Here is a 142,969-nt window from a genome sequence, read left to right on the forward strand (position 1 = left end):
TGACTGATGATTGATTGATTGATTGATAGCACTGGGAATTGAATCCAGGGGCATTCTACCCCCTAGCTATACCCTAGTCCTATTTGATTCTATTCTATTTTATATTATTTTATTTTTTTGCATTACTGGGGATGGAAGCCAGGGGCATTCTACCTCCGAGCTATACCCCCAGTCCTTTCTTTCTTTCTTTCTTTCTTTCTTTCTTTCTTTCTTTCTTTCTTTCTTTTTTGCGGGTCTGGGGATGGAACCCAGGGGCATTTGACCTCCGAGCTACACCCCCTGCCCTGTTTTTTATTTTGAAACAGGGTCTCACTGAATTGCAGAGAGCCTCACTAGGTAGCTGAGGCTGTCTGCGAACTGCCATCCTCTGGTCTCAGCCTCCCAAATGCTGGGATTACAAGCGTGCGCCACCACGCCTGGCTTATTCTTTATTTTGAAACGGGGTCTCACTGCGTTGCAAAGGGCCTCACTAAGTAGCTGAGGCTGGTCGCAAACCTGGATCTTCCTGTCTCAGCCTTCCAAATGCTGGGATTACAAGCATGCACCGCCACACCCAGCTCCTATTTTATTTTTATTTTGAAACAGGGTCTCACTAGGTTGATGAGAGTCCCACTACTTGCTGAGGCTGTCCTCAAATCTGCAAGCCTTCTGTCTCAGCCTCCCAAGTACTGGGATTGCTGGTGTGCACCACTACAGCCCAGCTGGCTGGTTTCATTTGGGCTAGAAACATCACATTGGCTGCACCAGGAGAATGGAATAGAGGATGAGGGTGGAAGTAGGGGAAGCTGTGGGGAGGCTCTTGGCAGAGGCCAGAGGTGGAAGGGGCCTGGACCAGACAGGGGAGGGGACAGAGACTCCTACCCCCCCCCTGGAATCCTAAACAGGTTCACAGTGCAGAAGGAGCGTCCATTCTTCCAGGTAGCCTCTCCGCCCCACCCCGGCATACTTGGGGGACAGGCCGGCATGCAGCGGGCAGTCGGCTGCCCCTGACCTTCCCCTGCCTCTGCAGCCTCTGGACCTGCATCTGTGGCCCCTCAGGCTGCCAGCCACTCTCTTTCATTTGTTAAGAATAAATTTATTGTTTTCATTATAAAAGCAACTGAATGGCATTACTGAGAATTTGGAAACCAGAGAAACAAAGACAAAACCCCACAGCAGCCTGAGTGCCTCTCTGTGGCCGGCTCCGGCCTCCCTCTGGGCGTGGTTGCCGGCAGCTTTCTGTTTCTGACGCAGGATTTTATTTTTGCCTCCTTGTAATCACAGCGTCCGATGCTTTGGGGTCTTGCTCGTTCCCGTTTGCTTTGTTGGGAGCAGATTCCCATGTGGCCACAAAACCCAGGGCAGATCTCATTTTGTAATGTCTGTGGGCTGGGCTGGGGCCGGGGCCGAAGTCGCTAACTGCGCCCCTGCACAGCTGTGGGCAGGGCCGGCTTCTGGCTTCTCTGCGTTTCTCTAGCTTGGTCTCTAGGTCTCAGCTTCCCACCAGCGAGGCCTGGCACCTGGCGTACCTCCTGCATGCCCTCTTCCCTGCTCGTGTGTGGAGTCTGTTGGCCTGGCCTCAGAGGCTACCTCTGGGACGGGATAGTGAACAGACCTGCTTTTAAACCCAGACTCAAGCGAGGCATGGTGGGGTATGCCTGTAATGTCAGTACTTTGGAGCCTGAGATAGGAGGATCACCAAGTTGGAGGCTAACCTCAGCAACTTAATGAGACCCTGTTTCAAAATTAAAGTTAGAAGGGTTAGGGGTGTAGCTCAGAGGTAGAATGCCTCTGGGTTCAGTCTCTTATGCCAAGGGGGAAAAAAAAACCCCACAAAAACAAAATTCCAAATCCTGACGCAGCTCTGTAACCTCAGGGACATTGCTGAAGCACGCTGGACCTCAGTCTCCTCATCTGCACATTGGGACTACTGCCACGGTGCAGAGTGGCTCTAACCAGCCCACCGCAGTGCCTAGTCCATTGTGAATGGCCGCCTTGGCCAGACTCTGGCTTGGGTGAATGAACCAGCCCTCCTGCGCAGGCTCACAGACTGGTGGGTGGATGCCCAGTTACCATGGAAGCAGAATCGCATCAGAGTAGGATCAGCCCTGTAGGGCTGGGTCAGGGGTGGGTGACATCTCAACTCCCTCACTTACTGTGCGGCTCCGGGCAGGTTGGTTGACCTCTCTGAGCCACGGTTTCTTCTATGAGACACGCATCTCCGAGTCACTGGGAAGATCCAGTGAATCGAATGATATTCAGCACATCAGTCTTGAAATCAATGGTAGCTGCCACTTTACTATTGTTATTGTTATTGTTATTCCCATATACAAGGTGCTGTTGGGAACACAGAGGAAGTGACTGACTGGGGGTTCAGGGAAAGCTCCGTAGAAGAGGGAACACTTGAGCTGGGTCTTGAAGGATGAGTAGAAGTTCACCAAGTGGGAAAGGACACTCTAGGTAAGGAGCCTGGTTCCAGGTTGCACTCTGTCAATGAGGGGTTGTTCTTTGGGGGGCTGAGGCCTGTGTTCATCCCAGGGTCCCCAGGGCCCCTCCCTGCGCCCCGGGTCTGCCCTGGGGAGGTGTGTGCTCCTGCTCCTGCAGTGGTCTCCCCCCACCCCTGGCCGTGGCGTCCTGCTCAGGGCCACTGCTGTGTCTGTCCCTCTTGATCCATGCTTGCAGCCACAGGTCGTGTCTGTCCCATGTGTCTGGGTTTGGTGCTGTCTGTCTGTCTGTCTGCATGTCGCTGTGGCCATGTTTGTCCATATGGGTATCCGGATACCTCCCAAGCACTTGCAGGCAGCAGCCTGCACGCTTCTCCAGCCTCGTCTCTAACCAGATAGCCAGGCCCTTTTGGCCTAGGTGCAGTCCTGCCTTCTCCAGGGAGGGCCTTCTGCGGGATCCCCGCGCCTGCCTCCTGGCCTCCAGTCCCTTCTGCGTGCAGCAGTCTGCGGGATCTCCCCACACATCCTCGCCCACCGCCTCAAGTTCCGGCCTAGCCTTGCGTCTCCCACCACCTCTAGCTCTCCCCGTGGGCCTTAGTCCCCTGCCGCCTGGTCTCCGCCTGGCTAGTCCCCTCTTGCCTTTACTACCTAGGAAGCCCTCCCTGGCCCTCTCCAGGCTGGAACCCCAGGCCCTGGGCTTCTCATGCCCCTCCGGGAGCAGGGCCACATGACTTGTTCATGATCACACAGCTGGTGAGTTGGAGCCAGGATTTGAACCCAGGCCTGCGGGGCTCTAAAGGAAGCGGGCTGTGCCCTGGTCCCTGTGAGGTGCCAGTGACTGGGACTCGGGGGAGGAGTGGGTGGACTTGAGAGAGAACCTGAGAATGGGGCAGGCGGGCAGGAGGGAGTGGAGGTGTGGGTCACGGTGTGGGAGGAGCATCTGGGCAGATGGTGACCAGAGGAGGGCATGCCGGGGAGGCCAGGCCCAGTGCAGGCCTGCTGGGCTGACAGCCCTGTGACAGCCAGCGAGAGTAGCCAGGGGCAGCTCAGGGTGGCTGGTACTTAAAGTCCTAGAGCGGATGGGCTGCCCAGAGGCTGAGGCCAGGGAGAGAGAATGGAAAGTGGCCTTTCAGCGCTGATCAGTGAAGGTCATGTTGGTGGGTGGTAGTCTCACAGGTGGGAGCTCCTTCATGCAGAAGCCTGTAGGTCCCCGTCTGCCTCTCCGCTTAGCTTAGGAAGTGAGGGCTGTCCCTGTTGGCCTTGGGTTCCCAGTGGTGGTCCACCATGGTTTAGCTCAGACTAAGTGTCAATGATAATGGATGGACGGAGTGGCCGGCTGCCGTTAACAAAAGCAGCTCCATGCGGCACACCGTACATCCACCCATCCAGCCTTCCCACCTTTAGAACAAGAATAACTAAACGCTGGCTCTTCTGCCCAGCTGCAGGGACCAGGCCGAGGCTGGGGCTCATGGTCCACAGCCTTGGCTTCTGGCTGGAGCTCGAGGCCCCGCCCAGTCTGCCTGTCCTGTCCGCCATGTTTCTTCTCTGCCAGTGTGAACGATCAACCCCAGCCTGCCTGGTTCCTTGTCTCCCTGCCCCACTCTCACCAACACCCAGGCTTCTCCCTGACCTCCGTGGTCTCTCTGCTTCAGTGCTGCCAGGGCCACCCCGATGGCTCCCCGCCAGCTCCCTCTCATCCTAACATTTCAACATGGCATTCGAGGCCCTGCCGACTGGTCCCTCCCTGCCCCTCGCCACTCTCAGCTGTCCTTGCTGACCTGCTGCCGCAGCCTGTCTGTGCTGTCACCTCTGTGCCCTGCTTGAGCTCTCTTCCTTGGTCAGGGAAGCCCTTCCGCCTCGTCATCTGTCCTAAGCACACGTCTGGCCAGGCCTCTCCTGCTAGCCTGGTCTGGCCACCTTCCGCCTCATCTGGGTCCCTGGGCTGCCCAGAGACTCACAGGGCTGGTCCGGCCCTTGCCCTGCCCTCCCTGCCCCGGCACACGGTCGGCGGACCCCAGGTCGGGAGCATTGAGGAGCTATTAAGTCTCCTAGGGCCGTCCCGAGCAAGATTCAGACAAATCAGGCTGGGGTTATGTGGGTCAGAATAAGTAACCCAGGGCAGCTCCCCGACCATGGGCCTGGCTCCCCGTGAGGCTGAGGGGTGGTCCCCACTGGGCAGGGGCTGCCAAGCTCTCCTCCGGCTGTGGGACCCCAGGCAGGCTCCCTGAGCAGCTTGAACTTGGCACTGAACTGGAGAGGAAAAGGGGAGGAGGCTCCCTCAGAACTGTCTGAGGAGCAGCCAGGCAGTAGGCGGGAAGGGGGTGTGCGGCCTGTTTCACCCCATTTTACAGATGAGGATTACAGGGGCTTAGAGAGCTGCCAGCCAGCATTGCCACTCAGTGCTGCCTCCGTTTCCTGCCCATGTGGCCGGGAGCCAGGTGCCTCCCGCCTGCCACCCTGGCCATTCCTCTGTGGAACAGGGATCAAAGTTCTTTTCTGCCTGCCATCCTCCTGGGGATCTGAAGAGATTGCCAGTGGGCATAGAAGAGCCTTGCTAACTGTGCGCTGCTGGATCATCATGGAGATTGTCTTTAAAATGAGTCAGATTATTATTCCTGCATTTACTTGTTCCATCCTGCACCTCGCATTATGGGTAGACTTGAGGTCCAATCCCGGGTTCTGGATGAATGAGACAGGTGCATCCAGCTCCCAAGCTTCCCCGAGGTAATCCCCCAGTCTCCCAGCCCACCAGCCCCTGTATCACATGCATCACAACCATGCCATCCTAGAGCCAGGCACACCCACCAGCCTTCGGCCAGGATGCCGAGGGACTGAAGCGATGGACTCTGAGGCAGGTTAGAGGGGGGCTTGTGGTGCGACCTTAAGCAATCATTCCACCTTTCTGAACTTAATCTCCTCAGCTGCAAAGTGGGGACGTTGTGAGAACCTACCTTTTGGTGTCAGTACGCCTGGCACAGGGAGGTGCTTGGTGACTTGCAGCCTCCTCACTGTATTGTTTTGAGACTTTTTCTGGAAAAGAAGCTCCAGGAGTCCAGAGCAGTCAGGGAGAATTCCTGGCAGAAAGTGCTCTTTGTGTTGGGCTAAAAGGTGGTCAGGATTTGGATGGGTAGAGGGAAGGCCATCCTGGTGCCTGTGAGTGGCAGGTGCAGGAAGCTGTTAGGAGCTTCCGGGGCTGCACCAGAGGGAGATCTGTGGCTCCCAAGCCGGCCAGGCACAGACCAAACCGGCCCTAGGCTGGGGGTGAGGGGAGAGGACTTTGGCATGTAGGTATCAAGCTGTTTGCACCTGGCATTTGCTCTGCCAAGGACTACGGTTGACTTGAACAAATCTGATTTCTAGTTTGACCTCAGGACGTCAGCCCCATGGTCCTAGACAGGTCTCATCCTTCCCCTCTCTCCAAGCCTCAGTTTCCCCACTTATAGAATGGCATAATAATCTGGGCAAGGGGGTGCCAGCCTGTACTCTTATCAGCTCAAGAGGCTGAAGTGGGAAGATTGCAAGTTTAGTGAAGCCTTGTCTCAAAATAAATTTTTTAAAAAAATAGCTGGGGATGGCCATGCATGGTGGCGCACGCTTGTAATCTCCACTCTTGGGAGGCTGAGACAGGTTCGAAGTCAGCCTCAGCTTCTTAGTGAGGCTCTCAGCAACTTAGTGAGACCCTGTTTCCAAATAAAATATAACATATAAAATAGGTCTGGAAGTATAGCCTGGAGGTAGAAAGCCTCTGGGTTCCACCCCCAGTACCACCACCCAAAAAAAAAAAAAATCGCTGGGGATGTAGCTTAGTGGTAGAATATTTGCCTCACATGTGCAAGGGCCTGGGTTCAATCCCTAGGAATAAACACACACACACACACACACACACACACACACACACCCCAATACCTCTCTTGCTACTTTTCAAGTAAAGATAAGAGGTAATTGATATAAAAGATCTTTCCTAGCCTGGTGAGGTGGCGCACCCCTGTAATCCCAGTACTTGAGAGTCTGAGACAGGAGGATCACAGGCTCAAAGTCAGCCTTAGCAAGTGAGGTCCTGTTTCAAAATAAAAAAAGAAATACAGCTGGGCTTTAGCTTGAAGGTATAATGCCCCTGGATTCGATCCCAAGTACCACACTAAAAGTTTTCTTAAAATGTTCAGATTAGATTGTGTCCTTATTGGGGGTTTTCTCCTGAAACTCCATGTTAGGATTCTAGTAGGGACTTCTCAAGTACATAGGACCAGGAAGAGGTTGAAGGCACTCTCAAAATAAACAATTTCATTTAAGCAACAATACCAGGTAGGAAAGCAGTTTCTGCAAGGGAGAGTTAAGAGGAACTGGATAGGGAGCGAGGCTTAGGAGAACCCCTGTGCAGCAGGTCCCTGTACGTCACTTCCCTGTGGGGACACAGGCTCAAACCCTCTGGAAATCAAGAGCCCCAAGGCCTATCCTTCTCCCCTGTTCACAGAGGCCTTCTAACCGCACAGGCCTGCCAGAGGTGAGGGCCACCAGTCGATGGTCACACACTTACTAAAGAGCCCCAGTCTCCCCCAGCCTCAGGCCTCCCTGACCCTCCTTAAATACATTCCGATGCAAGTCAAAGGTGACACACGTCCATCCATGCCTGTTCCTCGAAGATAACTTTCCAGATGTTGGATCTCTGGAATCTGAGGGTACTGATCACTTCTCTAAATCATCCTGTCAAACTGCCTTTCAGAAAGACTGTACCTGGTGATCCCAGCTTGTACCTGTATTCTTATGAGGATGCTTACGGGGCGGAGGGGGGGGAGGCAGGGATTGGGCAGGGGCAGTTCTGCTCTGTGGTCATGTACACAGTTGCCCCAGGACTCCCTAGTTTGTGTCTGGAGGATGGAGGGAGGGAAGGGGCTTCTTTGTGTAATCCATGGGTCCATGGGGTTGGCCCTGCGGGGGATGGAGATTGGCCAGCCAGCCTCAGGGTGCTGGGGGGCCCTGGGAGCACTCAGGTCTGGATGTGACCCTTGCCTTCTGGGGCCACTAAGGGAGGGACTGAATTTCAGACTTTTCAGCCTAACCCCAACCCTGGGCCCAGCAGAAGGCCTCTGCTCAGGGCTGAGGGTCCCTAAGGGGTGGAATCCCAGACACTGGGCCCGGCGTGAGTGGACACAGCTGATGGGGACTTCCTGTGACTGTGTTCTCTCCCCGCAGGATGGCCGAGCCTCGATTTAACAACCCCTACTTTTGGCCCCCGCCTCCCACAATGCCCAGCCAGGTAAGACAGATGCTGCCCTGGGTCTTGACTGGCCTGCATAGTGGGTCTCGCAGGCAGATGGGCGGGCGGGGTGGGGGGGGGAGTGGCGCGGTCCGAGCCCCCTCAGCCGGTCCTGTCCCGCCCGCAGCTGGACAATCTTGTCCTGATTAACAAGATCAAGGAGCAGCTGATGGCAGAGAAGATCCGGCCGCCTCACCTGCCGCCCACGTCGGCCTCCTCCCAGCAGCCTCTGCTCGTGCCACCCGCGCCCGCCGAGAGCAGCCAGGCGGTCATGTCACTGCCCAAGCTGCAGCAGGTGCCGGGGCTGCACCCGCAGGCTGTGCCGCAGCCGGACGTGGCGCTGCACGCGCGGCCGGCCACCAGCACCGTCACAGGTGGGAAGTGCTGGGGGGCGGGGCCGGAGGGCGGGAGGGGCCGGGGTGTGGGCGTGGTCGGATGCTGGGCGGGGCTGGTGAGGCCAGTGGAGGGTCGAGGAGGGGACTGGTCCAGACGGGAGCTTGGTGAGGACGGGTGGGTAGGGGGAGGGAACCTGGGGTGGGTGGGGCTAGCCAGAGCCGCCAGGCTTCCTGTGACCCTGTACTAGCAGGACTCCCTCCAGTGGACAGGACGGGGCAGGTCTTTCCTGCACGAAGAATCCAGAGAAGAAACTTGAGCAGATTTAGGGACCAGAGAAGACGCCCTTGGAGGAGCCAGAATGCAAGGCCGACGGCAAACTAGGGCAGTGGAGCAGGAAGGGGGACGGCACGTGCTCAGGGAGTCTGTAGAGAGCAGGAGGACAGCCGGCCTGGGCTGAGGAGGACCGGAAGAGGTGGAGGGGAGGAGGGCGGTGGTAACTGAAGCTGAGCCTCTTAGCCAGTGTTTACTAGTATTCATTGTGCTGCGCCCGCAGCCTTAGGAAGTGGATGTTGTTAGGGTTAGGTCAAACAATGGACTGCTCTCTCGCGCTTCACGCTAATGTCTCCATTCAATAGATGAGGACACTGAAACAAAAAGGGCGAAGTCCGGGAAACCCAGATTTCATGGCTACTAAGAGGCAGGGGCGGGCTGTGCAAGTCCAGAGCCCAGGGGAGCAGGTCGTGGGAAGGGGAGCTCAGCCTCAGAGCGGTTGGGCTGGGGTGCCAGTGGGTCATCCTGGGAGGTGTCCAGCCCTCCGTAAAGCCCGGTGAGCAGGTTTTTGAGGAGGCCAGTGTCTCCATCCTGGTCCTCTTCTGACTCATCCTGTGCCACCAGCCAGGTGCCCCGTCTCTCTCCTCCTTTTTCTTAGAGATAACCCACGAATTGTGGGCCTGGTGAGCCTCCCAGGGCTTAGCTGTACTCTGCACATCTCCCGTTATTATGGTTTTATTAAATTTATTTTTCATTATAAAGGTAATATTAAAAAAGCAATATAAGCATATTAAGGGAAATTTGAAAAAAGAGAAACTAAGAAAAAAAAAGTTATTCATAATCTCCAGCTCCTATCCCAGTAGCTTAAAGAGCCTTTTGGTTCATTTCCTTCCTTCTCCATATTTTTTGTTTGTTTTTTAATATGTGTGTGTTGCTGATACTGGGGTAGGGGCTGTAGCCATGACTTAACTTGCTTTTCTATTTGCCATTGTATTATAAACCTATTTATTGCACTTTTCTTGAGAAGATAGTAACATAGTCGTTATGGAACATTTAGAAATCACAAATAAGCTGAAAGATGAAAAATCAGCCTTTATCTTAAAGCTATTAGAACTTTTATATTTTCTGTATAATTTATTTTATTTTATCCCTTAATCACAGATGTAAAAAATGGATGAATTCATCAGGTAAAAGATTTAAATGATCTAAAGGGAGATAGACAATTAAAATATGAAAATCTTCTGTTAGCAAAAAAATTTTCTCCCTCTCTAGAGAGAACTATAGTTACCAATATTGTGTGCCCCTCCTCAGCTCTGTTTCTGTGTATTTACACACAAATATATCGTCCATGTATATGTATGTCGTTCGAATGTGTGTTCCTTTTTTTTTTTTTGCGGTACTGGATGGAACCCAGGGACATTCTACCTCCAAGCTGCACCCCCAGCCCTACTTTTTATTCTTTATTTTGAAACCCGGTCTCACTAAGTTGCAGAGGGCCTCACTAAGGTGCTGAGGCTGTCCACAAACCACGGACAGCCTCCCGAATGCTGGGATTACAAGCGTGCGCCACCACGCCCAGCTGTTGTTCCTTTTAAGTAGATGGGTGCATAAGGTCTGTGACTTCCATTTTCTTTTTTCTTTCTTTCTTTTTTTTTTTTTTTTTTTTTTTTTTTGCAGGTCTGGGGATGGAACCCAGGGGCATTCAACCTCTGAGCTACACCCCCTGCCCTATTTTTTATTCTTTATTTTGAAACCCGGTCTCACTGAGTTGCAGAGGGCCTCAGTAAGTAGCTGAGGCTGTCTGCAAACCGTGATCCTCCAGGTCTCAGCCTCCCGAATGCTGGAATTACAAGCGTGCGCCACCATGCCCAGCTGTGACTTCCATTTTCTATCTGAGAGCACATCTTAGTGTTTTCATTTTGTCACTGAATTCCGTCTTTTTTCGGTGACTGTGCAGTGTGCCCTGTCATAAGGAGGACCACCCCTTATGAACAGGGTGTGTCCGGTATTACCTAAGCACAATTTTGGAGGAATTTAATCCAGCAGGATTTTTACACTGAAATACACCCCAGCCCTTTTAAATTTTTTTTATTTTGAGACAGTTTACTAAATTCCCCGAGGTTGGCCTCAGATCTTTGATCCTTCTGTCTTAGACTCCCAGGTATTGGGAGGCATGTACCACCCTGCCTAGCTCTAATCACGATTTTACATGGAAGGCCCCTTATACAGATCTTTTAGCTATATGCAAATATTATTATGATAGTTTCTAGAAGTAGAATTAATTGTTGGGCAAAAGTTATGTACATTTAAATTTTTAACTGCTTTTGCCAAGCTGCCCGCTAAGAAGGCTGTGTCAATGCACATTTCTGGTACACAGTGTGTGACCCCAAAACACAGTAGTGCTTTAGATATTATCTTATTATCTCTTTCTTTTCTCCTTCCTTCCTTCCTTCCTTCCTTTCTTCCTTTTTCTTCCTTTCTTTCTTTTTTTGTACTGAGGGTGGAACCCAGGGTCATTCTCCCTCTGAGCTACACCATCAGCCCAATTTTTTATTCTATATTTTGAACAGGTTCTCATTGAGTTGCAGAGGGCCTCACTAAGTAGCTGAGGCTGTCCGCAAACCGTGTCCTCCTGTCTCAGCCTCTCGAATGCTGGGATTACAAGCATGAGCCACCCACCATGCCTGGCTAAATATTATCTTTTACAATGCACAGATTTTTGGTTTCTTTTCTTTTCTGTTTTGTTTTTTTTTTTTTTTTTTTTTTTGTGGGTCTGGGGATGGAACCCAGAGGCATTCTACCTCTGAGCTACACCCCTGCTCTGTTTTTTTTTTTTTTTTAATTCTTTATTTTGAAACAGGTCTCACTAAGTTGTGGAGGGCCTCACTAAGTAGCTGAGGCTGTCCGCGAACCCCTATGTCCCGTCTCAGCCTCCCAAATGCTGGGATTACAAGCGCGCGCCATATAATTTATCTGGGCATGGTGGCGCACGCTTGTAATCCCAGCATTCGGAGGCTGAGACAGGAGGATTGTGGTTTGCGGACAGCCTCAGCTACTTAGTGAGGCCCTCTGCAACTTAGTGAGACCCTGTTTCAAAATAAAGAATAAAAACTAGGGTAGGGGGGTGTAGCTTGGAGGTCAAATGCCCCTTTGTTTCCTTCCTAAAACATGCAAAAAAAAAAAAATATATATATATATATATTAACCATTTTTATCTTTTTATCTACCAAAATTGATACTATAAATGTTTCTAGTGGCCTAATTTTTTCTTTTTTTTTTTTTTCCTGTTGTATTAGAGATGGAACTCACGGGCATTTTACCTCTGGGCTACACCCCTAACCTTTTTTTATTTTTTATTTTGAAACAGGGTCTGACTAGATTGGTGAGAGTCTCACTATTTGCTGAGATTGTCCTCAAACCTGCAATCCTCCTATCTCAGCTTTCAAGTACTGAGATTATAAGTGTGTACCACCATGCTCAGCAACTTTATTTTTAATTTTTAATTTTTAATTTTTATTTTTTTAACAATGATAATCTCACATAACAGATTCATTTGTCTGATATCAAACTTTTGATCACTTAGAAATAATATTTCAATATTTCTTTTTGCTTTCTTTCTTACCAGAGGATTTTTTTTTAAAGGTGAAACTATCATACATTTTTCCCCAGAAAAAAATCTATCCTAACATGAAATATGAACCCTAAATACCCAAAACAATCTTGAAAAAGAACAAAGCTAGAAGATATACATTTTCTGATTTCAAACCTTATAAAGCTACATTAATTGAAACAGTGTAGTACTGCTATAAAGGCAGATATATAAAACAGTGGAGTAAAATAAAGAGCCTAGAAATAAGTTCTTCCATATATGGTCAAGTTTTTTTTTATTTTTAATTTATTTTTATTTATTTATTTTTTATTGGTACACTGTATTCATACATCATAGTGGGATAAAAAAAAAAAAACCTTTTGTAGACATACATGCACACATTGCCCAGTCAGCCCCCACCCGATCCCCACCCCATTCCCTCCCCATCCCTCCTTCCCATGATTGGCTTAGTGGTTGATATCTAGTATTACAGCAATTTATCCAAAACTAAAAATGATAATCTCACATAACAGTTTCATTTGTCTGATACCAAGCTTTTTATGACTTAAAGATAACATTTCAATATTTCTTTTTGCTTTCTTTCTTACCAGAGAATATTTTTCTTTTTTTTTTTAGGTGAAACTATCATATATTTATATATTTATTTTTCAGAAAAAATCTATCCTAATATGGAATATGGACTCTAGATACCCAAAACGATCTCGAAAAAGAACAAAGCTAGAAGATATATATTTTCTGATTTCAAACCATATAAAGCTACAATAATTGAAACAGTGTAATACTGTTCTAAAGGCAGATATATAAACCATTGGAATTAAATAAAAGCCTAGAGCTAAATTCTTCCATATATTGTCAAGTTATTTTTGACAAGGTTTCCACGAACATTTGGTGGAGGAAATACTAATCTTTTAACTAAATATTGTTGAAATATAATAATTACATGAAAAAGAATAAAATTGGACCCTTACCTAATCCCACATACAAATATTAACTCAAATAGATAAAAGACCTACATATAAATCTTAAGACTATAAACTTTTAGAAGAAAATCTGGGTCATAAAACCTCACAACATTGAAATTGGCAGTGATTTCTTGGATATGATTTCAATGGCACAGGCAACAGAAGAGTATACAAACTCTCTAAAAAATAAAAAAAAATGTTGTATATCCAAAGACAATGTAAACAGAGTTAAAAGTTACTGATAGAATGGGATAAAATATTTCCAAATGCTATATCTGAAGGTATATTAATATTCCAAATAGAAATCCTAAAAATTAACAACAATAAAAGCAAACAATACAATTTAGAGATAGGTAAAAGACTAACATAAATAATGAAGCTCCACAGATAACCAATCTTAGTTGTCTGTTGGATGGAAAATCTTGTTTCTCTGGTTCTGGTGTGTGTTACCTATTTCTTCTTTGTAATTAATCTCTTTGAGTATTTTCTCTAGCGCTGGGTTTGAAGACATAAATTCTCTCAGTTTCTGTTTGTCATGGAAGCTTCTTATTTCCCCATCTAATTTGATAGAAAGTTTTGCTGGGTAGGAAATGTTTGGCTGGAAGTTGTTTTCTTTCAGAGTTTGGAATATGTTACTCCAAGCCCTTCTGTCTCTCATGACTTGGTTTGGGAAGTCTGGAGTGATTCTAATTGTTTTGTTTCTGAATGTCACTTGGCCCTTTGTTTTTGTTGCCTTTAAGATTTTCTGCTTGGCTTCCACCTTGGTCATTTTGACAATGATGTGGCATGGGGATCCTCTTCTCCAATCCTGTCTAAAGGGAGTTATATAAGTTTCCTGGACCTGTGTATCAATCTCTTGCTCTATGTTTGGAAATTTTTCTGCTATTACTTCCTTGAAGATATTGTTGATCTCTTTGGTTTCACCTTCTTTTCCCTCCTCTATTCCAATTATTCTTAGGTTAGCTCTTTTAAAATGGACCCATATTTCTTCAATGTCAGATTCCTGCTGTCGGATATTTTTTTCTAGATTAGAAACTATGCGTTCATTTTTGAATTGATCATCTTCTAAGAGCGAGATTCTATTCTCCATGTGGTCTAATCGGTTGTTTGTACTTTGAATTGAGGCCTTTACTTCATTAATTGCATTCTTTATCTCTTTTTGGCTCTCTCTGAATTCTTTTAGAAACATCTCTATTATTTCTACAGTTATTTTCCTGATTTGATCTTCTAGAAATCTCTGAATTTCTGTTTTATCGGGTTCTGATGTTGTGGGGTTGTGGGCATTCATTGCTCCATTGTTATTCCTCTTTCCCATGATTTCGGAAGTTTGTGCCTTCTCTGGGTTCTTCCCTTGGGTCACTACGACTTCACTTAAGGTGCTCTGGATCTCGAGTCAGTAGTATCTCAGACCCCACTACTCCTTTACTGGGTTGTATCACAGAGTCTCAGACCCAGGGAGTTGATAGAGGCTGCTTTAGACCATGGGGGGGTGCCAGGTTGGGCGTTCTCCTATGGTGTGATATCTCTGCCACTGCCACTCTCCCACTGGGTCAAGTCCCTGGGAGTGCAGTACTGGGATTTCTCCTCTGTGGCCCTCAATTTGACTCACTGTTGTTGAGTACGCAGATGGAGCTGTAGTGGACTCGGTGAATTCACTGCTGCTGCCGCCGCTGGTGGCAATATGGCGCTGCTGCCACACCCTCGGCCGTGAGGCTGGCGTATTTCTTCTCTGGTTTTGAGCTCCACTCTGAGTCCTTGCAGCGTGTGCTGAGCCCAGCCACTGGGAGCTTTAGATGCTCCCTGCGCCGAAAAATCTGCCGAATCCCGCCTGGCTATTCCGCAGCGGCTCACCTTGGCTTGCTGTCCGCCGCTTCTCTCTGGAGCCTGGTGGGCTGTTGACTGCATTGGTCTGTAGCCGTAGCTGTCCGGTAAACTCGCCACTGCCGCCTGCAGTAAGGTGCTGCTGCCACGTCCTCGGGCATGAGGCCAGCGTATCTCCTCTGTGGCTCTGAGCTCTGTTCTGAGTCCCCTCCTCTCTGGGACTGGGGCTGCAAGGAAATATGGCGCCTGCCGCTCTGCGCCGCGGCTCCGGCCGCAGCACTGGAGTCTGGTCTTTTTCTGGTGTCCATTTTTCCAGCCCTCTTTTTCTCTGTCCCTTGTAATTACATTTTTTTGTTTCTCTGGTGATGGTGTTTTCTGGCTATGAAAGGCACTGATTTTGTGGTAATAGAGATTGGTTGTTAGTGGGGCTCTTAAGCCCTGCTTTTCTCGGTCGCCATCTTCCCAGAAGTCACCTGGTCAAATTATTTTTGACAAGGTTTTCAAGAACATTTGGTGAAGGAAATAATGATCCTTTCACTAAATATTGTTGAAAAATAATAATCACATGAGGAAGAATAAAGTTGGACCCTTACCTAACACCATATACAAATATTAACTCAAAATAGATAAAAGACCTAAATATAAATCTTAAGACTATAAACTTTTAGAAGAAAATCTGGGTCATAAAACTTCACAACATTGAAATTGGCAGTGATTTCTTGGATGTGATTTCAAAGGCACAGGCAACAAAAGGGTAAACAAACAAATTTCCTAAAAAATAAAAAAATATTGTACATCCAAAGACAATGTAAACAGAGTTAAGAGTTACTGATAGAATGGGGTAAAATATTTCCAAATGCTATATCTGAAGGTATATTAATATTCCAAATAGAAATCCTAAAAATTAGCAACAATAAAAGCAAACAATACAATTTAGAAATAAGTAAAAGACTAAAATAAATAATGAATCTCCAAAGATTTAAACCAATAAACACATGAATATATTCTTCTTTGCTTAGTTGTCTGCTGGATGGATAATCTTGTTTCTCTGGTTCTGGTGTGTGTTACCTATTTCTTCTTTGTAATTAATCTCTTTGAGTATTTTCTCTAGCGCTGGGTTTGAAGACATAAATTCCTTCAGTTTCTGTTTGTCATGGAAGCTTCTTATTTCCCCATCTAATTTGATAGAAAGTTTTGCTGGGTAGGAAATGTTTGGCTGGAAGTTGTTTTCTTTCAGAGTTTGGAATATGTTACTCCAAGCCCTTCTGTCTCTCATGACTTGGTTTGGGAAGTCTGGAGTGATTCTAATTGTTTTGTTTCTGAATGTCACTTGGCCCTTTGTTTTTGTTGCCTTTAAGATTCTCTGCTTGGCTTCCACCTTGGTCATTTTGACAATTATGTGGCGTGGGGATCCTCTTCTCCAGTCCTGTCTAAAGGGAGTTCTATAAGTTTCCTGGACCTGTGTATCAATCTCTTGCTCTATGTTTGGAAAATTTTCTGATATTATTTCTTTGAAGAGATTGTTGATCCCTTTGGTTTCACCTTCTTTTCCCTCCTCTATTCAGATTATTCTTAGGTTAGCTCTCTTAAAATGGACCCATATTTCTTCAATGTCAGATCCCTGCTGTCTGGTTTTTTTGTCTAAGTTATAAATTATGCGTTCGTTTTTGGAGTGATACTCTTCTAGGAGTGAGACTTTATTCTTCATGTGGTCTAATCGATTGTTTATACTTTGAATTGAGGCCTTTACCTCAGTGATTGCATCTTTTATGTCTTTTAGACTCTCTCTAAATTCTTTTCAAAGGTGCTGTATTATTTCTACAGTTATATTCCTAATTTGATCTTCTGGAGATCTCTGAATTTCTGTGTTATCAGGTTCTGATAATATGGGGTTGTGGGCATTCATTGCCCTATTGTTGTTCCTCTTTCCCATGATTTCAGAATTTGTGCCTTTCCTAGGTCACTACGACTTCACTTAGGGTGCTCTGTATCTCGAGTCTGTGGTAATCTCAGTCACCACTACACCTTTACTGAGTTGTATTGTAAAGTCTCTGACCCAGGGAGTTAATCGAGGCTGCGCGAGACCGTGCGGGGTGCCAGGCTGGGCGTTTTCCCACGGGAGCTGCGACTAGGGTGTGATAACTCTGCCACCACTACTCCTTCACTGGGTTGGACTGCAAAATCTCAAACCCAGGGAGGTGATCAAAGTCCCTGGGCATGCAGTACAGGGATTTCTCCTTTAGGGCCCGCAATTTCACTCACGGTTATTGTGCGTGTTGATCAGGAGCTGTGGAGGGCGCGGTGAACTTGCTGTCGCTGCTGGCAATATCAACTTTTTTTTCCTAAACAGAGCCTCACTAAGTTGCTGAGTCTGGCCTCAAACCTGCGATCTTCCAGTCTCAGCCTCCCAAGTACTGGGATTACAGTTTTTCAAACAAAAGACAATAGGAAGTTCAGTAGAGGTGATTGTACACTGAATTCTTCCCTAATAATCGCATATTTAGGCTGCTTCTAAACTTTTGTTATTATAAATAACACAGCAATGAGTATCTTTGTGTCTCAAATTTTTTCTGTGGTTGAAATTGTTTTCAAAATGTTTTTTTTTTTTTTGCAGTGATGGGAATTGAACCCAGGGCCTAACACATACCAGTGTTCTACTGCTGAGGTGTACCCTCAGCCTCTAAAGTACCTCTTTTATTTAACCTAATTTAGTCTGAAGGTATCGAAGACATTTTGCACGCACATAAGCTCTCAGTTACTCTTGAGTAATAATTTGTGACTAGGAAGGGGACGCTCAGGAGGCTGGTGGCACAGCCAGGCCTCCCCTCACCCCTGCCCCAACCATGTGTCTTCGCAGGTCTGGGGCTCTCCTCCCGGACCCCAGCTGTGAGCACATCCGAGTCCAGCACGGGCACCGGCACGGGTACCAGCACCCCGTCCACACCCACCACCACCAGCCAGAGCCGCCTCATCGCCTCGTCCCCCACCCTCATCTCAGGGATCACCAGCCCCCCCCTCCTGGACTCCATCAAGACAATCCAGGGCCATGGCCTGCTTGGCCCCCCTAAGTCTGAGCGCGGCCGCAAAAAGATCAAGGCGGAGAACCCGGGGGGTCCCCCTGTCCTTGTGGTCCCCTACCCCATCCTGGCCTCGGGCGAGACTGCCAAGGAGGGCAAGACATACAGGTGGGGGTCTTGGCACAGATGGGGGCCTGGGGGTACAGGGTCCCTGTAAGCTTGGGGCAGGGTCCCAGTGAGCTTGAGGGCCATAAAGAGGGGTCGGGGAAGCTGAGGTTGGGGGCTAAGGTCCAGAGGGGCGGAGCTGGCGGGAAGGCTCCACTACATCTCAGGCCTTGAGGGCAAGGGGTGGGGGTGGGAGAAACAGGCTTCAGAGATGGTCTGTGGTTGGCACTTCACCACAGCCCTGGGTGGCAAGGGTCCATCTCCCCTTCCCTTTAAGTGGTGCTGCTGTACAATCAGCTGAAGAGCTCTCAGAATGTACTAAAGCTGGGGTTGCACCCCCAGAAACCTTAGTTAATTTTTGGGGGTGTGGCCATGAGGGCATCAGGCATGAGTATTTCTGAAAGGTACTAGGAAGTCCTGATGTGTAGCTGGTTAAGAGCCACACAGTCTTGGAGCCTCCTCCCCCAGGCTGTGGGTGTGGTCCTGGGCCAGCCTCCCTGGGATCACAGGGCCACTCAGGCTACTGCAACCCTTCCCCAGATGTAAGAGCCCCCACCTCTGTCCGCAGGTGTAAGGTATGCCCGCTGACCTTTTTCACCAAGTCTGAGATGCAGATCCACTCCAAGTCACACACAGAGGCCAAGCCCCACAAGTGCCCGCACTGCTCCAAGTCCTTCGCCAACGCCTCCTACCTGGCCCAGCACCTGCGAATCCACCTGGGCGTCAAGCCCTACCACTGCTCCTACTGTGATAAGTCCTTCCGACAGCTCTCCCACCTCCAGCAGCACACCAGGTAGGTCGCCTGCCTGACGCCACCCTATGGCAGTCTGTACCCAACGCCTGCGACCCGGTGCATGGATGTAGTGCCGGGGAGGTGGGCCTCCGAGGCTTGTGGGATAGCGAGTCTCGCTCACTACCTCAGCGTTCACAACTCTACCCCCTTCTAATCTCATCACAGGATGAGTCTTTGCACATCTTGTGTCCTTAACCTGAGACACCTTGTTCCTCTGGCCACTTCCTCCCCTCCCCTCAATCCACCTTCCTCCCAGAAGCCCCCATCCCCCCAAGCCAAATGAGGGGCCTGGGCTCTGTTCCCATCACAGCAGGGGTGAGCTGCATGCTCTTGCCTACGTCCCCAAGGTATTAGAGCTTTCCTAGTTCAGGGCTTGGTATTCTCCGTTTCTGCATCCCTGGTGTGTGGTACATAGGTGTATTTAGGCATTTGTTAAATATTTGTGGAATAAATACAACTAGGTGTATAGAGCACAGGATTCATCCATTTATCAAATATTTACAGAGCCTCGGCACTCTACTAGACACTGCTCAAGGTGCTGAGGATATAACCAGGAAGAAAACACAAAAGTCTGCTCATCGGGGCTTACAGCTGAGCCGGGGTGTGACAGGGAAACCCAAAGATACGAATGGTGTAAGGGAAGAAAAGTTTGTGCAGGCGAATACAGACATCAGAAAGACTATCTCACCAATAAAAATACCATAGGTATTTTAACAAACAAACCAAAGGTCCCCAAGATTGCCATTCATCTCTTCAAAGGGGAACAAACACAGTTTGTTCACATGATCATTTCTTAAAAAGTGTGGTCACGAGCTGGGTGTGGTACTGCACACTTGTAATCCCAGCACTTGGGAGGCTGAGGCAGGAGGATCAGGAGGATCGCACAGGTTCGAAGCCAGCCTCAGCTACTGAGTGAGGCTCTCAGCAACTTAGTGAGACCCTGTTTCCAAATAAAGTATAAAATAGGTCTGGGAGTGTAGCCGGGAGGTAGATATCCTCTGGATTTCATCCTCAGCAACACACACACACACACACACACACACACTAACACACACAGTGTGTGGTCATGTGTCTACCAATTCCAGCTGGCCAAAGTCAGGGAGAAAATAGTTTTGTAGGGAGTTTATCATGTACTGATGGGATCCACGCTTTCCTTTCTCTGGGGATGCGAATGCTGTACTGAGGGGCTGTCCCTATCTTTTTGCTGCCGTTGCTGTCACTTATTTGCCTCCATTGTGTCTGTATCTTTATCTCACGATGCAAAATGTTTTACCGTGTCTATTTCCCTGACCTGTGGGCACGATGGTTCAATAGTAAATACCAAGCACAGCGTGGCCGCAGGGAGAAGCGTCAGTCTCTTCTCACCCCCACACCTCCTGAGGCACAGATTTGACCACACAAGTTTATTTCAGCAACTTTCTGATTTTGTCATTGCTTTGATTTTATTTTTAATTCAGCCAGTTTAATGCACAAAGGTACTGGTTAGTAAGCAAAGTCCTCCGGTTGCAGGGTTCTTAAAGTTGTAGCTTGTGATACAGAGGCCGCAGAATGTAACTTCTATGGGGAGACTGTAAAACCCCTGGGGCCGTGTGTCATGGCACACGCTTGTAATCCCAGCATTTGGGGGGCTGAGACCAGAGGATCGCCATTCATGGACAGCCTCAGGTATTTAGTGAGGCCCTTTGCAACTCAGTGAGACCCTGTTTCAGAACAAAAGAATAAAAACTAGGGCTATGGGTATAGCTTGGAGGTAGAATGTCCCTGAGTTCCACCCCTAGTACTGCCAAAAAAAATTTTAAAAAACACCCTGGGTCAGAATTTTAACTATTTGCTGAGTGTGGTGGCACACGCTTGTAATCCCAGCATTTGGGAGGCCGAGACCAGAGGATAGTGGTTCGCTGACAGCCTCAGCTACTTAGTGAGGCCCTCTGCCACTCAAGTGAGAACTGGTTTCAAAATAAAGAATTAAAAATAAGGCAGGGAGTATAGCTTGGAGGTCGAATGCCCCCAGGTTCCATCCCACACCCGCAAAAAAAAAAAAAAAAAAAAAAAAAAAAAAGAATTTTAACCATGTGTATTGAGAGGTAGGCAGAAAAAACTTTTTTTCTTATATTATCAGAAATCAGAACCTTAGAAGCCCTCCAGTTCACAGTACGGGCATTGTCTTTTTGGAGAATCCCTGAGTTTGTCGGTGTTTCTGACCAGCAGGAAGTGGATGTCTTTCCCCACCTTCAAGGCTGGACCCCTCCACAAGCCACAGAGCCATTGGTCATTCCAAGAGGCCTCATGTTCACATACGAAATGCTGTCTTACTGGGCTTGCCATGCTTAATTATTAGATTTGCCTTTAAATGTGACATTTCTGGCATGGTCATGGTGACAAATTTGATTTACCCAATTATATCCTGTTAGGAAGAAGGACAGATTCTTATTGAACCTTTTTCAGAAGTAATGATTGTGAAAAGAAAGATGTCTCACTAAAGGCACGTGGAATACTTGTAGCAATTGTTTTTAGCAGTTTCGTAGTCAAGGCCAAGTATAAGTTGTTTTCAATAGAATTATTTTAAAATTTTTTATATATTAAATTTTTTAGTACCTTCCTTTGAGTTCTGAAGGGTTAGTTGGAGCAAGGCACCCCCCCCAAGTGGTACTAGGGATTGAACCCAGGGACATTCTACCATTGAGCTACACCCTTAGCTGCTCTATTTATTTATTTTTTAAACAGAGTCACACTGAGTTGCAGAGAAGGCTTTGCTAAGTACCTGAGGCTGGCCACTAACCTGTGATCCTCCTGTCTCAGCCTCCCAAGTACTAGGATTATAAGCGTGTGCCACGCCCAGCTATAAGGTATCATTTAACAGATATTTTATTCTACTTTGTAACCATAGTCCCTTAAGTTGATGATTAGATCTAGACCAAAGGGGGGGAAAGTATTTTTTCATTTTAGAAAATGGAATATTATGTAGGATAAAATCAGTCTTATCCAATCCTAGGCTAGGTAATAACTTCTGTTCCTCTTGTCCTGGGGTAGTCAGTCCACTTTGCTAAGTTGTCTGCTTCTGGGCCAAATTTTCTGGACTCTTGCTGTGGTCTGTGGCAGAGTCTGGTCACGATGTCAGCTTGGAAGCCTGCACCCACTGGCCTCTCCCAGAAGTGCAAAGAGCCAGCACGTGCATCCAGCCCTTCCTCAGGCTCCAGCTCGGATGCTTTCTGTCTGAAGATCCAGTTTCTGACCTGTAGCTCAAAGCAAAGGCCTTAAGGCAAATGGGAAGGGGTTGAGTCCTACTGATGAGACTAAATGATTCTGGTCAGTTTACTATAAGAATCAACGACATCAGGATGGAGGAAAAAGCATAGTTTGGCGTGGTAGCGCACGCTTAAAATCCCCCTAGTTGGGAGGCTGAGATAGGAGGATTGCAGGTTTGCAGCCAGCCTCAGCAATTTAGCATGGCCCTGTTTCAAAATAATTGTGTGTGTGTGTGTGTGTGTGTGTGTGTGTGTGTGTGTGTGTGTTTTCCTGGGGCTGAACCCAGGGCATTCTACCTCCAAGCTACACCCCCAGCCCTATTTTTGAGTTTTCTTTTGAAACAGGGTCTTGCTAAGTTAATGAGAGAACCACTACTTGCTGAGAGTGTCCTTGAATCTGCAATCCTCCTATCTCGGCCTCCCAAATTCTGGGGTTACAGGTGTGGGCTACCACAGATGGCTCAAAATAAAACTTTTAAAGGGCTGGGGTATAGCCTGGAGGTAGAATAAGGCCCTTGTGCTCAATCTCCAGTGCAAAAAAAAAAAAAAAAAGGATGAGCCCAGTGCACTGGCACACATCTGTAATCCCAGTGACTCGGAGGCGGAGGCAGGAGGGTCTCAAGTTTGAGGCTGGCCTGGGCAACTTAGAGAGGCCCTGTCTCAAAAAATAAAAAGCTTGGTGGTATAGTGCCCCTGAGTTCACTCTCCAGTACTCCCTCCCAAAACAATGGAATGCATAATCCATTTCTCAGTTTGAGAACATATTACATGCAGCATACCTTCAGGGTCTTTTAGTTTATCTTATAAAAGCATGGGTTATGATTGTCAGTAGTTAATAAGCTTAGTTTATTTTATCTTTTTGCAGTACTGGGGTATTCTACCTCTGAGCTACACCGCTAGCCCTATTTTTTATTCTTTATTTTGAAACAGTTTCACTAGGTTGCAGAGGCCCTCACTAAGTAGCTGAGGCTGTTTGAGAACTGCAATCCTCCTGTCTCAGCCTCCCAAATGCTGAGATTACAAGAATATTTTAAGTCAGGACCCCTCCCTCCCTTCCTCCCTCCCAGGGATAAATGCAAGGCCTTGCATATGCTCAGCCCTGAGTCTACCACTGAGCTGTATCCCTGGCCCAAGACAGTAATTTTAAAGAAAAGACTTTTGTAGCTTGGTATTTATGGTGGTACATGCCTGTAATCTCAGTACTTGGGAGGTTGACACAGGAAGATCATAGATTGGAGGCCAACAAGACAGACCCTCAGCAACTTAGTGAGACCCTTTTCAAAATAAAAAATAAATTGGGTATGGGGGTATAGCTTGGAGGTAGAATAAAAAAATGCTTTTATGCTTTTGCTTTTGCTTATTGTGCCAGTCTTTTTTTTTTTTATGGCACCAGAGATTAAACCCAGAGGCATTCTATCTCCAAGCTACACTGGCAGCTCTATTTAAATTTTTTTTATTTTGAAACAGGTTCTTGAGAAGCTCACTATTTCTTGAACCTGCAATCTCAGCCTCCCAAGTACTGGGATTATAGGCCTGCGCCACCACACCCAGCTCTGCTTATTGTGCCAGTCTTTGTACATTAAAATAGCTTTTTTCCCCTTGGTCTATCTTAAAAAGTATATAAAACATCTATCTATCTATCTATCTATCTATCTATATACACACACACACATATATATATACACACACACATATATATATTTATGGTATACACGTGATATATATATATATATTTGTGTGTGTGTGTGTGTGTGTGTGTGTGTGTGTGTGTGGTGGTGGTGGTACTGGGGTTCCTGGAAGCCCTTCTATCTCCAGGCTACACTCCCAGACCTATTTTTATATTTTTTATATTTTTATTTGGAAACAGGGTCTCTTAAGCCAGCGAGGCTGGCTTCGAACCAGCGCAATCCTCCTGTCTCTGCCTCCCAAGCGCGGGGATTACAAGCGTGCGCCACCACGCCCGGCTACACATTATATATTTACGTAGTATAAAATTGGCCTAGGAACATTTAGCTTCTCTTTGAGTTTGCCACTTTTCTTTCTTAGTCTTTCTTTTTTAGTACTGGGTATTGAACCTAGGGCATTCTACCTTTGAGCTATACTCCCAGCTCTATTTTATTCTTTTACTTTGAAACAGAGTCTTACTACGCTGCGGCAGGCCTCGCTGAGTTTTTGCGGCTGGCTGCTAACCTGTGATCCTCCTGTCTCACCTTCCTCAGTACAGGGATTGTCAGCGTGCGCCACCTCGCCCCGTGGATTGGCCGCCTTTCTTATACTGCAGACTTCGTAGGGCAGCTGCCGCTTCAGTGTTTCAGCTCCTTAAAACATGGACAATACAAAATGGGCCCAGTCAATCTGAGTAGCCCTCTTTTTCTGAAGTGAGGGACCAAATCTTTGGCATTACCCAGGAGCCATCTGGAAACTTCAAGAGCATTTGCATATAAAAGACACCTTGACAATTTGATTATTCTCAGCTAGGGGCCTGCATTTGAGAGAGGGATGGTTTGAAGTTGGTAGAAGAGGCAAGATAGGAGCATTCGGCTAGTTGAAAATAGACTTAGTCGCAAGTCAATAATGATAATTAAGAATTCTGGGTGGTTTTTTTTTTGGCAGAAGTAGGCTTTGTTTAAAAATATCACTTATGAACATGACAAAAAAAATTAATAGGCCCTTGAGGGAGAGCATTTTGCCAGAATATTCTCAGACCCAAGGATTGCTCTCTACTCCTGAGGGCGGCTCTCTCTCTCTCTCTCTCTCTCTCTCTCTCTCTCTCTCCACCCCCCCTTGTGTGATTTAAGTTCATAATGGCAGGAAACCAAATAAACAACACAAGAGGATTCTGTCAACATTTGGAAGACAATTTATAAGTCACTAGACACTGGCACATGTAATTAAGCCAATGTGTCCTAACCCAGGGGCAAAGATCTGGGTGTCCCAAATGCCCAGGGTCCCAGGGTCCTTTGGACAAACAAACAAACAAACAAAAACCAAACCTAACGAAGCAAGCAGATTCCAGAGTCCTTGTCCTCTGCTGTTTGACAGAGACCCTGTCCTGTTCCTGTCCTTTGACAGAGAACCAATCAGACCATAAAATGAATCAAACCCATCTCCCTGTGAAGTGAAATATGAAAGATCGTGTCCAAAGCAGAATCAGCCCTGGGCCAGGAGGAGAGGTCGAGAAGGGCGCTGAGGTGTGGAGAACCACGAGCCTGGGGCCACCTCCGGGGGCACAGCTTAGTGGTCCTGGGGGCCCTGGGGCAACGTGTGAGAAGCCAGGTCCAGAGAGGGAGGCACAGCATGCAGAGGAGAGTAGGAGACCGCAGAGCGTTGTGGGAGGGATCCGCCCACTATATAATAAGTACCACATGTATTCTTAGAGAAAATAAACAGCGTTTTCTGTTACAGTCGATTCATGGTGGAAAACAGCCGTGGTCTCACGCCGTTCATATCTGTAGGGGAGCCATCGCATGTCTACAGATAGCACCAAGCGAGTCAGGGATAAGACTGTTTTGGGGAGAGAGTTAGTAAATTATAGGGAAGGGCTCAAAGTTTTATCTATTTGTGGAATCTAGTGCCAGACAGAGCGGCTGCATCTGTCTGTTTATTCAGGGTGCGAAGCCTGCTGGGTACTTGTTTTTCTTTGCCTGGCCCTGAGATGTGATGCACATGTGTAACTGTGGCAGGGGAAGGGTCATTTTATTTTCTCAGCTCTGATGATAATAGATGGTAATAACACCATCACCACCATTCCTTCTCAAAGAGCTCCTCTGTAGCTGGGCGCCGTGGCCCACGTCTGGCATCCCAGTTCTTGGGAGGCGGAGCCAGGAGGATCGCAGGTTCGCGGCCAGCCTCAGCAACTTAGTGAGGCCCTGTTTCAAAATAAAATATAAAATAGAGCTGGGGGTGTAACACAGAGGCAGAAGCCCGTGGGTTCAATTCCCAGTAACATTAAAAAAATTTTTTTTAAAAGTTCCTCTGTCCCTGGCCCTGTATAAAGGGCTTTCATATACAAGGGTCTACAAAGTCCTTGTATTGTGTATTTGGACTTGTGTTTATTCATAAGAGATAGTAGCACGAACAAGAAGTCATCTCAGGGAATATTAACTTGTACTATATCTACCATTGTTTTAGTTACAAAGCACAAAATGGTTGAAGCTGCTCAGTAGTGGAGTAAACAGCAATTCCATCTGATGAGCCCTCAGAATCTCATTTAAATATTGAGTAAATTCTCCTGTCATTGTTTTGCATAAATCACTTAAGTAGAATTTTGTTTGTTTGTTTGTTTGTGTACTGGGGAGTGAACTCAGAGACATTCTACCTCCAAGCTACACCACTCCCAGCCTGATTTTATTTTTTATTTTATTTATTTATTTATTTATTGGTGGTACTGGGGTTCCTGGAAACCCTTGTACTTCCGGGATACACTCCCAGACCTATTTTTATACTTTTTTTTTTTTTGGAAACAGGGAGGGTCTCTTAAGCCAGCGCGGCTGGCTTTGAACCTGTGCGATCCTCCTGTCTCCGCCTCCCAAGCACAGGGATTACACGCCCGGCTATTTTTTTATTTTGAAACAAAGTCTCACTAAGTTGCTGAGTGTTTTGTTGAATCGCTGAGGCCGGCCTCGAACCTGTGATCCTTTCATCTCAGCCTCCCATGTACTGGGATTACAGACGTGCACCACCACGCCCGGCTTTAAATAGAAGCGAGTGTGCTCAGCCTAACATCCACAGAGCAGTTCAGGGACACGCTTCACGTGATGTCATTTAGTCATTACAATTCTCCCACACTTTATCGTTATCCCCACTTATCCCCACTTTAGAGACGATGGAGCGGGGCTCGGGGAGGCCGTCACTTGCCCGGGGCCACCCGGCTAACAGGTGGCAGAAGTGGGATTCCAGTGCGCTTGCGATTCAAGGAGCGGCTCGTGCTTCTGGAAGAAGGAAGGGCTGGGGTGTCGAGGAAGCTCCTGTGGGGGACGAGGTGTCAGGCAAGAGAGCAGGACAGGTCTCTGGGCCCCTGGGACTGGGGCCAGGGGTGGAGAACCAGGGGGTGGAAAAGTATCCGCCTGGGGTCAGGCTGAGCTTCCTGTGACCACACCTGCAGGAGTCAGGGCTGGGTGCTCTCTTGTGGGAAAATACCCTGCTAAAAGGACTGTGGCATGAGAAGGCTCGGGCCTGGCCTACAATTCAGGGGCTGGATCAGGCCAGGGCTTTGTGGCCAGCGGGAGACAGCCGGTCCTTCACGCGCGCAGCAGCCACCTCGCCAGGCTTCGTGGTGAGCCCGATGGTCTTTCTGACCTGCCCGGGCTGCGTGCCACATGCAGGCTCAGTGCAGTGGTCAGAGGCAGGCTCTGCAGAGGACTCCCCGTTGATACGGACGCGGCCCTGAGACTCGTCTGGATGCAGTGCTATGGGGTCTGCCGTCCTCCACTGCAGGGAGGTGCTCCTGGCTGCAGGAATGGCACGAGGAATGGTCAGAGGCTTGCTGGGGGAGCGTGGCACGGGGAGGCAGTGGAGAGCAGGGCAGGGGAGGAGGCTTTAGAATGGAAGGAACTTGAAAGCTGGAGAGGCATGGAGCCCTGTCCTGAAAAAAGAAGGCAGAGGTGGCCAAGCAGGGCCATGACAAGGTTGGGCTCCGTGGCTGAAGGCAGAGACACTGAGGCTGAGAGCCCAGGGACGAGGCTGGGCACTCGGTGCACTCGGGCGGGAGGAGGCTGGAGGGGCAGTTTGTTGGCCAAGAGGGCTTGGCTGGGTCCCCAAAGAGGGACCTGAAATCATGGTTGTTTAGTCAGTCAGCAAACATGAAATACACATCTGAGATGGAAGTTGATTCTGTTTGCAGTACTGGGGATGGAACCCAGGGGTGTTATACCTCTGAGCCATACTCCCAGCCCCATTTTATTTTGAAATAGGATCTCACTAAGTTGCTATCCGTCTCACTAATTGCCGAGGCTGGCCTCAAACCCGAGATCCTCCTGTCTCAGCCTCTAGAGCTGTTTATCGAAACCTCTCTGTATTGAGCCTGTGCCAGGAAGTGGGGTCGTGGTGGTGGCCAACACCACAGGAGTTTGCCCTCAAGGAGGCAGCCAAGGAAACAGCAACCAGACGCTGAAAACGCGTAGCTGTGCACAGGCTTCCGGGAGGAGAGGGCGGCATGGAGCTGGGGTGGGCTCGGGTCTGGCTAGTGTGGGGCCTGGGGAAGGCCGCGTAGAGGAAGTGGCTGGTGTCCTGGGAAGAGAGTGGGTTTTGGCGAGGTGTTGGCTGGAGGGGGAACCTGGCTAGGCTGGGGGCAGGGGGAGAGCTGGGGACCAGAGCTGCCTGGGGGAGGCCGGCAGGGCCCTCCGCCCTCTTTACCATCTGCTCCCAACCAAGGGAGTCCTCCAGCCCTGGAGGGAGTGAGGATGGGGTGCTGGCATCAGGCCGTGCGGGGCCAGAGGCCCTTCCATGTGAGGACTGAGCAGCGGCCTGGGCTGGGTGCTATCCCCAAACAACCACCCCCCCAAGACATGCACAGGTGCACAGGGGCTCTCAAATGGGGTCGGCTTCACTTGGCGTGTCTGTGGGGATCCCCATCTGCTGGAGGAGACACTCGGGCAGCCCTGAGAATCTGCAGGAGTGGGGAAGAGCCACGGCTCAGGGAGGCTCCTCAGAGGGATGAGATGACCCCGGGCGGGTGGAGGAGGCCGGGTGTGTCCGTGCAGAGGGGTGGCAGGGAGAAGCACAGAGTACGTTTCCAGATAAGGAGTAGCCCTCTGACCAGCATGCGGGGTACAGAGAGCAGCAGGGTGGGGCTGGGCCCCCATGAGGGCCTTGAATGTCACTCAAGTGCAGAACGGCAGCCAATGCAGACTCTTGACAAAAGGGAGCCCGTGCCCGAGTCCGCACGGGCCGGCCTCAGGGCCCTCAGTGTCCTTGATGATCTGGCCTGGCTGGAGAACACACCTCATTCACAAGGGGGACCGTTTGGCCACATCTGGATTCTCCCTGTACTTAGTGCTTATTGGCAAGTTAGGCCGACGGGGCTCCAGCCCCAGCCCCGCTGGCGACTCACAGAGGACTTGCCAGGACAGGTGAGGAGGCCAGCGTTGTTGTGGGCCAGGCACCTGAGCTCCGCTTCCAGCAGCCTCCGTCTTCACTTGGGCTGCTGGACGAGCACCGGCGGTGGTCAGCCCTCAAGCTGAAGCGCCGCTTCTCCAGGGGACCCAGGCCCGCCTCGCCCTGCTGGTTCCCACAGCGCTACTGCCCCCTGCGTGTGACCGACAGACGTACTCGTGTTTATCGCTTCTGTTTTGCTCACTGGTATATCCCAAGGCCTCTCCCGGCACACAGGTGCTGAGTGAATAATACTGACCCACTTATTGGGAGCTGACTGTGCCAGCTGTAAGTGAAGCCCCTTACACAGATTATCTGACGCCACCTCCACAAAGCCTGGTGAGGTGGGGACTGTATTTCTGCACCCATCTGCAGATGAACCCATGAAGGCTCAGTAATTTGCCCAAAGCCACCCAGTTAGTAAATGGTGAGTCGAGGATGAGGACCTAGGACAGGCACAGAGGAGCCCCAGCAAGGACACAGGCCACAGTCCTGCGTTTTCTCAGTCACTAGGGTAAACACGTCATCAATATGCTTGATGTTGGCGAGGGGACTGGAAAATAGGAGTCAGGGTCAATTCAAGGGAGCTGTTTCCTTATTTTGAAGGAGGCAGGTGGGCAGGGAAGGTCCCTGTGATGCTGTTAGCCTGTATTCTCTTCACTGAGTGGTCCTGCAGGGTGGAGAGAGAGAGAGAGTGTGTGTGTGTGTGTGTGCGTGGGGTGGGGTGTATCAGGGATTTAACCCGGTGTATTCTACCCCCAAACTATCTCCCAGCCTCCCCTTAACTTTAATTTTGAAAGAGGCTCTCACAGCCAGGCATGGCATTTGAGAGGCTGAGACCCAGATGGGTTCACAGCCAGTCTCAGCTACTTAGGCCCTCCACAACTTAGTGAGACCCTGTTCTAAAATAAAGAATAAAAATCACTGGGCGTGGTGGTGCATGCTTGTAATCCCAGTACTTGGGAGGCTGAGATGGGGATTGCAGGTTTACAGCCAGCCTCAGCTACTTAGTGAGACCCTCCACAACTTAGACCCTATTTCAAAATTAGGGCTGGGGTGTAGCTTGGAGGTAGAATGCCCCTGGGTTCATTCACAGCGCCACCAAAAAAAAAAAAAAAAGAGGATCTAAGTGGCTGAGGCTGAGGTTGGCCTTGAATCTGCGATTTTCCTATCTCAGCCTCCCCAGAACGGTGGTTATAGGTGTGTCTGTGTGCCATTGCACCTGGCTTGCAGGGTAGATGTTTTAGAACAGAGGGACAGAATGCAATCCAAGCTAGCCCCATGATTGGCTGGCAGCTGGGCTGGCTCTGGATGGGCACTGGTGGGCTGGGTGGAGAGGAAGCAGGAGGCTCTAATCACACTGGCAGTGGAGGCTGGGGAAGGAAGGAGAAGGTGGCCTCTAAAGCCCCAGCTCTTGCTTGGGGCTCACTCTTGACCCCAGGCAGAGCCGGTGGAGCTGGAGTGAGAGGCCTGGGAGCAGAGGTGGCCCAGGCCAGCCGCAGGGTGGGGCCGGGACCTCCACTTCACTGTGCTGCCGTTGCAGAATCCACACAGGTGACAGACCCTACAAGTGCCCACACCCTGGCTGTGAAAAGGCTTTCACTCAGCTCTCCAACCTCCAGGTGAGTGCCGCCTGCCCTGTGCCCCGGGCACGGTGCCCTTTACCCCACTGCCCTGAGAGGGGGTGGGCGGAGTGGGGCGGGAGGCCACGCAGGAATCCGTGACCCTGCTGCCCCGCAGTCTCACCAGCGCCAGCACAACAAGGACAAGCCCTACAAGTGTCCCAACTGCTACCGGGCCTACTCGGACTCCGCCTCCCTGCAGATCCACCTCTCCGCCCATGCCATCAAGCACGCAAAGGCCTACTGCTGCAGCATGTGCGGGCGGGCCTACACCTCGGTGAGTGCTTTGCAAATAAAGAGACAGACCAAATGGGCAGGGGCTCCCCATGTCACAGGGAGGAGCAGCCTCAGGGCCAGGCTCCTGGCCTCCTGCCTGCCCTGTGCCCGAGCTTGAGGCCATGGTGCGGCCTGGGGACAGGGCTTTCCCATTGCTCCACTGCTGTAATCTCCACCATGGCCACAAGGCGGCGCAGTGAGTTGGCCCAGAGCCACCCTCATCACTGGGAAGGTCCAAACAGCCAGGAAGGGTCATTGTAGTTGGCCTCCTTTTCCTGGGTCTGTACAGTCCTTAAGTGAGGGCTTTGGGGCACCCAGGTAAGTTACCTGCGTGTGTGCTTCTGATTCTTAAAATATTCTAGTAAACAAACCCTCCTCATATACCCATCACAGAGGTGGCCAAACCTCCATTTTCTTTTCTGTCAAATGGATTAATCAGGACTGCTGGCTAGCCAGGTAGTACCAAATAATCCTCAGCTTATTCACTTGGTGTTTATTGAAAACTCTGCCAGATGTCAGGACTCAGAATACCAACCAGACATATCTTGCCTCCAGGGAGGTTAGAAAGTGTTGGAGACAGTTATTAAACAAGTCAACATTTAGTAGCAAATTGTGGTCATTGGTCAGAGGCAGGGTTTCTCAACTTTGCTGACATTAGCCAAGATATTCTTTTGCTGTGGGGTGCTGTCTTGTGTCTAGTAAGATACTAAGCATCACCATGGCCTCCACCTGGTAGGTGCAGTACAACCCTTTCCCTAAATGGTGACCATCAGAAGTGTCTCCAGGCATTTCCAGATGTCCTCTGTGGGCAAAACTGTCTCTAATGGAGAACAATTGCTCTAAAGGAAAAGTATACTTTGAGAGACAGCAGCAGAAAGAACAAAATGGAGCTGGGAGGGGGAAGGGTCCAGGCAGGAAGAGACGTGTATTAGTCAGCTTTCTATTACTGTGACAAAATAACTGAGATAATCAACTTAAAAGAGGAAAGGCTTTTTTTTTTTTTTTTTTTTTTTTGCGGGTCTGGGGATGGAACCCAGGGGCATTTGACCTCCGAGCTACACCCCCTGCCCTATTTTTAATTCTTTATTTTGAAACCGGGTCTCACTGTGTTGCAGAGGGCCTCACGAAGTAGCTGAGGCTGTCCGCGAACCGCGATCCTCTGGTCTCAGCCTCCCGAATGCTGGGATTACAAGCGTGCGCCACCACGCCTGGCTGAAAGGCTTATTTTGGATCACAGTTTTATGTGTTTGAGTCCTGGATCAGTTGGCCATGTTTTCCTCTGTGGCTAGGCAGGACTTCATGGCTGGGAGCATGTGGTGAAGCAAGCTACTCACCTTGTGCTGGCCAAGAAGCAAAGGAAGAGGAAGGAGCTAGAGTCCCAGTGTCCCCTCCAAGGGCACGTTTCCGTTGACCTAACTTCTTCCCAATAGGTCCCACCTTCTAAAGGTTCTGCCACCTTCTACTGGTCCCATAGGCTGGGGACCGAGACTTTAACACATGAGCCTTTGGGGACATTGCAAATCCAAACTATAGCAGGACATTTCACTGCAGCCTTCAAGGATAGTTAGATGAAGAGAAGAAATAGGGGCAAGAGCCTTCCATGGAAGGGAATAGTGAGGCAGAGCAGGAATTGAGAGGACCTCAGGTCTCTTGGGCCCAGGACCTGTTAGGGAGTTTGGGCCTTTCTCCAGGTGGATTGGGAAGCCACCAGGAAGAGACTGTCAGGGAGGTTGCTGTTGAGCGGTCACTCGGGCGCAGTACTGACAGGTGTCAGCCAGGGCTGCTGTGACATTTATCCTTCCTAGAGTCTGAAGGGCAGAGGAGAGGAGAGAGACCGAGTGACAAAACCCGCAGGACAGGACCCCAGGGAGCCCCACTCAGCCAGCCACCTTCTGTCTGTCCCTGCTTCTCCCTGAACCCCAAGCTCTCCATAGCCTCTTGTCTGTAGCCCTGTTTGTTTGTGTTCTTTTGGTGCTGGGGAATTGAACCCGGGGCATTCTACCTCCAGGCTACACCTTTAGTTCTATTTTATTTTTTATTTGAAAACAGGGCCTAAGTTGTTGAGACTGTCTTTGAAACTGCAATCCTCTTGCCTTAGCCTATAGTTACAGGTATGCACCACTATACCTGGCCATAGCCCTATTTTTATTAAAGTAAAATCCAGATGTCCAGTTATTTCATTTCTAAAAACTTCAGTTTATGTCTCTAAAGATGACTCCTTTTTTTTTTTAAAGGTATCCACAATACCTTATTTATTTACTTTTTGTGGCATTGGGAATTGAACTCAGGGACATTCTGAGTATAGCTGAGATAGGAGGATTGCAGGTTTGTGGCCAACTTCAGCAAACTACTGAGGCCCTCTGCAACTGAGTGAGACCCTGTTTCAAAATAAAAATTAAGCCGGGCGTGGTGGAGCACACTTGTAATCCCCGCGCTTGGGAGGCGGAGACAGGAGGATTAAGCAGCGTGGCTGGCTTAGGAGACCCTGTTTCAAAAAAAAAAAAAGCATAAGATAGGTCTGGGAGTGTAGCCCAGAGGTAGAAGGGCTTCCAGGAACCCCAGTACCACCAAAAAAAAAAAAAAAAGAAGAAGAAAAAGAAAAAGAAAAAAAAAAAAGACTGGGGGTGTAGCTCTGAGGTAGAATGCTCCTGGGTTCAATCCCCAGTACCACAAAAAACAGTGTTGTTGTTGTTTTGAAACAGGGTCTTCCTAGGTTGCTGAGAGTCTCACTACATTGCTGAGGCTGCCCTAGAATCTGGGATCCTCCTGTCTCAGCCTCTCAAGTACTGTTAGTTTTTTTAGTTTGAAACAGGGCCTCACTAAATGGCTGTGGTTGACCTTTCAAACCTATGATCCTCCTGTCTCAGGCTCCCAAGTACTGGGATTACAGGTGTGTGTCACCGTGCCCAGCTGGGTGTACCAGCTAATCTATAGCCCCCACCCCAACACACACCTGCACACACGTCTTTTCTTTCCTGTACTCACTGAGGAATGGCCTCTTAGCTGGGCGGGTTCTGATGCTCTGCCTCTGGCATTGCGTAGTAGCCTGTGGAACATCTGAGGGCTTTCTTGCTGGCCTCTGTGCATATTGAGCTCTGGGGTCCAGGAGTGGCAACTGGGAACCCAGAGTGCAGCCGTGTTCCTGGTGGAGGCCTGTGGGCGCTGTGCCGTAGTGGAGGCCCGTGGGCACGTGGTGAGCCAGGTCCAGTGGGGGCCCAGGCCTGGCTTCACCCTCTAGCACAGGAGGACGGAGGCCAGGGCCAGAGGCAGAACTCCCATGGAGTGGTCCCTCCACCCTCACTGTGTGCGGAGGGCTTCATTTCCATCACCATAGCAACCCTTCCCCTCCCTTCTTACAAAGGAAGAAACCGAGGCTTGGAGGGGGAGAAGACTTCCCCAAGAGCCCACTGCCTCCCCTCACTGGGAATGCCAGCTGGGTGCAGGGAGCTGCACCCACCCAGCAGGCAGGTCTGAGGTTAGCTGGGATACCCTGCCCCAGCCACTTGGCAAAGGCTGCCGGCCTGGCCCTGGGGAGTCTCTGGTGCTTTGCTGCAGGAGAAGCTGTGCTCATCCGCTCCCCCACCAGTACTCTGGGAGCTTGGACCCCCAAGGCAGGCAGTGCTTGCCCCGGCAGCAACACAGTAGTCCTAGAACCGATGTCCAGGCCTAGCTGCCCCTGCACTCCAGGCTGGGGCTTCTGCCAAGGAGCCCTCCAGTGGCCACTTTTGGGAACTGCAGCCGCCCCTCCCTCCCAGGGTGACAGTTCTGCTTCTCTCTTGTCTGTAGGAGACCTACCTGATGAAGCACATGTCCAAACACACGGTGGTGGAGCACCTGGTGAGCCATCACTCTCCCCAGAGGACGGAGTCCCCCGGCATCCCGGTGCGAATCTCTCTCATCTGAGCCCCACTCGAGGCGTCACCCCGCCCGGCCCACTGGCAGACGGGACCCAGGCAGCACCAGGCCCCGACTCCCGCGGGGGGCGTTCAGGAACGACTGAGTTCTCTCACAACGACCTTCCCCACCTGCCAGGAAGCTTGGGCCACAGGAGCCCTGCCTGGTCCAGCTCCCGGGGTGGCCAGGCCAACTGCAAGGTTCTGGACTGTTCTGGTAGCATCCAAAGACAACCTCAGAGCACTTTGAACCTGTCTGTTGGGTTTTCTTTTTGTTCCCCACCCTCACTTGCTTCACTGTTTTTTGGTTTTTTTTTTTTTAAGTTTGTTTTGGAAATAACAAAAAAGATATTTATTGGCCAGGATGTTGGTGCTGCTAAGACCGAGAAACGAAAAGAATCGGGCAGATGGAGGCAGAGAACCAGAGGGCTGCGTGGGACCTTCTCTGGCCCTGGCCACAGGTCTCGAGGGAAGGCTCAGGCCTGGGGCTCTGGACTGCAAGGGGACTCCCAGGCGGGAGGGGCGAGAGGCGGCCCGAGCGAACCGCCAGCTCTGCGCCCCGGCTCCCCTGCCCCAGCTGCGCCCTGGGCTTCGTTGAGCAGAGGGATGCTGCCCGGGCTGTCCAGACTTCAGGAGGCGGAAACGAGAGGGGCCGTGAGATCTGCAGGACCAATGGGTGCAGTGGCGGGCTGGACGGCGGCCCAGGGAAGTGGGGCCGGGGTGGGCTGGGTCAGACCTGGCCCTCCCCTGCTGCCCTGAAGACCACCCCAGTCTACCTCGGTGCTGGCCAGGAAACCTATCGGCTACCTCTCCCGCCACCCCAGACTGTAGGCAGGGGGATGGGGAGGGGGTGGGCCTGGGACTAGGACCCTCTTCCAGAATTTCCTCCAGATGGGGACGGTGCCCAGGGGGGTATTTGTCTTTCCTGCCATGGAAGAGAAATCCCCAGCCCAGGCCCAGGCCCCTCGGCAGGGAAGGGATCCTCAGGGAGGAGGGTCCCAGGAGCAGACCCTGCTCCCAGCCCCCACAGACACACCCCAATCTGAAAGCCATGCGTGTCCATGTATATAGGAACCATGTACAGAGCCCGGAGAAGCCCCTCCACATCCCCCCGGGGGAAAAAAAAAGAAAACTAGACAGAAACTCATCTATATATTCTGTATCTGGAGTTCCGTTTTGAATATTAACTGTGTTATTTTTATACACTTTTTAAGCCTTAACTCGCCATTGATTTACCAGTTTAACGTCTCCTGGGGTTTCTTTTCCCACGGGGTTCTCTGCCCACCCCCAGCCCTTTGTTTGACTTGCGTCGTCTGATACTCAGTATTGTAGCTTTTCGTCCGCATGTTACTACCCTGTAAATACGCTGTTATACATACTGTTAACACCCCTTTGCTTTTTTCTATGGGACCTCCAGGCCACCATATTTAGAACTAGTTACCTTATTAAAAAAAAGAAAACAGTCTGTCGGCCTCTCAGTCTGCATCTTGGAGGCAGGGAGGCGAGGGCAGATGTCCCGCAGACCCTTCAGGAGAGAAGTTTGCTTTGGTTTTAAAGGAGGGGGTGGGGAGCAAAGTAAAACTCAAATATGGGGGAGAAGCACTCAAGGGGGCAAGAAACAAAGGAGGTACAGCCCTGCTCTGCTCTTTGTATTTCTCTGTTGTGAAGAATAAACTGTACCTGCGCCCGGGTGCGGCGGTGTGTGGCGTGCTGTGTGTGAGAGCGGGCTGGGTGCCTTCCAGGGCTCCTCGCCCCAGACCAGGGACGGAAGGAGCTGCCTGCCCAGGGGCAGAGCCCAGCGCTCTGTGCCCTGTGAAGGGCAAACCAGAGAGGCTTTTGGCTGAGGACTCTGCGGCGGTAAGTGCTGGGGGCGTACATTTAGCAGGCTTTTCTAGTTCTGAGTTTGTAGATACACTGGGTCCACCGACGAGTGTCACTTCCCCTGACTTCTAGGAGCACCCACCCCTTGGGGTCTGTCGTGAGTGCTCGACTTCTGGAAGCCATTCAGTGTTTGGGGGACTCCTGGGGCCCAGAGCCAGCATGTCTTCAGTAATCTCACAGGCCTCATCTCTTGTTCCGAAGTTGACCTCCCATAATCTGCTACACCAGGAAGGGCTGGGCTCTGGCAGCCATATTGTCCAACCATAGCTGAGGGGCCAGAGGTGGCCAGCTGACTCGGTAACCACCCATACGTGCAGCCAAAGGCACGTAGCGGCCGTCCTGGCGCTTGGAAGCAGATGGTGCCCGCGTCTTCCCCACTCCGCCTTCAAAGAGCATTGGTAGCCTATAATCAACCAGGGTGGGATTTACACCACAGAAAGTGGCGAACGCTACCATTTGGCTTTCTTTTCCTCAAAGAATTAGCTGCTAAATATTTACCAGCATGTCACCGGATGAAGCTTGCTCCAATCAGATTCTCCAATCCATGAATCAAAGGCGAGTTAGAAGATGGCGGGTGCCTGACCTGGAAGACTATAGAGTAGGGGCTGGAGCGGCCGTGTTGGGCCAGACACAGGCAGAAGAGCCAAAGAGGCAGAGGAAAGCAGCAATGGACAGGGAGCGATAGCTGGAGAGAGCCTTGCTTCCTGGCTTCCAGTCTCCATCCTCTGGCCATGTTTAATCTCCTGTTTTCCAGGCATTCATGAATTTAAACTGCTAGAAGTGTGACACTGGAGTAGGCACGTAACCTCCTAGGCCTGATTTCCTCTTACAGAAGATGGGGTGAACGAAAGTAACCAATTTGTAGAGTGGATGTGAGAATTGAGTGAATCGATACATGTCTAGTGCTTAGAAGTGTGCCTGGCGCATCGTAGGTATCCCAGAAGCAGACATGCGTTATTTGACTCAGCCCTAGCAGATGCATGAGCAATGGTCCCCAAGCTGGCTGAAGGCCTCTGGGGCTGACACCTGAGCTGGCGCAGCAGGGTAAGGCACCTGGACAGGTGGCGCTTTTGCGTGTAGCAGTGGCGCTCCGGGCTGAGAGTCGGATTTGCATCTGCTCACCTGGGGAGTGTGTGAGTGCCGGGACAGGTGCTGGGGACGGCGGAGGTGGTCATGAAAGTGGCTGCAGAAGTCTTGTCTCCCTTTCTCCTGCCTCAGACACAAATTCTTCTACAGCCCTGAGCCCCTCAATAGACCTCTGGGACCCAGAGGAGGGAGCCATTCCCGGGAGGCTGCCCACCGCACCTATCTCTGCATCTTCCTCAAACTTCCCACCACGCAGGAAGGTCTCCATCAGCAGTAAATGGAGGCCCAGAGTCTGGGCCTGGAAATTCCCAATCGCGCCATGCATTCCCCTGTAAAATAGGAAAGTACCCTGCATGCCATGAACTTGCTGGGAAAGGGACAGGCGGAGAGAAGAAGGTGGTGAGGTATGTTTGCATTACGGAAGAGGGCCGCTGAGATTCCCATTTTACAAGTGAGAAAACATACCCAGCATAGATAAAGAACTTGTCCATGTCACACAGAAATAGGAGGAGGGCAGGTTCCCATCCAGATTTTACTGGCTTGTGCTCAGCTCTCTGGTGGCTCAGGCAGGGTAAGGTGGGGGGTAGACATTGTTCCACCAGAAGTTATATGCCAACTGATAGTCACAAACAGTAATGCGTTTCTAGGCGACCCGGCTAGTTCCAAAAGGCCTGGGGCTTGCTCACCTAGGTTAGATAGAAGGCACTGGAGAACTCGGAACTGCTTTTGAAAGTAGAGATCCCGCTTATATCACATCATCAGTACCCGAACTTACTTGTAAAAATTATCAGGTTGTAAAAATCATCAAGGTGCCTGGTGTGGTGGCACGCTTGTAATCCCAGTGCTTGGGAGGCTGAGACCCAGGAGAATCGCAGGTTCAGGGCCAGCCTCAGCTACTTTGTGAGGCCCTCCGCAACTTAGTGAGACCCTATTTCAAAATAAAGGATAAAAAATAGGGCTGGCAGTATAGCTCCGAGGCAGAATGCCCCTGGGTTCAATATCCACATCCACCAAAAAAGTAATAAAAACAGCCGGGCGTGGTGGCGCACGCTTGTAATCCCAGCGCTTGGGAGGCTGAGACAGGAGGATTGTGCAGATTCGGAGCCAGCCTCAGCTACTTAGTGAGGCTCTCAGCAACTTAGTGAGACCCTGTTTCCAAATAAAATATAAAATAAGTCTGGGAGTATAGCCCAGAGGTAGAGGGCCCCTGGGTTTCAACCCTAGTACCACAAAAATACATAAATAAATAAATAAATAAATAAATAAATAAATAAATATCGTCAAGGTTGGAGCGGAGCATCTGTAATCCCAGAACTTGAAAGGCTGAGACAGGAGGAGCACAGGTTTGACTCCAACCTCAGCAATTTAGGGAGACCATTTTGATTACATTTTTATTATAAAATTCTCAAACATGTACAAAATATACTACTAATGGTCAAGGGAGACAGGGCCAGTGGCCCGAGGCCTCCTCTCTGTCCCTCTGTGGCTCAGGCCCAGAGGAGCTGGATGGGGCTGCAGGGTAAGGGGAAGATCCCAGCTCTGCAACTGTTGAGGTCACTGGGCAGATGCTTTGCGCCGGGCAGTCGTGTCCTCTTGTTGCGCCTCAGTCTTTTTATTTTAAAGGGGGTTGGGTGTGAGGTGTGGCTGAAGCGTCACTTCGGAAACATCCGCTGAATTCAGTAAGGTCCGAGGTGTTACACTTCAGCCTGGGTTGAAAGGGCAAGGGCACTGGGGTGGGGGCGCTCTCATGTCTAGTATTTCTCTGCCTTCATAGTGTCATTCAGCTTTCATATAGGAGCCCAAATGAAAGTGGAGTCTCGCCGTGCGGTATTTGCAGCTCCAAGTCCACACTACCCGGCGCTAATCTCGCAGGTTCGCCTAGTCCTTGGGCGCCCAGAGGAGGCGTGGGGAGTGGCAGCAAGGCCGCGGCCAGCATCTCGGCCTGGTGTGTGGTGCGGCCCACGCCAGGCGGAGTGAGGTGCCGTGGGCTGTGCGCACCTGCGGGTGGGTGGACAGCAGTCCACGCGCTGGCCTGGCATGAAGTGCCGCTCGGAGGACTCCAGGAAGCAAGCATGCCGGGTGCTTCTCCGGGTACCTGTGGGGCCCAGAGTCAGCCTGGCCCTGCCCACCTTGGCACATCCCAGCTAAAGAGATGGGGCTGTGTGCCTCCCCTGGCTGTGCTCCTACATAAAGTACCCTGCAAGTGATGCTGCCTTGGCCCCTGGAGGTCTCTTTCCTGCTCTGAGCCTTCAGTAAAGAAGCACCTAGATCACTCCTAGAGAGGCGCCCCACAGGTGCTCAACGTTGGCCTCCCTGTGGAGACCCAGACATTTGAGACCAGTGAGGAGCCCTCCTGCAGAACCCTGCCTAAACTCCTGGGCCACAAAATCAAGCGCTGTAAGAATAACACATTTTTCAGCCATTCGGTTTGTGGTAATTCCTAATGTAGATAGTGCTTGGAATATTGGAAACTTTTTATGACCACTCCTTGGGATACTAGAGTTTAAAAATGAGGGTAATAATGCCCAGTACTTTTTTTTTCTTTTTGTGGTACTGGGGGTGGAACCCAGGGCCTTTTCTACCTCCAGATTACACTCCCAGACCTATTTTATACTTTATTTGGAAACAGGGTCTCACTAAGTTGCTGAGAGCCTCACCAAGTAGCTGAGGCTGGCTTCGAACCTGTGTGATCCTCCTGTCTCAGCCTCCCAAGTGCAGGGATTACAAGTGTGCGCCACCACACCCGGTGTGCCCAGTACTTTGAACAAGTACTTAGAATTATAAAAAGCAGACACTTCTGAACTGAAAAACCAGAATCAAAGATCTCAGAGAGGTCAACATCCCAGGTGTTGGAATCACCAAGTCTTGAAATTCAGGACCTCAGGACCCTGGAATTTCAGTTCCTTTAGATTCCTGCCCCAGGTTGGGTGCAGGAATGCTGTGCTTAGTATCCTTAGTGGACATGGGACACCGAGTTCCTGGGAGAGGCCAAGGCCCAAGTGATGTAGCAGTTCTGTCCACCTCGTCCCGGTCAGTCCTTGATCCTTTTTGCCCCCTGACCGTTCAGTAACCCACCTGGCCTTCTCTCCCTTCCAGTGTGGGAGACAGAATTGGAGGAGCCTTCGGCAGGTATATGGGGTATTCAGTGACAAATTCATTCCCCAGCCTTTCGCATGTGTCTTCCTGTATGAGAAGCTCTTGCTGCTTCCAGAGCAGTGTGGCTCAGTATTAGAAACATTTCCTATAGCGCCGGGCGTGGTGGCGCACGCTTGTAATCCCCGCGCTTGGGAGGCGGAGACAGGAAGATCACGCAGGCTCGAAGCCAGCTGTGCTAGCTTAAGAGACCCTGTTTCCAAATAAAAAAAGTATAAAATATAGGTCTGGGAGTGTAGCCCAGAGGTAGAAGGGTTTCCAGGAACCCCAGTACCACAAAGAAAGAAAGAAAAAGAAAGAAAGAAAGAAAGAAAGAAAGAAAGAAAGAAAGAAAGAAAGAAAGATTTCCTTTATTGCCTTGGACTTGAACTCTGTGTGCCTTAAGGCCATAGATCTGATTGCCACTCTCAGGCAAGAGTCCCCTTTGTGTCACCTCTGGGAGGTGGACACCCGTCTTGGACTCCCCTCCCATCCATAATGAGGAGGCCAGCCCCCACCACTTTTTCTCTACCCGCCCATCCTGGTGCCTGCTTCATACCTGGAGGCCCATCCATTCCCAAGGCCTCTCAGTTCTTTGGCTGACATCCTCTCCTGCGTCTTCTTCAGTCCCCTGCTCCTGTGGCCACGCCCTCGTCTTGTTCGCCATCAGCATCCCATCTCCAGACTGCAGCCTCACCCACGCTGCTGCGTGGCCCCTCACCTTCTAGCTCACCTACCCCCGTCCTGCCTCCAGCCCTCGGTACCTGTCCTCCTCCTCTCTGCACACCCCTCTTCACCCAGCTCAGATTCACTCCCTTGCAAATCCCAGCAAATCCTCAGCGCCCCTTCCTCTGTCTGACGTTTTTAGTGTGACCTTCCTTTCTATCCTTTCTATGTGTGCAGCTGAGCTGCTGCCTCTGGCGGTGCCCCCTCCCTCTGTTTACCCAATCGCACTACCCCTCTTCTCCCCACTCTCAGTGAAAAGACTCCACCATCTCCTCTCAGGTGGGCCAGCTCTTGCCCTAGGCAGGTTCCTTCTAGCATATAGTCCTGAGCCCCTGGCCGCCTCTACCGGGCAGGCTCTGTGGCACGAGTGTCCAGGATGGTGGGGAAGGGAGTCAGTGCTCCTGTGTGCACCCTGGGAGTCTGGGACAGGGGTGCAGTCTCTAGCTGTACTTTGGGATCTGTGGCACAGGGGAACAGGGCTGCACACATGCACATCCCTCCTGCTCCTTGCTATAAAGTACCGCTCCCCTCTCCAGGCCTTACCTGCCTACAGCAAAGTCCAATGGCAAGGTTCTGCTGTTTAGCCAGTTGCTGGGCTGCATCTGGGTCAAAGGTGCCACTCCAAATAATGGGGGCCCCCAGGAGGTATAGGTCAGGACTTCAGGCTGGGCGCTGGCCAGGGCAGGAATGGAGACACAGCTCTGCTCACTCACCCACTGTGTAACCACAGGCATCTCCCCAGTGTGGTACCCTAGGACCCACAGACACACCAGTATCACTGTCGCTAGAAACCCGTGGCTCAGAACCAGCCCCAACACTTGAAGGATGGGATATGCCTGGCCCAGAGGGGCCTCGGGTTGGTGGGCAGAGCACCCTGGCTCTCTGGGCTGGGGCTGGGAGGAGGGCAGGACCCGGGACAGAGCTCTGTACATCCTGGGTATAGCTCCTTACCAGGGACACAGGATACCTGTGGAGTTTTTGCTCAGCTGGAGCATTGTGGCAGAGGGGCAGATGCCCATAGGATTTCCACATGCCTGTGGGGTTGGGGCAGCAGCCAGGGGCCTGTCACCTGTTCAGGAGGAGAGCCACAAGGACCCTCGCCTAGACCAGGCTAGCCACATCCTTCATCCCTGGAGGAGGCACCTGGGAAAATCCTCATTAATTGTGACCCTAAGGTCCCACCTTAGTTGCTGGGTAAGGGGTTTGTACCCGAGTGTAGGGTACAGCACTCCCACATGCCTAAGAGGCAAAGCCCTAGTAGGACCAGGCTCTGCGTGATTCTCCTCTTGACCCTGGAAGGAAGGGGATGTCAACAACTGTGTGTGTGTGTGTGTGTGTGTGTGTGTGTGTGTGTGTGTACATGCAGTCACACATGCACACATTCACAAATATAGAAAAAATTATTTGTGTGATTTTTTTTATGGTACTAGGGATTGAACCCAGGGCATCCTACCTCTGAGCTACACACCCAGCCCTATTTTATTTTGAAGTAGTGTCTCACTAAGTTGTAGAGGGCCTCACTAAGTTGCTGAAGCTGTCCTTGAACCTGTGATCTTCCTGTCTCAGCCTCCCTAGTACTGGGATTACAAGCGTGTGCCACCACGCCTGGCTCATTTGTGTGATTTTAATGGTTCATTTTGTTCGATTTTTAAAAAGACTACATTCCATTTGGATGGCACACTCATTCAAAGGTTGAAAGAAGTCAGGCACCATGATACACTCCTGTAATCCCACTGCTTGAGAGGCTGAAACAGTAGTACCACAGGTTCGAGGTCAGCCTCAGCAATTTAGTGAGACCTTGTTTCAAAATAAAAAATAAGGCTGGGCGTTGGTAGCACATGCTTGTAATCCTAGCATTTGGGAGGCGGAGACCTGAGGATCGCGTTTTGAGACCAGCCTCAGCTACTTAATGAGGCCCTTTGCAACTCAGTGAGATCCTGTTTCAAAAATAAAAAGGAGCTGGGCATGGTGGCGCACACTTGTAATCCCTGCGCTTGAGAGGCTGAGACAGGAGGATTGCGCAGGTTCAAAGCCAGCCTCAGCTGGCTTAAGAGACCCTGTTTCCAAATAAAATATAAAATAGGTCTGGGAGTATAGCCTGGAGGTAGAAAGCCCCTGGGTTCCATCCCCAGTACCATCAAAAATTTTTTTAATTAAAAAATTAAAAATAAAATAAATGAAAAGACTAAAAAATAGGGCTGGGGTGTAGCTTGGAGGTACAATGCCCTGGATTCCATCCCTAGTACTGTAAAAGAAAAGAAGAAAGGAAAGGAAAGAAAGAGAAAAAAGAAAGACAGGAAGAAAGAAAAAAGGAAGGAAGAAGAAAGACAGAAGGAAAGAAAGAAAAAGAAAGATGAAAGAAAGGAGAAAGGAAAGAAAGATGAAAGAGAGAAAGAAAGAAAATCGCGCTGGGGATAAAGCTCAGAGGTAGAATACCTCTAGGTTCAATCCTCAGTGAAGACACACACACACACACACACACACACACACACACACACACACACTCCAGGGAGGTGACCAGTGTCTTGTGTTTGGGCAGATGCGAGTGCATAGCAATGCAGCAGCGGCTTTATGCTGTCTTCCTCTCTTTTGCCTTCCACTCAGGCATAAGCAGGGAGAGAAGTGAGTGAGACAGGGAGGGGCCGTCCTAAGAAGGGGACTGCCCCAACTAGCTGTGGCCGTAGGCTTCCGACTGTCACACTGCAGCTTTAGATACCGGCGGAAAATCCCACCTGCTGAATTTGGAGCAGTCCACCCGGCAGTCACCGCCTGGTGACTCAGCTTGAGGAGGGTGGGACCCTGGACGGTGTGAAAGCTCGCCACGCGCAGCCCCTCCCTTCCTTTTTCCACTCCCAGACCAGCCAGCCCTGTGACTTTCCTGGTGAATCCACTCGGTAAAGCCCATTATGCTCACCCTGTCTGTGTCCCCAGGTGAATTACTTCTTTTGGGGAGACAAGAACTGAGTAAAACTCATGGCCCTGTGACAGGAGCACAGTGGACTCTGCATTACTTGCTGACTGTTCCATCTTTGAGGATTTTCCATCACGGTACTTAAAGAACTTCTGCACCCTGTTGTCCAGCTGCCTGATATGCCAGGGGTTGGAGTTAGCTGAGGAGCACTGAGTCTGATCCTTGTCTTTGGACAGAGGGCATGAGCTGGGGCTGGCGTGGAGGACAGATCAGGGGTGGGGTGCTCAGCGTGGATGGCGCGAGGCTGACCTTGGACAGGAGACTATGGCTTGGTGGCGGGAGTGATGAGCTGTCCAGGACTTAGAGATGACTTCCTGGCTATGGCCAGAGATCAGGCGTCTGTGGCAGCCCTGGTGCAGATGGGCTGTGTCCACCTGGGCACCATCTTACTCGTGGCTTCTCTTTCCACTCAGCTGGTCAGCCCAGAGACGGGCACCCACCAGCCCCTGCCTCTCCGCCCGCCCGGGGCCCTGCTGCCAGCCCTCAGGCGGGTTGACTGCTTCCTTGATCTCCCTGATCCTCCCCCACTGCTCCCATGGCGACCTTGGCTCCTCACCTGTCACCAGGACCACTGAGGAGCCCTCCCTGCTTCAGTCACTCCCAGCGCAGCCCCCAAGGCCATCTCGTGAAAGGCCAGCCTCCCCGTACTGTCTGCATCACACGAACAGGTAAATCCTCAAAGAAATGCATTTAGTAGACAAACATGGAAGGCTGTCAGTCCTCACTCGTAATTGAAGCCATAAAATCAGAACAAGGTGGTTGGTTTTGCCTATAAAATGAGTACTTTAAAATAAAAGCGATACAATGGATCACGCGTGGTGGCCACACTTGTCATCCCAGTACCAGGGCTGAGACAGGAGGATCGCAGGGTGGAAGCCAGCCTCAACAACTTAAGGAGACCCCGTTTTAAAACAAAAAATAAAATAGTGCTGGGTGTGCAGCTCAGAGGTAGAATGTCCCTGGGTTCATACACACACACACACACACACATACACACACTGGGTGGGAGAGGCATGCTCATGTGAATTGTCACGGCCTTTGGGAAGCTGCTTGGCTGTGGAATTGAGCCCCTTCAGTACCCATCCCCTTTGATTCAATACCCCAGGTGCTGGGAATCTGTTCAAAGGGGACGGATAATCTTCAGGAAGGAAGAAGTTTTACAGCAAACTATGAATCGGTTTCTGTTCCGTCCTGCATCGGCAGATGTGTATCAGGCGCAGCGCAGCATCAAGTCCCGTGCCAGTCAAGGATTTAGAAATAGCGGGCACAGCCAGGTGTGGTGCTGCATACCTGTAATTCCAGTGCTTGCGAAGCTGAGACAGGAGGATCGCAGGTTTGAGGACAACCTCAGCAAGTAGTGAGACTCATCAACTTAGTGAGACCCTGTTTCAAAATAAAATAAGGTTCAGGGTGTAGCTTGGAGGTAGAATGTCCCTGAGTTCAATCCTCAGTAACACACACACACATGCGCATGCACACACACACACTCACACACACACACACACACACACACACACACACACACACGAAGTAGTAGTAATAGGCGGGCATGGTGGTGCACACCTACAATCCCAGTGCTTGGGAGGCTGAGAGAGGAGGAACATAGGTTCACAGCCATCCTCAGCAGCTTAGTGAGGCCCACGGTAGCTTAGTGAGACCTTGTTACCAAATTTAAAAAATATAATAAAATAAGACTGGGGGTGTAGCTCAGAGGTAGAATCCCCAGTACCTAAGTAGTAGAAATAAGTAAATAAATAGAGGTGAGGGTGAGGCCTTGGTGGGGAGGGGAGGGGAGGGGAGGAGAGGGATGTCAGTGGCAGACTGGAAGCCTGCCGGGCGAATGCCTGGGTGAGCAGGGCATCTAGCGCACCCAGGAGGAAGGAGGCGGAGCTGCAAGTCATTCCGCAGGGCGGGTGTGGAGTGCAGGCGGGGCGTGGGGCCAGGTCCCCAGGGCCCGAGCTCTAGGCCCAGGTCTTGAATCTCATCCTCAGGGAAATGGGGGTGGGAGGGCGAAAGGGAAGGAATCGCACAGTCAGATTTTTATTTGGAAAAAATAAAAAGAACTCTGGCTGTTGAGCCTGAATGATGGGCTGGGAGGGAGGGTGTGGCTGGAGGCAGGTGGGGCGAGTAGGGGTCAGGTATCCTGGGCTCTCCTGGGCACTGAGCAGAGTGTTAGTGGCTGGGCGAGGAGCCGGCGGTGAAGGGCTGGGAAGGAGAAGGAATGGGCAGGAGATGGCCATTGGCTGGGCGGACAGCGTTGGGGCAGGAGAGCAGCAGCTGCCCAGGTGTCTGACGGGGTTAGAAGAGAGTCCTGGGACTCGGCCAGGCTGGGGTGTAGTAGGAGAGAGCGCGGAGGGCTGGGTGGGAACGGGGAGACTGGTGTGTGTGGGGTGCTGTGGGATGGGGCTGAGTAGGTGTCTTCTCAGAAGCGGGGCTGCCAGGAGCACAGGCAGGACGGTAGCTGAGGAGTGAGGGTTGGCCTGATCGAGGTGTGTGTGTCTTTGACCCGGGGAGACCAGCTTGCCGCTGCTGCCTGAGATGTCTGAAGTTGTAGGGACAGACGCTGTCTGAGCTCCTTGGGGAGAACTGAAAAAGGCTCCGGTGTCCAGCGAGAGGGATTGACTGAATAAATTTTTCATGGAAGCTTTCTAGTTATGTGAGAAGAAAATGCTTATGCAGGAGCTTGAAAGGGGAAAAAAGAAGGATCTAAAAATAATGTGCAAGTCAGGCATGGTAATCCCATGCTTGTAATCCCAGTACTTGGGAGGCTAAAACAGGGAGATCGCAGCTTGCGGCCAGCCTCAGCCACTTAGGCCCTCACAGTTTAGTGAGACCCTGTTTCAAAATGAAGAATAAGCTGGGCGTGGTGGTGCACACTTGTAATCCCAGCACTTGGGAGGCTGAGACCGGAGGATCGCACAGGTTCAAAGACAGCCTCAGCTACTTAGTGAGGCTCTCAGCAATTTAGTGAGACCCTGTCTCCAAATAAAGCATAAAAAAGGGCTGGGAGTATAGCCTGGAGATAAAAAGCCTCTGAGTTCCACCCCCAGTACCACACACACAAAAAAGAGTAAGCCGGCCATGGCTCATGCTTGTAATCACAGCATTCAGGAGGCAGAGACTGGAGGACTGCGGTTCACGGACAGCCTCAGCTACTTAGCAAGGCCCTTCGCAACTCAGTGAGACCCTGTTTCAAAAATAAAAAGACTAAAACAATAGGGCTGGGAGTGTAGCTCTGAGGTAGAATGCCCCTGGGCTCCATCCCAGGTACCACCAAAAAAAAAAAAAAAAAGAATAAAAACAAATAGGAAGCCAGGTGTGGTGGCGCACGCTTGTAATCCCAGCATTCGGGAGGCTGAGATGGGAGGATCGCGGTTCACGAACAGCCTCAGCTCCTTAGTGAGGCTCTCTGCAACTCAGTGAGACCCTGTTTCAAAATAAAGAATAAAAATTTGGGCAGAGGGTGTAGCTCGGAGGTCAAACGCCTCTGGGCTCCATCCCCAGACCAGCAAATAAATAAATAAATAGGGCTGGGGGTTGGGGTTGTAGCTCATAGGTAGAATGCTGCTGGGTTCATCCCCTGCAAAAATAAAAATAAAATAAAAATAATTGCATCATGATGACAACTTAACAAGAATATAAAGAATAAAGAAAAAATTGTTCATATAATATGATTATAGTAATTTTCTCTCTCTCTAGTTGTTTATAATATACTTATATTGATTTTTTAATGAAGAAAAATACAGTATTAGCAACTTAGAAAAAAGTTATTTCTTTTTTCTTTTCCCAGGGGCATTTGACCTCCAAGCTGCACCCCCTGCCCTGTTTTTTATTCTTTATTTTGAAACAGGGTCTCACTAAGTTGCAAAGGGCCTCACTAAGTAGCTGAGGTTGTCCACGAGCCCCGCTCCTCCAGTCTCAGCCTCCCGAATGCTGGGATTACAGGCGTGCGCCACCGCGCCCAGCAAAAAAAGTTATTCCTGACTGCAGGGTTAAGTCTCCATCTCTAAGGAACTCTCCAATTTTGCCCACCACTGTTACATTTCCACACTTACCTTCCCTCCTTCCTGCCTCAAGGCAGGGACACTCCACAGCACACAGTCCAAGAATCTTCTGGTATCATTGTTTGAAAGAGCTCATGGACATAAACAACCTCAGTGCTTATCAGTAGGAAGCGAGAGAAATAAATTATGTGTGTCTATACAATGGAGTGTCACCATGGCCACTGAGAAGGATTCTAAGTAGACACATGGGTTAGGGACTGGATCCCCAGTGAGAGAGCGACCCTAATGTGTCAGTTTATCAATAAAGAGAGACTCCAGTGTATTAAGTGGGGAAGGAGCAACAGAAGTCCGTGGAGAGGCAGGTCTCCGTATGTGCCCATTTAGGGGAAGCACCTATACCTGTGTGTCCGTGAACTTACACACCTGTGTGGCCATGTTCTATAAATATGTAGGAAGTGGTCTAGAACAGCACAGACCAATAGAAATGGAATATAAGCCACATCGGTAATTTAAAGTAGCCACATTAAAAGGTGAGAAAAAGCTGAGTCTCAATAACTTAGCAAGACACTGTTTCAAGTAAAAATAAAAAAGGTCTGTGGGTGTATCTTGAAGGTAGAATGCCGCTGGGTTCAATTTCTAGTACCAAAGGGGGAAAAAAAAAGTTGGGCATGGTGGCCCGTGCCTGTAATGTAAGTACTTGAGAGGTTGAGACAGGAGGATCAGAGGTTTGAAACAAGCCTTAGAAATCTAACAAGCCCCTCAGCAACAGAGCGAGTCCCTGCTTCAAAATAGAAAATAAGACAGGCAAGGTGGCGCACACTTATAATCCTCGTAGTTGGGAGGCTGAGACAGGAGGATTGCAGGTTTGCAGCCAGCCTCAGCTACTTAGTGAGACCCTCCACAACTTAGTGAGACTCTCTTTCCAAATAAATGAAAAATAGGGCTGGGGGTGTAGCTTGGCTATAGAATATCTTTGGGTTTAATCCCCAGTACCACAAATATAAAAAATAAATATAATAGGACTGGGGTATAGTTCAGATGTAGAATGACCTTGGGTTCAATCCCAGTACCACAAATAAATAAATAAATAAACAAATAAAATTTAAAAATAAGGTTGGGGGTGTAGCTCAGTGGTGGAACACCCCTGAGTTTAATCCCGAGTCTGTCTGTCTCTCTCTCTCTCTCTCTCTCTCACACACACACACACAGTGTGGGGAAAAACAAGTAAAATTAATTTTAGCAATATTTTAATTTAATCCACCATATTTAAAATATCATTTCAACATGTAATTGACACAAAAATCATTGAAGTATCTTTCATGCTTGTTTTATACTATGCCTAAATACGGAGCCCCGTGTGCCTTTTAGATTTACAGCACCCGCCGGGGGCTCGCTTGTTAGCCGCGTGGGGCTGGCGGCTGTGATGTTTTGGACCGCGTGGATTCAGAGGGAGACACACCGGCCTGCCGTGCGCAGTGACTGTCACGCCACAGCCCCGGCTTCTCCTTAGGTTCTAACTGCCATCCATCAGCTTCGTGTGCCTGGAGCTTCTGATGGGCCTGCTCTGGCCATCATGGGTCCAATGACCGAGGACACCTGCGGGCACTGGTGTCACCTCACCCCTCTACTGGAGTGTCTCACAAGCATGCTAGATATATAGGCCCAAAAGGAACTCTCAATTTTCCTCCAACACCGGCTCCCCACTCCTGGGCATCTCTATCTCAGCAGATGTGTCCCGAGCATCCCTCCCATCCGCACACACGTGGGTGTCCACTGTGCACCTTCGCCTGATCTCCTCCTCCTGCCTCCTCCACACAGGCCACGCCTCTCCTTGCCCTCCTCTTCCATCCCACTCCGCCTGGACCGCGCCCTGGCGGCCTCGTGGACTTCCTTGCCCTTCCAGTCCACTCTCCAGAACAATCTCTCAAAGATGTAAATGAGGACTGGGCGTGGAGGCTGAGGCTGGAGGATCGCAGGTGTAAAGGCAGCCTTGGCAACTTAGGGAGGCTCTCAGGAACTTTGTGAGACCCAGTTTCTAAGTAAAATAGAGCTGGGGTGTAGTTCAAAGGCAGTATACACCTGGGTTCCATTCCCAGCACCACCAGAAAGAAAAAAAGTGTAAATGAGAACATGCCCCTTCCCTCGTCAAGGCCCACGTGACTTCTTGCTGCCCTTAGAGTGGAGGCCCGGGCTCTGTGGCTCTGACCCGGCCCCCTCTCCCACTGTGCCTCAAGTCTCTGGAGCACCTGTGTGGGCTGCAGCCCTGCCTTCCAGCCCTCGGCCCTGCCGGCCCTGCCTGTGGCTCGCGCTCAGGTACAGCTGCCTCTGCACCCTCGTCCACCACTCGGAGCACTGCTGTTCTACCTGCTTCCTAGCGCTGGGACCCCGTGTCCTCGCCTGCGCCCCGTGGGCCTCACTGCTTCTCATTTGGATTCCTGCACGCCTCCTAAGTCCTCCTCCCGAGTCAGTCCTCACCCTCCACCACGAACGCTCAGGACTTTGTGCCCACAGCTTTGTCCAGGCCACTTTCCCCAGTCTCCACCAATCACTCCTTAACCCCCATTCTCTCCTAGATGAAGCCCTCTTGACTCCCCCCAAGAGCCAGGAGGCTCCTCCCCCTCACAACCCCCTCCTCTAGCCCTCCACTGACTACGGGAGTGGGGGTGCTGGGGGGAGTTTGCTGTCTGCCCTGCTGGGCCGTGACACTGCAGTCCTGGCACCAAATCCTTAGAGCCTGCATTATAACTACTGGTATAAACAACCATTTGCTCTGTACTTGAATGAAGCATCATTACTCCTCCTCTAAAGACTCCATTTTCAGCCAGGCATGGTGGCACATGCCTAGAATCCCAGTGTTTGGGATTACAGCTGAGACAAGAGGATTGTTTTTATATTTTGAAATAGAAGCTTGCTAAATTGCTGAGGCTGGCCTTGAACCTGTGGCCCTCCTGTCTCAGCCTCCCAGGTAACTGGGATTATAGGCACGCTGCACCACCACGCCTGCCTACATTCACAATCCTTAATAATGCCCGCCATTTACTGAGCCAGACATCACTGCAAAACTATGCAGTGTTTTGCATACTGTCTTGTTGAAGTCTGACCACTATGCCTTGCAAGAGGCACTGGGATTATCTCCACCTCATGAGGAGACCGAGGCTAAGGAAGATTAAATCATGGCGAGTAAGGGGTGGGGCTGAGCCTTGAGTTGAGGCCTCTGGTAAGGCCTTTGGGCTTCTTAGCCTGACCCCTGGCTCCTCTTACAAGGGCCCTGGCTCCTCTGGAGTGACCTTGCTTTTCCTACCAGTGTCCCCACTGCAAGACTTCCTTCCCCACTCTGCCTTCAGGTCTACTCTGGGCTCCTGGAACATTGGCTGCAGCTGTACTTTCCTGGCCTCTGGGAGCCTGGCCAGTCCCTGTGCTAACAGCTGGTAAGATGGGCCGTGCTGCAGGGGCCCAAGTGGGCGCGCTCTGCCCTTAGTGCCGCTCAGCCCTGTTAGCCTCTCTCCTTTCAACCAGGCCAGGGAAGCCAGGGTTTATCCTGTGCTCTGGGTCTGAGGGCAGCTGGGCAGAGCTGACCCTGACTGACCCAGGTAAGCTCGAGTGGTCAGGAAGGGAGCTGGGGTTCCACCAGCCCCTCCTGCCCCTGCCAGGATGTCTGGAGTCCTTCTCCTTTATGCCTGATCCTCTCCTCTGCATCCCCTGGTCAGATATCTTCAAAAGACCTGCTCGCCGCAGCTCCACCTGCAGGTGATCCCCCAAGCCTGCCCCTGCCCTGCTCCTACAGATCAGCCTCTAGGCCTCAGAAGGAACTAGTTCCGGTCTTGGACAGTCAGGCCTGGTGGGGACACAGAGCCCCCTGGACAGACCAAGGCGGAGGAAGAGGAGTCCTCCGGCTTTCTGGGCTTCAGAAATCTTGGGATGCAGTCCTCCTTCCCCTCTGGCCACTGGTCATGCCTGGGCTGTCTCCGAGTCCTCTTTCCCAGGCCCTGTAGCTCACGTTCCCAGTGGGGCAGTGTTGGTGCCTCCCCCCTCACACCAGCCATCCTGCCCTCCCCAGGCCCCATGGTTCCCCACTCACCTAAGTCCCTCCTTGAGAGCCATTGGGAGAAGGCGGTCACAGCCTGCCCAACCTTCTCAGCTTAGCTAGAGCTGGGGAAGAAATGACCTGCTCCAAACTACACTTCCACCTGCCCTCCTTTCTGAAACAGGGTTTGAGTTGCTGAGACTGGCCTTGAACCTACAATCTGCCTCCCAAGGACCAGTATTAGCGGCTTGCACCACCACACCCGGCTAATACTGCGTTTTTGTTTTTATACTACTACTGGTGCAGTGTAATCATACATGGTAGCGAGGTTCAAAGGGATACGTACATGCACACTGCTGGCGTGGTGTATCCCTCCGATCCCCTCCTTCCCACACGTGAATGAGGTTGGTGCTGAGCCTTTCTTGCAAGGACAGGCCCTTCTGTGAGCTGTCCTCCACTTCTTCCTCGCTTCCCTCCCCATCTTCTCCCCAGCCCCTCGCGATTCTGCTGGTCTCTCTCATTTAACTGAAGTCCTTGTTTCCTATCTTCCTAGCTTCCACATACGAGAGAAAACGTACAACCCTTGACTTTCTGAGACTGGCTAATATCATTTAGCATATTCTCTAGTTCCATTTTTCTGCGATTGACATAATCTTGTGTGTGTGGTGGTGGGTCGACCTCTGAGCCCTTTTTTATTTTGGGGGGTACTAGAGATTAAACCCAGAGACATTCTACCTTCGAGTTATACCCCCAACCTGATTTTACTTGGAAACAGAGTCTTACTAGGTTGATGAGTCGCACTACTTGCTGAGGCTGTCCTCGAACTTGCGATCCTCCTGTCTCAGTCTCCCAAGTACTGGGGTTGCTGGTGTGTGCCTCTACACCTGGCTTATTTTTTGTTTTGAAACAGGGTCTTGCTAGGTTGTCAAGAGTCTCACTAAGTTGCTGAGGTTAACCTTGAAATTTCTGTCTCAGCCTCCCAAGTACTGAGATTACAGGTGTGTGCCATCACGCCTGGCTCAAATGACCTAATTTTCTTTATGACTGAGTAGAATCCCATTGTGTCTATACACTACATTTTTGTTATGCATTAGTCTGCTGATGGACACCTAGATTGGTCCCATAATTTGGCTACTGTAACACTGCATTTTAAAAGTGTGAGTGTGTGTTTATGCGGGTGTATTAGTAAGAACTGAACTCAGGGGTATGGGCATTCTACTTCCAAACTATGCCCCCAGCCCTATTTTATTTTGAAACAAGGTATCAGTAGATTGATGAGTCTCACTACTTCCTGAGGCTGTCTTTGAATCTGCGATCCTTGCCTTAGCCTCCCAAGTACTGGGATTTCAAGACAGTGCTGCCATGCCTGGCTAAACACTATTCTTAAAATGGTATTTATAAAAAATGCAAGGGGTGCTGGGTGGAGTGGTGCACACCTGTAATCCCAGCCACCTGGGAGGCTAAGGCAGAGTATTATTTACAAAAATAATAAGACTAGGGGTGTAGCTCAATGGTAGTGTTCTGGATTCAATCCCGTGTGTGTGTGTGTGTGTGTGTATGTGTGTGTGTATAAAATTTTTTTTTGTGGTACTGGAGGTGGAACCCAGAGGCTACCTCCGGGCTATACTCCCAGACCCATTTTACATTTTATTTGGAAACAGGGTCTCACTAAGTTGCTGAGAGCCTCATTACTTAACTGAGGCTGGCTTCGAACCTGTGCGATCCTCCTGTCTCAGCCTCCCAAGCGCGGGGATTACAAGCGTGCGCCACCATGCCTGGCCCCAGTATATATGTTTAAAAAAAAATCCAAGCTGTGTTCTAACAGAGGGCCAAGAAGTCAGTATAGTTGAATGTGATCAGGAGTGTGTGTGTGTGTGTGTGTGTGTGTGTGTGTGTGTTACTGGGGATGGAACCCAGGGGAATTTTACCTCCAAGCTACACCCCCAGCCCTATTTTTTATTCTTTATTTTGAAACAGGGTCTCACGGAGATGCAAAGGGCCTCACTAAGTGGTAGCTGAGGCTGTCTGTGAACTGTGATCCTCCTGTCTCAGCCTCCCGAATGCTGGGATTACAAGCGTGTGCCACCAAGCCTGGCTTTTTTTTTTTTTTTTTCTGTACTGGGGTTTGAACCCAGGGGTTTTCTTCCTCTGACCTACAACCCCAGCCCTATTTTTTATTCTTTATTTTGAAACAGGATCTCACTGAGTTGCAAAGGGCATAAGTAGCTGAGGCTGTCTGTGAACCACAATCCTCCTGTCTCAGCCTCCCGAATGCTGGGATTACAAGCGTGTGCCACCACGCCCGGCTTTGTTATTTCTGAAAAAAGGGTCTAAGTGCAGGCACTGAACCTTCGATCCTCCTGTCTCAGTCTCCTAAGTACAGGAGTGTGCCACTGTACTGGCTTCTGGTCTTATAGGTATTACTATATTTTGCTACACAATATACATAGATGGATGGATGGATGATTGATAGATAAGAGATGTGGGGAGATACTGAGGATTAAACCCAGAGGCATCCTACCTTTGAGCTACACTCCTGGCCCTTTTTTGTTTTGAAACAGGGTCTCACCAGGTTGCTGAGAGCCTTTCTACACTGTTGGAGCTGTCCTTGAATCTGTGATACTCCTGTCTCAGTCTCCTGAGTTATATTTAAAGAGTAGAAAATATTTTTTAAACTGTGGGTCATGAGCCAGGTGTGGTAGTGTATGCCTGTGATCCCAGTACTTGAGACAGGTGGATTGCAGGGTTGAGACCAGGCTCAGCAACTTAGTAAGACTCGGCATCTCAGCAAGAGCCTATTTGGAAACAAAAAAATAAAACTGGTGGAAGTATAACTCAGAGGTAGAATGTTCATGTCCAATTTCCAGTACTACAAAAACAAAACAAAAATAAGCTGTGGGTCATGATAAAGGTTTGTAATATTCTGTGTAAAGTATCAGCAACAAGAGGAAATGCATTCTCAACTGAGTGGGGCCTGGTTTTCACTTTTTCCCATAAAGGGGAAAATCAAGGTCCAGAAAGTGGAGACCTGCCAGAGAGCTGTAGGCCAACAGCATGCCCCAGCAAGCCTGCACTCCTCAGCACGGAGGAAAGAGGTGCAGGAAGCTCCTGTGCCTGGGTCCCCCAGGTTCACTCTCCTTCCAGGCAATCTCCCCAGACTCCCCTCTACTCTCCGACTACCCATGAATTCCCTGGTCCCCAACACCAGGCGTTCCAGGTCTTGGTCCCATTGGCATCAACCAATCTGCCTGTTTCTCTTCCTCCTCCAGCTGGTAGTTCCTTTTGGACAGGCTCTCCGAGGAGGATACCAAGAGAGGGGTATTGGTTCTTTCAAGTTATTGTGCCTGGCTGAGTGAAGTGACATACATCTATAATCCTAGTACTTGGGAGGCTGGGACAGTAGGATCGCAGGTTTAAGGCTGGCCTCAAAAACTAAGTGAAACTGATTAAAAATAAAAAACAAGCCGGGTGTGGAGGCTCATGCTTGTAATCCCAGCATTCGGGAGGCTGAGACCAGAGAATAGCGGTTCAAGGACAGCCTTAGCTACTTAGTGAGGCCCTTTGCAACTCAGTGAGACCCTGTTTCAAAATAAAGAATAAAAAATTGGGCAGGGGGTGTAGCTCAGAGGTCAAAGGCCTCTGGGTTCCAGCCCAGGCCCGCAAAATAAATAAATAAATAAATAAATAAATAAATAAATAAATAAATAAATAAACAAATACATACAAACAAATAAATAAATAAAAAGGGGTTGGGAGCATAAGTTGGAGATAGAATGCCCCTGAGTTCAACACCTAGTATCAAACCCCAAAACAAAAAAGACAAAATGAAAAACAACTAAAAATGTTACTGTACCTGGTCTTCCTCAGAGGTTTTGATTCGATACAGGCAAGGCTGGGCCTCAAGACCCATGTTAAGGAGAAGCCCAGGGAAGAGGAAGGAGCAGGAATGCATCTGCCTCCTTCCTAACCCGATGGTGCAGGGCAGATTGCACCTATCAAGCAGCACCACAGGCTCCTCTCTGGCAGGGCCCCTGGCTCTGAGGTGCACGGCCACCCAACCCGGCCAGCTCTGCTCTCACTGCATGGCCACCTGTGGGCTCCCCAGGTCTGGAAGGACCTTGTTCCTCCTTTAAGCAAGGCTTAGGAGTAACCTCCTTGGAAAATATGAAGGCACCTACTGGTGGGTGTATGAGTTCTGACCCAGGTGGGAATTGCAGGTAGGTGGGCTCAGGGCTGAAAGGGGCTTCAGGACCTCACACTCTAAGGGCCACAGGAGACCAAGCCTGGGAGTACCCTCAAATAACCTGGCCCCAGCCAGGTGTGAAGGATAAGCTGTTCAGTTAAGGCAGCAGTCCCTCCCTCAACCCAGGGTGGCTAACTCTTTGGTGTGAAAGGGAGCCATTTGGCCTGAGACAGGCTAGGAAAGGCACAGAAAAGCAGCTTTTACAGATTTATTTTTAAAAAACAAAAACAAAAGGTTAAAAAAAAGTCCTTCATTTCCAACCCTGCCTGGGGGTGTGGGTGGGGAATAGACCAGCTGAGAGGGTGCCCACCCCTTCCTGGGAGAGCCCCACTCCCCAGGAGCCTGCAGGGGCAGGCAGGGCGAGTCAGAAGCAGCCGTCGCCCTTCCCGCCCAGCCTCCTCCGGTAGCTGTACTGCTGCTAGGAAGTTTTCAAGCTAGTGTGGAAGTTGAGAGTCAAGGGTTGTCTTCTGCATACCAGTGACTCCAGCTGTCCTCTCCCCTTAGCTCTCTGGCCCACTACTCAGGCTCCGGCAGCTTCCTTAATGCTATTTGTGAGACAGCAGGGCAGTCAGGGCATCACAGTGCTGGGAGGGGTGACAGAGACTTCTCGACTCCTCTGGAGAGGATCTCTGCTCTTGATCTGACCCCCGGTACTGAGGCCACCCTTCTTCTATTCCCCATCCTCAGGCGGGTGGAGTCCAGGACAAAGCACTAAGTGGCCATTTGCTACAAAACACCTGGAGATGCCAGAGGGCAGCTCATGGCCCGTCCATCAGTCAGTCCAGGCTCCCACAGTCACACAGTCACACACACAGCGTTAAGGCGTCTGTGCCAGCAGGCAGGGCCAAACTGGGCCCAGCTTCTCTCTCTCCAACTGCAGAGGGTGTAGGGAACCCTTGGCTGCTGCCCAACAGGCTGAAGGGGGAGAAGCTGGCAACAGAAGGTTAGCCAGGCCTGGGGAAGGGAGTAGGGAAGGGAGGCGAGGGCAACGAGGCCTCTACCAGGCCTGCTGGCTGCCCTTGGAAGTAACCCAACTCCGGTTGGGAGCCCTGACCATAAACCCCCTGGAAAACGGGGGACAGAGAGAGGGGGAGAGAGTGGGCTAGAGTACTGGGACTTTGGAGGAAGCCAGTGCTATCAATATTTACAAGCATAAAGCCCCATCTTCTGTGCCATCTACCTCTCTGCCCCTCCCACAGAAATGAAAGGCCCCTGAGAGCCACTGAGGAGGTGCCCAGGCCTCCCCACCAGCCGTGCCCTTAGGGAGGGCCCCTTCCCTGCCACTGGCCCTGTTCTGGGCCCCTCAGGAATGTCTGTCTGGCTCTGCTCAGGAGGGAGGAGCTCTGGGCCAGAACCCCCACTTTGGCCAGCCCTAGGAGTCCTTGAGCATGCTGATGCGGGCGTAGATCTTAAGGGCGGGCCCCAGCTTGATGTTCATGGCGCTCATCAGGTGGTCTTCCTTGAGCAGCAGCAGAGCTTGCCCATCGATTTCCTGGGCACGGAATTCCTCTGCTATCTCCTGGCAGCCTGAGGGCACCACAAAAGACAGCATCAGTTAAGAGTGGCCGCATTCACCTTACTTCAGATACATTTCCTGCCGAGGATGGTACCGCCATTCTCATCTTGAGCCTGAGAGGCAGAGTGACTTCCTTACCACAGGTTCCATCCATGCCTCCTCGTTCCCACTTGAGTTCCAAACACCCCCACGATTACACTGATCTAGGTGGCCAGGAGGGTAGCATCTACAGGCCGGCCTGGGAATTCCCCTTGCTCCTTCAGCTCCTCTGTGCTGGCGTACACTGACCAGCGTGTCATGAGACCTCTGAAAAGGCCTGTGTTGGGAGCAGCTGAGGTCTTCCACCAAGGGCCAACCTGCTTGCCATTGAGTGAGCCACCTCAGGAGGGAGAGGGTCCTCCAGTTCCAAACCTTCTGATGACCATGTCCTGGCTAGCATCCCCACTGAGACCTTGTGTGAGCTCCAAGCCAGAGCTGCTCAGCTGAGCCACTCCACATTCCTGACCCCCAGGACCCTTGAGATAACAAGCAATTATTGCTTAAAGCCACTAAGTTTTAGAGTAACTTATGTCACAGCAGTAACAGATTTTGTACCTGGAAGAGGAGTGCTGCCATTAAAATCTCTAAGCATGTGGGCATGGCCTTGGAATTGGCAGTGGGCAGCAGCTGGAGCCAGTGAATATGTGAGGTCCTCTCACGCTGTAAGCATGAGGCCATGGCCTGAGGAGGCTGCTGGGAGGCTTAAAGGAAAGTGAGGAAACTACTACTGGAGATCCGAAGAAACAGGAATTTCATGTTGTGATGTAGCAGGAAACTTGGCAGAGCTGCTGATATTAACATGCTAAACTTGGTATACCTATGAACTGAGTGATCTCACCAAGGAGATTTTTTTTGGTGGTACTGGGGTTCCTGGAAGCCCTTCTACCTCCGGGTTACACTCCCAGACCTATTTTTATACTTTTTTTTTATTTGGAAACAGGGTCTCTTAAGCCAGCATGGCTGGCTTTGAACCTAGGCGATCCTCCTGTCTCCGCCTCCCAAGCGTGGGGATTACAAGCGTGCGCCACCAGCCCGGGCCACCAAGGAGATTTTAAGCAGAATGCCTGGCTCCTCGTGGGGCTCATCGTAAGAAAGGGAGGAGAAAGAAGGCAAAGAAGCAGCTAACAAAAGCAAAGGGATTTATTGGTTTGAGAACTCTGCAGCCTCTTCAGATGGCCAACAGTGCTGGAATGACTAAATGGTTTCTAAGTCAGACCCAAGGTGCAATCAAGAAAATACAGTCCATACACAAAGTTAGGAGTATGACAAGTCTCCTATGGAGACTTCAGGAAACCTGAGGTGATTCTCAGAACTGTATGATCCAAGGTGTGACAAGGAGTCTGTAAATGAGCATCCCATGACAGCGAGCCCCCAAGAATCATGAGGACTTCACAGGAAGCCCAACGTAGAGAAAGACTTATCTGAAGGACAATTTGGATATGGTTTGTATCTAGTGGAATGAACCCCTACAAAGTCTTTTGAGAACTATACTGGTAGAAATATTGCTAGGTTGGACGGAAAGTGTCAGAGGTGATATAAAACCAGAAGCAATAGGAAGCAAGTTAAGAAGACAGCTACACTGAGCAGTGGAACCAGCAGTGAACGCAGGTCACTCCTAGGCTTTGCATCCTAATTCAGAAACGGGGACTTCTGGACTGGTGTGGATCAGGGCCTCTCCTATCCTCTGACAATGGTTACTCTGCATCCATTTGTTGAGTTGTAAAAGGGTGCAGATAACCCGTCTGAGGCCCTCAGGTCTCCAGAGTGAGAGAAGCTACACTGGAGGAGCTGGGCCCATGGAGCCTTACCTAGGCCTCGGCCTGTGCTACAAGTCAAGACCTTCAACTGCAACTAATGCTGCTATGGATGAGACTCCTGGGTACTTTTGCACAAAGAAGAAACTTGAATCACTGGGTGCCAAGGGTTAACTATTGCTGCTTGTCTTCCAAGCGCTCCCAGTAATCCTTGTTTCCCGGCATGCATGTCCCTGTGAGTTCCCCAATGGATAGGGCTAATGTGTGTGACCAATGAGATATTGGGGAAATGACAGTATGTGACTTCTGAGGCTAGATCAAAAAGGGTACAGTGGTAGCCAGGTGTGGTGTTGCACACCTGAAGTCCCAGTACTTAGGAGGCTGAGATAGGAGGATTCCAGGTTCAAGGCCAGCAATGGAAATTTAGTAAGACTCTGTTTCAAAGTAAAAAGTAAAACAGACCTAGGAATGTAGCTCAGAGGTAGGGCTCCCCTGGGCTTAATCCTCAGTACCACAAAATAAGTAATAAATATAAAAATAAAAAACTTAAAAAAGGGCACAACAGCTTCAGCTTTACTATCTTGGATTTGCAACCTGTGGGGAAAACCTGTCGCCATTCAGGTCATGAGAACACACAAGAGCTCCCTAGAGATGTCTGTATGGAAAAGAACTGAGATCTCATACAAACAGCCAGCCTCTACCCATATCCATGAGCACGTGAGTGAGGCACCTTGGAAGAGGATCCCGAGGTCCAGTAAAGCTTTTTTTTTTCTCAAGATTTAAAGTTTATTAAAAAGATAAGATAGAAATACAGAAAGCAGTTAAGAGTCCCATGCCATTCAAGAGTGGCATGGGGTGTGTATGATTCGAATGAATTCACTGGCCAGTAAAGCTCTTGATGGTCATAGCCTTGGCTAAAACCTAAACTGCAACCTCATGAGACCTCCAGAGGCACAGCGCCCCTCCCAAGTTCCGTATCTAAAAGGAACTGTGCCAGGGCAAATCTGGTGGATATAGCAATAGATAAAGCTGCCTTGGGTTATGTGACAGAGCCAGGATCTGTACCCGGTTCTGCTGGAATTGGAAGTGTGAGGTCCCAAGCACTATACCACACTCCAGCTTGTCAGTCACAGGCGGTGGTTGCCATCAGCACCTGACCTGGGCAGTGGATGGTGAGACTGGTAGAGAAAACAGAGAGGCGGTGGGGTCCCACTGAAAGCACCGGGAATGATTTATGGTTTTCCTTTTTGCAGTACTGGAAATTGAACCCAGGGGCATTCTACCTCTGAGGCACATCCCCAGCCCTATTTTTATGTTTTATTTTAAAACAGGGTCTAAAGTTGTGAAAAGCCTAAGTTGCTGAGGCTGGTCCCAAATCTGTAATCCTGTCTCAGCCTCCCAAGTACTGGGATCACATGAATGCACTACTACACCCAGCTAAGGTTTGCTTTTCAAGGTACAATTCTAGGTTATAGCCCTCATGACCATTTGTACTCTGCCCCAAGAGCTATGTGTGTGCCCAGCTCTGTCATGCATTTCCATCTCTGGCTCTGCCGAGCTGTGCCCACCACCGGGCTCTCTGTCTCACTGGCATCCAGTTGAAATTTGCTCAGTTTTGATGTTCTCCTTTAGAGGTTTCTATACTCCCACCTGACCGCTCCTGGCCAGCCCCAGGAGAGATGGGGTTAACGTTATCATTATCATAGCCATGCAAGTAACTATTTCAAATGATAGTCATGGAGTATTTCTTAGCCAGTGCAGGGATATAAGCTCTCACAGGAGGAGACAGAAGTTACTGTATCTGCACTGCAGTGTATGAATCTGAGTCATAAACTGAATGGCTTAATTCTTTCTGGTGGAGGGAGGTGAGGTATCTTGCTCCATCATCATTTGCCATTCTGGCAGGCGTGGAACTTTAACAGTCTTACCTGGCAGAGAGCGAATAAATTCGTAGACATCCTCTACATTCCATTTGGTGGGCTCACTGGGTAGGAAGTGGTGTCCCATGCCCACCAGGTCCCGCATGTGCATGTCAGGGAGCTCCAGGTCCCTTTGGCCTTGTCGCCGGCGGGAGGTGGATGAGCTGGCAGAGATGGGTGACAAGGGTTCCTCATAGCTGGAGTTATCTGAGCAACGGCTGGAGTCTTCCTGGCTGTGTGTCAGCTGCAAAGCAGCAGTAACTGAAAGGGGTACACTACCTGTTGGCTGGGAGCAGAGATAAACAGCTTTCTTAGCATGGGGAGCAAACCATCTCTAGCAGCAGCGATGGGCAACGGCAAGTGCTTCTCCCTTTTCCGCTTGTGCCACTACTACACCCAATGGCTCCTGGGTCAAACAGCACCTCTGTGCTGTTCTTTCTCCCAGTACAGTTCCTGTACTGCAATGATCTCATTCCATGTCTTTTAGATGTGACATTTTGTGTGTGTGTGCGCGCGCGCACATGTGGTACTGGGGATTGAATCCAAAGGTATTCTTCTACCTCTGAGCTATACACCCCGCCCTGTTTTATTCCTTTTTTTTTTTTTTTTTTTGGTGGTACTGGGGTTCCTGGAAGCCCTTCTACCTCTGGGCTATACTCCTAGACCTATTTTATACTTTTTTTAAAATTTGGAAACAGGGTCTCTCAATCCAGCGAGGCTGGCTCTGAACCAGTGCGATCCTCCTGTCTCTGACTCCCAAGCGCGGGGATTACAAGCGTGTGCCACCACGCCCGGCTTTATTCCTTATTTTTGAAACTGGGCCTCACTAAATTGCTGAGGCTGGCTGTGAACCCACAATCCTCCTGTCTCAGCTTCACAAGTACTAGGATTACAACCATGCACTAACTGGCTTAGATGTGACTTTTTTTTTGGGGGGGGGGTACTTGGGATTAAACCTAGAGGCACTTTATCTCCAAGCTATGTCCCAGCTCTTTTTAATTTCTTTATTTAGAAACGGTCTCACTAGGTTCTCAAGAGCCTCACTATGTTGCTGAGGCTGGCTCTGAACTTGCAATCTTCCTGTCTCAGTCTCTGTCAAGTACTGGGATCACAAGCCTACTCCACTATGCCCAGCTAGATGATGTATTTTAAACCAGAGCTATGTGGATTTTAAGAGATTCTCTATGAACCACCTGAAATAACCTATGAAACCTTCTGTGAATGTACATTTTGGACCACTGCTTTCATCAAATTATTAATAAGGTTTAGTATAAAAACAATAGCAAGCATAATAACCACGAGTAAGAAACACCACAGTAGACTGAGTTCTTAAGGTAAGACTACGTCTGTGGAGCCTTAATGCCTTACAGAGTTCCTGGAAAAAAGCTGGTGCTGAAACTTTTTTTCAAATCTGAAAAAAAATGCCCAGGTCCCTATTAGGAACCTTCAAGGACTCACTGACTCACTGTTCAAGGGGGCAAAAAGGTAGCTGAATAAAGGGTGGAGGCTGCCGCCTCACCTCACCCTCCACTTAAGACAGGATAATCTGAACAGCCTGTCTCAGCACAGGACCAGGCAGGGCAGACCCATCTCCATGGCCCCTGACAGGTCAGCAGGAAGGTGAGGGCAGTGTCAGGCGAGACCTCTGGAGAAGTTAGGTGCTTTGAGTCCCTGTGGGTCTGAATGAAGGAACACGGGAAGCGTGACCTGGCTGATCTGTGAGAAGTGATCAAGTGAGCTGCTCAGAGGACATGGCCATCCGGGGACATCGGTATCAGGGATGCTGTCGAGCATTGTGGAATGGAGCTTCAGGCTCTGCCGGCCTCTCACCTGCTTCTTGGTATCCTTGGTAAGTGTTGGTAGGCTGGCCTTGCTGGCTCGACGGCGGTTGTGGGTCGTGGTCCCTGCCTTCTGCAGCTTGCTCCGGTCTGAGTGGAAAAGTCCCACTCGCTTGGTGCATCCCACGTTATACCTGTCAGAAATGGGACAGGGTGTCAGAGCAGTCGCAGGGCTCAGGGCACAAGACAAAATGAGAACAGCCTGGCTGCCTGGCAAATGCAAGTCCATCGATTAGCTCAAATCCTGATGCCATCACGTGCTGTGGGCTGTGACTGCTGAGCCTTCCTGGGAGTGGAGGGTGATGCCATGTGCTTTTTAAAACTGGCCTCACACTGAAGGTGATGTCTGTGACGTGTCTAACAACAACTTGGAGCACGGCTGCCTCACGGCTGCCACGTTCTACTGTAAATACTACCTGTTCCAGAAGCTAGTGTTTATTGTCTTGCCAGAGAGTGGTGTGGTAAAGCTTGACCAAGTATCCCGGCCACCTCCAGCACAGCCTGAGGAGGGCTGAAAACAGTAGACTTGTTTGATGTGCAGGGTGGCTCTGCCTGGGACCTGGAGTTTTCCCTTTGAGGGCTCCAGGCTAAGGTCATTTGCCTCTTCTACCCTGTTAGAGACTATCTAGGACTCCAGAGTCAACAAGTCTAAATCCTCAGGTCTACCTACGACTAATCAGCTGCGTCACTGCACGCCTTCATTTTCCAATCTGTATGAAGGGTACAATAGTAAGTATAATGGGAACAGCAGCAAGAGCCGCCTTGCAGTGCTACTCTGAAGACAACTCGATGCATAGCAACTCGTTAGCACATTGCCTAGCACGTGATAAGTGGCGTAGCTTTATTAACAAGGCTCTAAGCTGGGCAAACGCCCCTCATGGGACCACTATAACTGCCCTGCTCCTGGCAAAGCTTCTGACGGAGGGCTGACCCTAAGGAGGTGGCAGCTGCTAAGTTAGGCAGAGAGAACAGTGCCAGTGGGGCCCAGCCCGGTCCCAGCTCCCTTTCCTCAGACTCTGTGCGGCTCTTTATGATCCACTCCTGGGCTCTGGTTTCTCTGACTTGGCACATTAGCGATGCAATGCTGCATGCAGGCCGGCCAAGGAAATAGGAGGCTGATAAGCCACACCGATAGCCTCCGGGGGTGGACATTACTAGAAAGAGAGACTTTAGTAAGAGCAGGGTTTCTTCAGTCCTGGGGAGAGGGAAGGGGCTGGGCAACAGGGCTGAGGCTACTCACCTCTTTGCACAAGCCATGGAACAGAAGCGCTTGGAACGCTTGAACTTGTAGGCAAAGTCCACCCGGCCACAGAGCTCACACTTGAGTTTGAGGGGGGTACCCTCCTCTTTGGATTCTGAAAAGTATGGGAATGGGTACATGTAGAGAAGGAGAAATTCCCAAAGGCCTGCAGAAAGCCCAACTACACCGCCTCCCTACTCTGTCCTGTCTCTTCACGTTCCCTCAGATGTGACAGTCTAAGTGTTTGAACCACTGTTTTTGGAAAGGCTGTCTCCCCACCCTGGAAGCCCTTTGTAAACCTGACATGTTTTTCTGCCATGTGTTGGGAGCTGAGACATGTCAGTGGGGCAGCATCAACATTCTCCTTCGTGACCACAGAAGGGAGCAGAAGGCTCAGGAAATACTCCGAAGCTGTCACAACCGAGCCTTTGGAATTATCCCCCCTCCAACCCTGAACCCATTAGCTGGCTGCAGGTCTGAATCAGAGAACTCAAATAGCCTCCAGGAAGTCAGTGGTTCTCAGGCTAAGTGCAGTCCTTGCCTGGCCACTGCTGTTCCTCAGAGCCAGCCCGTCCTGCGTGCAGCCTCCTGAGGCAGTAAGAGTCATGTCTGCCTGGTGTTACCCCTGCATTCACTCCTAGAACTTAATTCTCACAGAAAGTGCAACTCTTCAAACCCTGTGGTTGGCTGGATGCTCATTTCTCCTGTCCCGGTTTTATATGGACAGAGGCTGAGGAAGGACTGAAGGAGATGCTCAGTGGATGTAAATGTCTGTCAGCCCCTGCGCAGAGGTCCTCCGTGGTCACAGAGGATGAGTTGGGCCCACCTTCCCACCACACCACAAGGACTGCAGACCCAGGTCCAAGGCACCAACCTTGCAGGTAGGGCTCCTCCATTTCTGAGTCAGTGGTGGTGGTGTGGTCCTGCTGCGGGAGCTTCTCAGGCAAGAACCCCTGTGCATACTTCTTCTTGAGATTCCCCACCAGCAGGGACGAGCGTCCCACCTAGAGGACAAGCGACACGGAGGCCACAAGGGTTAGGATAGTGGTTCCCTTGCCAGGCAGTCTCATCACAATTACACATACAAGTATCCAGGTAGTGCCGGCCCCCCACCCTCCCCCACATCTTCACCCAAGGTGTCCTGCGTGAGGCCCTGTCGTGCTGTCTAGCGCCCAAGCCAGGAAGCACTGGGCACCAAAATGAAGGGATGACTTTGGTCCAGGACCAGTAGACAGCTCAGGAGGTTAAGAGAATACCTATTCTTCCAGAGGTTAGGTTTCCCCCAGCACCATGTCAACTGCCAGACCCCGGATTCACACGTCCCCTGGCAGGGCAGGGCTGAGTCTGTGTGCTCAAAGTAGATTTACGAGAGGCTCAGTCCCTTTTTATTTCTTACTGTTCTCTACCTCACCACTGCCCCACCCAAGCTGTAGGGGCAGCAGGAAAGATGTGACCCTGGGCCGCAGCACAATGCCCTGTGGGCGCCAGGATTCAGATTGGCGTACTCGCCCCTTAGTCCTTCCCACTTTGTTGGGGCAGCCTGTGGCCTGATCACTTGGTGCCTGACTCTAGGGTGATACTGTGTGCTGTCAATTTGCATCCACCCATGAAAAAGCTGGTTCCCAGTGCTGCCCCTGGAGGCAAGAGAAGGCCCAGTCTAGTGCGGGAGGGATGCACAGGACTCAAGCTACTACTCGTAGCTAAGGTGCTCCAGGCGGGTCCTTGCCACCAGCTGTGGACAACCAAACCTCTGGAGGAAGAGGTAAGGACCTGTTTGTCTTTAGACATTTTAGAAGGAGCTGTTCACCCATCTCAGTTAATGAAGCTCCATTTTCTACTGACTGACCAAACCACTCATAGATCCAAATAAGCAAAAGATGGCATCCTTGGAAGAGGGGGTCTAGAGGGTCCTCATCAGAGACAGGTTCATGTGCAGCTGGCTCTGGGCTCTACACTGGCACAGGGCAGGGCCACCTGCCTCGGGTATCTCTGTGACCTTTGCTGGTTCCTTTTACGGCCTCTTTTGAAGGCCTGGGCCCCATTATCTCCCCTTTCAAGGCTCTGAGAACGAGTCTTCAGGCTGTGAACCTGCTTCCCATTTTCATTTATGACACATCTTGAGAACTCAGCACTAAGAAGGTGTTGCCTTTCAGAGGCTTTGGTGCTTAAAATTTGATAAGGTCTAATTTCCCCAAGTCTACAGTCTCTCTTCAAACATCCCAAAGTGAACAAACTCCCTTCTAGCCAAGGGCTCCCAGGTCACCAGGCAGAGACACAGCTGAGTTTTTGTGGAAACTTCTTAACCAGGGAGTCTTGCCAATTATTTCTGATCACTGAGCCCTTCTAGGCTTTGGAGGGATACTCAATCCTAGAAAGAAATGGCACTAACATTCTTGGGGGGGGGGGTAGGGAAAGGGATTAGCAAGGAAAGAGCAAACTATTCACATTTTCAGAAACCATACATGGAAATGTAAAAATATTTTTAATACACATCCAAAATATACTTTAAAAAAAGAGGGGAAAAGAAGTAGTCCGTACCGGGAAAGGCTCCGCCCCCTCCTGGATCACAAACCCTTCGATAACATGCGTCAGGATTTGGGGTTTCACAATGGCCTGTGGTGGTTTATTCTCACCATTCTGGGGGGCAGTGCCGGCGATGCTGGAGGCAGAATTTCCGTTCCCTGAGGTCATGCCGGGGCTGCTGAGGTCGGTCAGTGCATGAACAATGCCCTGCCCTGTCTCTGCATGAGGGAAAGTAGGGAAACAAAGCAGTGGAGATCAGAACAGAGGCTGGGGCTGGACCGGGCAGCAGGGACTCAAAGCGCACTTGGCTTGGCCAAATGACCATGCAGTCCCCCTCTCCTCAATGACCTACTGAGAAGTGGTTCAGTTTTGATACATCAAGTGCAGGTATAATCAGTCCTGCACTGATGCAGCTAATCGGTAGCAGTGTTTCTTAACTTCTCAGCTGTGCCAAGAACAGGTTAACGAGGTTAAACTTATTTAAGAATGTTATCTTGAGGAAGGAAGACCTTGGACAACACTGATGTAGACAAAGAGTAACATTTGGTTCAAAGGAGAAAATTTAGCATTCAAGGTGACATTTAAAATCAGGATGAGAAGCTAAACTATGTATTCATAGGACACAGAGTGTGATGGAGTCTGGTGGATACAGGTTAAATGACCCTTCTATGAGTTTCCTTCAAGGTTAGATTCTAAGAGCCCTGTGAATTATCAAAGCACTGAATCAAAAAAATGAACGCTAAGAGAATCTAGGGGTTGAACCACCAGTAGACACTATCACACAGTTATCTGTCCAGAGACCAGTTGGCAAAGCTAGGATTTTCTGTGCTGCTTCTGAGGCCTCTTGCCCAGTGCACAGCTCCAGACCCAATCCGACCCTTAGCAAATCGCAGCGCCTCCCCTCCATTTCTCTGTGGACAACTTCTGAGTTCTTCTTTGTGGGCCTCCTAGCCAATGAAAGACCCAACAGAGTACTTCAAAGTATAACGGAGCCTCACACAAGCCTGCCTCGAAGCCCGCCTCTTCTTCGCCTCTCTCAGCAGCATCTCTCCTCAGTGTGCATGTGGTAGTAGGGGTTGAACTCAGCAATGTCCAACTTCTGAGCTATATTCTCATACCCCCAGCCCTATTTTATTGAACCAGGGTTTTACTAGTCGCTGAGGCTGGCCTCAGATCCAGAATCCTTCTGTCTCAGCCTCCCAAGTACTGAGATTACATCTGTTAATTTTTGCACAAAAAACTTATATAAGATACTCTTGTTTCATATTAAAGACCCAAAATAATACATAATGACTAACTATGTGGCACGGAGAAATCAAAATAGACATGTTCTGGCCACATGTGGTGGCATGCACTTGTAATCCCAGTACTTGGGAAGCTGAAAAAGAAGGATCCTGGTTTAGTACAGACAGCCTTAGCTACTTAGTGAGAACTTGTTTCAAAATAAATAATTAACGCCGGGTATGGTGGCACACACTTGTAATCCCTGCGCTTGGGAGGTGGAGACAGGAGGATCGCGCTGGTTCGGAGCCAGCCTCGCTGGCTTAAGAGACTCTGTTTCCAAATTAAAAAAAATATATATAATAGGTCTGGGAGTGTAGCCCAGATGTAGAAGGGCTTCCAGGAACCCCAATACCACCAAAAAATAAAAAATAAAGAATTAACAGCAAAAAAATAGGGCTGGGAGTATAGCTCAGAGGTAGAATCCCTCTGGGTTCCATTCCCACTACTGGAAAAATAAAAAAAAAGACATGCTTTAAAAAAGGTTTATAGCAGCCAGGTGTGGTGGTGAATGCTAGGGAGGCTGAGTACTTGGGAGGCTCAAGTATTTGGAAGGCTGAGTAAGGAGGATCAAAGGTTTGTGGCCAGCCTCAGCTACTTAGTGAGGCCCTCTGCAAAGAATAAAAAATAGGGATGAGGATGTAGCTCAGAGGCAGAATGCCCCTAGGTTCCATCCCAGTACCAAACACACATACACATACACATACACAAAATGTTTATATCTTGGTCACAATAAGTATACTTTTGTACCCTGGGGTGGGCGGGCCCTCCCTCACTAGCTCTATCTCCAGCCCTTTTTTTCTTTTTTTGAAACAGGGTCTCACTAGGTTGCTGAGAGTCTTGCCAAATTGCTGAGACTGGTCTTGAACCTGTGATCCTTCAGTTTCAGCCTCTTAAGTACTGAGATTATAAGCATACGTCACCATGCCCAGCTCATTTTCTTAGTAGTAGTCCTGAGGTTCAATAAAGCAGGATAAATCTTTTTTGATGAAGCAGCACTGGATCATTGTCTTTGGTACTCATTCCTCTGTAATTCAACTATACAGTAAACTTCAGAGCCGAGCAGGAGTCATCTAAGAGATGTGACTAATGAGGATTTTTTTATTTACTTATTTATTAATTTATTGAGGTACTGGGGATGGAACCCAGGAGCATTGTACCTCCGAGCTACATCTCCAGTCCTATTTTTTGAAACAGGGTCTCACTGAATTGCAAAGGGCCTCACTAAGTAGCTGAGGCTGTCCCCGAACCGTGATCCTCTTGTCTCAGTCTCCCAAATGCTGGGATTACAAGCCTGCACCACCATGCCCGGCTCCATATTCTATTTTAAATGATGGATAAATGTTAAAACACAAAAGCTTACTACTAAAGCTAAAATTTTATTTTTAGATAATGGGTATTTCCTCCTAATGAGAGACTAATAAATCAGTAACCAAGGAATCTAATCAAGCATTGAACACAAAATCATAACACTCATGAGTGGGTTTCAATCTCTTACCCATGCCTGGACATTCTCAGTAGATCCCTGACCCAACGATTTACTAGCATGTTTGAATGCATCCAGGAAAAAGGAACATACTGCTACTGTGGATAGTGCAAATTAATATGTTCTTTATAAGGAGCCCCAAACCTGTCTTCCTATTAATTTCTGCCCATTAATCCTGGATCTGTTCCCTAAGACCATGACCTCAGTCAAGGGTACATGACTGAGCATAAACACAGGCTTAGAGCTGGCTGAGAGACTGGCAGTCTCTCTTGCTGAGTGAGTCATGGTGACTCAGGGCTCCTGGCCAAGCCTGCCTCACAGGTGTTATGGTTTGGCTCCCATAGGAAGGACTTGGTCTTCAATTCAGAATTCAGAGGTTGGCTTTTAGGACTCCACTGAGGGGTTCACTTCATCCACTGAGGAATTCACGGCTGAGCGGGAGGTAGAAGCTGGCTGGAGGGGCAGGTCCTTGTGTTATGCCCTGGAGAGCTCGCTCTGAACTGTCGCTGGCCCCTCCCTCTGTTTTCCAGCTGCCAGGTGATAAGCAGCTTTCCCCTGACATACCATTCCACCATCACGCCCATAACAATGCAGTTGGCCCGCCACGGAAACCTCTGAAACCATGAAACAAATTTCTCCTCAAAGTTGTTTTCCTCAGGTAATTTGTCACAGCAACAAATAGATGACTAACAAAACAGGCTGTACATTAAGATCACCAATTCCTACTTTCTCATGTTGCTGTGAACAGCAGTGCTGTGTCAGTTTACCAGGAAATTATCAAGATATGAAAGGTGCCCCTTAGTGCCACCAGTGTATCTTTTCTACTAAGCCAGTGCCCTCTGCCCTTTCAACTATTCCTTATGTAAAATGGGTACAAGTTTATTGTCATCCTAGGCCTTCTTTGCTTACATCTTTTAATGTCAGGTAATCTGGGTGGTAAACAGGAACTTTGTTTTAGTAGCCACAGTCCTGACAGACAGCATAGGCAGAAGGGAGAAGAGCATCTCCCTTGTTTCAATTTATGAGACCTATAGAATTAAATTCTGTTTAATTGCTCTGAATCCAGGAATCGCTACTATCTTTCACTGAGGGTCATCATCAAAGGGCTCCTGACATCTTGCCCTCTTTTGTGGAATTGCTCTAAGCTGGCATCACTGCAATTTCCCCTGCTCCAGCCCCTTCCTTTCCATCTCTCAGACCTGTGCCTATGAATGTGCCTGTGAAACAGGGGCCTAAAGCATGAGGTCAGCTTCTGCCTTCAGGCCAAATAGAGATGCCCACAAGCTCAGAGGCTACAGAGCCAGTGCTAATCTCTGGGAAGCAAAGACTTTTTGGAATCTGAGTTTTAAAAAAAGATCTTGAGAGGACAAACTAATAAACTGGTTCACTCTAACATTTGAAGTGTTTATTCTCCACTATAAACCAGGGAAAGACTATGGGAGACAGAACCCAAGGGACATAAGGGAGAGTGTTTCATGAATAGTAAGAAAGGTTCACAGCTGTTTTGCTTTGCAGTCATCTCATAGGCCAACAGCTCAACACCTGCTTTAGTAACAAAGGAGTTTTGGCTATTTCTGGACTGACCAAACACAATCTCACCCCCCTGCCAAGCTCAGCACACTGAGATTAATTTAATCTGCTTCCCACTCTCCCAGGCTGCTTTTCAGCCTACTTCAGGGAAAGCAGCTTAAGAATGAAACTTGCAGAAACCTGCCCTGCTGGCCTGGAGGCCAGCTAGAGACAAAGAAATTCTCTCATCTTTGAACTTCTGTTCTTCACTCAGTTCTACTGACCTGTTTTGAGGCTAAAAGTGCTACCAGAGATGGGTAAAAACAAATGGTGCAGGCAGACCACCCTGGGTTAGAAAGGCTAGGGTGGGAAGTAAAGCCAAGGTGCAGAGGGGGGAGAGGGGAGGAGGATGGGGTAGTAGAAACTTGCTTGAGTTGAGGCTGATCACATAAGGCCAAGCATTCAGGTCAGAATGAACAACACAGTATGTTCTAGAGAGTCTTTAAAAATATATGCTCATAGCAGGGCGTGGTGGTGCACGCTTATAATCCCAGTGCTTGGGAGGCTGAGACAGGAGGATCGCACAATTTCAAAGCCAGCCTCAGCTACTTAGGCTCTCAGCAACTTAGTGAGACCCTGTTTCCAAATAAAGTATAAAATAGGTCTGAGGCAGAAAAGCCCCTGGGTTCTACCCCCAGTAACCCCCATTCTCTCTCTCACTCACACACACACACACACACACACACACACACACACACACACACACACACATGCTCAATCTTGCTTCTCAACTCTAGTCTCATTCAAACAGCTTTTATGCAGGATAAAATAAAAAGGACTACCTACCCAGTGTCCCTTCTCCATGCTCCTATGCTGTGCAATTATCTGCTTTGGGGTTTGGTCACCTCTGCTAAGCACAACAGGGGGCTAATGACTCGGCACCTCTACACCTTTAGAGACTAACCTAATGTCCAAGATAAGACTGATGTTTAATATCTGTTAAACTGGAATGTGCAGGACCCACGGTATCAGTTTTCATTATCAACATGAAGAGTACATACACATCTCCCTAGTACCAAAACAAGCAACCTGGCACCAGCTCAGAGCTGTGAATTGTTTTTTTGAGGCTATGATGATTTGAGAGAGGCTAGGCTGGTGTCTGCCCAAAGGAGTGACGTTTCTGGGGATGCAGCTAAAAGAAATAGCTATTCTTTGGCCCGCTTCCTCTTGTCACAGTGAGGATTTCCTCAGCAGTGTGTGTGGGGGATCTATTAAGTTGGTCCCTACAGACTGGAGTTGAGTGTCCACAATTCTGGGATTCCCTATCACCTTTGAAACATTTATGCCAGATCCAGTAATTTGGCATGGCAGGGAGGCATCTAGAAAATGGCCTTGTCCTGGGGACCCAATTAAGAGGCAGAGGCCGAGTTCTCCCACCTGCAGAAGACAAGCCAGGCTGGTCCTGGCTATGCAAAATCTGACAGTTATGCTGGAATATGGTGTGGCACTTGCAAGGGGTATTTCAGAGGGCTTAGCACTTACTCTGTTTGTTTCTGAGTTGGCTAGGTCTGGAAGACCTGACAGTGAGGAAAACAGAAGGAGCAGAGCTACTTCTACTCCTTAGCCTGGTCTTAGGAAGGGACGATTTTTAAGAGTTCTAGCTACCCATGCTTGGCTGTACAAGTAGTTAAGACAGAACTAATGAAGTTAATAAATAATTTAAGGAAGTCAAGTGGGTGACAACACAATTTTTCTTGCAGCAACTTCTGCTCAACAAAAGGCAAAACAAGATCACTAAAAAAATAAATAAATAAATAAACCCTCAGGGCACTTGCTCTAGGCCCCAGCACTGCATCCAAGTCACTGTGCCTCGGCCTGGCTTAGCAGGCCCAGTGAGTGACAGGGTGGGTGGGTGGGAGGAGACAGCAGGGCTCCTCAAAAACTGCAGCTCTAGAGATGCTGAGTGGAGTGCCTGTGAAGACAGGGCACTTGGTCCCCACGGGGCAGGCAGGCCGTCCTGCAGCCAGGGAAGCTTAGGGGAGAGTCCCTGGGTCTGTTGAAAGGTCTGGCACACTTTACAATCTCTTTAGTTACATTTGGGTTTCTAAAAGAAACCAGTGGCACTCTAAAAGTGAAGGAGGCACATTTCAAGAGGACCAATTTGTTGACACCCTCCCCTTCTCCCCAGGAGAGAGTGGGAAAGGGGAGGGGTAGGAGGAGGGCAGTCTGGAGCTCTATCCTTGGACCCTCACAGAGCCCAACAGTTAAACAGATTCATTTGGTTAACAACCTTCTTTAAAATGCAAGTGAATGCTTACAGGCATTCACACCTTCCTGTGAATCCCTGTACTCAGGCAGCACACTTAGGGACTGAGGGAGGGGAATGTTTTGAATGATGGGGCACTAGAGGTCAAAGAGGATTAAAAGAGACAGTCAAAAGTCTTAACTTTCAGATGAAGGAATGTGGCCTCAGGTGGTGAGATGTTTTGCTAAAGGTCACAAAACCTAGTCTGGGGTGAATCCACATCAGGACCTAGTGCTCTCGATTTCCGGGGGGGGGGCACCCCAATGGAGCAGTGGAGGGAGGGCTGTGCTTTGGGGAGCCAAGGGGCAGCATGAGGGCGCTTGGTAAAAGCAGAGAGAAAATGCATTATGGGACATTTTGAAGCAGAGGCTGTATCACAGGTGGTCTGGAGCATTCAGATCTAGGTGAGTGATTCTAGGACCAGGATTCTTGGAGTACTAAAAGGATCTCTGAACCTTGTTAATCAGAACCCAGGAACTAGATTCAGTATCTCAAGATGCCTAAAAGGAAACACCATATGTATCTTCAACAGGGTAAGACATACTATTTCTTTTATTTATTTATTTATTTAATTTTTTTGCGGGTCTGGAGATGGAACCCAGGGGCATTTTACCTCTGAGCTACACCCCCTGCCCTATTTATTCTTCTTTTTTTTTTTTTGAAACCGGGCCTCACTGAGTTGCAGAGGGCCTCACTAAGTAGCTGAGGATGTCTGCGAACCGCGATCCTCCGGTCTCAGCCTCCCGAATGCTGGGATTACAAGCGTGCGCCACCACGCCTGGCTAGACATGCTATTTCAATACCATATTTTCCAAATTTAAAATGCTACCATCAGTTAAGACGATCCATCTCTCACAAGTCTTTATACCAAGTTTACACACTGATTACACATGCATCTCCTGTGCATGTTATAAGCATGCACCTTACAATCAAGGCACAAGGTAACCTCACTTTGATATCTTATAAAATACACGTTAAGGAGCTCTTAATGGTGGGGAAACTGTAGTCCTGTCCAACCGTAAGGTCCTCTGAGTACCACCGGCAGGAGGAACTGGCAGAACCCATACAAATGTCTGTAACCTTTTCAGTTCTTCTGGAAGAGAGCTGTTGCACATGCAGGATCTCTGCCGGGAACACACAGGCTGTGGCTCTCACTCAGGCACTGTCACTATTGCCATTCAGCACCTTCCTCAGCATTGCCAAGAGTACAGCTCACCCCGAAGAACCTCTCCAGAGAGAAGGGAGAAACGGCAGGGGCAGGACTTTCGGGGCACTCTGTCCAGCGGTGGTGAGCTTTTCAGTTACGAGGGTGCAGCTCCTGGATCTATACCAGAGTTTCTTATAGGGAAGAGCTGGCCAGCAGAACTGAGGAGCAGCTGGACAGGTGACCCCAGACCTGCCCTCAGTGTCACCACAGAACCACCTTGTTGAGTCTGGGTTAGCAGGACTGGAAAGCAAACGTGCTCCTTAGGCACTGGGTGAGCACCTCCAGAGTGTGTCAGAGAGGCTAACTCCTCCCTTGCTGGCAGCCATTACCATACAGCTGACTCTCATGCTGTCTCTCAGGACACAGCCTGAGAGAGGCCCTTCAGACTTGCTCACGATCCCCAGCTGAAGTGTACATAAGCTCAACTGAAAACAGCTGAATGCCTTCCAAGCTGCCACCCCAGCTAGCAGGGAAGGAACCAATGAAGCGAATAGCTGCCTCCCCCATGCAGCTTGGGACAACAGGAGCAACGGGGTTTCCAAGAGGCTGACTGGACTGCTTCCCAGCCCACAGGCTGGGTACCACAATGGGGCTCAGGTTGAACACAGCACAGCAGTGCCGAGGGACCACAGAATGACTTCCAACAGGCGGAGCACCTGGAATGACAGCTAGCCCTGGCTGCAGGGGGTCAAGGTGGAGTCTTCAGAGTTCTGCTTAGCTGGTGATGAAGCCAGTCCACAGGATGGTAGCCAAGGAAGAGCTCAAGGCTGCTTGTCTCATACCACAATGCTCAGGCAGATGCAATGATTTCAAAAGGCATCAAATCTGAGACCAAGAGAGAGGCTCTAGAGAGATATTCAGGTTGGAGGAGACAGGAGAATGGCAGGGTGGGAAAAGCACTGGCTCCAGAGTTAGAACTGAGTTCACATTTTGGCTCCATCAGTGGTGGTGATCTGCTTTCAGGCTCGCAGTACTTAACTGAGTCTTAGTTTCTCTATGAAGCACAACACAGTGGAAGAGGCCGGGCCACAGGAGAGGCAAGATGGCTGAGAGAAGACAGGGAAGCAGCCCTGACCTCAACGGAGCCTGCCCTCTTCTGGTCCCAGAGTGGAGCTAGTCTTCCCTAAGATGAAATGGAGGCACCCTGTGTTTCCCAGGTGACTCAGGGCATCACATCCTCACATTCTGGGGCCTGGCTTCACAAAGAATCCGTGCCTCCACTCTGACAGTGACTGCAAGAGAGCAGAAATGCCGCTGCTCCTTCTGGGCAAACCACATCTCAACTCATCAACAGTGATTAATCCAAAGGACAATAAGAAACACCGATTCCCTTCTTAGACACACCTTTCATAGTCTCAGAGTTATCAAATACACAGTGCAGAAGAACCTCAGAAACCAGAAAAAGATTAACTCAAAGGCAAAAGGAAAATTCACTTATGTAGGAAACAGCAAATTTATGGAACTCGGTAATGCTAAGAGGTGATTTAGTTTGTGAAATCAGTTTAAAAGTCTAAAGAAAAGCTGGGTGTGGTGGCACAAGCCTATAATCTCAGTACTTGGGAGGCTGAGACGGGAGGATTGCAGATTTGAGGCCAGCCTCAGCAATTAGCAAGGCCTTCAGCAACTTAGTGAGATGTAGCTCAGAGGTAGAATGCCCTTGGTTCTAATCCTCCGTAAGTGGGCGGGGGGGATGCTGGGGGGTGTAGCTTGGAGGTAGAATGCCTCTAAGACCAGTCATGTGTGTGTGTGTGTGTGTGTAAAGTAAAAAGGACTGGGGGTGTAACTCAAAGGTAAAATGCCCCTGGGTTCCACCCCTAGTACCGAAAAAAAAATTAATAAATTAATAAAAGGGCTGGAGGGTTCAATCCCTAGAACAACAAAAACAAAGGCTAAGAATAAACCCATGGAAAGTAGATTTCTGCAAGCTTATACAAGAAATCTAGAAATGTTTAGTAAATGCCCTAGTTATTTTCTGGCACTTGAAGGCCACCATGTTCCTCAATATAATGACTTCCTAATGTCTGGCTACCATCTATAGGGCCACTGACATTTTCAGATGAGCAGTGAGAGTGGTGAATGGAAGAGGCTGCGCCAAGCCTCAGCTGTCTTACCTACCAACAGTCACATGATACTTAACTTGCAAATCTATCCTGATAGTTCCTTCTGGAAAACATTATCCTTCCCCCCCTTTTTTCAGAATTGGGACATTGAATCCAGGGGCACTCTACCTTAGATCTTTATTTTTATTCTTTATTTCGTAACAAGGTCTCACTAAGTTGTGGAGGGCCCTTACTAAGTAGCTGAGGCTGGCTGTGAACCTGAGATCCTCCTACCTCAGCCTCCCAAATACTGGGATTACAAGCATGCACCGCCACGCCTATCCCCTTTCTTCTTATAACCATTGTCTAAGCTTTTAATCACTCTCTCTGCCACCAGGCAACTGATAGAACAGATTAGTACTGATTATTGGAGGCTTGGAAATGTGAATTTAATAAAAAATTTTAACATGTATTTGCTTCAGGTTCACATTAATTTTGTGTCATTTAATATGCTTTAAATGTCTTAATATAGCTATGCAGCTTTAGGCCACATAAACATGGCTTTGAATATATTTAAAGATATCAGTAACTAGGGATAACTATGCAGTATTTGGGACAGAATAGTTGTGCCACTAGAGCTTTAAAAATACCTCTTTCATTTTCTTGTGAAGAGTTCCCATATTCAATATCAGGCCTGGTTCTCCTAATCTACTGCCAAAGAGCTGGTTATGACATGGCTCTAATAGTCATCTCTTCTTAACAGAAATGATAATAAATTTTACTGCTACAAAGAAAATCATCCAAGAAATGGATATTTGCTTATGCTTTAAAGAAAGTCCTAACAGCAAATGGGGACTCTCCTCAACATGTGGATCCATCTCAGAAGACTGGCAATCTGTTTTTAACAGCATTCATTTTTTAAGCAGATGTAAGAAAGAATGTTCTTTTGGATTTATCTGAACTAAGATAAATTGAAAGAACTGGAAAGCATGGCTCACTAACTATAAATAACCTGGAAGAGGGAAAGCTATGAAGTTTACTATGATGGCCTAGAGGGTCTTATGTTGATTCGATGGCAGCAGTTCATTACTTAAGTCATATGCTATGTTTCTTACTATACTCTTATCTTCAAAAACTAATCATTCTAAATGGCATAATTCTGTTTTTTTCTTCTTGTGGTACTGAGGATTGAGCCCAAGGGCATTCTACCTCTGAGCTATACCCCCAGCCCTATTTTTTATTCATTTTGAAACAGGATCTCATTAAGTTGCTGAGGCTGGCCATGAACCTGCGATCCTACTGTCCTAGCCTCCCCCAAGTACTGGGATTAGAAGCCCAAGACAGCATACTGGGCTTGCATAAATCTTGATTAACTATAAAACAGCCTATTTCTCCACCAATCAATTATACTCTATTTTTGTTACTGATGAAACATTCATAAGAATGTTGTCTTGGACAGGCCAATGGTTATTATTCTAACAACTCTCAAAATATTTGTGATGTGAAGTAGAATTAAAGATGGTTTCCCCTGAATACATTTACAAATACCAAATCAGTGTTCTGATATAGCTAGTTAATTCAAAGAAAAATTTAAAACAGCAATGATAAAATGAAACCTACATCTACTTCATTTCTAAATAATTAAAGTTATCTTAGATGGCACATTTTTTTTAAAACAGAAACCAAATCAGTTCTTTCTTTCTCCAGGATGGGGGATGAAACCCAGGGGCATTCAACTTCCGAGATACACCCTTATCCTACTACCCTATTTTTTATTCTTTTTTTTTTTTCACTTTTTATTTGGAAACAGGGTCTCTTAAGCCAGTGTGGCTGGCTTTGAACCTGTGCGATCCTCCTGTCTCCGCCTCCCAAACGCAGGGATTACAAGCGTGCACCACAACGCCCGGCTTATTTTTTATTCTTTATTTTGAAACAGGGTCTAAGTTGCTGATGGCCCCACTAAGTAGCTGAGGCTGTCCATGAACCACGATCCTCCTGTCTCAGCCTCCCAAATGCTGGGATTACAAGCATGAGCCATCACAAGTGGCAACTCACCCTGTAGTTTAAACCATGCCATGCAAACATTTGAAACATAAATCTACATATGTTCTGGTTTCTACTTTGAGGAGTTGTCCAGCTGTGAGTTGCTAGTCACTTAAGAGAGAGTTCTGTTATTTGCTGGAAAGCCCCATCAGAGTAGACTGCATAAAGCAGCCAGCCAGTCAGTTCTAACCCAGCTTGCTTTTCTATGGGGAAGGGACTGGAGTGAGGTGGGAAGGGTGGGCTGGCTCAGATACTAGACCTTACTTCAGGAGTCTCCTGAGAGGTACACAAGAAGCCTCTATTACCACTTTTCTGAGATTCCTCCTGACCACAGAGAATCATCATATTCATCTTCCAATTGCAAAATGGCACAAAACAAAGGGTAAGAAAAGAAGAAACCATCATTTAAGGAGACTCATTCTTATTTTCATCTTTAGTAGGTAACATTTTAGAAGAGGATCTTGTGGGTGGGACATGTCTGGAGATTAAATGCTGAACAGCTGAGAGAACTTTAATATAAACTTGGACTGACTCAAGATGTAAAAAGCCCTTGGTAATTTCATACTAACACGGAACAGAAGAATCAGAATCGGAATGACCATCCTATTCCTTGATTTTTTTTTTCCGGTGGTACTGGGGTTCCTGGAAGCCCTTCTACCTCCAGGCTACACTCCCAGACCTATTTTATATTTTTGAAACTGGGTCTCTTATGCCAGCGCCGCTGGCTTCGAACCTGCGCGATCCTCCTGTCTCTGCCTCCCAAGCGCGGGGATTACAAGCGTGCGCCACCACGCCCAGAGCTCTATTCCTTGATTTTTAACTTGAATTTCATTTTAGCTTGCTGACCCCTGCTAGCTGGAAGTGAAGGTCTTTGACAGGAAGGAAGTGAACTTTATTCAGCAAATGGTTATTGGATGCCTAATATAAGGCCCGTAGCTCAAGGAAGGGACAGAGGTATAGGGCAGTTGGGTCAGCCTCTTTATATCTCAACAGGAGAAAATACAGATAAAAAGGCATTCCCAACTACCCAAGTGGAAGTTCCTAACTCCGAGACAGTAATCACTTTTCTGTGTGTTTCCTTAAATAAGACAATCGAGGGGGAAGACAATCTATATAAAAAAAGCATGCAGGACCAGAGGCAACAACATTTCAACCTTATAAGATTATCTCTCCATCCACTCCCAGTTCCTCTCAAGATCAGAACCAAGGGATCCAAAGCATCTGAGACAGGAAATGAGTAAGGCAGGAAAAAGGATGTGGTCTGAGAGTGGCGTCTGGGGCTGAGCCAGAACAAGTAACAGGCACAGGGTCAGAGCTGGGGGAAGGGGTCTCGGTGAGGAAGCCAAATCTCAAGGTCAACCAACTTAAGACTAGAAAGTCAGTGACAAGGAGTGTACCTGAAGAAAACAACAGGTTCCTAAGAGGCTGTCCTCCAGGGAAGAATGCAGAGGGTCAATGGCTGGAGACCTGGTCAGGAAAACCAGACAGCAACAGAAGGAAGAGAGCTACAGTTTCCCTTTTACTTGGGGGGGGGGAGGGGGGAATATATATATAGTATGTGCTTGATGAAAGTAAATTAAAAATGACATTACACTGGGGTATGGAAGTGAAGTGGAAAGGGCTAGAAGGTATGTACATGATGGAACACCAACATTTATTAAACATTCATACAACACGTGTCAGTAAAGCACAATTCGGGAAAACAGGAGAGATTACTCATGAAAAAGCAGTTAGGTGACTGAGATACAAACTCAAGAATAATGGAAAATGGACTAAAAAAAGACCTACTTCCTCAAGATTATAGCTGGGTATTTATTCTTCCCAGTGTATATGGACAAGCCTGGAAACATCCTGGGTGGGCAGAGAAGCACAGCTCTGATAAACAGTGCCCAGAAAGGGCAGGTGCCAAAAGAGCACCACTCCCCATCTGCCCGACCCTCCAGGAAACAAGCCCGCCTGGTGAGAGCCAAGCCAGAAGCCCTGTTCCCCATTTTTCTGGGGCTGGAACTTAGGTGTAGAAATTAAGTGGAAAACAGTTATCAGCTGATTCAAAAGTGTGAATATTCCCAATGCAGAAGTTAGGGACTATGTGTGAAAATCACATTTGCCTACTCCAGGAGGTCTAGAACAGCGTTTTCCTAAAACAAGAACCTAATAAATGTATTAAATCTAACTGTATGAAATAAAAATTGCATAGCTGTGCTGGTATAGTAAGACAAAAACAAAAAAAAAAAAACCAAAAAAAAACCCAAAATAAACAAACAAACCTCTAATCCTATAGCTAACAGTAGGGCACTTTTTACTTTAGAGTAAAATGATGTGAAGCCCCATATCCCCTTGTGACTCAGACCTAAATCAAATCAATAGGCACCACCACAGGTCCACTGCCCTGTACAGGAAAAGAGATGGAGTGGGGGGATACAGAAGTAAGAAGAAACTTCCTCATTAGCCTGTGATGTTCATACTGACCCAGAAATCCTGGCAGTTCCAACATTTGGGTTGACTCAGGAGGGGGAGAAAAATCCCAGGTGAATGATAATTGGATTACCCACTAATGCCTCAGGGCCAAATGGCTGGAAAAGGCTAGGACAGGAGGGTCTACAGTGAAACTAATGTTTTTTAAGCCAAAAATCAAGACACTTGGACTGATAGACAATGGGATGCAATAGTTTAAACTGGAGTTGTCCCAGAAAAAATGAGGACGTATGGTGAATTTAGGTCGGTGTTTATTTCACAAGGGATCCTCAGGGTCCAATATGCTAAGGGGAGGGGATCAAGGGTGGGAGGCATGTAAAGGGAAAGCTGTCAGGGTTTGTAAGGCAGGAAAAAGAAAAGTGTGGGCTCAGCAGACATCACGTGAAGAAGGAAAACATTCTAGGTGAGGAGTGGGAAGGAAAGTTGAAGGGAACTGGAAATGTGTTCGTGAAATCTGCTCAGGCAGTAAGGGAGGGTGGAGTCCGGAGGATGGGGGGTCTCACTGGCCAAACCTACGTCCACTAACGCGGGTGCCAGGGGGGGCCAGGCGTTCAGATGTAGTTTTGCCACTGATTTGCAATCTGGCTTTGGGCAAATTATTTTCTTCTCGGTGGAGTTCAACTTAAACAGGAAATCTCACAAATCCCTGGTTTTAACGTAAAGAACTAACAAATGTGGCATACCTTCACTTGGCACAAGAAGGAAAGAAAACGCTCTTCTAAAAATGGAAGAGAGGACAGGCACAGAACAGCTTGTCCCTTTCCCGTCCAATAAAAAGCCTCGTGAGGCTGAACTAGATTAGGAACAAAACTCTCCAGCGAGGCCGCAGGCGCCTCGGGGACCGGGCCAGTCGGCTCGGCGGGCGCGGGCGGGCGGCTGGCCCCGCGGCCTCCTCGGGCCGGGGCGGGGCGTCCGGGGCGGCCGCGTCCGGGGCGGCAGGGGCCCGGGCAGGCCGCGGCGGCCGGGCACCTCCCCGGCGCCGAGACCGCGGCTGGCACGGCCTGGCAGCGCGCAGGCCCGAGGGCGGTGCCCGGCCTCCGGCGCGGCGGCGGCCCGGCCCGCGGCGAGCACCCTCCCCCGCCCCGGCACTGACCTGTCCAGGCCCGGCTGGGCCCGGCCGGGCGGGGCCTACGCCGCCCCTCGGCCCGGCGCCGCGCGCGGGGTCCCGGGCCCGGGCGGGCCGCCTCCTGTCCGCCCGGAGCCTCCGAGCCGGGGCCCGGGGCTGCCGCGGCGTGGACCGCACCGGCCCGGCCGGCCTCCACAAAGGGCGGCGGGCGCTGGCCCGGGCGGGGGCGCGGGGCCGGGCGGGGGCGCGGGCGGCGGCCGGGGTTGCGCGCGCGCGGCGGGCGCTCGAGGGCTGCAGCGCCGCGGAGACAATGCGGCGCGTCCGGGACGGCTCCCGCGGCCGCCTCCGCCGGGGGCGGGGCGAGGGCGGGGCGGGGCCGTCCGGGGGCGGGGCCGTCCGGGGGCGGGGCCGCCGACGCGGGCCGCGCGCTTCCTTTGTGCGGCCGGCCCCGCCCGCGCCCTCCGGAAGGCGCCGCCGGGCGGCGGGCGCGGGCCGGGGCAGCCGAGTGGCGCCCGAGTACCGCCGCCCTGCACGCCCGCCCGCAAAAGTGCCCGGGACGGCGGGGCGCGGGGCTCCCGGCTCGACGGCTCTCTGTGGGGCCTCGGAGGAAAGATCGTAATAACGACCACCAGTAATTGAGGGCTTAGCATTTGTCAGGGCCTAAGTGCAGGCACCCGCTCCCGGTTGTTCACAATAACCCTCCAAGTCATTATCCTCGCACTGGGAACCCAGGATCAGAAAGGTGAAGTAATGACCGAAGTGACCCAGTCATACCTCCATAAAGGGTAGGATCCCCACCGTTAGGTTTAATGTGAGGGTTAACTGATCTACAAATTGCCTGCAGTGCCTGGCTCACAGTGGGAGCCCCATAAATGTTAGTTTTCTTCCCCAAACACACTAGTTAAACCTGAACAGAGCTGACGCAACACCTTCATTCAGGAAACATGCCAAGAGCAGTAGGGTAGAAAGATGTACATGTGACCACACTCGGCACCCAGGAGCTGCAGGAGAAACCCCTGGGGATCTCTCCTGCCATTCCTGATTTCTATTCCTAATATAGCCCCCCCCCCCCTTTTGCCTTTCTTGGCATCCGTATTAGTTCTCACTCTATGGCTCTCTTTCCCCCCTCTGGCCTCACCCCTCTTGCTTGTTTTCCATATTTTACATTTGTTTTATATTCCCCCACTTTGTTTACTTCTTTCCTTTTCTTCCCTCTCATTTCCCTTTCCCTTTTACTATTTCCCAAATTTTCAAATCAACCCCGTTTTCACTAATATTCACATTACTTTCATCTCTCTGCCTCTGCATTTGTTACACCTAACATATTGCTTTATAAACTTACATAACTGAATAATCAACTTCTATTTCCTAAACATGCCCACACTTTCCTGATAACCCATCCCAACCTTCCTAGTCCATCCTGGAGAGCTCTTTCCCCAACGGTGGCGCATGTCCAGGTCCTGCCAATCCTTCAATGTCTAGATTCCAGAACAACAATAGAAAACTTTTTCTGTAATGGATGGAAGAGGTGCTCTCTTAGACTCGTGGGCCTACTAAGGTCTCTGTTCCAGCTACCCCACCCTGCCCACACCCAGTATGCAAAGCAGCCATGGAGGTATAGACACAAACAAGCAGGGGTGTGTCCCAGTATGAACACTGGCATTTGAACCTCATAGAACGTTCATGTATCATGAAATAGAATTCTTCTTATTGTTACAATCATTGTTAGCAGGTGGGCAGGCCATACAAACACTGGCAGCCTGATGCATGTGGCCCTGGGGCTGTGGTCTGCAGGCTCCTCTCTAGAGCAATTCCAACTCTTTCTTCTCTGAAATCCACCCTGAGAATCTCTACCTGGCAGTAACACTTTCTCTCTGTAACTTGCAAAGCACTTACCTGGGACCTTCCCATGGTGTGTTAACAGCACAGGTTTGCTCTCCTGTCATTTTCTTTCTGTGTGTAAGCTCCATGAAGGTAGGGACAGACCTTATTTCTCTGTATTGCCTCCATCGCCTAGTGCTCTGCAAAGAGCAGGCATTCAACACACAGAAAGCATGGCTACGAGTTCTGGATGGTAGGTGGTGACTGTTTCCACTATGCAGCACTTCAGTACTTACTCAGGACTCTAAGAGCAGGATGCTTGTTATAGGCCGATAACCTTGAGTAGATTTTGATTTAGGAAAGAGATTTACTACTACTACTACTACTACTACTACTTCTTCTTCTTCTTCTTCTTCTTCTTCTTCTTCTTCTTCTTCTTCTTCTTCTTCTTCTTCTTCTTCTTCTTCTTCTTCTTCTTCGTGTGTGTGTGTGTGTGTGGTACTGGGGATGGAACCCAGAGGCTTTCTACCTCTGGGCTACACTCCCAGACCTATTTTATATTTTATTTGGAAACAGGGTCTCACTAAGTTGCTGAGAGCTTCACTAATTAGCTGAGGCTGGCTTTGAACCTGCACAATCCATCTGTCTCAGCCCCCAGGTACTGGGATTACAAGTGTGTGCCAACCATGCCCGGCTGAGATTTGCTTCTTACTGAGGATTGAACCCAGGAGCATTCTACCTCTGAGCTATACCCCCAGCCCTTTTTATTTTTTTGTTTTGAACAGTCTCACTAGATTGTTGAGAGTCTCATTAAGTTGCTGAGGCTGTCCTCGAACCTACAATTCTCCTGTCTCAACCTCTCACGTAGTGGGATTATAGGTATGTGCTACAGTGCATGGCTCGAAAGAGATTTTTATTTATTTATTTATTTTTGTGGTACTGGGGGTGGAACCCAGGGGCTTTTCTAATTCTGGGCTATACTCCCAGGTGTATTTTATATTTTATTAGGAAACAGGGTCTCACTAAGTTGCTGAGAGCCTCTCTAAGTAGCTGAGGCTGGCTTTGAACATGTGCGATCCTCCTGTTTCAGCCTCCCAAGTGCTGGGATTACAAGCGTGCGCCACCATGCCCGGCAGAAAGAGATTTTTGAATAGCTTTATGTGCACGATGGAAAAAGGTAGGGAAATGTCAGTTTACTTAGGGATTGCTGGATAACAAACAGATGAACAAAGAGTATTGATTAACAATAGCCTGGAGTCAGGTCATGTATCCTCAGTCAGGTCCTACATAACACTTCTATTAGCAAACTGATAAAAGACAAAATATTCTTTATAATACTGGCCAATTTAGACAGAGAAGTTAGTATAATGAATATCAGAATTTGGATATAAAAGATTTCTGCCCCACATATAATTCTCTCCTGTGTCTCTGTCTCTATCTCTGTTTTTTTTTTTTTTTTTTTTTGTGGCACTGGGGTTCCTGGAAGCCCTTCTATCTTGGGGCTACACTCCCAGACCTAGTTTGTATTTTTTTTATTTGGAAACAGGGTCTCTTAAGCCAGCGAGGCTGGCCTCTAACCAGCGCGATCCTCCTGTCTCTGCCTCCCAAGCGCGGGGATTCCAAGCGTGCGCCACCACGCCTGGCCCTCTGTCTCTATCTTTGTCTCTCTCTCAGTGGTACTGAAGATCAAACTCAGTAGTACTCAGAAAGAATAGGGCCATTCTACCACTAAGCTACACCTAACCCTATTATTATTTTGTGTGTGTGTGTGTGGTTCTGGGGATTGAACCCAGAGGTATTCTACCTCTGAGCTATACCCCCAGCCCTTTTTAATTTTTTTTTTTAAACGGGCTAAGTTGGAGAAAGCCTCATTAAATTCCTGAGGCTGGCTGCGAACCTGTGATCTTCCTGTCTCAGCCTCCAGAGTAGTGGGATTATAAGCATGTGCCACCATACCTGGCTGATTTTCTAATTTTGAAAATAGGAATAATGAAAGTTCCTACTTCAGAAGGTGACTGTCAGGAGGAATGAGGAAATATATGTAAAGCCTGGCAGAGAGAGTTCAATAAATGCTGTTAACTATTACTAATTTTTCTTAGGTCATAACCATAAGCTAAATTAATAAGACATTTAGTGAACATAATTAATTGTATTTTTGTTCAAAGTATACGTTGTACAAGTCTGAGACTCGGGAGACTTAACCCTCAAAACCAAAACCAAAACTAAAGCCCACCGTCTGGGATTCAGTGGACACCCTGCTCTGCATTCTGAGCCAATACCGTGGGCAGGAGGAGGGATCTAGGTGCCGGGTGCAGAGGCCTGGTGAAGGCCGGGAGGGAAGCGCTGCCCTGCACAGCCGCGGGCCTGGAGCTCCGCAGCAGCCTTCCCTCTCTGATCATGGGGGCAATACTCCTTATTTCTAAGGGGTTTCACGAGTGAGTAAAGGACTTAGCGCCCAGCACATAGTAGGTGCACAGAAAATCTTAGTTCCTTCCATCTCACAGTGATGGAGAAAACAGCCCTGCCACGTAACAGGCTTGTTTTGCAGTATTGGGAATGAACCCAGTGGTATTTTACCTCTTACTACACTCTCACCTTATTTTTTGTTTTTTTGACAAAGGGTTTTACTGGGTTGCTGAGAGTCCCCATGAGTTGCTGAGGCTGGCCTAGAATCTGCGATCCTCCGATCTCAGCCTCCCAAGTACTGGGATTGCAGGCTTGCATCACCACTCTCCTTATTTAACAGGCTTATGAAGACTACTAGCTTTGTAATTTTGAATGGATGTGCTTAATTTTGGCTATCACATTTTAAGAGAAGCAAGGAAAAGGTAAGATGGGTAGACTAGCATGACCAGAATGGTGGAATAGAAGTTTGTTTGTTGTGGTAATGGGGATGGAACCCAGGAGCATTCTACCTCCAAGTTACACCCCGGCCCTATTTTTTTTTATTTTATTCTTTATTTCGAAACAGGGTCTCACTGAGTTGCAGAGGGCCTCACTAAGTAGCTGAGGCTGGCTGCAAACCTGTGATCCTCCCGTCTCAGCCTCCCAAATGCTGGGATTACAAGGGTGCGCCACCATTCCAGCTGGAATGGAAGTTTTGACATGTCAGAAAGAGGGAAAAAAAAAGAAAGAAAAAAAAAAAAAGAAAAAAGTTTCAGGTCTTTAGCCTGCATAATTTTTCTTTTTTGAGAGAGTGAAACTAGAAACTTGACAATTGTCTACACATACTGTATGAGATAGACTCTGTTACAGTGAGAAGACAGGATAGATACTTGGCTAACAGCGGTAGCCAAGATCCTGTAGAACAGGTTTTGGCTTAGTCTGAGGAACAATGTTCTGACAAGACATTTCCAGAATGGATTGAGCTGCTTTCTTTTCCTTTCCTTTTAATACATCTATCTGTCTGTCTGTCTGTCTGTCTGTCTATCTCTATTTTTTGTGTGGTACTGGGGCTTGCACTCAGGGACTCACAAGGGTTCACACATACCAGGTGAGTACCACTGAGCCACACCCCAGGCCCTGGGCTGTTTTTCAAAATGCCCCTTGTCACCAGGAGTGTACAAGAAGAGAGTGGATGGCTTTCTTCCCGCCTTTTAACTTTTCTATTGTCTTTTCTCCATATTCTTTTGCTTTTCTTTTTCCTGATCCCATGCCCTGTTTCTTATAAGCCCGTATAAGCTTTTCACCCTACCTGCCCCAAGGTACTTTTCTTCTCCCTTCTCCTTCAGTTTCCAAACTGCTTCTCTTGCCTCCTGATCCCCACTCCCAGAGCACACTTAGCGTCATGGCTGGAACTGCTTCCCTGAGTGCTAGGCAGTCCATGACTCAGAATGGCACTGAGATCTGGGCCAAGATCGCGGTGCAAGCTGGCAGGGAAGGGAAGGAAAGCAAAGGGCTGGCCGCCAAGGGCGGAGGTACCGCTGTGACCCTCCCAGCAGGGCACAGGGACCCTGCAGCGTCCTGAACCCAGGCCACAAAGAAGCCTACTTGTAACTCATAGACAGATGGGGACCCCAGCGCCGAGCAGTTTCCTCAGAGATATTTTCTGTGAGTTGGACTCATTTTGAATCCCCATCCAAGCTCCCCCCAGGTCCCCCTGTCTTTGAGATATGGCAGCCATCTTGTCATATTTTCAATTTCAAGAACTCTCTCTCATCCTAGTTGAAGCAGAGTCTTGCGACAGCTGGACACCTTTCTAACTCTCAACTCAGCATGTGCACACGCACATACGTCTGACACTAGTGACGTGCAGGTCTGAGTCTGGCTCTAGAACTTTCAACTTTTTTTCTCTACTGACTTACATCTTCTGGGCCCTCTGTTTTGATTATTCTAATTTCTCTCCTGCTCCCAGTGGCCCAGTTTCCTTATTGCCCTGTTGGGCTTGAAATGGCTCAGCCTCCCATTCTAGACACCCAGGTGCATTGTGCCAGGGCGTAGCAAGGAGGGCCGGCTTCCTTCCCTCCCCCAGGGCTCACCCTGCTTCTTACCGTGAGCTGGGGACTGCTGGATGCTGGGGCTCTTGGGCGTGGGCAGGCCATCAGGTATGGCAGCGACAAGGGCTTGCTGATGTGGTGATGGGCCCGAATGTGTCTCGGGCCCACTCTTCTCCCCAGGCCCTGCTTCCTTCCAGTCATCAGGGGTGCACTGCGGGGGCTGTGGGGCAGGACAGAGACGTTGGGCTTCTCATTCATACATTGCCTCCATGTTCTTGGATACCAGCTGCTCTCCGTGGAGACTGTGGCAGCCAGCAGGGACTTTAGGACTCAGTCATCTTCTTTTTCATAACAGCCAGTGGTGACATTGACCCCTAGCCTACCAGAAACACACTGGAACAGGGGAGCCGCGGGACTGCCTGAGCTGTGGCCTCCCCACCGTCCCCGCACCTCGGGTGGGCGTACTCACCACGGGAGAAGCAGGCTGCAGTTGTAGGATGACAGCCGAGGTGTGCTGGAACCTGCGTTGAGGGGTGTGGGACACGCCCTCAAGATGCCCATTCTGAGGCCCAGGGTCTGGTGTGGGTGGGTGACATTGCTGGCTGCTGCTGGGCTTGTGCATATTGGTAGCGGGACACTGGAGTGGCAGGGTGGGTGTGACTGGGCCCAGGGGCATGGCGTGGGCTTCTGCGCCGCCGGGCTGGAGCGCCAGGCTCGGAGGGACTGAGGCGAGCTGGGGCTGGGATTGGGCTTGGGGCGAGGGCCGCGGCGGGTGGGTCTGTGGTGGCTGCTGCGTCTGCGGCTGCTGTTGAATCACAAACTGAGGCTGCAGGTGCTTTGACGCTGGCTGTGGGAGGAGCTGGTGTGGCTGCAGTTGAGCATAAGCTAGAGGAGAAAGGCCAGGTCAGGCAGCATGGCCGCGCCTCATCTGCCCGACCCTCAACTGTGCCCCTCCCACGCCCAGATGCACGGGCTTCCCAGGCCCAAGCTCCCTCGCCTTCATTCTGTCCATTTTCCACTCTCCCTTCGTGCTCTCCTCCCATGCTGAATACTAGGCTCTTTGGGCTGCCCCTCAAAGCCCAGCTCAAAACTCACCTCCCCAGCAGAGTCTCCCTTGACCATTCCAGCTGCTCAGAGATCCTAAGTGTGCCATACTCTCTCCTCCACAGCCTTCCCTTTCTGTTCTCCAGGTCTGTGGTATCTGCTGCCCCCTCTCCCTCCAGCAACAAGAGCTCACCCTTGCCCATGGCTGGGCTTCAAGTGTATGCTTGTAATCTCAGTACTTGGGAGGCTGAGACAGGAGGTTTGAGGACAGCCTCAGCAAGTAGTGAAACGCTCATCAACCTAGTGAGACCCTCTTTCAAAAAAAAAAAAAAAATAGGGCTGAGGGAGGTAGCTTGGAGGTAGAATGTCCCTGGGTTAAATCCTCAGTATCACCAAATTTATACATATATTGAGACCCAGAGGAAAATTCTGGTCTTACTAACATTTATTTTTTTTAATTAAAATGTATGTATGTATGTATGTATGTATGTATGTATGTACTTATTTATTTTGAGGTACTGGGGATAAAACCCAGAGGCATTCTACCTCCAAGCTATATCCTCAGTCCTATTTTTTCTTAGTCTTTTTATTTTTATTTATTTTTTGGTGGTACTGGGGATGGAACCCTTCTACCTCTGGGCTATAGTCCCAGACCTATTTATTTATTTATTTATTTATTTATTTATTTATTGGTGGTACTGGGGTTCCTGGTAACCCTTCTACCTCTAGGTTACACTCCCACCAGACACCTATTTTTTATATTTTTATTTGGAAACAGGGTCTCTTAAGCCAGTGAGGCTGGCTTCGAACCTGCGTCTCCGCCTCCCAAGTGCTGGGATTACAAGCATGTGCCACCATGCCCAGCTCCCAGACCTATTTTATATTTTATTTGGAAACAGGGTCTCTTAAACCAGAGAGGCTGGCTTCAAACCTGCATGATCCTCCTGTCTCTGCCTCCCAACCTTGGGGATTACAAGAGTGCTGCCACCACACCCAGGGAGTCTTTTTATTTTTTGAAACAGTATTTTACTCAGTTGCAAAGGGCCTCGCTAAGTAGCTGAGGCTGTCCAGGAACTGGAATCCTCCAGTCTCCACCTCTGGAATGCTGGGATTACAAGCATGTACCACCACGCCCAGCTATTTTATTTGTTTGTTTATTTATGCATGCATTACTAGAGATGGAACCCAGGGACATTCTACCTACGAGCCACACACCCCCCAGCCCTATTTTTATCCTTTTTATTTTTGAAACGGTCTCACTGAGTTGCAAAGGGTCTCACTAAGTAGCTGAGGCTGTCCGCGAACCCCAGTCCTCCTGTCTCAGCCTCCCAAATGCTGGGATTACAAGCCTGCACCACCATGCCTGGCTTGTACTTATTTATTTTACTGTACTAGGGATCGAACCCAGAGGCACTCTACCACTGAGCTAAAACCCCAGCCCTCTTTATTTTTTTCCTTTGAGACAGGACCTCACTAAATTGCCCAGGCTGGCCTTGAGCTTGCAATCCTCTTGCCTCGGCCTCCCAAGCTGCTGGGATTACAGGTGTGTGCCACTGTGTCTGGCTAAAGCTAACACTTGAAAAGACTCCTCTGATGCCACAAGTGCACTGAATTACAGAGGTGCCTTTTTTAAAATTTATTTTTATTGGTGCATTGTAATCATATATCACATTGGAATACAAGACTTGAGAGGATATACAAGCACACATCATCCAATTAGCCCTCATCCAGTTCCCATCCCATTCCCTCCCCCTCCCTCGATCCCATGCTTGTTTGGTGATTAACTTTGATACATTTGTTTATGTACCTCCTGCATTTTAAAGAGGCTCCATCCTCCCCTATTCCATACCTTCTGATTGGTCACCTTAATTGCTTCGCTATAGGGCCCTTTCTATAACTCGGCCTCTTCCTGTTGCCCCAAACGTTGCCTATTTACATACAGACGTAGTGGTCCTGGGACACTGGCATCAGGCAGAGCAAGGCTGGACTACTGCTTCCTTCTGTTACAAACCCTGGGGCTGGGACTAGCTGCTTAACCTCTGCTGACCTCTTCTAATTGAAAAGTTGAAAATAATTACAGTTTCTTGCCAGAAAGTCATTGTAAGGGGGAAGAAACCCAAGAGAAAATGACATAATGTGCAAAGCATGGCGTCTGGGACACTGTTCTGCTCGGCCATTTCTGGTTATAATTACAGATGTTATATGAGTCTTGGTGTAGGCTCTCAAGGCCTGCTGGGCTTACCTCTGTCATAATACTGTTTATCATGGTGGGCTATGTTGTTTCTCATCTACCTTCCTTTCCAGATCACAAATCTGCTGTGATCACTTCCAGATCACAAATCTGCTGTGATCACACGCTATGAGCTTTACGCAGGATCTAACAGTGCCCGCCAGTGGATTGGTTTATTTACAGGAAGATAAGCTTGTACTGATCTGGAATTTATTTGTTCCTGTGTGTTGCTAGTTTTTCTTTCTGCCATTTTAACCAGGCTGACTCTATGTGAAGACTCGTATATTTTTTAATAATTCCTTCAGCCTTGAGGCACTGCTTTGTATCTAGTAAGGATTCAGGAAATTCAGCTCAGGATCGATTATCCAGGCCCCTAGGGTGAGAGCTGAATCTGTCCGTCTAGATGCTGCTCTCCACAGGGGCTCCCATGGCTGGAGAGCCATGCAAATGCATAGAGGGCCACAGCTGGAAACTCACAACTGGATTTTACAATCAAAGGCTCACAGCCAGGAGGGATAAAGGCAAATTCTGGGTCTCAAGCTAGCATTTTAAAATAATCCTATGATGCCACAGGCACACATGTTTCAAAGTAAGTTAGGGGAGATACTTACTTTCTTACATTTTGTTTCTTTACAAGCAAGTTTCTGACTATCTCATCACAGCCCAATATGGAGTTCCAAGCAATAGGAATGAAAAGCGAAGACTAGAAACAAGAGACTACAAAGGAAGGCACCGTGGTCCTTGGGGATGGACTGCAGTAGCCAGAGACAGAGGGAGTACAGATGGCCCAGAGGTCTTAGTCTGGATGACATGCTGGATGGGGAAGTTAGGGAACTTGTACATCAATGTCATTTTAAGGGGAAAGTGTTACATTTGAGGTGATGGTGACCTTGGTGATTATAGCTAGAAACTACTAACAGATATTTGATGATTATAAATTGTTCCCAATCCCATCCTAAACCCTCTCCTAATCCCACATCAGCTACTCCACAGGCTAACAACCAGCACAGACTGTTCATCAGAGAAACTTAACAATCAGCAATCAGGTGTGTGTGTGTGTGTGTGTGTGTGTGTGTGCGCACGTGGCACTGAGGATTGAACTCAGTTTTAATATCTCTGAGCTACACTTCAGTCTTATTTTTTATTCTTTATTTTGAAACAGGTTCTCACTAAGTTGCAGAGAGCCTCACTAAGTAGCTGAGGCTGGCCATGAACCTGGGATCCTCCTGTTTCAGCCTCTCAAGTACTGGGAGTACAAGCATGTGCCACCTTACTTGGCTATAATCAGGCTTTTTTTTTTTTTTTTTTTTTTTGCAGGTCTGGGGATGGAACACAGAGGGTCATTCGACCTCCAAGCTTCACCCTCTGCCCTGTTTTTTATTCTTTATTTTGAAACAGAGTCTCATTAAGTTGTGAAGGGCCTAAGTAGCTGAGGCTGTCCGTGAACCACAATCCTCTGGTCTGAGCCTCCTGAATGCTGGGATTACTAATGTGCACCACCATGCCCAGCATAATCAGGCATTTTTAAGATAACTTTTGATAAGGCCCTGAGAGATAACTGCAGGTGTCATGCAGTGCCCTGCTAGACTCTGGTGGCCAAAATGATCAGTGATCGATGGGTGTCACATCACTGCAAATGCAGCTCACTGCCCTGGTTGTGGAGTCATCCCCAGGGATGCTCACTGGAGGTGGGAACTGGGGATGGTCCAGGTCGGGGAAAGCCAAGAGGAGCAATGGTGTGTCCCCTACCTGTTGATTGTGTGGCTCGAGACAAGGTACTCTTCCTTCTCAGAGCTTCAGAGTTTTGTTTGATGGAATAAGAGCCTGGGCTAGATGACCACACAAATCTGTTCTAGCTCTACTACTTCACAGGGTATCTATTGCAGGAAACTAGTTTTAAAATTCAGGATTTATAAGGTGGGAAAAGGAATGTTGAAGATGAAAATGGTTCTAAATCTGTAGAGCATAAAGAGTACACTTAGGGACAAAACACATTTTTTTTTTTTATCAAATGGTATAGGTGGGACCTTGAGTGTCCCTCCAAGACCCATATGTAAAGGCTTAGTCCCAGGGTGGTGCTACTGAAAGATGGTGGAATCTTTAAGAGGTGCGGCTTATGGGAGGCTTTAGGCCACTGCAGTATGTCCTTGGATCATGGGACCTCTGCCTCCTCTTCCCTCTCTTTTGCTTCCTGGCCATGAGCTGAGCAGATCTGTTCTGCGACATGCTCCTGCCATGATGTGCTGCCTGGCCACAGGCCCAGCACAGTAAGGCCAACCACACGGACTGGAACCTCCAGAACTGGGCCAAAATAATCCTTTTATATTTACAAGTTGATTATCTCATGTATTTTCTGTAGTGACAGAAAGATGACTAACACATCAAAACACTGAGAAAAGTACTGCTGGCCTCCTGACCCTCTGTTCTGCACTTCCCCTCCTGTCTTTTTCTCTGCTCTAACCTGTGCTGCTCAGGGAAAACAGAAGGCAACTGTCTTGGGACCAGTAATGCCACTATACAGCCACGCTGGAAACAGAGCTCAGAAGGTCTAACAGAGCTCAGATCAAAGACCCACAGGTATTTTGGGGAAGTATACATCATTAACCTTTTAAGATTAATAAAAAGCAAAGACCATGATTTAACTCCAGCATTATCCTGGGCCAAAAATCCTTCTGTTGAGAGTATGGTGATAATTTTCTAATTGTTCTTCCTGATTCTAGTTTCTTCTTTTTATTACCCATCTTATGAATAGACTGCAAATTAATCTTCCTAGTGCATAGATTTGACCCCTAACTAAAATCCACCCAGGATTCTTCTCTGTCTATGGTCATTCAAAGCCCCTGGCATTCAAGATATCTATTCAACATAAACTAACCCCTTCATTTTTATTATTTCTTTGACCCAAGCAATTGTTCTTGTGCCCTGTCCCCTGTACGGAGTGCCACACTCAAGTCCTGGCGATCCTTCCTCGACCCACACACCTGACAGGACTCTTCCTTTCTGAAGGGCCACCGAGGCCCCTCTGCTTTGCATCACTGGCTGCAGCATGCCTGGCAGTCAGTACGTGCTCTGGTCAGTATGGTTTGGATCTGGAATGGCCTCCACAGCCTCACATGTCCCTGGTACAGCAGTGTCCAGAGGTTGGGCTCTGGGGAAGTGAGTGGATCATGAGCCTCTGACCTCAGGGGCGGATTATTCCACTGGAAGCAGAATAGACTACTGGGAGTGGGATGTACTTGGAGGAAACAGGCCACTGGGGGAGCGTCTTGGATGGGTTTTCTCTCTGAACCCTTCCTCTCTCTGCTTCTCTGCTGCCATGAGCTGTGCAGCTGCCCTCCCCAGTGCGCTCCTGCTATGGAACTCTCCCACATCTCAGGTCCTCAGAAATTGAGCTGGCTGACCATGGACTCAGACCTTTGCAACCATGAACCGAGATAGACCTTTTTTCCTCTAAGTTTTCTTGCTAGATATTTTGATCTAGCAACACAACGCCGACTAACACAAGAAGCAAAATGCCTGAGTTGAATTCTCACTCTGCTACTGACTGTGATGCTTGGTTCAGTAGATGACACTTGCGTGTCATCTTTAAAATGGGGCAACAAGCTGGGCATGGGGTGGTGCACGCTCGCTCGTAATCCCAGCATTTGGGAGGCTGAGACAGGAGGATCATGGTTCGTGGCCAGTCTCAGCTACTTAAGAAGTTCCAACTCAGTGAGACTCTTTCAAAATAAAACAACAACAACAACAACAAAATAGGACTTGGGGTGTAGCTTGGAGGTAGAATGTCTCTGGGACACGTTCCATGTTCAATTCCTAGTACTGCAAAAAAAAAAAAAATGGGGCAACAACTGTATCTATCTCATAGTTATTTCATTAAATGACTAATCTCCTTTAGTAGGCAGAATTTAATTAACTCATTTGTTTCTCCACAATGCCACAAATTTAGTTGATGGCCGTCAATCCTGCTGAATGAATGAATGGCTACATGATGACAGTCCAGCTGGGACCACAGAATGTGTTCTCTTTAAAGCTAGACATGGAGGGATGGACAGTCCACAGGCACTTGGTCTCACCAGTGATCGGCTTACTGCAGACCCTGTGTCTGTGCAGTCTTTGCTCATGATCTGCCTCTACTCGCCTCCCAAGCCACCTCGCTGGCCCACTTGTGCTGTAGAATGCCGTGTCCTCTCGTGCCTTTTGGCCTCAGTTTCTGCTCTTCCCTGTGCTGGGATGGCCTTCTGTTTCAGTGAGCTAAGGTCTTTGGTCTTTGGTCCAGGCTCAGTTCCTCTTTTCTCTGTTTGTCTTGGCCCTTAGAGGCATTTCCTTAGGGTGCCTGCAGCTTTGTTCATTTGTGACTTAACAAGCATTCTACATATGCATTTTGTTGATTTTTAAAAGTTGATCCCCCCATTTTAGCCTCTTTAGAACTGTGCTGCATATCACAGTTGACATGTTAGTTTCTTTCTTAAAGTTAATGAAATACTGGTGCATCTTACAATCTGAGCTATCTTAGAATAAATAAAATAGAAATACTTGTACTATTTTGCCTGTATATACCTTATCTTTCCGAAGTGACTGTATGTTTTTAAATCAAAGGCATATCTCATTATTATTTTTAATAAAAAAAGATGTGCTTTGGAGCTGGACAAAGTGGTATACACCTGTCGTGCTGTACTTGGGAGGCTGAGAGGATTACAGGTTTGGGGATAGACTCAGCAACTTAGGGAAATAGTGTTTAAAAATAAAAACAATACATAAAAAGGGTGGGGGTGTAACTCAGAGAGAGGATACCCTTGGGTTCAATCTTCAGTACTAAGGGGAGGAGGTGTACTTTAACTTAATTAAAACGATATGCTTCTTTTACTTTCTACATTGTCTAACCTGATATTCTCCATGCCTGTAGAGCCTCAGAAAATGTCTGCGGATGATCATGGCAGTAAGATCAATTGGTTCTCCCCCTCTTCCAAGCTCTCCCAGCTCAATCTGGGGTGGTGAAGAGGGATTCTCTACCAAGCCATGATCCAGAAGAGGCTATGTCTCTCTCAACCAATAGCTAGGATGGCGCAGGTCAGTTTGTGAAGTATTCCGCTAGACCTTTCTTCTTACTTCTAAGGGTCAGTAGCATCATTCTCTCCATTTTCCCATTCCCCCACTACTAGAAAGTTCACTGCTTCTAAGAAATGCAAAGGGTTTTTTTTCCTGTGGAACCTCAACCACAGCTTTGGAGGGTCCTGACCAACCCTTTCCATTGAGGAGCAGCAGAGGGGCTGGCCCAGGGCCTCTGCAAATTGGGGCCTAACTCAAAGGAGAGGCTCCAGGCAAAGTTCGACTTCCTGGCTGGTGCTCTAACCTTGAATTGCTTCTTTAGAATCTGAAGAGGCCAATTCACTGCTCTGAGCCAGTGTGTTGATAGCAACAAGAGGATTAAGGTCTCCCAGGCAGGAGGGCTGACTGTGAGGGTCATCTGCATGCCCCTTGACTGAACCCACTGCCAGAATTCATCAGCAGTAGCTCTCTATTGATGTCAAGGCTTTACATATGCAGGAAACAGCTCACTGTCCCAGAGAGGCTGGGCCTCTTGATCCGGAGTTTGTGAGAGATTATAGGTGGTGGCCCCATTTTTCTAGGACTCCACTACAATTGGCTAGAATTTAGAGTTACCTGGGCAAGGGAGGATGCCTGTGGGAGAGGAATGGTGTATCTTTTTACAAACCTCTAATTTTTGAGATTTAGAAAGTTATGTGACAATATGCTTTCAACCATTCACTCGCTTAACATATATTTACTAAGCACCTACTGCAGATGAAGTGCTATGCTTGGTGCTGTCTAAAATATGGTCTTTAGAACAGATTACGGTCTAGTGAGAAAGACAGATAATAGAGATTCTTAGCATAAGTTGGTAAATGTTGTTAGAGAAGATAAGCACAGGGTATTAAGAACACAGAAGAGGTTTCAGCTTTGGAAGAAGGGCATAGACAGCTTCCCTGAGGACGTGTTTAACAGGATTCAGAGTTAGAGAGTTTACAAAAGGAATGGTGTATGGAGAGACTCGGAGGCATAAGGACTGTGGCGGGTTCAGGGTCCTATGGAAAGCTTTGCACAGCCGTAGCCCAGGGCACCTAGAAGAGGAAGCCAGAGGAGGAAGCACTTTTAGGTTGGGTCTAAGTTGATCAAGAGGCTCCTCCTCTCCAAAGATGCCTCCTGGGATCAGCCTTCAGGAGTGACTGAGACTGAAGCTGACAAGGTCAGGGCTCCACACACAGAAACAGACAATGATGCTTTTTAGAAAGACCTAGAACATTTCTACATGAGTTTTCTCTGGTGCATTCCCCCCCAGGCTTAGGGTCAGGAGTCTGAGAGGGGGACTGTTAAAGGGAGTTTCCCTGCATGAGGAAACCAGGTTATACAAATAGGCTTCCAGTCTTGGTCAGGAACACCATTCTACAGTGGTTGACATAGCCTTAATGTCTTGGGCCTGCTTAGTAGCTATCAGGCAAAACTACCAAATTTCCTTGTGTGAGCAGCATTTCTGGCCAAGCAGCTGGAACATTACTAGAACAAACTGGTATCTGCGTTTCTGCACCTGCCCTGCCCTTGGTAGATGGGCGGCAGTCCAGTGAAGTGGGCTTGCATTTTGGTTCTGCCACCTAGGGACTAAGCAACTTAAATGGCTTAACCTCCTGGATCCTGAGCTTCTGTTCTGTAAAAAGTGAGACTTGTCATAGTGTGGTTGTTAGTAACAAATGGAATTTATGTTTACACTACAAAGAGGTTTGTTGCCTTGCTCAATGCCTGGTACCTAGCAGATGCTCAGTAAATGGCAGCTGTATTTAAAGCATGGCCAGCTATTTGTGTGTCGCTTTGAAGCTCTCAAGTACCTTCTTACTTTATTTAGGAGTCTCATTTATTCCTAACAATAAGTCTATGAGACAATCAAGCGGGGTCCCCATTTTACAACCAAGAACCAAGAGTAGATTCCAGGGGACTTCCACGGTGCAGGAAGCCAAAGGAAAGCCGATTCACTTCACAGATGAGGCGAGGTGCCTTGCACAAACACATGCCCCAAATGCCCATGGCTGAGTGGATAACTTGCTGACAAGTGTGAGCAGATACGGCAAGCCTAGGAGTGTTAGATGTGGGTAGCTGAGAACTCTGGGGGTCATCATGGAGGGATGGACAATGAAAAGGGTGTGTTCAGCTAGAAATAAGAGTGAAAGTCTCTAAACAGGAAAGAAACAATATAGTCTTGGAGGAGGATAATTCCTGCAGCTGTGGTGGGATGTCCTGGAGATCAGTTAAATTTCATCCAGCCAGCTGGCCTTGAGAAAGCTAGAAGCCAGGAGAGAGGCCATACCAACAGAACCTGACTGACTTGTGATGAGCTGGGCCATGACAGAGGGTGGGAACAGAAGGGGAAGAGGAAATGTCTGTCCTAAGTTTTCTCCCTGCTGGTCACTAGCCTCATTCATTTTTATGGTCAGTGGGAAATGTGACCACCTCTGTCTTATAGAGAAGGAAACTGAGGTTTGCAGACATTAAATCACTTGATTGTGGTCCTTAAACTAGTAAGTGATGAAGACTGGGGTTTGAAGCCAGTTCCTGCTAGAGGACTCTGTCTCTCTGATGAAGGGAAGGAGCCTGTGAGCCCAGGCTTGAGATTGTGGACAGTGATCAGAATCTGGGAAAGTGGACCTCTCCAAGGAGGAAGAGTTTTTTGTTTTATTTAGGGTTTTTGTTTGGTTCATACATTATCTAAACAAACAAAAAATTTGTATGCAAGTGGGGCGGTACCCAAGTAGTGATATCCTACTACAGTTGGAGGGAGATCAATGAGGAGAGGGAAGGACAGGGAAGGGGGAATATTAAGAAGCCCTTGGCAAGGGGCTCACACCTGGAACCCCAGTGCTTAGAAGGCTGAAATAGGAAGATTGCAGGTTTGAAGCAAGCCAGTGAAGCTCTCAGCAAACTAGTGAGACCCTGTTTCTGAATAAGAAATAAAATAGGGCTGGGGAATGTAGTTCAGAGGTAGAATGCCTCTGGGTTCAATTCCCAGTACTACCAACACACACACACACACAGATGGGTAAGCAGCAGGTGTCTGAGAGGTGGGAGCAGATAAGTTCCTTTAGGAGTGAAGCACAAGGGGGCAGAGGACTGAGGAGACCCGTGGCTAATGGCAGTGGGACAACGGAAAAGGCAGGAGGACAGGCCCCACCTACGCACACAGATGGTCGCACACACATGGTGCCCCGAGTTCAGATGCTTCCCAGTCCTGGCTGAGACAATTCTCTTCCTGTTCTACTCTTGAAACGGACTCATGTTCGAAAGCACAACCCAAGTGTCCACAACCCCCGCTAGGATTCCAGCTCTTGCTCATCTTAGTAAACCCCACAGTGCTTAGAAAAATGTTTGGCACATAATAGATGCTAAATGAATATTTGTTGAGTTGAACTGAACAAGAGACAGAGAAAAACTATTTGGGGATGGCAGTTAATTATTCTTTCTGTGCTGTATCTTCTTCATTTGTACAATGGAGTAATCATGGTGAGGATTAAATGAGATAGGCAGGGAAAGCAGTTAGTGCAGCACTTGGGATGTGCTTGTAACCAACTGGTAATTATTACCACTAGCTGGAAGCAACCAGGAAAAGAGTATAATAGAAGCTGAAGGTGAAGAATTTCAGGAAACATGCTCAACAATTCTGAGACCCTTTGTGTATCAGAGTTGGTCTCTCTCTCTCTCTACACACACACATCCATGTATGTATACACGTCAAAGAAGGATGATAAGCAAAAAATAAACTCCTCTACTAATAGCTTAAGTCATCTGGATCCCCTCCTCCCAGAATATAGGAGAGATTCCTCGTAATTTAAATCTTGTCCTACAGTGGATAGTTGAAATGACCTTCATGACCAGTTCTATGATTTTAACATCAGAATTGATGGGAATTTTTATTTCCAGCTGGGTAACAGGCCCACCTGTATGCTTTGCAGTCCATTGGCACCTCTAAGTAAAAGTGTTTACCCACAGTTTGGTGGCTGCTTTGGGAGGGAAATGTGGTATCCAAGGATCCTAGAACCAGCAAGCATCACATTGTCCACCCTATCACAGACAGAAATCTCTGCTCCCTGACACAAAATACTCTCTGTGATAAAACAAAGCGGCTGTGTGGCAGGCCTGCCCAACAGAGAATTCTCTCTTCCGCCAGAGACCTGAGGCGGTTTGAGGATACAGAACAAAGGCCTGGCATCTGGAAACATGATTGTGTGAAAGGGCCCCGGATTTGCAATGACCCACAGCTCCCTTCAGCGCAGCATCCCCCTCCCGTCGGCAACTTTCTCCTCACCTTTGGGCTGGGTGTGCACCCAAAGCCTGGAGCTTAGCGGTTAGAAAGGACTCCGAGCCTCCTAGCTGGAGCTGGGGCCCAGCTCACTTGGGACTCGGTGTCCCTGGAGGCCAGGACCAGGGGACCCTTGCTGCCTGCCCCTCTTCTGCCCTCGGTGGTCCAGTCCTCCTACCACTGAGAAGGGCAAGGCCAGACCTTTGCCTTCCCTCCAAAGCCCAACCGACCTCGGGCTCCACTCTCCTCCCCGCGCTCCCCTCCCCCACCCCACCCCCTTTCAGGGCATAAGGGACCTTTTCTATTTGCAGAGCCTAAAGAAGCCGGTTGCCAAGGTGACAGGAGCCGGAACAGCAGGGAGCTGCCATGGGGGAGGGGCTTTGCCCCCAAACAGCTGTCAGTGGGAGCAGTCCCAGCTGGGACCTGAGACTGGCCTCTCTGGGAGGAAACACCCCCAGGAGAACGCATTCCTCCCGCCCCCCCCCACCCCTTTCTCCACTGGCTACTTTCCTGGGGGCAGCGCCAGCCGCTCAAAAAATGCTCCAATAAATGAAACACGCGCCCTTGTGCGCGGGCGTCCCTCACACATGCTCTTCTTTCCCGCCCCCGCTTGGGCTCTCCCTAGGTCCATTCACTGTGGGCTGGCTGGGCAGGGGGCCAGAAGTCACCTCCGCCTTGGGAACTGTGGACCCCAGACAGGTGCTGCTCCAGGCTGCCCCCCATCAGGCGTAAGAAAGATTTCAGTCTTTTTGTTCCAGAGGCCCTAGAGGATCTGCCAGTGCTAAGCTTCCCCCAGCTGCCTCCCATTTGGGAGGTGGACTTGGGGGAGTGGAACCAAGGCCTTACAGGGGAGAAAGGAAGAATAGGGCGGGAGGTGGGAGGCAGGGACAATGCAAAGCCCACTGCTCTCTGCCTCTGGGGAGAGGGTCTTTGTAGTACTCAGCTCACAGCTGCTCCTTAGAAAGGGCCCTGGGCCCTGGTCTCTGGGCCACATTACAGGCTCAAACTGTTAGTCAGGCCACTCCTAGGCCCCTACCCCAAGCCTGTCACTCACTGGTGTTTACGGGGCTCTGCAGGAGAGAGCCCTACCAGGCCTGCACACTCCAGCAGTCTCAGAGCCCAGGTTCTACAGACGGTCTATCTCAGAAACCCCAGGATTTTTAAGTTTTGGGTCAGGAACAGGAAACACCAATGAGGCCCCAAATATTTAAGAACTGAAGAGGGGGGGCAGCCTGGCTTGAAGCTTAGGACACAAGCTGATGCCAGCAGATGTGCAGTCTGGCCCAGGGCTGCCATGCTGCACTTAGATGATCTTCAGGGCCGAGTACAGTAAGTCTTGGGGAAACTCCCTGAGCCTCAGTTTTCTCATCTGTTAGTGGATTAAAACACCTAACTTACAGGGTTCTTTTGAAGGTTTGAAGAAGTGGTCATAAAATGTATGTGCATAAAATGCCTCATACATTATCTAGCATGTGATGGACTTTGCCCAAGTACTGGTCTTTCTAGCTAGGTTCCTGAGACCTCAGAGAGGCCCAGCTAACTCACCAAGAACAGGTCTGTGGGGAGCCATTGAGGCTTTCCCCTAGATTAGTGTCTCTGACTCAGCTGACTCTCCTTCACCCTGAGTCAACAAGGTTTGGGGAGAAGATCAGATGGTGATGGCACGAGAGTACTGATTAACCTATCTGTAATATATGTGTTTTGTATTGGTCTGTATTGTATTCTGGTGGTGGTAGCATGAGGATGTTGATTGACCTGTGACTGTGTAAATACCTCTGGAAAAACAAACCCAGCGTCAGCGCAATAGAGAATACTGACCCAGTAGTTGTCAACCAGTACGAAATACTGACCCAAGAACAGGGGTCGGCCAGTAGAGATAGTAGGCTGGCGGCTCCCCCACGTTAAAATAAATTAAATATTCTGAGATCAAATTCTTAGAGATAAGTTCTTCATCCTCACGCCTCTCTTCAGAACCCATACTTTAGCTGGCTGGCTCCAGCACAGTTCCTTCTTTTTAATAGTCCTTAGGATTTGGGGGGGGGGCTGGCTTAGATTTATAGAACAGCACTATTTTGGTCTGGGTGGGCACAGGGCTCTCAGGAAGTCCTGGGTCCTGGTGTTGCTCTGGGGTCCTGTGGGTTGACTGAGGTGCGGCTTTGGGGTCCTAGCTTTAGCCTGAGCCGATAGCAAGATACTGTAAAATCCCTTAGTTTTTACCCTTCTGAGCCTCATTTTCTCTTTATACCAAAGGAAGAGGTTGGACCAGTCTCTGGAGAAAGCAATGCCAGACAGTGAGAAGCACTTGGAACCATAGGGCCTCTGCCGGGAGGAGCCTCCCTCCGCTCAACGGGGACCACCGGGAGGCAGCCACTGACCCTGCATCCAGGTGATTTCTGAAACCTCAAAGAAGTAAATAAGTGATTTTGGCTGTTTTTTCCCCTCCCAAATCAGCGTCATAAACTCTGTGTGTGCTTCCCTCTGTCTGTCCGGATGCCTTTCCCTGCTCTGCTGGGTCATGGCTCCTACCTCAGGCTGCAGGTGCCATCTCCTCGAGAGACAGCATCCATGAGCCACAGTGCCTGGCAGCAAGCTGACCATCTGTGCTCGGCTGTAACTGCAACAGGATTATGAAACGGAGTGAGTATATTTATATAGCTGGCTCCCTCCTTTTGACTGGCACTCCCTTAGGTAATCATACAATCTGGGACTACAGGCTGTGCACTCGCCTATTATTTCAGAGACTCGAGAAGCTGCAGCAGGAGGATTTGAAGTTTGAGGCCAGCCTGGGCAGATTAGCTAGACCCTGTCTCAAAGTAAAAAAATAAAAAGGGCTGGAGATGTAATTTAGTAGTAGACTGCCCCTGAGTTCAATCCCTAGTGTACACACACAGACACACACACACACACATACACACACACAGGGGTGCAGGGGAAATCATACTTTGACCATTTTGGTCTTAATCTAGTGACAAACATATAGTAGGTTATCAAGGGAAACCCCCCCCCCCACACACACACACACGGGTAAGACTGAATTGTAAACTGCCTGGAGGAGAACAGAGGGTTGTTAGTTTTCTCAGTGATATGATCAGCATGAGTCTCTATTTAATACCAAGCCATATGGTTCACCACTGTATTTATTTCTGTGGTCTAAAGCTAGGTCTTGTTCCTTAGACTGATGAATCTGGCTTCTAGAGCTTTTGGCAGATTTTCCCAGTAAAGATTGCCTATAATAGGCAGCAGGGCTGGGAAAGTTTAGCCAGCAGGGAAAGGAGTCTAGCCAGGGAATACTGATTCATTCCCTTCGCAGAATTTGCTAGATTTTTTTTTTTAAATCTTCTAGATTTATTCTCAAGCATCACCATCGGAGGCTCCATCTCCTCCGTTTCTATGGTGCTCAGAGCTTGCAGTGTGCCACAGATATGTCACACTGCTTTCTGTCTGTGCGTCTCTCGACCTGGACTGCTTCCTTGATCTCACTGGTCTCTGCACACCCAGAGCTGGGAACGTGACTGGTGAGTATTAGTCAACAAATGTCAGTTGGATGATGAGAAAATAAATTCCCCCGTCCCCATCTCTCCGCATGGTTCCTGAATGTCTTTTTCCATGGGCCTTAGGAATGTCAAAGCAGTCCACTGCTGACCTCCTATTGGTCCGGGTTAAGAGATGCTTGTGTACCCCAAGACCCATTGTGAGGGAGAACTCCTTTAGTCCTACTTACTTGGCTTCCTTCTAGAAGTTAGGCTAGAAGCGCGAATGGGATCAGGAGCTGATAAAACACCCTGAGACTGGGAGAGGGAGAGACGCGTGGCTGGTATCTTAGTGTGTCCATGGAAAAAATGAAGGTGTGAAAGATTCCTGACTACAGTCTGGATTCCTTCTCCCAGGAGCCCTTACCTGGTGCAATGAGGGGGTGGGCAGCCACGGCGGGAACTGTCCGTCCAAGCCCGGCCCGGCCTTCCAAGCTCCCTGGCAAGCCGCAGCTGCCTTCTCCTTTCTTGAGCGGCTCCATCACACTGTCGGTTATGCTGGGCCTGGCACCTGCAGGGGAACCTTGAGCAGCGTTTCTACCCTGTGATGGGTTAGGCAGAGGCTGGCTACCAGGTGTGGGTTTCAGGGCCAAGCTGGGCAGGACAGGCTGAGTGGGGGTAGGGCCCGAGGCTGCTGCAGCTGGTGTCTGCTGGGTTCGGAGGGTCAGGTTCTGTACCTGGAAAAGAGGGGTCTATGGAAGTCCAGAGAATGTGGGTAGGACCAGTGCCAACATCCAACTGATAGGCAGCATTAGGGATAGATCCAGGAATGGCTGGATAGGATAGTGGTTATAAAATCAGAGGGAGAGAGAGAATGACTTAGGGGCTCAAAGAGGAACCAGGAGCAGGTGGAACTCTAAAAAAGGGCTCCACCTTTTTTCTCAAGAGACTGGATCTGCCAGCCAAAGGAACTAAATTCCGAGCAGTGACTGCTGCCTAGGTTGGGGTAGGGAGGGCCAAAGGAACTAAATTCCGAGCAGTGACTGCTGCCTAGGTTGGGGTAGGGAGGCCAGCCTTTCTCCCTCCATGTAGCCCCTTTCAATCTCCGAACTACCAGGGTTGGATGCATACCACTCAAAAACAATTCCCAGATACAGCAGAGCATGGGGCTTCCCATACTGGAAAAGACCAGGGCAAAAGTGCAGTTTAAGCAAGGCCACTAGGCAAAGGATTATCTCGTCCTCAAAATGAGGTTAGCTTGTGGCCTGAGACAGCCTGTCCCTGGCGCCCTCTGCTGGACACATGGAGGCTGTGCCAAATTTTGATAGCCTTGCTTGGGGAGTTCCCATTCTGGGGATGGGGTGGGGAGGGAGATGGGAGTGAGAAGTTCTCCCTTCCCAGCTGCCACGTGATCTTCAGGACCACAGCAGCATCCACGTGCTGCCAGTGGAAGGCAAGAACCCAGGGCTCACCCCTGTCCCCTCTTCGGTGCCGCTGGCCTGGTTCCTAGCAGTCTGGCACTTGGAACCCCAGCAGCAACAACAACACAAGCTATCCTGGGCTTGTGTGAGGCAGCAAAGCCCCTTTTAGCTATATTCGAGAGGGGCTGAGGCCGTCTGGACAGGACTGGAGAGCGAATCTGGGAGCACTGGGTGCCCAGACTCCACCTGATCCTAGAAGAGCCCCGCTGTTGTGACGACTCAGAGCTCCTCCAGGGCTGCCCATCCCCAGCATCCTGCCCCTCTGCAGTGCTGCCCACCCCCTGCCCTCCCATACACACGGGATCCTCACCTGGGCGGGGGTGGGGGGCCGGGCGGGGGAGCCAGTGCCGAGCTCAGGCTGCACAGTAGCGACGGTGGCCGTGGGCGTGAAGATGAGCTGAGGGGACAAAGGAACAGTGCCGCCTAGGCTCCTAGCTACCTGCACCAGGTTACCTGGCTGGGCCTGGAATCACAGGAAACGAGGTGCCTTTTACCTGCCCAATGTGGGCTCAGCCATCGGGCAGAACAGTTTAGCCAAGAAGCAGACATGGGGATGGCTAGGGAAATAGAAATGGGGTGGGGCACAAGATCACCTGGAAGCCTCGAGGTTGTAGTGTGCTGCCCCCTGCCGGGCAGGGACAGAATGGGCAAGAGCCACTGTGGGGCATTGGAGCCCTGGGGGCCCATCTTGGGGGGCTCATCCTGGGAGGCCATCCTGAGGCCCATCCTTGGGGGCCCATCCTGGGATGTTATCCTGGGGGGCTTATCTTGGGGGCCCATCCTGGGGGCTTATCCTTGTGAGGGTCATCCTGGGGGACCCATCCTGGGGGTCATCCTGGGGTCCCATCCTGGGAGGTTATCCTGGGGGGCTTATCTTGGGGGCCCATCCTGGGGGCTTATCCTTGGGAGGGTCATCCTGGGGGCTTATCCTGGGGGCCATCCTGGGGGGGCCTATACTGGGGGCTCATACTGGAGGCCATCCTGGAAACTTATCCTGGGGGGCTTATCCTGGGGGCCCACCCTGGTGACAGTGTTGCCAGGACACCTGAGTCACTGTCCCCCCCTCAGCATCCTGGTGAGTAGGAACAGTGGGCAGGTGCCAAAGGACCATCTTCCAGGGCTAAGCCACACATAGCCCCAGGGCTGAGTCACAACAGGACTTTCCTCTCGAAGGGATCAACTCAGATGTATACTTTTGGTTATTTTCTGGTCATATTTGGAGTCGGGGCCCAGGGGCAGCAATAGCAGAGGAAGTGGGTGTCATAGGGCTGTACTGGTATCTGGGCCTGGTCTGGAGGCACCTCCACCTCAGTGTGATCTAGTTCTGTATGGGTGTGATGAGCTGGTGCCTGGCAGCTTCTCCTATCTCTCTGTGAAGTGTCTGGGCTTGCTCCTCTGTACATGAATGTTCTGCTGGGAGGGGGGCAGCAGACAGGCATCATGACCCCAGTGGGTCTAGTAAAGTGAAGATGAGGGCAGGTTTTGGGGCACTGTTGTGTGGCTGTCAGTCGGCGGGGGAAGTGCAAGTCTATTTCACGTTGTGTGCCTAAGATGCACTGCCCAGGAATGAGGATGCTCCTCAAATGATCAACAAAGAGCCAAGAATAAGAGGGTGGGCGCGAGCACAGAGAGGTTCCACGCGTCAAGTTTTGTCCACAAGAGCAAAGGAGGGGCAGGACTGTACAGATTTCAGGAAGGTGTGTCAAGTGCTGCAGGGAGAGCTTTTCAGCGTGGGAGACAGGAGAATTAATCTTGGGATGGAACTCCACACAGGTACGTGTTGTTTCCTCCTGGGGAGAATGCCGCCACTGGCCCAGGAAATCCTTCTGAATCCTAGAAACCTGTTAGGCTCCTAGGGACTTCTGGGCCCCCAAGGGACAGGTGCAAAGGACACACTCCACACATGCTGGTGATAGCTGGTGTATTCAGCCCCAAAAGCTTGCCAGGCCCTGATTAGAATGGGGGTGGTGGCACAGCTTGTACTCCCAGCACTTGGGAAGCTGAGACAGGATTGTAGGTTCGTGGTCAGCCTCAGCTACTTAGTAAGGCTCTCTGCAGCAGCCTCGGCTTTGCCCTGGGCCACAATGTCTGTTGGCCCTGGAGCTAGGACTGCCATTTTTGTAGAGCACCTGGGTGTCTACCTGTCTTCTCATCTTACAGTCTGAGTGTTGAAGACCATCTGGGCATGGAACCCTGCACTGTCCACCTTAATTAGTTCTGAGGAACAGTTTCTGGTAAGAAGGAGACCATGTTCCTCTCTGGGAGGACAGGGAAGGGAGGCATTGCAGGGACTTCATCTCAGCCTGGAATCCCACCCTTCCTGAGTCATGAAGCCACACTACATTCCCACTTGGCCTTCCAGGCCCGCCGCCTTTATTCCATCCCCTTCCTCCTGCCCCATCCCCCCGCCCCCATGCTTTCTCCCCCCTCTCTAGTCTCCCAGCTCCCAACTTCTCTGCCTGTGTCCTCATCCTTCCCCCCACCCAGAGCCGCAGGCCGGCTGTGAACTCACCATCTGCGCCCTGAGATACATCTGCGCTTGGCTAGCGGTCAGGGCTGGAGAGGATGTGTTGCCCAAGAGCACGGCCTGCTGCGCAAGGCCTGAGGCCGTGGTGGAGTTGACACTCTGAGCTCTGTTGATGAGCTGGGCTGCTGCTGGGGAGGCTGCCAGATTGATCTGATGAGAGAGAGAGAAGAGGAGAGAAGAGGAGAGGAGAGGAGAGGGAGAGATGTGTAGTAGGAACTGGAGGCCCTGGATCAACTACATCCTCCCACCCATTTCTCGCCCCCACCCCTCTGTTCCTTGTCTTATCCAGCCTCCTCTAGGACCATCTCTGGTTCTTAGGCTGGGGAGCATCCCTCAGCGCTGCACCATCTCTGGCCTAGGTGCAGAAGAACAAGGAGGAGCTAGCCACAGAGTCAACACTGGAAAGATGGCAGGGCATTCATCTACGGGTTAGAGGCATGCATTCTTTTTTTCCTGGCAAGAGCAACAGACTTCAGCCGCGATGCTGTAGGGCTAAGGGTTCCTACAACCAGGTCCCATAACTCCTGAGCATCTTTGGTAGAGAAAAAGGAGCTAGTCCAGAGTTGTGGATGTGGCCTGTGGGTCCTCAGCCCTACTCACCGAAGACGACTGTGCTGGGGCCTGAGCAGACACATTGCTGCTGGAAGCACTCCCTTGTCTGTTGGCCACCAGGCTTGCCTGAAAAAGAACATGCTCCTGTTAGTGGTCACCCAGTGCCCCACCTAGCGGTCATTCTCGGGCCTGCATCCTCCAGGGAGCATCCTGGACAGGCTTAGGAGCCATCAACATAGCCTTACGGGCTGCGCTGAGGAGCACTCGGCCCACTTCCCATTCTCTCCAGTCCCCAACCTAGGCACCCCACAACTCAGGCACCATGCCGAGTTTGGTGCACACTGTCTGGAGGTCCATCGTGCCCCTCCCCTTGGCCAGCTTTTTGTCATCCTTTAAGCATCATTTCTGCGGGGGGGTATGGGGGGTTAAACCCAAGGACGTTCTACATCCAAGCTACACCCCTAGCCCTATTTTTAACTTTTTATTTTGAAACAGAGTCTCTCTCCTAAGTTGCTGAGGCTGGCCTCGAATCTGTGATCTCCCTGTTTCAGCCTCCCAAGTACGGGGATTACAAGTTGTGCCAGCCACCATGCTGGGCTCAAGCATCAGCTTTGATGTTACCCAGAGGAGAGGTCCTCCCTGGCCACCCAAGGTAAGGCCATCCCCTTGTCTTTCAGTCAGTGCAATTTATTCCTCTCTGTGGTAGTGCTCATCAGAACTGAAATACTTAAATAGTTTATTTCCTCATCTATTTTGGGACCTGTTTACTTGCTATCTCCTTACTTGAAGCTCTAAGTCGGGTCTTTGGTGAAATCAGCACCTGATGAGACCTTTGCAGATAGCAGTTGGGTAAAATATTTCATCAAATGAGTATAGAATGAATGAATGGCTTCTCCCTGCCACAGGGAGGAGAGAACGACGCCAGACAAGCAAGCTGGCACGCCCTCTGGTGCACTCTCCTTGGAGACAGGCCCCTTCCCCAGCAGCGAGGGGACATGGGTAAGAGTGGCTCTCCCTCCCAGAGCTCCTCCCCTGGGCCAGCCTGGTGAGAGTCCCAGCCAGTCCACCCACTAACTGTGTGACCTTGGGCTGAGTGCTGCACCCATGGAAAGCAGTGTCTGCCCTGCAAGGGCTCAGCAAGGACTAGCACGAGGGCGCAGGGGCACGGGCATTGCCTGTGTCCTGGTCCTCTGGTGGCTCGCTGCCACAGTGCTCACCTGTTGCACGGCTGCCAGGCTCTGGAGCTGGGCACTGCTGAGGTGCTGCTGCTGCAGGGCCGCTGTCTGCAGCATGAGGTGCTGCTGCTGGGCCGCGTACATCTGCTGCAGGTACTGAGCTGCCGTGCTGGGCTGCCGGTGCAAGGCCTGCTGGATCACCTGGTACGGGGGCAAAGGAGAGAGCTGCAGTGTCAGCTGCTCGCACCCGGGAAGTGCTTCTTTGACAGCCATGGCTGGTTAAGCCAGTTGGCCTCAACTGCTGGGAGGAGGACCCAAGACCTTCACCATCACCGTCATCCATCACTCCTTTCTGGGTGGTATCCTGGCAGCGCACTGAGTCGCACAGCACACTGCTGCACCCTCCTGCTCCCAGGATGCAGGACAGGGCAGCCTTCCCTGCCAGGCTGGCTGGGCACTCCCCTCCCGCACTGAGCAGCCCCAGGAGAGGCGGAGTGAGGAAAGGGCTAGGAAGAAGAGCCCAGCACAGGCCTGTTCCAGGCTCAGCAATGGCTGCCCAAGCTCAGACTTCTGCAAGGGCAGCTGCCACAGCTCCCAGAAAGTCCTGCCAACCCGAGAAGGTGGCCTTGGCTTGGGGAGGATGCTGGCCACAGGGAGGGCACACTCCCCGCTCCTTCTTCCCTCCCTGGCCTTTTTGTCCTTCGCTCCCTCTTTTTCACTAACTCCCACCCTCTGGACTTACTACTTGTTCCCTCCTACCTGACTGGCCGAGCAGTCTCTAGAAAATGATAAGAAGACATTCTTTGATCCCTCCACTCCCGGAACAAAAAAAACTCTGTAGCCCTAAGGCCCCCATCTTCTCAGGAGGCCCAGGGACGTTTCTGCACCCGTCTGCCGTCCCTTCCTAGCTGATGCCCTGCACTGGCCCTGGCCAGGCTCCGGCCCACTTCCTGCCCTTAGCTCTGAGGCATCCCTGGCCACAGGGCTGCTCCTGACCCCAGACTTGGCTCTGCTCACAAGATCTCCCCAATCAGGTTCCTAGTGGCTCCGATTTGGGGTGCTGTGTGGACAGGTTGGTTCTACAGATCCTCAGTGGCTCTTGTGTCTCCCCGACTCTCCCCAACACATGGAGATGTTTCTCTGATCCCACTCTCCTTCATCATGCTCTCTTTTTTGACATCTTCTTTGTATGAACTCCATGTTTAAACCCATTTCCTTGCTCTCATTTCTCTACTTAAGCTTGTCCACTTTCCTTGGCCTCCTGGAAGTGACCTCCTCAGCAGGTTCCAGTGAATGGGGTCAGGAGGAGCTGGTGCTTCTGCCTGGGGTGGTATCAAATATCCCACTGGCCAGGGCAGAACCTCAGCCTCTTTTGCCTTAAGTTCTGATGAGCCATAGGAGGCAGACAGACGTACTCTAAGGGGAGATGCTGGCACCCAAAGTCAAACGCTCATGCACGAAGTGGCTGGTGAAGAGGCTGGTGGGTGGGGGGGGGAGGAGCATGGTTTGATTAAGTGTGAGGCAGAGAGAAGTGGGGAGGGACAGTTCAGAGTCTCTGATGGTGTCATCTTATTTTTTATTTTTTGTGGTACTGGGGATTGAACCCAGGGGCATTCTACGTCTAAGCTACAGCCCCAGCCCTATTTTTTAACTCTATTTTGAAACAGGGTCTCAATAAGTTGCAGAGGGCCTCACTAAGTAGCTAAGGCTAGCCATGAGCCTGTGATCCTCCTGTCTCAGCCTCCCAAGCCCTGGGATTACAAGTGTGTGCCACCATCCTTGGCTTGACTGTATCTTCTTTATCCAGCTTTCTCAGGCTGGCTGATGACTATCTCCTGTGGCTTTTCCCCACTCCCTTCTCTGGGCCTAGGGCCAAGGCAGGATGAGGTCATTCCTCTAGTATATCTAAACTGTAATAGAAAACTTACTCAGAGTAAATATTTCTCAGCTGTGGTCTCTTTTCTGCCCATATTATCTAGGAACCTCAAACATTTGTGATTAAGGACGTAGGTTTGGGGTGAGATGGAGGATCGATATTTTGGTCTTTATCTGAATGGCTTTGGACAACTTACTGCCTTCTTAAAGCCTCCATTTTATCAATTGTAGAACTCTGCCTAGTAACAACCATCCCTGTAGCTGGAGAAGAAGATAAATATGCACGTGCTTAGCACACAGAAGTGCCGGACACAAAGAAGATGGCACTGCAAAGCTGGAAGGGCATTTTGGAACAGTGTATAATCACCTGGAAAGCCTTATGGATGACATTTTGTGAACTTCGGGGAAGAAGAAAAGCTTCAAAGACAAAGGACTGTGTGGGGATTCTTTTTGTTCCTGTCTTTGAAAATCGTATTTGTTCCTTACAGGGCAATGGTCATTCAAAGAATATGCGTGGGTCATGGCCAAGCAGTCCGCAGTCATTTTTAGTTCCTCATCTTTACTTGTCTGCCCTTTACATTTTTACATTTCCATTCTCCCAAATACCACTCTGGGATACACACTACCAGGTAAGAAAGGGAGTTTTATGATCTGCTGTGTCCCTTTATCCAAATGTCTTTGACTAGACCCATCTTCCCCTCTAACTATACACAAATATGCATCCACTAACCTCCCTTGGCCCCTCCCGAGTCAGCCAGGTCATTCCACCAGGCCATGCCAACACCCCCTCCTTGCGAAGCAGGTAGATGACTAAGGAATACGATTGCTGGATCAATTAGAGTCTCACCTGCACGGTCTGTCGGTCAGGAATCCCACTGTACACAGAAATATGGGGCCCGGCGGGACGGCCACCACCACTGCTGCTGCTGCTGCTGTTGCAGCCATTGCTGCTGCTGGCCCCACTGGCACTGCTCGTGACGCTGCTGCTGCCGGATGTATGTGGGACTGGCAGCTCATTCTCCATGACCGACAGGGTGGCACAGTCAGGGCGCTCAGGCGGCAGAAGAGCAGGTGGATGCTAAGAGAGAAGAGGCAGGAGTGGAATGTTTAGCACCCTTATTCAGGAATGCACATGTTGTTGGCCATCTATATTCTGGGGTTCTGCAACCTGAATTCAGCCAAACTTGGATGGAAAATATCGGGGGCGGGGAATTATGTCTGTACTGAACATGCACAAACTGTTTTTCTTATTACTTTTCCCTAAGTAGTGCAATATAACAATTTATATAGAATTTACATTGTATTAGGAGCATATGTGATTTTGAGATGATTTAGAGTACATGGGAGGATTGTGTAAATTATATGCAAATACTATGCCATTTTATCAAAGGGATTTGATCATCTACAGATTTTTTTTTTTTTTTTTTTTGGTGGCACTGGGGTTCCTGGAAACCCTTCTACCTCCGGGCTATGCTCCCAGACCTATTTTTATACTTTTTTATTTGGAAACAGGGTCTCTCAAGCCAGCACAGCTGGCTTCGAACCTGCGCGATCCTCCTATCTCCGCCTCCCAAGCTCAGGGATTACAATCGTGCGCCACCACGCCCAGCTTCATCTACAGATTTTGGTGTCCTGGGGAGTCCTGGGACCAGTCCTCTGTGGATACCAAAGTATGACTGTATGCACATCAATTTCCAAACAGCCTATCAGGAGGCCATTTATGAACTGAGGTTTTGAGACACACTTCCCACCAGAAAGACAGGGCCAGGCTTGGTTCATAAGGTGAGATTTAAAATCAGATCTGCCTGATTCTAAAGTCTAAAGTTCCTTCTGCCAGAGGAGGTAAAGCTAACAAAGGAGGCTGATTTCCTGTCCACTTTTCCTGGCAGTTATCTTAGGGACCATCTCTCACCATCAATGTCTTCGTTTTTGTGATGGAGAAATTTAACATCAGAGAACCTGTTCACACGCCAACAATGAACAAAGTAGGATTAAACGTTTAGAGAGAACAAAATGAGAGAGGCAAATAAGGAGGTAATAAAATAAAATGAAGTGTTGATTTTGTTTTTTTTTTTTTTCAGAGACAGAAGAGCTTTAAATAAGTCTTTAGTCTTTGTTTTCCTGAGACTCTAATGTTGAGCAGAGTACCACCTTGAGTGAATTGGTTAAAATCTCAGGTTTGGAATTAGAAAGTTGGATGTGAGTCCTGGCTCTTCCACTTTCTAGCTGGGAAACCTTGGCAAGTCACCCTGATCTGACCTTCTGTTTCTTAACCTGTCAAGTATGAGAGTCTTTGGACTATTGTGAATAGAGAAAAGTGATAAAAGTGCTCGGCAGGGTGCCAAGCACCTCCTGAGTGCTCCAAAAGTACCAGCTGTTGTTGTGGTTATTAATATTGTCCCCCGTCTGGTTCCCACTGTCTGGTTCCAACAGATCAGGCCTCTCCCATGATGGAAATGGCAGAATGTCTAGGAACCTCCTGTCCTAGGCAGTAAGAAATGGCAGAAACGTCTTCAGGGACCATCCTGTGGTCTAGATAACACAACTGGGAACTGCACCTTTCCCTGAGAATGGCGAGGGTGTGAGGAAGAAGGAAAGGGTGATGGGAGGCGCTCCCAGAGCTGAACACAAATTTTTCTTTTTCTCTTTCATGCTATTCCCCTAACCCTCATTTATACAAAAGCTTTTCCTTCTACATGTATAAACAACATGTCTCCCCATCATAGACATTCAATGCCGATTTAATAAAGAAAATGTAAATGTTCACATTAATGAAGACATCGATTAGTGCAAAGAATTGAAGCAGTCACTAGTGTCCTGTTGTCTCCCCAGTGCTGCCTAACTTGGGGGCTCACCTTCCTCAAGCTGTTTTCTGCACTAGGTGGGTGTCACTGCTAAAAGGCAGTGAAGTGTAAGGTCAGAGAACCCCAGCATTCCCACGTGGCAGGCAGCACACTGCCCTTGGCTTCTAGGATGGTGCATCAGTCTTCAGGCTGCTCATGATGGGTGCTTTTAGGCTGAGGTTTTCCCGAAAGTTTGAGTGTTCTTTCTGCCATAGGGCCCTGCTCTGCACTGTGTTGGGGCCTCATTATCCTTAACTTACTCATTAAGGATACGTAAGATAACGAGGACACTGCAAAGTCAACGTGGACCTCCCGTGCTCTGTGCTGTGGAAATCCATCCCACTGTCCCGCTGTTCCTGCTGCAGGAAAATGATAGAAGGCATAATTCTGACTTTGTAGAAACTGGAAAATTAGTTGTCAGGAGGAGGCTCAACTGTGATTTTAAGGATCACTGAGCAATAAATCAGTAAGTGAAAGCTCCGTCCAAATGTGGAATACCGCTTAGAATCCCAAGGTCCGTCTCAGTTCAAAGCCTCACCTCCCTCCCCCAGATGCTGAGCAGCATTGGGTTTCAGTTCTTGCTTTCCATGCCACTCCAGGAAATCCCAACTGAAGTACTTAAAGAAATATGATAGGAAAACAGGGCAGCAGCCACAGCAAATTAAGAGGATAGGGTATCCGTGTCTTGGATGATAAGCCTCAGCTCTATTTTTTTTTTTTCATTTGAGTTATCTAGGGACAATTGTGGACAATGTTTTTTGTTTTTTGTTTTTTTTGGTACTGGGGATGCAACCCAGGGGGGCATTCTACCTCTGAGCTACATCCCCAGTCCTATTTTTTAGACTTTTCTATTTTTTTTGTTTTGGTAGTACTGAGGATGGAACCCAGAGGCTTTTACCTGAGGGCTATACTCCCAGACCTATTTTATATTTTATTTGGAAACAGAGTCTCACTAAGTAGCTGAGGCTGGCTTCGAACCTGCGCGATCCTCCTGTCTCAGTCTCCCAAGCGTGGGGATTACAAGTGTGCACCACCACGCCCAGCTGTCTTTTCTGTTTTTTGAAACAGGGTCTCACTGAGTTGCAAAGGGCCTCAGTAGATGAGGCTGTCCATGAACTGCGATCCTCTGTCTCTGTCTCCCAAATGATGGGATTACAAGCGTGGGCCACTATGCCCAGCTGGACAGTGTGTTTTTGGTCCTTGTTGCACTTCTGACTTCCCTCCATCTCTGTCCTGCTTCTGCCCAGCATGCCTGGCCTCCGCTCAGGCTCCTGCTCCCTCTCCTGTCCAGTCTCACTAGGTGCTGGCCCTGGCCCTCCCGCTTCTCACACCTGGGCTCACAATGACCTCCCTCTCCCCACTGGTCCATGGCTGCTTCCCTGCACTGTGCTGCGTGCGGACACCCATTCACCTGGCACAGTAGCCTGTTCCTTCCCATTGCCCCTCATGACTGCTCTTGCTGGTCGCCCCGCCCCCACTAATGGGCTCTCTCTCCTAATCTGACCTCTTTGCTTTCTGCAGCCCCCTCGTCCATGGCAGTCCCCGGCTGGCTCTGTGACCAGCTCCCTTGCTGCTCAGGCTCCAGCTGCATCTCCTCTCCGGATCTCTGCCCCACAGGCCTGATCAAGCACACCCGCTGCCTCTCACTGGGCCCACACCTCCTCGTCTTCCCCAGAGGGAGCATGCTTGCAGAGAGCGGTGTCTCAGTGGTGGGAGGGACAGACTCTGACTAGGACCCAGAGATTAACCACTGTTAAGCGCGAACTCACAATGTGTGCAACCATCACTGCTATCTGCTTCTGGAACTTTTCCATCACCCGAAACAGAAATTCTGTAGCCATGAAACATAAGTAACTACTGCCTAGGCCTTGGCAGCCTATACTTTCTGTTTCCATGAGTTTGCCTAGTCTAGATAGCTTATAGAAGTGGAACCATGTAATATCTGTCTTTTTGTGTCTGGCTTATTGAGCACAATGGTTTCAAGGTTCATTCATGTTGTGTCATATGCCATAATTTCACTGTTTATTTTTCAGTCCTGGGGAAACTGTAAAAAGTAGGGACATTCTACTTCCGAATTACACACCCAGCCCTATTTTTTATTCTTCATTTTGAAACAGGAGTTCACTAAGCTGCAGAAGCTTCGCTAAGTAGTTGAGGCTGCCCAGGAACCTGCCAAACTCCTGTCTCAGCCTCCCAAGTACTGGGATTACAAGTGCGCACCACCACGCCTGGCTTGACTGTTTTTTTTTTATGGTTGAATAATAGTCCTCTGTCAGTGTGTGTGTGTGTGTGTGTGTGTGTGCACGCGCACACATTTTGTTTATCCGTTCATCTGTTGATGGACATTGTTGTTCCCACCTTTTGGCTATGACCATTGTCAACAGCCACATTCACAGTTGCCTATTGTGAACAGCTAATGTTGCCATGTTGCGCCCTGGTTTTCAACTCTTTGGGGACATGAGTAGCAGTGAAATTGCTGGATCATTTGACGCTTCATGTTTGGGCATGTGAGTATCCAGCTGTCCATGCACCATTTATTGAATTGCCACTGTGAGTTCCTGGGCCCACACTGTTCCCCATAGCTGCTCAGTGTGTATGTGAACCCCCACATCTGATCCTGCCTGCCTTTCTTGCCCCATTTCCACACTACACTCCCACTGGGCTCAGCAGTATTCTAACGGACCTGAAGCCTGGGTTACTCCTGCAATTCCTGCCCTCTGAAACAGCTTCCTTCCATTTTTCGTTTAACCAGCTCCTCCAGTCTTCAACACAACTGGAGTCTCTCCCATGGAACACACACCGGAGGAGCCGGCCTTGCTTTGGGTCTGCACCTTTAAGGCAGCAGCTGGAGGGCTGCTCCCACAGCACCGCCCTCCTCTCTCACAGCACTCACTAAGTGCTATTACAAGACAGTGATTGGCTTGGGTCTGTCCTCCCCGCTGCACTCTGAGGCCCTGGAGAGTGGGGATCAGGTTCTCTTTTCCCACAAATACCTGGTCCGCACCCCACGCTTGTTACACAGTAGAACTATTTGAAGTGTACCACACTCCGCCCCTCTGTCACCTGGAAAGCTTAGATGTCCACCTCATCTGCAGAACTCTCTCCACTCAGCTTAAAAACACCTGTGTTTTTATTTACATACTGTCTATACTAGCAATGATGATTTATTGAATACTATTACTTGTAAAACACTACAGTAGATTCTTTATATATACTCTTGATCTCCCAGGAGGGTTATTGTTAATGTCTCAATTTTGTAAGTAAGAAGATTATCTAAGTAATTTACCTAAGGTCATTATAGAACTGGGATTCAAAACTAGGTGTGGCTCCAAAGCTACTATCCTCCCACTACAGGCTCTGCAAGTTCACCCAGATTCTCCTCGCCTTGAGCCATTATTTCAATGACACTGGGGAAGGCCCATGTCAGGGTATATTAGATTTTTAGAGCTGGAAAGGAATTGAGATCACTGAATTTAATCCCCTATTAATTAATATCCACCAAATATTTTATACTAGCCGAGTGTGACAGCACATGCCTATATTCCCAATACTTAGGCAATTGAGACAAGAAGATCACAGGTTCAAGACCAGCTTCGGCAATATAGTGAGACTCTCAGTAACCTAGTGAGGCCCTCTTTCAAAACAAAAAGTAAAAAGGGCTGGGGGTGTAGCTCAGAGGTAGAATTTCCAGGGGTTCAATCCTCAGAGTGTCTCCTTTCTCCATCTCTCTCTCTCTCTCTCTCTCTCTCTCTCTCTCACACACACACACACACACACACACACTTTATACTTATAAAATTATCTTGCTCTATGATGTATTTATGAAGGATGATAGGCATATGTACCTATCAACCAGTTTAAGAAATTGAACATTATCATAATGTCTGTCATTTTTGTAAAAACGGAGGCCCAGCTGGGCATGGTAGTACACATCTGTAATCCCAGTACTTGAGAGGCTGAAACAGGAGGCTCACAGGTTCAAGGCTAGCCTCAGCAACTTAGCAAGATCTCCTCCCTTCCTTTCTTCCTTCCTTCTTCCCTTCCTTTTTTCAACTGGGGATGGAACCCAGGGTGTCCTACCTCCAAACCACACCCCAAGCCCTATTTTACTTTTTATTTTTATTTTGGTGGTACTGGGGGTAGAACCCAGGGGCTTTGTATCTCTGGGCTATACTCCCAGACCTATTTTTTTTTTTTTGGCGGTACTGGGGTTCCTGGAAGCCCTTCTACCTCCGGGCTACACTCCCAGACCTATTTTTACATTTTTATTTGGAAACAGGGTCTCCTAAGCCAGCGTGCGCGGCTGGCTTCGAACCTGCGCGATCCTCCTGTCTCTGCCTCCCAAGCGCGGGGATGACAAGCGTGCGCCCCCACGCCCGGCTCTCCCAGCCCTATTTTATATTTTATTTGGAATCAGGGCCTAAGTTGCTGAGAGCCTCACTAAGTAGCTGAGGTTGGCTTCGAACCTGTCTCTGCCTCCCAAGCGCAGGGATTACAAGCGTGCGCCACCACGCCCAGCCTTACTTTTTATTTCAAAGCTGGGTCTTGCTAAGTTGCTGAGGGTCTTGCTAGGTTGCTGAGGTTAGCCTCAAATCTGTAATCCTCCTATCTTAGCCTCCCAAGTACTGGTACTATAGGTATGTGCTACATGCCTGGCAAGACCCTGCTTCCACATTAAATAAAAGGGTTGGGGATATAGCTCAGAGGTAGAATGGCCCTGGGTTCAATCCTCAGTACCACAAACAAAACAAAAAGAAACAAAATCTGAGGCCCAGTTTTGGGGACAATAAGTGGCTCCCTCAAGATGGCATGGCTCCTCTGACTCCTCTGGTACCATGGAGGGCACCCGGAAGTCTGCTGGCCTCACAGTGGTGGGACTGAGCTACGTGGCTGGAGCTCGCCTTTAGGAGGAAGCAGAAGTGCAGGTTTTGCTAAATGTCAGGTTCTCACGGGACTCCTGGTGGCAGGAACTGCATTTGGATCAGAGCTGATAGTGTGGCCACCCTAGAAGCTTTGAGGCCTTTTTTCTGTAGTCCCACTGGGTGCACACAGCTTCTGTGCCTTCCTGCTCCCACCCTCCTGCCTCACAGCTCTGGGCTGGGGACGGAAGAGGTTTCTTGGCGTTGTGGTGAAGGTCTCTATGGACTCTCATTAGGTCCTGAAACCTGGGTCCCGCATTAGAGAAGCTGCATCCTTAGGCTTTCACAGTATCTGTTCCTTAAACATGTATCCACTCCTACTCAATTTCCCTTTAATTCTTATTCTTATTCCTTCCTTCTCTTACTGCTAATGAGTGCCTGATTTCTTCCCGGAGGCCACCCATCTCTTCCCTGTGGACTCCCACTGTGAACCACAGCCAAGTCCCACTAATGGCTAAAAGCCAGAACGAAGAAGTCTGTTTTTCTCTGAGTTCCAGCTCACTGTGTGGTTTCTGTGTAAGCCTGAGCTCTAAAGGGCTGTGATTCAGATTTCAGTCAATTCTTCCTTCCCAACCGCAAGGGACCACTTTGAGGCATGTGCTGACTGTAACTGGCTTCGATAGTGATCTTATTACAGGTCTCTGCCGCCCACAGGGCCTGAGACCAGCAGCTGGAGAAATATGGATGGTTCTGCCCTCCCAGGAGCCGCCAAGTCTAGGAAGCACTAGGCCTTTGTCCCCAGGGTCAGCAAAATCCATTTGCTGTGGATTACAGCTGTGACAGCCGTCCAGGGAAGCCGAGGGAAAGATACTAAAAACAGAGCTCTCCAAACCTTGGCTAAGCCGTGTAAGGCGGGGTAAGGTTTTCCTAAAGGAATCAGTGCTTGACAGGAAACGAGAGGTCTAGTCAGCCCAGAATGGCTGCTGCTGGGATTACCATGCATGTACGGCTTGCCTGTGCAGTCTGAAAAGATGGGGTGGAGGGGCTCCTCTTGGGTCACTATGCCTCAGAGGCAAAAGGCAGTAAGAGAAGAGGGCTCAACTCCCTAGACTTAGGGGAACTAAGAGAGACCTCTTTATACCTCAAATTGCTGCATGAACTGGAGGATCCTGATTTGTAACAGTGGACTGTGCCTCTGGCAGCGACCAGAAGTGGCTGATACACTGAAGTTCCTGAAAGAGGGGACTACAAGTTGGAGATCACTGGGATGGGGGAGAGTTACCAAACAGTTTCTTACCTGTGGAACATCCCCAAACACCTGCATATGGCAAGGGGAGAATGTTGGCAGTGCTCAGTCAGACCTTCTTGCTTCTCCCAGCCTCGCTGCCTGTTGCATGCCCACACTGCAACCAGTCACACTTGGTGTCTCGGGACCTTTGCTGGACCCTTCCCCAACTGGGCCACTCCTTTGCTCCTCCTTCCCATCTCCTGGACAGAATCTGGCCATCCTGTGCCAGTTGGCTGGTGCCTGTGCCACTGAGAGACTTCCCTTCTGTACCCAGCCTGGATGTGAGGCTGCCTTCTGACCTGCAGATATTTGCAGTGACTTATTTTAGATCCTTAATGCCTAACATAGTGCCTGGACAGCAATGTGAATAGTTGTTAAGTGAGGAATTAATAAAGCGGGTATATCTTGCCTTCTGATGAGGACCTCAGTAGACACTGAAGCACCCAGTGAAAACACTATGCCACCTAAGAGGCACCGTGATACTGTCTCTCAACAGCCACAAACACCTTTCCTCAGATTTGTCGTCCACTTCACTACTCTCAATAACCAGGGCCTAGCACATACAAATTTTGATTTGGAGAACAAGAAAGGGGGAAAATGAGAGGAAAGAGGAGTTGAGGTGATGGGTCTGGGCGTGTCTTGTGAAAGGCAGATGCAGGAGATCCTGGTCAGGGTTTCAGCATCCACTAGCTGGTAGTAATGTCAGTGCACCCAGAGATGACAACACCCTTCCTCTGTTTTCAGAGATGAACCAAAATATAGAGATACAACAAAGCATTTTGGAAACAGAAATTACACAAGTATGAAGTGTCATGACAGAGTTCAGAAAAAGGAAGAAAAGTGCTGGGAAAACAAGCAAACAGCACTAGGGCACCATACGTATGACTGCGACCTGCGCCAAGTTACTTAACTTCTTTATGCCGTTTTCCTCTTTTCAAAATGGACAGAAGAGCAGTACAGCATTGGTTTGTTTTAACGAGTAGGTGGCACATGCTTGTAATCCCCGCGCTTGGGAGATTGAGACAGGAGGATCACACAGGTTCAAAGCCAGCCTCAGCTACTTAGTGAAGCTCTCAGCAACTTAGTGAGACCCTGTTTCCAAACAAAATATAAAATAGGTCTGGGAGTATAGCCCAGAGGTAGAAAAGCCCCTGGATTCCATCCCCAGTACCACAAAAATAAATAAATAAATAAATAAATAAATAAATAAATAAATAGTAGGGTAAATAATGAACAACATAACATCTAGTACAGCTCAGGCATAGACCAGAAGATGCTTTCTTTTCTCTAGAACAAACCTGTAATTTCCTTCAAATTAGAGAAAAAATCTTATTTCTAATGAAAGTAAATTCTTTATTCTATGATCGCAGTCATTCCTGCTTGTTCTTTGTAAATCTATGCATTTTGGGATTTGTACACAGAAATCTCAGTACTATAATCTACAAAAGACTGCTTTAAAATCTATCCATACTATGGCTGGGTGTGGTGGTGGCTTGTAATCCTTGCGCTTGGGAGGTTGAGACAGGAGGATTGCATAGGTTCGAAGCCAGCCTCAGCTACTGAGTGAAGCTCTCATCAACTTAGTGAGACCCTGTTTCTAAATAAAATATAAAATAGGTCTGGGTATATAGCACGGAGGTAGAAAGCCTCTGGGTTCCACCCTCAGTACCACCAAGAAAAAAAAATCTATCTATACTATGCCAGGCATGGGGGTCCACTTGTATATTCCCAGTACTTGAGAGGCTGAGATAGGAGAATCACAGTTTCAAAGACAGACTCAGCAATGTGGTGAGACTGTCAGTAATCTAGTAAGACCCTGTTTCAAAATAAAAGATAAAAGGGGTTGGGGATATAGCTTAGAAGTAGAATGCCCCCGCGTTCAATCCCTAGTAACACCCCCCATCTATCCATACTAAATCCCTCCCTCCCTCCCTCTCTCCTCTCTCTCTCTTACACACACACACACACACACACACACACACACACACACACACACACCTACCACTACCACCACACACCTGCCATTTCTAGAGCTTGCCTTTTCTACCAACGTTGTGATTTGGATCCATAATGTTCCCCAAAAGCTCATGTGTTAGGCAATGTAGCAGTGTTCAGATATAAAGAAATTGGATCATGAGAACGCTGAGCTTATCAGTGGATTAATCCATTTGATTGATTAATAGTTTGAATGGACTCCTGAGAGGTGGTGAATGCTGTAGGCAGGTGAGGCATGGCTGGAAGAAGTAGGCGCCTGGAGGTGTGCCCTAGAAGGATTCATCTTGTCCCCAGCCTTCTCCTGTTTCTCTCTGCTTTCCAGATGCCCTGAGCTGACCAGCTCCCCTGTGACATGCTCTTGTGCCATGATCTTTCTGCCCTGTAGCCACATGACCAAGGATTGAATCTTCTGAAACTGTAAGCCAAAATAAATCTTTACTCCTCTAAGTTGTTCTTGTCAGGTATTTTAGTCACAGAGATGAAAAAACTGACTAACACACCTTTCAACTCAGTCTTGAAGTAGCTGGATGGCAGGCAATCCTGGGTAGGCTCATCTTTCTACTTCTGCTACTTCCTGACAAGTGTAATTAAGCAGAGCAGAGATCACAAAAAACAGCTTTAAAAATAATTGTTCAAAGGTTTAGAAATTGATCTGGAATTTTGTATGCATGTGTGTGGTACTAGGGATTGAACTAAGAGGCCTTTTGCCTTCCAGCTACACCCCCAGCTCTTTCCATTTTTTTTTTTTTGTTTTGTAACAGGGTCTAAGTTGCTGAGTCTCCCTGAACCTGCAACCTCCCGCCTCAGTCTCCCAAGTGCTGGGTTTGCAGGTGTGCACCACCATGCTGGGCTGGGCTGGAACTTTTGAGACGCTTTCTTTCTTCTTCTCCTCCTGTTGTGCCATCCCCTGGGCTGTGGCTCTGGCATCCCTGCAGGCAGGCATCCCCTGACATGTGCAACAGAGGAACTTGCTGACTTTTATGAAATGAGCATTATGAATACTGAAAAAGTAGGGGCTATGTTAGAACACCCCATCCTCCTGTGACCACTGGTGTGAGCCCCCAGAGCTCCTGCCAAGAGTGTGGTTTTAAGAGGAGATTAAGGCAACAACAGGCTTTGAACACACGGATATATTCTTAAGAGACAGGCTTCCAGGGATAGGTGGGGTGCCTCTTGTCACAAAGCCTTGCGTTTGGTATGTAAATAAGGAAGCCAGCATACTTGACTGGGACTGGTAAATAATTCTTGCCACTTACTGTGGGCTTGCTCAGGGATAGGAGATTTAATATGTATGGTCGCATTTATTTCTCACAGCAATCCCTAAATAGGTCTCTGATGCAGGGATTATCTCCTTATTTTCCCTGTGTGAGAAGCAAGGTTCATAGAGGGCCCAAAATTTATCAGCAACCACAGGACTGGAAAATGGTAGGTGTAGGATTTGAAACTAAGTTGCAAGTCCACACAGGAGAGGCAGAATTACTCACTGCAGGCTGTTCCCGACCATCAGTTCTTAGGCACTTGACTTGGTCTGGAAGCCAACTGCCTCACAAGTGTTGTCCCAAGCAGTAGGGTCACTCTAGGCCAATCTGTCAACTACAACTCTCCCAGGTGCAGCCTGGTACCCCAGAAATCACACATATAATAATAACTGGGGCATTTCTAATACTTACAGGCCTTTTCTGGTAATAAATATTTCTGCATATATTATCTATGCATAAGACTGCTAATATTAGCAGTGTTTGCTAAATCACTTCCAATCATTTAATTCAAAAGGAACATAAAACAAAAAATGCTTGCTCTGCAGTTCTTTGGAGAGAAGGGACAGAAGAAAGCCTTTCCTGAATGCTGAGCATGGTGCTTGGACAACCTGGCTTCTAAGAAAGGAAGAGCTGTGTAGTCAGAGAAAGCTGTTTTTTTTTTTCAATAAAGAATTAATTAATTAGCTGGGCATGGTGGCACATGCTTGTAATCCCAGCATTCAGGAAGCTGAGAAAGGAGGATCGCGGTTTGGGGACAGCCTCAGCTACTTAGCGAAAATTTTGAAACTCAATGAGACCTTGTTTCAAAATTTAAAAAACTAAAAAAAAAAAAAAAAAAATAGGGCTAAGGGTAGCTCGAAGGTAGAATTCCCTGGGTTCCATCATTCTCAGTACTGCAAAAAAAGAATTTATTTATTTATTTATTTATTCATTTATTTATTTATTTATTTTGGTGTGAGGTACTAGAGATTGAACTCAGGGGCATTCTACCTGTAAGCTATACCCCCAACTCTATTTTGTATTCTTTATTTTGAAACAGGGTCTCACTAAGTTGCAGAGGTAGCTGAGGCTGGCCATGAACCTGCGATCCTTCTGTCTCAGCCTCCCAAGTACTGGATTACAAGTGTGTGCCACCACGCCCAGCTGAGGAAGCTGTTTTGATTCCTGCTCTGCTCCAGGCTGGGAGGTTATAGACAGGTGACCTAGTCTGTGGGTCTCAGTTTCCTTATCTGTAAAACAGAGCTAATGACATTGGTCATTCAGTCATTGGGAAAAATAAGATAATGTGTGCAAAACACCTAGCACCATGTGTAGCACAGAATAGGTGTTCCATTCAAATTAGCCTCCCTTTGCCTGCTTCATCTTTCTCTCTCTTCCCTCCCTCCCTTCCTATCTTCCTTCCGTGCAGTATATCAGAATTAATCCAGGACCTCACAGCCCCAGCCCTTTTAATTTTTTATTTTAAGACAGGGTCTCCCTAAGTTGTCCAGGCTGGCCTTGAACCTATGATCCTTCTGCCTCAGCCTCCCAAGTAGCTGGGATTATAGGTGTGCACCACTATTCTTGGCTGGCTTCGTTTTTCTAGCCTTGCTTTTGAGCAATAATTACAGAGCAGGAAACGGGTTCTGAGAAGTAAAGTAACTTGCTCAAGATCAGCAAGCTACTAAGCAGTGTAGATAAGGATTGACTCTAGAGCTTGTTTCTAAATTGTAATATGGGAATGATCTGAATGTGAAGGGAAGACTCAAACATTTGGGCGTTTTTTTTGGTGGTACTGGGGATGGAACCCAGGGGCATTCTTTCTCTGAGCTACACCCCCAGCCCTATTTTTTATTTTCAAAATAAAGTTCTTTATTTTGAAACAGGGTCTCACTGAGTTGCAAAGGGCCTCACTAAGTAGCTGAGGCTGGCCACGAACCACGATCCTCCTGTCTCAGCTTCCCAAATGCTGGGATTACAAGTGTGCACTACCATGCCCGGCTTTTGGGCTTCTATCTTTGACAATGATTGAACATACTCTGTGTGTGTGTGTGTGTGTGTGTGTGTGTGTGTGTGTGTGTGTGTGTGTGTAGTACTGGGGATTGAACCCAGGGACATTCTACTTCTAAGCTATATCCCTTTTTTAGTTTTTGCTTTTGAAACAGCGTCTTCCTAGGTTGCTGAGTCTATCGTTACTTGCTGAAGGTGTCCTCGAACCTGTAACCCTCCTGTCTCAGCTTCCCAAGTACTAAGATTACAGGTGTGTGCCACCATGCCTGGCTGATTGAACATACTTTTAGTCCTGGCTTATACAGATATAAGCTTCCCACCAGAATCAAAAGTCTCCATTTTCAAATCCTAGGAATTTTCTTCCTAAGAAAATAAGAGAAAAAAGCTTAACTTCCAGGTAAAATTAGAAGAAATAATTACTAGAACACACACACACACACACACACACACACACACACACACACGTAAGCACATCCCATATAATCATGTGTGTTGGGAAGAGGGAGAAAGAGAGACTAGAAGCCAGCCAGCAGCTGCTATTGCTGGATTATATTCCTCACATGACTGCCAGCTCGGTGGCAAGCAGAGGCGCTTTAGAAATCCAGACAGTGCCGGGCGTGGTGGCGCACGCAGACCCAGCATTCGGAGGCAGAGACCAGAGGATCGCGGTTCGTGGACAGCCTCAGCTACTTAGCGAGGCTCTTTGCAAGTCAATGAGACTCTGCTTCAAAAAAATAAAAAGACTAAAAAAACAAATATAGGGCTGGGAGTGTAGCTTGGAGGTAGAATGCCCCTGGGTTCCATCCCCAGTACCAATAAATAAATAAATAAATAAATCCATACAGTAAGTGGATGTCTAATAAACATCTTTCTGGGAGTGTTTTTCATGTGATGATCTATTGTAAACTCTCAAGGTGTCTGGATTAGTACCAACTGCACATTATGCAGGTAAGAGGCACAGAACTCCAAAATTGAGCTTCCTTTATCCATTCTCTTCTTCTTCTTCTTCTTCTTCTTCTTCTTCTTCTTCTTCTTCTTCTTCTTCTTCTTCTTCTTCTTTTTTTTGGTGGTACTGGGGTTCCTGGAAGCCCTTCTACCTCCGGGCTACACTCCCAGACCTATTTTTTTTTAATATTTTTATTTGGAAACAGGGTCTCTTAAGCCAGTGTGGCTGGCTTTGAACCTGCGCAATCCTCCTGTCTCTGCCTCCCAAGCATGGGGATTACAAGCGTGCGCCATTGCGCCCGGCTATCCATTCACTTCTTCCATCCTCTTTGGAACAGTTTCCTTTGTAAGGCTGTCTCTGCTTGGCCTAACCCACCATTCAGAGGACTCAGCCAGGGCTGGAGGTGCAGCTCAGTGGCAGAGCGCTTGCCTAGCATGCATGAGGTCCTGATTTCACTCTCCAGCATCATGAAAGTTTAAGAAACTAGGTATGTACCGAGGACCTGGCCATTCCTAAGGGGCTTTCTCCTGCTCTGTTTCTGCCCTAGCAACTTCTCAGGGCAGCTGTTTCAATGCTTCAGAATCCCAAAGCCATTGCAGTGTTTCCCAGGCCCAGCTCTAGGGCCTTCTTATTCTCATTTGTCCCAAATAATAGCCTTTAATTGCTATTGGCACGCCTTCCTAGCAGAGATGCACTGCACATCTGTGGCCAGCTCCGCCTGCTGTGCCCACCAGCCCTTTGCTTCCTGTTGTATCTGCACGTCCTATTTCATTTCCTGCTCAGTGGTTTGCTTTCCTCTGTTAGCACACTACCAGCTTTTATATTCTTGCATCTCTAGTTTGTTTTCTATTACTTGCAGGGAAAACTAGCTCAATGGGTGGATTCCCCTCAACACTCCACCTTTCACAGTTGTGCAGAGCTTGGCCCAGCTTCTTCCTTCATGTTTATAAAATGTGGATACTAATGTTGGTAACTACAGTGAGCAAAGGAGGATGACAGGGTGGAAACTGTACGGAGAGAGACTGGAAAAAAGACGAACCCCTGGGCTGTTAAGAAGTGGAATGGGCTGCTTCTGTCAGTGGGCTGTCTGCTGAGCGGGCAACCCCATGACAGGTGTGACTTGCCTGACAGTGCCGCTGGGGCCTCTTCACCAGTAGCATATTATTCTGGTACTGTATTATTCCATGAGAAGCTTCTACTGGACATCAGAGATCCACTCAACATGTAAGCTTTTCATTTACTTTTAACTCTTCCACTTATGGATATTTTAAATGCTAATCTTATTTTTTAAGCTGGAGGGCAACTCTTAACTACTTTCATCATTTTAGTTACTAAGGCAAAGAGTGAATTCCATTAGTGTGAACCTTTTTTTTTTTTTGGTACTAGGGATTAAGCCTAGGGATATTCTACCTCTGAGCTATACTCTCAGCCTTGTTTTGTTTTGTTTTGAAACAGGGTCTAAGTTGCTGAGGGTCTTCTTAAGTTGCTGAGGCTGGCCTTGAACCTGAAAACCTCCTGTTCAGGCTCCTAAGTACTGAGATTACAGATGTGTACCACCACAACTGGGTAGTATGAACTTCTCAATGCTCTTCCTCCGCTTAAGGTAGAGGAAACCAGTTTCCACCTCATGGAAGGGGCAGCTATAAAGTGGCTAAGTAGGGAAGTTTTGGGTTCCGAGAACACTGATCAGCCTCCCAACCACCACTAGCTCCTCCATCATTTCCAGTTATTGACAACCATTATGTGTTTGGTACTGAACAGAAAACAAAAGTGATTCAGACAGTGACTCTATTCTTAGGTGTTAAATGTGTAAGAGGAGAAATAAGAAAAGTACATAATAAATACAGCAACAGTTAGAAAGTCTGTCTGTGAAGGGTCAGGGAGTGACATCATTTATGCTTTATAGACCGCACAGTCTCAACTGCATATTCTTTTTTGGTGCCTCCCCCTCACTTAAAATATAAATACTGTTTGTAGCTTGAGGGCTTTACCTTAACAGGCAGCGGGCTGGGTTTGGCCCCTGGACTCTAGTTTGCCCACCCTGCAAATATGATAAATTGTAAAGTAGTACCTTTCAGTTGAGTCAGTTAAAGTTTCATTTGGGCTAGGTCTTCAAAGGTGGATTTGATTGGTACTATGGAAATCAGGAAGGGGCATTCGAGGTGGAAGAAGATATTTTCTATTTTGTACCGTCCTGTTTTCTAAGAGCAGAGATTTTTCAGAGTTGTCAGTATCATCTGATAATTTATTAATAATGCAAATTTCTAGGCTCACAGTAGTTCTCAAACTTTGGCATACATTTTTCAATGGCTGCTGAATCCCATCCCCAGAGTTCCGATGCTGCTGGCCCAGGGACCACACTTTGAGAATCCTGTCTTGGAGGATGGGTCTCAGAGGTAGAATAGAGAATGCGTTCTATATTAATGTACAAGAAAGCTGGGGTGAAGAATTGAGAACTGAGAGTCAATGAAAGTCAAGGATGGAGACAGAAGAGGCTTCACAGAGTACCAGGCTCATTCCATTAGCACCTGTACTCAGAAGGGGGCACTGAGCCCGTGTAAGTGAGCCATGGCTTTCCCTCGCCAGGGCAGGAGCTCTGAGTCTTGATAGGCAGCCCCACTGGAGATAAGTCTTTCTCGGTGGGATGTGTGGTTGGGAGGATCTTCTCTTCTGAGTCTGGGTTATTGGGACTTACTCTGTCTTGCTTCTGAAACATTTGTGTATTTTTTTTTTTTTTTTACTACTCCTACAAAATGGTCCCCTCTGCATTATGCCTGGGACTATCTCCTTTGATCAGGCGAAAAAAAAAAAAAAAAAAAGGCAGTTCTTCTATTTTAGCATTTAAATCAAATGGCTTCTAAAAACTCAGATGTGGAGCTCAGAGAGGCTGAGTGGAGGAGGCGGAAGAAGGAAAGGCAAGCCAGAAAGAATACACAGAGGAATCTCAGAGGAGCCCATGGGCAACCCTACTCACACACGCATGCACGCACGAGGACTCATTAATCTGGCAGACAATGAATGGTAAAAGACAATTAGTTTGCCCGGGGTTGTAGCAAACCAGTGGAGTGTGCAGCATGAACTGGAGGTCTAGTTTAAGGGCAGGGTCATTGCTAAGGAACCATAAAGGAGGCTAGGACAAGGGAGGTAAGAGGTGGGCGAGCTACCTGGGGCCAGCACGCGGGCAGGGAAAGTGCTCAGGGTCTTCAAGCTATCCTGTACCCAGCGGAAGCATCCAGGTGTGGCTGTGCACGTGCCAGAGCTCTACATGCCATTATCCTTGACAGTCCTGAAATGAACCAGGTTCTTTGACTGTGTATGCATACATACCTGTACACACACACACACACACACACACACACACACACACACACACACGTCTTTTCATCTCCCTGCCAAGTCCAACCAGGCAGAGGGGCAGGCTGAGGACAGCCTGGCTGAATAGCTGGAGGACCACATGCCTGAACACAGGCGGAGTTATAACAGGCAGTTCTAAACTTGGGCTTGCGGGGCTCCCTTCCACGCTCTACGGCACACTCACGCTTGCCGCTTCACCGCATGCCTCCTTCACATGCATGTTCTCACGTTCTGCTCCTGGTGGGCGCTCTCCAGCCATGCGAGTGGATTCTTACCTGCCTCTGCCTGTACCATTTTCCAGACAATTCCACCACTCAGCCTCACTCCAGTCACCCCCACATATTAAGCACTGCCTTCTGCTTCTACAATCACCTCAAATGGCAAAGTTGCTTCCATAGCTTCTGTTCCTGCTGTCTGCAGGCCCCTGCCAGCTTTGTCATTCTTACAAGAAAAAAAAAAAAAAAGAAAAAAGGAAATGTACCGACATTGGAATGATTGAGTTAAAGAGCCCAACCCGAAGCAGTTTCCTACCGTGGGGTGCAGGTTTGTGGCTGTGGTGTTCCCGCCTTCAAGACCATCCCATTTATCTCTCTTTGTTCCACTCCCTCTCTCTTCCTGCACAACGCTGCAATCACACACATACTCTGGGTTGGAAAAAAAAAGAGGACAGCCTAATTTCCTGATGATTATGTTGTTACCTAGCAACAGCCAATCGGGGGCCAGGCTTTTTGTCTGCAGTATTTCATGCAAATAGTTTGGAGAAATTGCAGGGTAACACAGGCTGCTTAGTCTGTCTTCTCAGGGGACACATTACAGAATACAACCAACCCAAAAGGGGACTATTGAAGCCAGACACATGCTTCAGAGAGCAGGCCATCTGATCTTGCTTCCTCTCCCCTCTGCCTGGTACCCTCTTACAAAGATTGTGGGTACCACAGAGATATTCAGGGGGACCCAAAACTTGCAGAGAGCTCATCAGCAGTCATCCTTGTCCTGGATCTACGTATTGATGACCTAGGCCCAGAGGAACCTCAGACCTGCTGAAAGCCCCATTGCCTTCCCAGGAAGGCAAAGACTATTGCCTGTTCTGTACTTGTCTATAGAGGACTTGGAGGAGAATCCTCCTCAGCCCTCCCATTCAGAAAGGAGCATAAGCCTGATACGTCCACCCTGATTTATGAGTCTCATCTTTGCCCATGTTGGCCTATCTCACAGAACAGGGAAAACCTGCGACTTGTAACCTCATTCTTCCTGGAGCTAACAGACAAATCTTCACTTAAATGGTTGAACAATGAGAGGCCACACCACTTATAAAATCCCTTAAAGAGATTTCTTTTTCTCCTTCCAGTAAGTCCTGCGCATTTGATGTAAGACACTATCAGAAGCCACACACACTAACTCTCTGAAAGGCTCAGGGACCAGTTCAATCACATCTGGATGGTGCCATAAAAAGTAGATTTGAAAGGCGGCCTCCAAATCTGCCTCCTTAGAGGGAGAGGCCGGGCTTCAGAGGGCAGGATCTCATCTCAGTAGGTCTGGTTGTTTGTTTGTTTGTTGTTGTTGACTCAATACTCAGCAATCCAGAGCCAGTGGAGGCAAAAATCAACTGAACTGAATAGCTTTCTTCTTTTTCTTTCACTCTCTTCTCTTCTCTTCCTCTCCCTTTCTCTTTCTCTCACTTCTCTTCTTTCTTCTTATTGGTGCTGGGGATTGAACCCAGGGTGTTCTACCTCTGAGCTAGACCCCAGCCCTATTTTATTTTTTTATTTTGATATAGAGCCTCACTAAGGCTGAAGTTCTCGCTAAATTGTGGAGACTGGCCTCAAACCTTTGATCCTCCTGTTTCACTCTCCCAGGTGCTAGGAGGAGTCCAGGCATGTACCATCACTCCTGGCTGGACTTCACTGTTCTCTTAATATCAACTTTTTTTTTTTTTTGGTGGTACTGGGGTTCCTGGAAGCCCTTCTACCTCCGGGCTACATCCCCAGACCTATTTTATATTTTTAAATTTGGAAACAGGGTCTCTTAAGCCAGCGAGGCTGGCTCCGAACCAGCGCGATCCTCCTGTCTCTGCCTCCCAAGCGTGGGGATTACAAGCGTGCACCACCACGCACGGCCCGGCTTCTTAATATCAACTTTAAGCAGCAGTCTTGTAAAGGTCTGTTGTGGTGACCTGGGGACAACAAATAGACTGGCCCAAGTCAACACCAAGAATGAAAACTGGGCAAACGCTCTATCCTACTGTTTTTGTAGCATTTACGTATTTGTAAGATACCAGGTAATTATATCCAATAATTATAAGAAGGCACTAGCTCTTCAATTTCTAACATTCACAGATTCATAATCCAGAAATATATTATAGAACCAAAGAAAAACACTGTCAATCTGTCTTTGTTCAGAAAGGCAATTACACAGGGGCAACGTGGGGAGTAAAGAGCAGGTCTTTTGACTGTAAATTCTGCAGTCTGGTGTCTAAATAATCTTACAACACCCTGAAGACTTGGCAGCAGTAAAAACAAAGAAAAGGAATGACAACAGAAATCTCTCTCTCTCTCTCATTTTTTTTTTTTTTTGGTGGTACTGGGGGTGGAACCCAGGTGCTTTCCTATCTTCGGACTATACCCCCAGACCTAAATTTTTAAATTTTATTTGGAAACAGGGTCTCACTAAATTGCTGAGAGCCTCGCTAAGTAGCTGGGGCTGGCTTCGAACCTGTGCGATCCTCCTGTCTCAGCCTCCTAAGCGGGGTGTGTGGGGGGATTACAAGCATGCACCACCACGCCCAGCCAGAAATATCCTTTTAAAAATAAATAAAAATCTGGGCGTGGTGGCGCACACTTATAATCCCAGAGTTTGGGAGGCTGAGACAGGAGGATCGCACAGGTTCGAAGCCAGCCTCAGCTACTTAGCGAGGCTCTTGGAAACTTAGTGAGTCCCTGTTTCCAAATAAAAAATAAAATAGGTCTGGGAATGTAGTCCGGAGGTAGAAAGCCCCTGGGTTCTACCCCCAGTGCCACCAATAAATAAATAAATAAAAATAAACTTTTAGCATTATTATAAGTAAGTAAAAATCTCTTAACAGATGTGTGTGTGAGCTACCAGGGACTGGACCCAGGGGAATTCTACCTCTGAGTTATATCCCCAGCCCTTTTTTTTTTTTTTTTTTTTTTGTGGTACTGGGGTTCCTGGAAACCCTTCTACCTCCCGGCTACACTCCCAGACCTATTTTATACTTTTATTTGGAAACTGGGTCTTTTAAGCCAGTGAGGCTGGCTTCGACCCTGCGTGATCCTCCTGTCTCCACCTCCCAAGTGCAGGAATTACAAGCGTGTGCCACCACACCCAGCTTATTTTTTGTTTTGAAATAGGGTCTTCCTAGCTTGCTGAGACTCTTGCTAAATTGCTAAGGCTGGTTACAAACCTTTGTCCCTCTTGCCTTAGCCTTCCAAGTACTGGGATTACAGGTGTGTGCCACTGTGCCTGGCTGGGTTAAATGTTAGGCCTTTAGTGACTTACCCCCAGCTGCATGGTAGCCCCACCAGGTGAGTACGTCAGAAATATTCCTGAGCCCCACTCCTCACCAGTTAATAATACTTTTTTTTTGAGGAAAGGGCAGTATTTTTTTTAAAAAGCTTCCCACAAGTAGCACAGTTTTGGAAAATAATTTGGTGATTTCTTTAATTTAAAAAAATTTAACTGACACATAATAACTGCACATATTTATGGGGTGCAGCATAATATTTTGATACATGTATACAGTATACAATATGTAATGATAAAATCAGGGCGATTAACTCATCATTAACCTCAAATAGTCAAATTTCGCTGGGCGTGGTGGCGCACGCTTATAATCCCCGCGCTTGGGAGGCGGAAACAGGAGCATAGCGCAGGTTCAAAGCCAGCCGCGCTGGCTTAAGAGACCCTATTTCTAAAAATAAAAAGTATAAAATAGGTCTGGGAGTGTAGCCCAGAGGTAAAAGGGCTTCCAGAAACCCCAGTACCACAAAAAACAAAACAAAACAAAAAAACAGTCAAATTTCTCTCTGCTAGCTTTTGTTGTTTTATGGTACTGGGGATTGACCCCAGGGGCATTCTACCTCTGAGTTACACCTCCAACCCTATATTATTTTTTAGTTTGAAACGGGGTTTCACTACATTAGGGCCTCGCTAAGTTGCTAAGGCTGGCCGTGAACCTACAATGATCTTGTCTCAGCCTTCCAAGTACTAGGGTTATAGGCATATGCCATTATGCCTGCCTTGTTCTAGTTATTTTGAAATATACAATAAATTATTGAAAACTACAGTCTCCCTACTGTGCTATAGAATGCTAGAACTTAATCCTTCTAATTGCATTTTGTACTCATTAAACCTTCTCTCTGCCTCCTTACCATCTTTACCCATCTCTGGTAGCCAGTACTCTACTCTCTACTCTGTGATATATTCAACTTAATATATTCAACTTATTACGAAAACTAAATATTCACTTACTCTGTAATCCAGAAATTCCATTCTTAGGAATTTACTAAAGCAAAAATGAAAACACATTTCTATAAAAAGTCTTGTATATAATCCTAGCATTTGGGAGGCTGAGACTGGAAGATCTCAGTTCGCAGACAGCCTCAGCTACTTAGTGAGGCCCTCTGCAACTCAGTGAGACCCTGTTTCAGAATAAAGAATAAATAAAAAAATAGGGCTGGGAGTACAGCTCAGAGGTAGAATGCCCCTGGGTTCCATCCCCAGTACTGCAAAAAAAAAAAAGTCTTGTACAAATATGTTCATAGTAGTTTTATTAACAATAGATCAAAACCTATGTTTTACCCATACAAGGAAATACTACTCATCAATAAAAAGGAACAAACTATCAGTATACACAACAACATGGAAGACTCTCAAAAATACTATGGATGGTGAAATGAAAGAAACCACATGTGAAATGAAAGAAGACACACACACACACACACACACACACACACACACATTAAAGGCTATATAAGGGTTGTTTAATGGATATGAAAATACAGTTAGGAGGATTAACTGTTGATATCCTAGAGTGCAATAGGGTGACTATTATTAACAATAATTATATATTTCAAAATAGTTAAAAGAGAACTTTAAATGTCCTAACATAAATGATAAATGTCTGAAGTGATGGATATGCTACATGGAACCACAGGTTCCACTGATAAAAATTTTTATTTATTTATTTATTTATTTATTTATTTATTTATTTTTGGTGGTACTGGGGTTCCTGGAAGCCCTTCTTCTTCCGGGCTACACTCCCAGACCTACTTTATATTTTATTTGGAAACAGGGTCTCACTAAGTTGCTGAGAGCCTCACTAAGTAGCTGAGGCTGGCTTCAAACAAGCGATCCTCCCGGCTCAGCCTCCCAAGTGTGGGGATTACAAGCGTGCACCACCCCACCTGGCCATTGGTATGAATTTTCAAGAATAGGAAAAGTTGATATTTGGTGGAAAATAACAAAACCAGAGCATCAGATGCCTGTGGGATGCAGGGCGGGAGGGGCTACCAACGGCCACGAGGAAACTTCTGGGTGACAGTGACTTAGGGATTTTTATTGTATCAGTTGTGTGCATCTGTCAAAACTTACAGAATAGTGTTCTTCAAATTTATGTATTTCTTTTTTCTTCTTTTCTGTTTTTCTTTCTCCCTTTCTCTTTCCTTTCTTCCTCCCTCCCTCCCTCCTTGGCAGTATTAGGGATTGAATCCAGGGCATTCTACCTCTAAGCTACACGCCAGCCCTATTCTATATTTTATTTTGAAACAGGGTCTCCCTAAGTTGCTGAGGGCCTCCCTAAGTTGCTGAGGTTGGTCTTGAACCTGTGATCCTTCTGTCTCAGCCTCCCAAGTACTGGGATAGCAGGCATGGACCACTATGCCCGGCTCAGATTTATATATTTCATTGTACATAAATTTTACCTCAAAAGAAAAATAAACAAATATGCACACAGAAGTGTTTCAGGGTGAAGTACACTGATAGCCTGCAACTTTGAAATATAGTTTTAAAAAGATGGGACTGATGAGTGGATAGAAGAATGGATAGTTGGATAAATGTGTGATAAGGTAAGTCTGGTGAAATATGAGTTGTAGCATCTGGATGGGATACACCTATCCATGGATATGTTTAAATATTTTCATAAGAGCTCAATGTGGTGGTGCACACTTGTAATCCCAGCATTCGGGAGGCTAAGACAGGAGGATTGCAGTTCGCGGACAGCTTCAGACACTTACTGAGGCCCTTTGCAACTCAGTGAGACCCTGTTTCAAAATAAAGAATAAAAAATAGGGCTGGGGGTGTAGCTCAGAGGTAGAATGCCCCTGAGTTTCATCCCCAGTACTGCCAAAATATATATTATATAAAATAATATATTGTATATTTTATTTATATATAAATACATATTTCCATAAGAAAACTTTGGGAAAATCTCTTCAGGTGATTCCAATGAACAGATACTGAGATAAAAGGCAATTTTCAATTAGTTGAAAAGCACTAACACTGAAGCAGTAACACTATGGTCCTAAATCTCCAGAGATGATGCAGTCGCTCCCCACCATTTAAACTCAGGAATGCATGTGCAGATTGAAACAGGATTTCCCAGAGTTAGGCTGAACCTTATGGAGACACTATGGCTTATTTACACTGGAATTATATAGGACACACCATCTGACATATGGCCTCATACATGAAATCAGGACAGTGCTAAAAAAAATGTGGGCAATATGGTAGCTATACTGTTCTCTAGAATTAAAACCCTTCGAGCGAGCCTCTGTGGTGCGAGGGTAAAGTACTCACCAACGCTCAGCATATGGCGTAACGAGTGCCTATGCAGCCTCAGAGCCTCCTCTGGGGTTTGGACCTTTGGTCTTCTCGGGCTCTGCAATTCTCTCTAGCTCTGTTTTCCCACAAACCCACAGGGACAAGGCAGGACCAGGCCTCTGGAGAGGAGAAGCCTCTGTGGCGCCTCAGCAGATCTGAGTGGGCAGCTGATGGTAACGAGGTGGGGGCAGAGTGAGGGGCGGAGAGAAGGGGAAATAATGTAGTCAAGTGCACTGCGGAGGCCCCTAGTCCCTGAGCTGCCCATTTATTCTGCATAATTGCTTCATTTCCACTGGCGGTGCATCTCCAAATGAATTTCATTACTGGGGCCCTGGATATCATATTGATTACCAGTTTCATTGATCCCTATCTTGCTAATTAGCATATAAATTAGCCATTTGGGGGGAGGCATTAGGCAAAATTGAATTTTCTCCTTAATCTTCTTTCAGAAGGTAAATGAAAATAGATGTGGCCAGTTAAGGCACATGGCCTTCATCTGACACAGTCTGAGAGTTCACAGCCAAGGAGCCCTCTCAATGGGGGAGAGAGGCTCACAGAGGAAGCCTTCCCACCTCTAGCTGATGTCATTGCAGTTGAACCCCTTAAAAATATTCAGAAGATTGTGAAGCATGAGACAGATCTGCAAGTTGAGAGGTGTTTTCTTGTAGGGAGCACTGGAGCAGGGAGGTAGTGCCCCTCCCACAGACACAGGAGGAGGGCCCATGATATAGGGGTCCCTGCGCCTTCACTTCTAAAAATGGAATGGGAGATGTCTTCCCCTTGGCTTAGTGTTAAGCTGAGCAGCCTGTGGTGGAATGTACCGCTGTGTAAACACCAGATGGGTAATCCTGAGCCCGTTAACCTCCTAAGCCTCAGTTTCCTCCTCTGTATGATGGGGACAATCACAGCACCATCACACTAGGGAGCTATGAGGACCGAGAGAGAGGGAATGCACTGGAGTGTGGCACAGGTCCTGCACACTGGGGAGCCCACTGGACCTATACTTGGTGGCAGAGCCGCCAGGACCAGAGACCACCAGACCAGACGGATCTGAAGATCACAGAGGCCAGGCTCCCCAGAGGCAGCTACTCAGCTCTGAAGTAGACAGTACTCCACACTCCTAGGTGCTTAATCCCTGGGACAGGTCACAGCCTTGCTACTGAAGACATGGCCCCTGCAGCAGCAGGTTGAAAGTGTAGAAGCTAGGCCCCACCCAGTGGTTCCAGGAATGACGTGCACAGCACAGGGAGGCCTAAGCAGTGTTCAAGTGAGCTTCCTAGATTTTACACTGTGCGAGAAGGAAGGGACCTCGGTGACGGGCAAGTCAAAAGCCAAGGCCCAGAAAGCTCAGACAGCTGGCTGCCAGTGAGGTCACAGCTGTCCGGGGTGGCTCTAGTCTCTGGCCTCCTCAGGCTGTTTCTCCATCAGCTCCAGGGCTCTGCCCCCTTTCTTTGGGGCTGTCTCAGGGGTGTTGGTCTTGCCCCGGCCTTGGGATATGGCCACTCTGGGCTTTAAAAGAAGACTCTGTTCCTTTCTGGATGCTGCTGGGGGTTAGGAAGCCGGCTTACTCAGATGATCACAGTAGAAGATACTGATGCGGTGGGGAAGAGAACCCTGGATGACCCAGGGCCTGCTGACCTTTGAACCCATAATGCTTCCCATAAGGACACATGGCAAACTGCCAATGGCGACACCCACAGAGAGGGCAACTGGGTGGCCCATGGACTCAGCAGTAGGGAGGCAAAGTGGAAGAGAGGAGAGGTGTGCTTTTTACTGTTTACCCTTTGGTATCTCTTAAATTTGGTTTCCTGTTTATGTAAACCATTCAAGAAGTACTAAGTCAATAGTAATTTTCACAAGAATGCCTCAGATGGTAATTAAGCACAGTACCCCATCTGGCATCCATCTACTCAAGATTGCCCGTTTTCCCACTGTCCTCCTGAAACCTGAACTTCAAGCACTAAGAGAGGTTCTGGGCTATGGAGCAAGTCTACAGTCTGGTCTTGTGTCAGCACAGTGACCATGACCAAGACGCTTCCTCATTAGGATGTGACCTGCTTTGCAAAGCTTTAAATGGCATTAAGTAAGAATAAGCAGGATTTAAACCCCATCTCCTCTCACTGAAATCGCAGTGACAGGAAAGGCTAGACTGCCCTCTCATGAGCTTCCACCAGACTTAGAGTCACCAGTGAACACGAAGGCACTACCCGTATTACAGTGTGTAACGTAATGTCATCCTTGTCGAGTACATGGTACTTAATGTAGAGCTTAGCTGGGAGGATAGACTTTAAAACGTTTAGAATGGCTGCTCTGAGCTAGGCATAGTGGTGCACACCTATAATCCCAGTGCTTGGAAGTCTGAAATAGGAGGACTGCAACTTTGAGGCCAGCCTCAGTAGCTCAGTGAGACCCTGTTTTTAAATTAAAAATAAAAATGCTGGGGGGGGGTAATAGAATTTCCAGTACCAAAACACAAACAAACAAACCAAAAAAGTCAAAAAAACAAAGATAAGATTACCATAGACCTTGTTGGTGCTTTTATTTTCTAATGTGTCTCTATATTGTTTAATTATATGGGCTTCAACACCACTATATCCTTATAAAAAATACATGAAACATAAAACCCCAAGGAAAGATGCTCCCTCTCCTCTGGACAACGGTTCATGCAGAAGCTGGTGATGCAGGTCTGCCCACGGGCCATGGTGTCCAGGTACCTGCCTGCTGAACCAGGGGCTGGAGGCATTTTGGTCTCCTACATCCATATTCCAGTGAACCCAGGGACTATTTGGTATTTTTCAAAGTTAGAAAGCACACACAGCTGGGTGTGGTGGTGCACGCTTGTAATCCCCACGCTTGGGAGGTGGAGATAGGAGGATCGTGCAGGTTCGAAGCCAGCCGTGCTGGCTTAAGAGACCCTGTTTCCAAATAAAAAGTATAAAATAGGTCTGGGAGTGTAGCCCAGAGGTAGAAGGGCTTCCAGGAAATGCAGTACCACCAAAAAAAAAAAAAAAAAAAAAAAAGAAAAGAAAAGAAAGCACACACAGATGGAAGGCAGGCACCACATTCCTAGGATTATCTCTTAACAGTCAGTATAGGTGGCTAAAGACAGCACTCAGCCAAGATAGTGACCAGAAAGTATTCTTGGGGCACATCTGGTTGACCTTGACCGTCTCACTTAGAACTCCTTGGAGTGTAGGTGAGAGACATGGTTTTTGCCTTCATGAACTTTGATAGTACGGTAAGAACAATGGGAATATTTACAAGGAAAAATGAGAACAATTCTAACAGAAATGTACAAAATGCAACAAAGTAGTGTGAAGGGTGGGGGTAGCTGCCTTTGTCCTTCACTGCCAGCAGGATCAGGAGGAGGCGCTGCACCAGGCTAAAGTGCTGTTTCCTCATCTGTAAAAGGAAACAACATTCCTTGAAGAGAGGCTCTGAGGAATGGAGAGGAGGTGTGCCCAGCCTGTGGTAGTGCTCACACAGAGCAGGACCACCACAGGAAGATCTGCCCGTATTACTTTGAGCACAGAGCTCATAAGAGCCAGAAGTCCATATTATGGTCACATCATCATCATCATTGTCCCCACATAAAAAAGTTCCAAAAAGCCATACAGTTACAGGTGAATGGATACTGTTCTGGTTTGGATCTGGAATGGCCCCCATGTTGGAAGCACAGCCTCTGGCGCAGCGAGGTTCAGAGGTGAGGCTATGACCTCATCAGTGGATAATTCATTTGATAGATTAGTCCATTGATATCTGAATGGACGACTGGGAGGTGGAGCCTCATAGAGGAAGTAGGTCATGGGGGGTGCTCTGGAAGGATTTATCTTCTCACCAGCACCCTGTCCTTTCTAGTGCCATGAGCTAAGCAGCTTTCCTCTGTCACATCCTTCTACAAGGTATCTTTGTCTTGGAACCAGCTGACCATGGACTGAATCCTTTGAAACCATGAGCCAAAATAACCTTTCCTCAGCTGAGCATGGTGGCGCATGCTGGCAATCCCAGCTGTTGGGAGGCTGAGACAGGAGGACTACAATTTTGAGGCTAGCTTTGGCAACTTAGTGGGAATCTCAACAGCTTAGTGAGAGCCTGATTCAAAATAAAAATAAAAATGGCTTGGGAGGGGGTTAGCTCCAAGGTAGAATGTCCCTGGGTTCAATGACCACTATTTCCCCCTCCAAATAAAAACAACCACAAAAAACAAAAATAAAAACAAAAAACCCAATCCAACTAACACAGAATCCCAAAAGCTAAGTTCTTGTTTTCCTATTTTCCTGGGAGATGCCGCAGGAAGAAGCCAGGCTTTCTATTTGCTATGATCCAGCTATCATGCTTGCCACTGGGGAGATTCAAGCACCTGTTTAGCATTTGCTCAACTCTCCTGTTCTTTGGGCTCCACGTGATATTGACTCCCAATGGGTGGTCACTATCTCAGCACTGTGGCTCAGGTGGCTCTTTTGAGACTTTTATGTAAGACCCTGTGTCAGTCACTGAATTTGGCAAAGCAGCTGGTGCTACTGAAGCTGTTCAGAATGGGAGGGAATAAAGGAAAAGAAGTC

General features: G+C 48.8%; 2 protein-coding genes across 7 annotated transcripts; one reads left to right on the top strand and one right to left on the bottom strand.

Annotated features, from left to right (window-relative positions):
- Positions 1-2,401: 2,401 nt before the first annotated feature.
- Positions 2,402-34,789, top strand: ZNF362 (zinc finger protein 362; the record flags this gene model as incomplete). The annotated part of the gene is made up of 8 exons (XM_080693344.1): positions 2,402-2,439; positions 7,614-7,677; positions 7,805-8,051; positions 17,534-17,861; positions 18,427-18,651; positions 30,532-30,610; positions 30,729-30,887; positions 34,673-34,789. The coding sequence occupies 8 exons, from the start codon at positions 2,402-2,404 to the stop codon at positions 34,787-34,789; spliced, it is 1,257 nt and encodes a 418-aa protein (XP_080549470.1).
- A 23,429-nt stretch (positions 34,790-58,218) lies between these two features.
- On the bottom strand, positions 58,219-114,061 carry PHC2 (polyhomeotic homolog 2; the record flags this gene model as incomplete). 6 transcript variants are annotated; one of them, XM_080690815.1, is made up of 14 exons in its annotated part: positions 58,219-58,373; positions 62,084-62,360; positions 63,905-64,046; positions 65,153-65,267; positions 66,027-66,156; positions 67,691-67,893; positions 89,398-89,563; positions 89,813-90,228; positions 105,855-106,158; positions 107,219-107,305; positions 109,421-109,585; positions 110,036-110,113; positions 111,205-111,363; positions 113,885-114,061. In XM_080690815.1, the coding sequence occupies 14 exons, from the start codon at positions 114,059-114,061 to the stop codon at positions 58,219-58,221; spliced, it is 2,574 nt and encodes an 857-aa protein (XP_080546941.1). The 6 variants fall into 6 exon arrangements, with proteins under 6 accessions (XP_080546941.1, XP_080546940.1, XP_080546939.1 ...); XM_080690814.1 differs by having other exon boundaries at positions 89,816-90,228; positions 105,855-106,164; XM_080690813.1 differs by having other exon boundaries at positions 105,855-106,164.
- Between the last annotated feature and the right edge of the window lie 28,908 nt (positions 114,062-142,969).

Source organism: Muscardinus avellanarius, assembly GCF_963383645.1.
Source record: "Muscardinus avellanarius genome assembly, chromosome: 3".
Classification (NCBI taxonomy): Eukaryota; Metazoa; Chordata; class Mammalia; order Rodentia; family Gliridae; genus Muscardinus; species Muscardinus avellanarius.